This window comes from Magnolia sinica, chromosome 6 (genome assembly GCF_029962835.1).
Source record: "Magnolia sinica isolate HGM2019 chromosome 6, MsV1, whole genome shotgun sequence".
Lineage (NCBI taxonomy): Eukaryota > Viridiplantae > Streptophyta > Magnoliopsida > Magnoliales > Magnoliaceae > Magnolia > Magnolia sinica.
Genome location: NC_080578.1, coordinates 52,543,530 through 52,687,708, shown reverse-complemented (window position 1 = coordinate 52,687,708; position 144,179 = coordinate 52,543,530).

The following is a 144,179-nucleotide window of genomic DNA, read 5'->3' as shown; positions in this document are numbered from 1 at the left end:
AATAGAGGTAGTACTCGGGTCTTGGCACGAAATTTTCCAGGTCGTTACAATTTACCTCCCTTAAAGAAAATTTCGTCCTCAAAATTCGTACCTTCTCATATTCCTCAAGGATCTGAGTGTAGCTCTTTCTAACCTCAACTTTAGATTCCCAAGTAGCCTTTCTTCACTATGATGCGTCCATAGTACTTTCACAAGAGGGATGACCTTACTACGCAATACCTGCTCCTTCCTGTCTAGAATATGCGTCGGTCGTAGTACATATGTGGCATCCTCGCTCAACTGCACCTGCTCCCAACTAATAATATGCGAAGGATCAGGAACGTACTTCTTCAGCATAGAAACATGAAATACGTTATGCACGCCCGCAAGTGGTGTGGGCAAAACAAGGCGGTACGCTACTGCTCCCACTCGATCCAGAATTTAAAATGGACCAATAAATCTCAGCGTGAGCTTTCCCTTCTTACCGAATCGCAGAACTCCCTTCATAGGGGAAACCTTAAGAAATACATGGTCTCCAATCTCAAACTCAAGCGGTCGCCGCCTTATATCAGCGTAACTCTTCTGCCTACACTGAGCTGTCAGAAGTCGACGTCGAATAATGTCAACTTTCTCTGAAGTCGCCTGCACCAACTCCGGGCCAATCAAACTACGCTCGCCAACTTCTGCCCAGTAATGCGGTGCTCTGCACGGGCGACCATACAATTCCTCGTAGGGAGCCATGCCGATATTTGCCTGAATGCTATTGTTATACACGAACTCTGCATAAGGGAGACAATCATCCCAACTGTCTTTGAAATCCAAAACACAAGCTCGCAACATGTCTTCCAGAATCTGATTCACACGTTCTGTTTGCCCATCTGTATGCGGATGAAACACGATGCTAAACTTCAATTTTCACACCCATCACTTCCTGGATACGAGTCCAGAAGATAGATGTGAAACGCGTGTCTCTGTCAGACACGATCTCTAAGGGAACTCCATGTAGACGTACAATCTCTTTGATATACAACATAGCCAACTTGTCTTCAGAGTTTGTGACACTGATCGACAAGAAATGAGCCGACTTCGTCAATCAGTCGACGATCACCCAAATAGAGTCATGTCCCTTCCTCGTTCTCGGCAACCCCAAAATAAAATCCATAGAGACGAAGTCCCACTTCCATTTTGCTATGGGCATGGGCTGAAGCAGCCCAGGAGGTCGGTGATGCTCTGCCTTGACCTACTGGCACATGAGACAATGAGATACAAACTCAACAATGTGAACCTTCATGTTGTCCTACCAATAAGATCTTCTCATATCCTGATACATCTTCGTGCTACCTGGATGCATCGCAAGCTTAGAATTATGGGCGAACTCGAGAACCTCCCGTCTCAAGTCAGGAATGTCTGGGACACATAACCGGCCACGAAATCGTAGGCCCCCATCTGAACCAACACTCCATTCGGAGTTCTCATCTGTACCAACCCGCTTTCTCATCTTCGCCAAAAGCTCATCATCTGCCTGAGCTGCAACGATCCTCTTATCAATGAGGGGCTATACACAAATGTGTGCAATAACCTCATACGACTGTTCCATCATAAGTTTCTGCTCAAAGTCTCGCACAAACTCCAACATGTCCCATTCTGCTATCATTAGCGGAGCCGCAAACTATATAGCCTTCTTGCGACTCAACGCGTCTGCCACAAGGTTCGTCTTGCCCGGATGGTAAGAAACATCGAACTTAAAGTCTTTCAATGTTTCCATCCATCAGCGGTACCTCATATTTAAGTCACGCTGTGTGAAAATATACTTAAGGCTCTTGTGGTCGCAAAAGAGCTCGAACTCCTCTCCATAGAGGTAATGTCTCTAGAGCTTTAATGTGAAAATGACAACTACTAACTCCAGGTCATGCATTGGGTAATTCTCTTCGTGCTTCCTCAACTGCCGCGAAGCATAGGCAATCACCCTATCCTTCTGCATAAGGACACAACCTAGGCTAACGCGAGAGGCGTCAGTATATATCGTATACTTAACCCCTTGCTCTGGCAATACTAACACAGGGGCGGACATCAACTTGTCCTTAAGCTTTTGAAAAGCTATCTCCGCCCTCTCATTCCAAGCAAACTTCAAATCTTTCCGTGTTAACTGAGACAATGGTCTGGCTATCTTCGAGAAGTCTCGTATGAAGCGTCGATAATAGCCTGCTAGACCCAGAAAGCTTCTCACCTCAGTAACTGAACCAGGCTGTTTCCAATCCTGAACTGCAGCTACCTTAGCAAGATCAATAGCTATCCCTTCCTTGGACACCACATGTCCTAGGAACTTGACTTCCTCTTTCCAAAAATCGTATTTCTTGAACTGCGCAAAAAGCTGATTCTTCCCAAGAGTATCTAAGACCGTTCTTAAGTGCTCCTCGTGCTCTTCCCGACTTGCAGAATATATCAAGATGTCATCGATAAAGACAATGACGAATCGGAACAAGAATGGCCGAAACACCCTGTTCATCAGATCTATGAAAACGGCCGGTGCGTTCGTAAGACCGAACGACACCACAAGGACTCATAGTGGCCAAAGCTAGTCCTGAAAGCTGTCTTCTGCACGTCCTCATTCTTGACGCACAACTGATGATACCCTGACTGCAGATCAACCTTCGAGAAGTACTGCACCCCCTTCAACTATCAAATAAATCATCGATCCTAGGCAAAGGGTACTTGTTCTTCACAGTTACCAGATTCAACCTGTGATAATCAATACATAATCGCAAGGAAGCATCTTTCTTCTTCGCAAACAGGACAGGTGCTCCCCAAGGAGACACACTAGGCTGAATAAAGCCCAAATTCAACAAACCATCTATCTGCTTCTTCAATTCCTCCATTTCACCCGGAGGCATACGATAGGTGGGCAAAGAAATGGGCGCCGCACCAGGCATGAGATCGATAGTAAAGTCAATCTCACGTTAAGGGGGTAATCCAGGAATTGACTCAAACACATCTTCAAACTCCCAAACTACAGGCGTACTTTCCAGCCATACTCTCCAACAGAGAAGTATAATAACCAAGACGAAAAGGGTAACTGACCTGAACTGGGAAATTAACTGTCTCGCCCTCAGGTCCATGGATTGTCCCCGACCTTGCTTTACAATCAATCTTGGCCCGTATCCTCGTGAGCCAATCTATACCCATAATAACATCGTAATGGAAAAGAGGTGCGACAAAAAGGTCAACAAGAATTGACTCACCTCTTAGTTCAATCAAGCAATCCAAACAACGCTTGTTCATAGCAGAGGAGATCCCTGTAGCGGTAGTGAGCGTCACTCCCTTTATAGAAACAATGCTTAAACTCAGACGCCTAACTGCCGCATACGATATAAGAGAGGTAGTGGACCCTGTATCCACCAACATAGAAACGAGAATACCTTCAATGTGAGCTGTAACCTAGAAGGATCTCGGCACCAAGTCAAACACAAGCGCTTCAGCTGAGAGCGCATGAACTTGAGCCTGCTGCTGGCGATTTGACGGAGGAACCATGGGCCACTGAGGTGGTCTGAAGCTAGGTACAGAAGGTCTGAAGGATGGATGAGCCGGCGCTGAACGAAGAGGTGGAGGTGATATAACCTGAGGCATCGGACGGTTGATCCTCTGCGGTGGAGTAAATCCACTATCCCGCATACGCGAAAAGCAAGAACGATCCAAATGCCCCATCTTCTCACAATACGAACAGTGAAGATCAGCTCGCACCTGCTGAGTGGGAGGCGCTGAACGCCTCGGAGGAGAATCTGCCCGTGGCCTCTTGCCGAGAAAATGTGCACTCTGAAAGTCAGGTCATGGTCTGGGAACCATAGGTGCTCGTATATGGGACGACCTATCCCCGTCCTGCTCAGCTCGCAGAGACATGCTCACCAACTCCGCATAGGAAGATATGCTAATACAGCACATCTTCAATCGGATCTCAAGCCTCAATCCCTCAGAAAAATGCCGCATCCTCATCGGCTGATCACTCAAAATCAAAGGAGCATAGCGACCTAGCTCAGTGAACCGGTTCTCATATTCCGTCACCGACATCCCTCCCTGACGGAGGCGAAGGAACTCACTCTCCTTCTCGTGTCGGTACGTAACTGAAAAATACTTCTCGTGGAAGTGTGCCTCAAATACCTACCACGACCACTCATATCCTTCCTCAACAGTGCAGAGAACACTATCCTACCATAAACTGGCCTCCTTCTCAAACATGAAGGAGGCAAGCTCGACCTACTCAACCTCAGAGCAGTGCAGCGGTCTCAGCATCTTAGAGATGCGATCAATCCAGTACTCGGCCTCCTCGGGTCTATGAGAACCCACAAATGTGGGAGGTCGCAAGCGCTGGAATCGCTCAAAGGTGCCGCTCGCACTAGCGCTCCCAGATGGGTGCATAGGTGAAGCAGGTGGAGTCACCCCCACCGACTGAGCAAAGATGTCAGCCATGGAAGACAGAAACTGCTGCTGGTGCTGCTACTGTTGAATCTGCTGCTGCTGCATCAACAACATCATCTGCTCAAACCTATCAGAAGGCGGAGCAGAAGAAGATGCACGGTTCGGCTCAGGAACCGAAGGCGTGACTGGAGGAGCCATAGGTGGAATCACAGGTGTGGCCCAACACCAGAATGAGATGGGCTCGACTGTGGATCCGTCTGACTATTGCTCATGGGAGAAACCCCGACAAGCGACTTGATCAAAGAGAGACAGGCCGAAGTCTTCGAACCCTTAGGATGCATACCCTACATTCAACAGAGGATGCAACCTGTAAGATTCTACGTCCACATAATCCACCCATACAACAATCACACCACAACTTCAATGATAAACAACATGCATTCCATTTAACAAAATTGTCGCAATACAAGAAGTGCAGCATTACATGAATCACGACAGGGAAAGCATGTGAACTAAAACATCTAAAACAGCAAACAACAAACAACTTCCAACTACAATGCCAACAATGGAAAATATAAAAGCAAGCAACAAAACAAAGTAAAGGACGACTACAACTGCAGCTACTCGTTAGAATCAGGAGATGGAGGCGGGGCACCCTTATCCTGCAAACAACACAGGATAGACTTCAGAGTTCGAGTCACCTTCTTGAACTTATGCTTCACAAGGCCTCGAAGATCCATGATATCCTGGCATAGAACAGCCTGCCCTTCTTCAAGCCTAGCGATACGGGCATCCCTGACAGCCTGATCTGCGCTCTGCTCTAGTGCTACAGGAGGAGAACTCTCACTCGTATCTTGTGCCTCAACCTCTTCCTCGTCCTGCTCTGTTTCTTCTTCAATCTCAGCTCCACCCTCGGCATAACTTTCTTCCTCATCACTCTCTGTCTCATCCTCACTTTCTCAGGCTTGTCAACGAGGACCAATTTCCATCTGCTTAAGGGTAGTCAGATTAATGTGGCGAACAGGTACCGGCTTTTCTGCCCCCAGCCTATAGCCAAACTCATGTGCAAGCTTACAGATAAGTCGGCCAAATGGGAGCAATTCGGTCCTCCTAGTCGAACGAGCGATAAGGATAATTTAGCGCAAGATGTATGTTGGCACACATAACTTCGCTCCTTGCCCCACTTGATACAGAAAATCTACCATCAGGTGCGTACACTCGCTGCGATTGCTCCACCTCGGATATATATTGAACGTACACATGTGGTGAAGCAAGCGGAAGTCGTTCGTCATGTTGGTAGCTAGAAGGCTCCTATTAGGCTGCTATTTGACTAGACGACCACACAGGAGCCGGGTGCGACGATCTCTCTCGCGCATACTGCTCAAATTCTTCTCACTGGCATGCACCTCACCAAGTGGCACATTCAGGAGTCGAGATATCAAAGCGACGTTGACCATGGCCTCTCGAACGCTTCCACAAGGAATCTTGAACTGCAGGGGCTCCAGCGAAGGATCATGAATGTTGGCATAAAAAGCTCGAACAATGCTTGCATTGGCGAGATACTCGCCCTCAAACAAGGGACACCAACCATCTCCTTCCAAATGCTCCAACAACAGAAACTCGCCAAATAGCTGCAGATCAACATGAGCCTCAAAAAAAGGACCCTACGGCCTTCATAGACTCCATGAGATAACTCCGCCAATAAGGTTCTTCCAATGGGAGCTTAAGGATCAAGGTCCCGCTTGGTCTGAAACTCACGGGCAGCGGTCGTGCTCGCTGTGGCACCTCTCGGCCTCCGTGCACAAGTTGGGCGGCTAGGCCCGGCTTCATCCACGGGCGCTCTCTTCTTCCCCATAAAAGAAAGAAGGGTGGAGATGGAAAAGATGGCCGTGATAAACTCAAAGAGGGCCATGGAAAATGAGAGAAAAGGGAGAAATGAGAAGAATGGTGAAGCTTCCACACACTTGAGATCCCAAAGAAGGATTTGAGAGCTCAAATGAGAAAAAAAGAGAGTGAAATCAGCAATGGGGATGATGGTTTGAGATGGGTTGGTTGGGTGTGCATGAAAATGGAAGAAGAAGGAGATTAGGGAGAGAGTTTGGTAGAGTTTTGAGAGAAACTTGAAGAAAAGGAGAGCTTGGGAGGGTATTTTGTGAAGGAAGTAGGGTTTAGGAGGGTTTAAAACTGAGCAACCATAGAGGGGTGAGCTACACTAGGCCCCAAAGTCGTCGGCCCGAGCCGGCCTGGCTCGCTGGGCGGCGAGGTCATCACCGGTCTCTGGACCATCCGGTGATGACTCACCATTTGGGTGAGGTCCTCCTACCCCCCTAAGTGGAAAATGGTGTGGGTCCCCCCCGGGTCCCCCTGAAAATGCCCCGATCGGCCCTTTAGTCCGATTCGATGCCAATCGGGCCACTCAGGTTAAAATCTGATACAAACATAGGTTTACTGACATTTGAAGGGTTGAGATGGGAAGATAAACAGTCTAAACTCGTTAAGGGACGGTCTAGAAAAGATTTTGGGTCGCTGTGTGTGATCAGGAGTGCGCACAGACTCGATCTCGGCGATCGTTTACAGTAAACTTTTACAGATATAAACAACGGAACAAATACACAAAATCTACAATAAAATCACACCCAAATACACTCAGGTGGTGACAGTGTGCGGTGTGTGACCATAACCCAGGTCCGGTTTAATCCAATTCATGCTTTGATACCAACTTGTAACGCCCTGAAATTCAGGGGTCGAGCATAACTCAGCTCCCGAGTTTCAAAACATCACTTATGCAACATATTTGATGATGGATGTATGTTGTCTATATGAGTACATAAAACATGGAATAGATTAACCCAAACTGCAAACATAATTCAGGGATAAGTGATAGACGCAAGCGGAAGACTTAAAGAAATATAGGTGCACGTGTGCAAGCCCCTGAATTACGTATACATGCTAGGTCATAATACAAGTGTTGCTATAAAAAATACAAGCATTAAAAGACATTATCTATTCCTAAAAGAAAATCCAGAATTCTCGCGGCATCAGGACATGGCTCATAAGAACCCACTTGAAAACTGCATAAAAGAAAATGCAGCCTCATCATCCTCGAACTCCTGCTCTGCCTCAAGGGTCGCATCAATATCTGCAACTAAGACAGAGTCTGGTAGGTGTTTAAACACCGTCCCAGAACGTGGGAGTGAGTGATCAACTCAGTGTAATAATAAAGCAAAGGTTAACATGTTATCAATTCAATCAAGCAGTATTGAAAGCAGAACAATCAAACATGTCCTAATTACTATTGTTAGTGCAAGGATGTATGTAGAATGATGCGTGCCCTCGCCTGTACACCCTCAGCGTCTTCATCTTATGTTACGCATGACATCACCTCAAGTGCTCCACCTCTTTCAGGCACATGCAATGCGGTGCATGAACGTGATTACCAAGTTGTTATTAGTCCTTTTCATACAGTAGGATTGGGAAGCTAAGGTACCTTCCTCATATCACTATTCAAATAGTGATCCATTCTAGGGTCGTCAGTCCTAGACAATCTCATTCGATCATAAGGTTTTAGGTCGTTGCAAAGGGCTCGTCACCAATCAATGTACGCCTATCATACCTTCATTACTACAATAAGGCTCGTCACCTCAATGCAGTATCCAGGTATGCTCGAGGTCACTACAAAGGGCTCGTCACCAATTAATGTAGGCCGACAGCATGAATATAGTGTCCCATACCACCATAATCGGTTCATGAGTTTGGTTGCTCACTGGTCACTACGGGGAGGCTCGTCACCGCGTAGGCTAATAGCTCGACCACGGTGTCCCATACCACCATGTCCGGCTCATGAGTCTTAGCGGATCAAAGTACCATGGTTAATAGGATTTCATCTATAAGTTTGGTACCCTAGATTCATACAATAGCGTCCATACATGGTGAACATACATTGGACAATCGGGTTACTTGACGAACTCGACTAGCACGAGCGCACGTTGGGTTGAACTACATAGTGGGCAAACACTCCGCATGGCCAAACCACTACCGACAACTCTAATATGACTCGAGTTCGTCAAATCACGTCCTTTGTGGCGAAAGTAACCTCAGCTACGAACTCAAGGCCGATTACCGATTTTCTGGACTATCTCATAGTCCCAAACATATTCCACTACAACAGATATTCATATCAACAATTTAGAATAGTAATGGAACAACAATTCAAACCATATAGTATGTGAGCATTTGAAGAATATCAACCTGACATGGATTTACACATAAGTAATACTGGAAGTTAAACAACAGGGAATGTAACTTGCATGTGGGAAATCATACACACCAAGAAGAGAGTTGAGAATCGCCTCTCAACGCCCGCAAATAGGATAATATATTACACTTTAGATCATTCAGACATTTCTACAAACACTTAGACTACATAGTTCAACATACATGACGCATGTTGAAATACATGCATTTAGACAATTCCTTTTGCCAAGGAATAGTCACACATACAATTAGCACAAGTACATGACAAATAACCATGGCAAGTACATGTTCATATTTTATACATATACGGTACTTTCTACATATACATATAATACACAAATCTCAATATAACACATACATATCAGGAACGCAAAATAAACATAGCATTTGGCACATGAAATCTCATCCATAACAAGAATAAACCATTATCTGACATTGAAAGCCTTGAAAACCATAACCTATACAAATATAGTCCGCACCTTAAACCAGAAATAGCGCACCGAACTGATTCAGACGATATGTCTTCGTCAACGGCAACTAGATAACCTAAGGTAAGAATAGAAATGAGATATAACAACACATAAACTATTCTAAGCTCTAAAATAAATTAGGGTTAAGTTAACTTACCCAAGAAGGAACTTAGAATCGCCGGAATAATGATTCAAAAGTGATGGTTTAAGAATATAGAGTAATAGGAAAGAATCTAAGATGATTCACCAACTTCTCTCTCACTTCCTCTCTCTTTTCCTCTCTCTTTCTTAGCTAGGGTTAGGAAATTCGTATGGAAAAGAGAGTGAGGCTTTTAAGGTCTATATATAGGCCTAACATTGATGAAAATAACCCCAGGGCCAAGGTATACTTAGGTTATAACTAAATCAGGCCTCTTTCGATCCAACGGAACACTTTTGGTGGTCCTTTCTCCACGTGCAGTTGGACTTAAGGTCACTGACCATGGATCTAGGTCAGGCTGAGTTTTCGTATAGATCAGATTTATAGATCAGCCATGGCAGACCACGCTCAATTCAACGGTCACTGAAACTCGATCAGTTCCACAAGCATTAGGACATGCCTGGGCTACCTTCCCTGATCAGAGGGTGAAATTGGGTCAGAATCCAACAATCAGATTGCTTAAAATCGTCGCACAAGCGACACGACTCATATTTCATAAAATCACATTTAATTTCTCACCATTTTCACACTCTTCACACCGGACTCAATCAAATCGACCCAGGACATCATCTAGACTTGATTTTTGAGGTGATGGTCAAGTCCAACATGGTGACCATAACTAACTAAGATCATCGCCATCGGACTTTTGACGCGCGGTCCAGGTCCGATCCAAATCTTCTAAAAATTCCCAAGAGCAACTGGATTTAGCGATGAATCCCAGATTTCAGAGTAATATAGCGCTAATGATTCTACAAGTTTTAAGTCATGCAGATCAAATTTAAAGTGATTGATGCAAATTTCACAAGCAATAGAGTTTAGCGCTAATTAACCCATAATTAGCTTCTAAGGAAAATAGAGGTAGTACTCGGGTCTTGGCACGAAATTTTTCAGGTCGTTATAGTTTTGTTCGTTCCTTCTACCGAATTCCCTTAATTCTCTAATGGCACATTCCAAAAGACCTCGCACCTCCCCTGACCGACATGCCACTGAATCTTCAAATCCTCGACCACTTGAAACTCATTCTTAGAAGAGGGCCAAGTCTACCGAAGACTATTCCTCTTTTTTCAATGTGCCAGCTTTGTTGATAATCAATTTTGCCGATTGGATCCAACGTCTGCTTGATCCTATTCGTCACACCGTACTAATTAGAGAATTCGAATGCCCACCCATAGAAGGCCAAGAATCTAACTGGACTTGAATCTAAAAGTCCATATTTGAACTTGAAAGAGTTTGATGAGATGATAGCCACTTTATATTTCCCTAACGTGTCTGAGGACACGGTCAGACTGAAACTCTTTCCCTTTTCTTTGAAAGTGAAAGCTAAGATGTGGTTGCATTCACTACATCACAGATCTATTAGCAAATGGAATGATGTGATAAGGGAGTTCATAAAGAAATTTTTTTCTCATCATAAAACGAACACCCTTAGAAAGTCAATCATGAACTTTGCCCAAAAGGAGGATGAAACATTCTTCCATTGTTGGGAGCGATTCAAGGATCTTCTCAATTCATGCCCATGATGTGGTTTTGAAATGTGGCGCATTACACACTTTTTCTATGATGGACTGACATCTTCCATGCACCAATTGGTTGAGACAATGTGCAATGGGAAATTCAGGAATAAAAATGTCAATGATGTGTGGGACTACTTGGATAGACTTGTTGAAAACGAACAATCATGGGACACTTACCCAAAATCAAGCACCACTTCTAAGCCCACTTAATTCAAAGGAGAGGCGCGGATTATACCTTCTGAAAGAGGATGATGTTATTAATCCTAAAGTGTTTAATCTCATAAAGAAATTTGAGGCCATAGAACTAAAGAAGGATAAGGTCAAGGAAACTATTTGTAAAATTTGTGCTTGCAATGTTCACACAATTGAAAATTATCCAACAATACCTGCCTTTCAAGAGGTGTTGAATGAACAATCCAATGCCATGAATAATTACCAAAGACCTTTCAATGGACCAACCTCCAATACATACAATCCTAGTTGGAGAAATCATCCGAACTTCAATTGGAGGAATGAACAAACTGCTACTCCTCAAGGTTTCTTTAATCAAAATCCAAATCAAGGGAAACTTCAAGAAGATCCGGTTCTAAAACATATTCAAGACCAAGAGCTACTTAATTAGAATTTGGCATAAACAATCAAGGAAATCAGATCAGCAATTAGAATGCTTGCGTCATCTGTTCAAAAGATAGAGTCACAATTAATGATTAGGGGAAAGGGGATGCTTACCACCCAACCTCTCCCCAATCCCAAACCGTAATATAAATTACATAACCAAGCTCTTCAAATCAGATGGAGCAAGCTAAGTCTATCAGCACTCTTAGGAGTCGGAAAATAATTGACAAATCTATTCCAGTAAGGGCTGAAAAGCCTAAGGACCCAGAAGAGGATAACGATGATATACCTAGACATGCCCCACGAGAATTAGAACCGAAACTTCAGGGTAAGCCGATTGCACCACTCCCTCAATGGTTGGTTGCACCAAACCTCTCCCTAACTCTCAGGACATTCTAGAAGTGTTGAAACAAGTGAAGGTAAATATTCCTCTACTTGATGTCATAAAACAAATACCTTCATATGCCAAATTTCTAAAAAAACTTGTATACGACCAAAAGACGACAAAGTATCAAAAGGAAAATATTTTTAACTGAAAAAGTGAGTGTCATCCTATACAAAGATCCCAGTAGCCCAACCATTGCTTGCGTAACTGGGAACTACCGGATTGAGCATGCACTTCTTGACTTAGGAGCAAGTGTAAATCTGATTCCTTACTCAGTTTACAAACAGTTAGGTTTGGGTGAATTGAAACACACCCTAACCACATTACAACTTGCTGATCGCTCAGTTTGTGTACCGAGAGGGATAATTGAGGATGTATTGGTCCAGGTTGACAGATTTTACTACTCGGTAGATTTTATTGTTCTAGATATGGTACCCATCAGTAACATGAGCATTCGAATTCTCGATTCTTGATCGCCCATTCCTTGCCACTTTAAATGCAATCAATAATTGCAGGAATGGAGTCATGAGTATGTCTTTTGGAAATATGAGATTGGGGTTGAATATCTTTTTCAACACAGATAAACAGCTAGAGGATGATGACAATTTCCATGACATTAACATGATTGACTCTTTCGTGAAAGATAAAACACTTTTGACCTTATCCTCTGACCCTCTAGAGACGTGTCTGGCTTACTCCCATGATTTTGATGATGATATGATTAGGGAGATAGGTGTCATGCTTGATAATGTGCCAATACTTGAAGTTAACCGGTGGAGGCCACAATTTGAAGAATTGCCCCAAACTGATGTAGTGCCTCTACCGTCTAACCTTAAGGCACGAAGCTTGACCTAAAACCTTTGCCCTTTGATTTGAAATATGTCTACTTAGGTCAAGATGAGACATACCCGGTGGTGATTTCTTTCCACCTTGAGTAAGAACAGGAGAGTATGCTCATTTCTACTATCATTGAGCATTAAGGAGCCCTTGGATGGTCGATTGCGGACCTCAAAGGAACTGACCCTTTAATTTGTACTTACCGCACTTATCTTGAGGATAATGTGAAGACCTCCTGACAACCACAACGTAGACTAAATCCAAAGATGAAGGAAGCGGTTAAGGCTGAGGTTTTTAAACTATTGGATGTGGGTATCATATACCCTATATCTGATAGTCAATGGGTGAGTCCAACTCAGGTGGTTCCTAAGAAGTCCGTAATCACAATCTTAGCCAATGCCAATAATGAACTCATGCTAACTAGAGTTACTACTGGTTGGAGAATGTGCATTGACTACAGGAAGTTGAATACCGTCAGGAGAAAGGGCCACTTTCCTTTGCCCTTCATTGATCAAATTTTGGAAAGGCTAGCTGGTCATTCCTATTATTGTTTCCTTGACGGATATTCAGGCTACAATCGGATTGAGATAACCCTTGAAGATCAAGAAAAGACCACGTTCACATCTTCTTTCGGCACATTTGCTTGCCGAAGGATGCCATTTGGACTATGTAATGCTCCCGACACCTTTCAGTGATGTATGATGAGTATTTTTCTGATACGGTGGGACAATATTTAGAGGTCTTCATGGATGATTCTTAGTCTTTGGTCCATCCTTCAGTGAATGCTTGGATAATTTGAAAATTGTGGTAAAAAGATGTGAAGAAAAGAATTTGGTACTCAATTAAGAGAAGTGTCATTTCATGATTCGTAAGGGAATTATCCTTAGATATATCATCTCGTCTAAGGGAATTGAGGTAGATAATGCTAAAATTGACCTCATCTCTAACTAACCTCCACCCAAGAACATACGAGATGTGCGATCCTTCCTAAGACACGCAGGTTTTTACAGTAGATTCATAAAGGACTGTAGTCACCTCTCTCGTCCTTTATGTAATCTAGTTCAAAAGGATGCACCATTCAAGTGGACTGAGCAATGCCTGGAAGCTTTTACTAAGCTTAAGGGCATGTTAACCACTGCATCTATCATACAACCACCCAATTGGAGCCTTTCTTTTGAACTTATGTGTGACGTGTCTGACTATGCTCTTGGGATGGTCCTAGGGTAGAGAAATGATTAGAAGCCTTATGTTATACACTACGCAAGTAAAATCCTTAATCCTGCCCAAGTGAACTACTTTACTACAGAAAAGGAACTCTTAGCCATAGTGTTCGCTTTGGAAAAATGTAGTTCCTACTTGATTGGATCCAAGATCATCATTTACACAGATCATACGACACTCAAGTATCTTCTTTCTAAGAATGATGCTAAGCCTTGCCTGATAAGATGGATCCTCCTACTCCAAGAATTTGATTTGGAAATAAAAGATAAAAAGGGGGTTGAAAACGTAGTGGCTGACCATCTTTCCCGCCTTCATCTCTTTGATTCCTTTGAGACGAGACATATAAATGACATGTTCCCTGACGAATAATTGTTCAAAGTCTCCCATTCATCTTGGTTTACTGATATTGCAAATTATCTTACCACAGGTTTCACGCTGACAAATTGGACTGCGCAACATAAGAAAAAAAATTCTTCACCGAGGTTTGTAAGTTTTTCTGGGATAATTCATATTTGTTTAAATATTGCCCAGACTAAATCTTAAGAAGATGTGTACCAAACAATGAACATCAAAGTGTCATCTCCTTCTGTCACTCTCAGGCTTGTGGTGGTCACTTTTCTGCTAAAAATACCACGGCCAAGATTCTATAGTGTGACTTTTATTGGCCTACCTTGTTCAGGGACACTCATGAGTTTTGCAAAGGTTGTGAGCATTGTCAGAAGTTGGGAGCATTTTCTCATTAAAATATGATGCCTCTAAACCCCATTCTGATCATTGAAGCATTTAATTGCTGGGGCATTGATTTCATAGGACCATTCCCCCAATCTTTTGGAAATTTATATATTTTGCTCATCGTAGATTATGTCACTAAATGGGTTGAAGTGATTTCGTGCTGGAGCAATAACCATCAAATGGTCATTAAATTTTTAAAAGATAACATTATTTCCCAGTTCAGAAAGCCTCGAGTCATCATTAGTGATGAAGGCTCACATTTTTATAACAAGCCATTCGCGAATTTAATGAAGAAATATGACATCTCTCACAAGGTGAGCACTCCATGTCACCCACAAACTAGTGGGCAAGCTGACATTTCCAATAGAAAAATTAAACACATCTTAAAAAAGATGGTTAACCTTGATCTCAAGGATTAGTCAATCTGATAACTGATGCCTTATGGGCTTACCATACCGCATTTAAGACCCTTATTGGAATGTCTCCATTTAGACTTGTCTTTGGGAAGGATTGCCACTTGCCTGTAGAGTTAGAACATACAGCCTACTGGGCGATCAAAAATTTAAATTTCAATCTGGACAATGCTGGCTCGCTACACAAACTTCAGTTGAATGAATTCGAAGAAATCCAGAATGATGCATACGAGAACTCGAGAATTTACGAGGACAAAATGAAGTTGTTTCATGACCAACACATTCTTCGAAAATCATTCACACCAGGTCAAAAATTCCTCTTGTATAATTCTCGGTTATCTCTTTCTGGGTAAGCTCCGATCTCGTTGGACCGGCCCTTTCACTGTTACCAATGTTTATCCTCGTGGGGTTGTCGAGGTTCGGAATCCAAACAATGACAATGAATTTAAAGTAAATGGACATCGATTAAAGTCATTCATTGAGAAATTTGATTTAGAGGACATGTCCATACCTCTGAACAATCCTGTTTATCAGGATTAATCTCCTAGTCCGATGGAGATGTAGTTAAGTTTATTGCTTTTTACCGTTTTAGGATAGTTAGCTTTATACTGTCTAGGATAGTTTGCTTGTTGTTGGTTTAGCTCTTGTGCTAACCTACCTTCATGCTGAGATCCTTTGGAAAAAGACTCAAAAATTTCTTCATCAAGTACTATCTTTCTATCACCTCTCTTTCAATTATGTTGTCTCTTTTGTAAATCATACTTATTTCTTTTACATTAAGGACAATGCAGATTTTAGGTTGGAGATGGGAGATTAGGTAACCTAATCAGTATTTTCTTAGTTTTGAGCAAAATTTACAAAAATTTTGAATTTTTTTTAATGTTTATCTATTTGGAAAGTGATACGTTGTGTATTTAAGACTGTTTTAAGTATGAAGATAAGATAGAAATCGAATTTTGAATTGTTGGAGTTGGAGCAACTAAGTGACCTATCACTTATGGTTCTTACATTCAACTAATTAAGAGTAAGTTCAAATATTATGTTATTCAAATTGTTTTTTTTATTATGAATAGTACTAGATTTTCTAATTGTTAGTATGATGATCATTGAAAGATATTAAGATTATGGTTCTTACATTCAACTGATTAAAAGTAAGTTCGAATATTATGTTATTCAAATTGTTTTTTTATAAATAGTACTAGAGTTTCTAGAGAATTTTATCAACCTTAAAAGAAGAAAAAGAACCAGTATGAAGAATTACAACATCTTTGAGGGGAATGAAAAATGTCTTTGAAAAGGATGTAATGTCTAAAGAAAAGGAATAAATATAAATGACCGTTGATATAAAATCAAAAACTAGAAAAAAAAGGAAAAGGGGATAAGTTTGGAATCAGTACTTGGGTTTTCAACCAATCTTGAAGTGATTAGTATGGCTAACATTATGAAAAGATAGTATTTTTACTTAGCACATTGAAAAACTTGATATGTAAACTATGCTCTGCTCTAATGGATAAAGGATTTATTTGATCTGTTGCTTATGTGGTTTGGCTCCAGGTTTTCAAAAACTCACTTTCTCATCTTAATTCTACTCATGCATACTTAATACACAAAAGATTGTTATCTAAAAAAGGTTGAACATTGCGCATTAAACTTATTTTTTGCATACTTTGCTCGAGACTAGCAAAATGCTGGTTGGGGATTGTGTTGAGGATCAAATATTACATATTGGACCCCAGTTATTCCTTGGTTTTATGAACATGATAATGCTTAATGTTCTATTTTAATCATGTTTGTGGTGTAAGGTGAATTCTAGAACTTGGATTAAAAAGGATGTTAAAAGCATGAATTTAATGTTCAAGAATCACCAAGACTAAGAATGAAGAATGCACATACTGAAGATCCAAGAAAATTAAGTCAAGAATGAAGAAAATCGGAGATTTGAAGTGAAATTCAGTCGTCTTTGACTAGTCTTAGCTCCGGCTCGACCAGTCCTTGCTACGCACGACCAGTCTTAAGCTCTGCTCGACCAGTCGAAGGTCCTCAACTCGAACTCCAGAGACTAAAATAGCCAATTTTTGTCCTACTCGACCAGTTGAGGGCGTCCCACAACTGGTCGAGGACATCCTACGACCACTCGAGCATTATGCAAAACTTGCGCGGACTGTGTAAATTTGAGACGGTTTCTAAAAATTTCCACTCGATGCGAAGGTGCAAGGCCTTAAACTATAAATAGGGGTCCCTAGGGCATCCTTAGGCATCATCTAAGCTTTAAGGAGTGGAGCAAAGGCGTGGAGAAGCCGTTGCCAAGAGTTTTTTCTTCATTTTCCTTTGTTGTTTAATTTTATGCTTTTATTAAGAGATTTTAGTTCAATCATATCTTTGGTTGGCCAAACCTCTTAGCTAGGGCTAAAAGGTGAAGCTTGTAGTGTGATGGGATGTTTTCTATTGCTTTGATTCATGTTTATATTGAACTCTCTTTGATTCTAGTTTGAATATAAGGAATACTTTCAGTTTTTAATGGTTTGCTGTGACTCAAATTATAATATATCTGCAATAGTTTTGAGTATGTTCTTTTCCTGTATTGAGATTGTCAAATTAGGAATCCTATTGTTCACTAACGCTCCTTGGGCATGGTTGGATGATGGAACCATCCCTAACTTTCATAAGTCTCCTAGATTGGTTATGGGGTTGGTAAATCCTGTTGTTTGCCTTGTCTCATGGGCATGGTTTTGTGATAGAATCACTTTCAGTTCTCATACCTCTCATCCATTAAGAACTAGGTCAAAGGAAGTTCAGATTTGATTTTATTAGATATCTTCCAATTGGATAGGATGGGACTCCGATTCCAATCTTGTGACTTGAATCAAGTATAGATCTCCCTGATCTCTACAAGTGGATCCTTAGAAACCCTAGTTTTCCACCTTTGAATTTCTTAAGTTTTTTATTAAATCTCTCATAATTACTCTCAAATGTTTCAGATTTAGGTTTTCATCCTTTTCTAGTTCTTCTTCTAGTTAAATTCAGAAAACACATGAGATTAGTCCCTGTGGATTCGACCTCAGGCTCACCGAGATTATTACTACAATGCAGCCCTACACTTAGGGTTGTGAACAATTTGCGAGGCAATTCGGTTATGACCAAACAGTACCTCGAGCGGGAGAGGAGTTACATGAATAATGCAAAGTTATGGGGTTGGCCCATATAACTGGGCCTTAATATGGAAATAACTCTTGGCCAGGAACTTCAGTTCCTACTTCATTCTTCTAGGATTTAACCATCAGGTGCAAGCTTCATATGCCTAGATGCGCTGGTGGTCACACCATTATTATCTGGACGTAATTGTTTTCATGTCGACCGTCCCATTTGGATTCCCCATCCCAGACTAAGAAATTACAGACTATAACTAGGGATCGGGTATTTTATTGAAAAGGATCATGCAGCCACTCTGGGGCAGCTTTGTCCGAGGATTTCCACAGAGGAGCCTATTAGAGAGATAAACCCAACAAACACTTTGGAGGGATGGATTGCCTTTGGATCTCCTCTTGATCTTATAAGGGGGAAGGGAAGACAAGCCACTCTTGTGGATGAATTTGAAACCCCTGACGCTATTCTCTCTTCTCCTACTCGAGAGGCATATGGTCAAACCACAGATGTGGCTCCTATTATAGATCGCATGACGACTATAGTTTCTCCTTATGCAGGTTAGGTTGCTATGACTGCTTCTCCTATGACTCATTCACGAGCCAAATCTTTATCCCTAGAAGTTCTAGCACAACAACTTTCTTCTCCCGCTCGAGGTGCTCGTCTTCTTCCTATAAAAATTATTTATAAAGGAAAACAAGTAATCTCTGAAGAGGACAGCTTGTCAGATTATTCAGCAGATACTTCAGTCAATGAAACATCCTCTTCCACAAGTTTGACTGATGAAGGGGATATCTTATTGGATGAGAACCAAGAAGCGGACGTCGAGGTGGACATCGGCAAAGAAGGTGATGTCAAGGATGAATTTCCACCCCTCGAAATTCAACTGGATCATCCAAATGTTTCTTCTCCTGTCAAAACAGCTTCTCTCTCGAAGAAGAACTTGATTGTGGAGGCTCCCTTGGTGCGAACATTTTTATCTCCTTCGATGCTTCGTATTCCCCTTGCATTGTAGATGCTACCAATGTAATTACACATACCACCCTTCCAGCAATAGCGGAGGTTCCAACATCGAAAGAAGCAAAGATTCCACTATCGAATGCTCAAGTAGAAGCGAAAAATATGTTTTCTCCTCAGAGCATAGAGGTGAGCCAGGATGTTACACAAGCTCTGCCAGTCATTATTGTGATTTCTGATGCTCCTATTCATGCTGAGAAGTCTCCCGTCGTGCGTCCTTCTCCCATTCAACCGGTAGCTCAAAGCTTGGAATTCTTCTCTAATCCTGTTGACATTCCAACTGCACCAACTTTGGATTCGAGCACTGGAGTTTGTGAGCTTTCTCTCAATGTTGCAGTTATGGACATACCTATGTCTTTTGAGGCAAGAACATTTTTTGTTCGGGCCACTTCTCAAGTTGCCCCCGGAGAAGGTATGCTTTCTCTTCATTCTCTTATATTTTTCAAGTGCTTACATATCCAACTTTAGCATTTCTGATTGCGTCTTTCCATTTCTTTTTAGCTATAATCATGCCAACCTTGAGTGGCTCCAAGGGTTCCAACTCTGTAGGCACAATCTCTGACAAGATCTCCTTAGAGAAGGTGTCGCCTCTTATGTTCATCTTCTTCAAAAATGCTATCTCCGTTATCGTGAATGCTTTTAAAGATCCTACTCAATGGTCCTTCTTAGACAGCACTTTAGTTGTCCTTAAACATTCAGGAAGGCTTGCCCATATCAATGTTCACCCTTTGTATGATTCCTTGGTACAATTCTATAATTCCATAAACGATTTGGAATCAGCACAAAGTGCAATTATTCCTCCAGAAGTCTTGGATCGTCAATGAGAACTTATGTCTCTTAAGGAGAAAATTTCTCAAGCTGATGTCTTAATAATGTAGCTACGATACAGAGGATCAATCTCTTCATGACATACTAAAAGCTTCTAATAAGAATAGAGTGGTTCTTGAGAACCACATTGCTTTCCTACAAAAAGAGATAGCTCTATTTGAAGTGAAGAAGCAAGAAGAAGAATCGAATATTTGCAAGATTAAGGAAGAAATCGAAGTTAATACTTGCACTGTTGAAATTGAGAGGACTGAGCAGATGAAAAAAATAAGAAAATGGCTCCCTCCATGGAGCAAGAATTAGCCGGTGTTCCTGATCAGGCCGGGATTATCCTTGAAGCTGAACAATCTCAAGTTGCAGCACAAGTTCAATTAAGAGAAAATTTACAAAGATATGTAACAGTGTTAGGCATGCCAGAGGAATTATAGAAACATTGCTTTTTCATATAAATTCCTTTATTTCTTTTATCTTGTAATATTCAAATGAATTTCAATACTTTGTTTGAAACAGACATGTTTTTAATAGTGTTATCACTAATTTGGATACACATTGATACAATATTTCCTTTGCCAATTCATATAATCATCATGCTTTGATATATTAACAATCTATTATTAACATATTCATAATTTCAAGTTAGTAAAGTTAGTCTTGCACATAGTTTAGGCCCTTGAGTAGCGGAGCAACCACAGTTTTTTAGACTCATAAGTAGTTGGAGTTGCGTATCACGTGAATGGCCTTAGTAACTTTTTGGAGTTCACTGGGCTTATCACAACCGGGGAGTTCACAAACCGCGATCTATTAGAGGGGCCCAGTAAAGCTACCGGGGCCATGAACTCAGTAGGATTTACGCACAAGATTGGCCGCAGTAACTCTCTAGAGTTCACGGGGTGCACAAGGCTACCTTAGTGTACCAAATTTAAGGCCGCCAATCCATCAATGAGGGGGTATTTTATTTTGGAGACCTTGTCCTTGTGAGTTACTAATGAAATCAAGCCAGGAATATGGGGGCTCTTATGCATGGTTGGCCTATCTATAGACACTAGCCAAAGAGCGCACACTGCAGCCCACTTTTTCTTCGTCTGTAACATCGGACCCATTCATGGGAGGGCATTTTCTCTTTCCCTGTAACGCTGTTGGAAGCTATACAATGACATTGGTCTCACGCGTGACTGGACGTTGTGGACTTTTTAGCTGCTTAGGGCTTTTAGTCATTGGCTTCGTCCGCTACCCGCATGGGTATGCAGGTGATGGCCTATACAGGCTTTTTAGGGCCACTGGCTTCTCACTGCTACCTGAATAATATATGTTGCCAATGATGGTAGGTCTTATGCGTAGTTGGCCGTATAGGCTTAGCTAGGCTGCCTTAAATGATAAGCTGCCATCGTTGTCATAATTTTTTTATGTGTGGTTAGCCTTATAGGCTTATCCCACTGCCATGCATGGTGAATCAATAATTGATACATCACCATTGTTAATAATGTTTTGACAACATTCGTATTATGTTTAAAGTAGTGTATTGGCTTGATGATGGTAACAATTTTGATTAGGCGACTTTTGTATAGGTGATCAGTGATGACAACGATAGTTGTTAGTTTAGTGTATTGTTTTAGCGATAATCATCAATGCTTGGCGATAGTTGATGATAATATCACTTGATGACAATCATCGATGCTTAATCTTCATATGCTTGAGAATTCGCCCTTTTTTCATTCACATATGGAAGAATACATGGCTTCACCTTTTGAGTTTATTTCATCATTTCACTTATAATTGCCCCCTTTTGGTATAGAAGCATTATTCTGATAATCTTTTGGATTAAAACCGCCTCCATCCTTAGGGACGATATTTTTTAATGAAACGGGCACTGATCGGTATGCTGATTTGTAACTCTGTATGCCCCATTGAAATATACTTTAGTTATGATGTATGGCCTGTCCCATTTAGGGTCAAACTTTCCCCCTATTCTACGAGTGACCACTATCGGTCTCTTCAACATCAACACCATGTCGCCCTTCTTAAAAGAGTAATGCTTGACTTTCTTGTCAAAGGTAGCAGAGATTCTTACTTGATATAATTGCAATTGCTGCAGAGCTACCGGTCATTTTTCATCAAGCAAATCCAATTTTGTTAGCCATATTCTTGCATTTTTCATCATTTGTGATTGACTGATGCACTACTACTCTGAGTGATGCAACTTGTGTTTCAATCAGGATGACAGTCTTCGTGAGTAGTCTTGTATGCCCATAATGCTTCTTGCAATTTTTTGTCTCAATTACACTTATTTCCGTCATCGTTTTCTTTAGTATTTTCACAATTATTTTATTGAATGCCTCTACTAATCCATTGGCCAGTGGATAGTATGGTGTCGAGAATGAATGGTGATTACCAAATTTCTTGCATAATTTTTTCATACCCCTATTCTTAAAAGGAGTACCATTGTAGGTGATGATTCTTTTCGGAATGTTGTGAAGGTATATTATCGCATGTTGGATAAAATTGACGACATCCTTTTCTCAGACATTTTGCAATGCAATTTCTTCTGTCCATTTGGAGAAAATCTTTTGCTGCCAATACGTATTGCTTTCCTTTGGATGATGGTGGGTTTATAGGGCCAATGACATCGAGTCCCCAGGTAGTAAAAGGCCAAGAACTAACTGTCTGGTGAAGGTCTTCAGGGGGTACATGTATGATGTCTCCATGGATTTAACATTTGTGACATCGTTTCACATATTCTATAGCATCTTTGAACATTATGGGTAAATAGTATCCCATTCGATGCACTCGATGGAACAAATTTTGACCGGCTTGATGCACTCCACATTCTCCAGAGTGAGCTTCTCACAACACTTGAATTGCCTATTGTTCATGCAGACATCGCAATAACATTTCGTTATAAGATCTTCTATATAATATTTCACTACACGTAACAAATCTTTCCGATCTCTACTTGATTTGTTGTTTCTTCACTGGATCTTCTGACAAAATATCATATTTGAGATAATCAACAAAAGGTTGGCGCCAATTGTCCGTTGTCACCTCCAGACATAATATAGGGAGTGCTTTAGTGACTTCATTAATAATTTCTGATGATGGCAAGAATCTTCTTTCTTCTATTGTCACCTGAAGAGGACTCCAATTTGGATACGATAAAGCTGCCGCCAGGCTAGCTAAAGTGTCAGCCCTTACATTCTCACATCGCGGTACATGTTTGATTTCGACATGATAGCATTGCTCAAGCGATTGTTATGTTTTTCAACAGTACGGCAGAAGCTCTTGCTTTCTTATTTCAAATTCAGTCGTTAGTTGATTTATGATCAACTTAGAATCCCCAAAGATCTACAACTTTTTTATTTTCATTTCCTAAGCTATCTCCATTCTAATGATGAGGGCTTTATACTCAGCTTCATTATTTGTGCATGTAGTACCCAACGTGAAAGAATAAGTCAACAAGTCACCTTGAGGGGTAATGACTATCACTCTGACACCTGCTCCTATCGCTCGAGAAACGCCATTAAAATACATCTGCCATGGGTTTAACAATTCAATCACCATAACTTGTTCATCAAGAAAGTCATCAGTAATAATCTCACAGTCTGCTATGGGAAGACCTGCAAAGAAATCCGTCGTTGCTTGCCCCTTAACTGCTTTCATTAGGTCGTAAGTGATCGTATATTATGAATGCAACAACATCCATTTGGCTAATCTTCCTGATAACACCGGCCTTGTCATTATGAACTTTATTGGATCTACCCATGAGATTAAAATTATATCGTGAGAAAGATAATAATGTCTCAATTTCTGCACTGCAAATATTAATACTAAGCATACTTTCTCGATCGAGGAATAATTGCATTCTGCGCCTATTAGAGTTCAACTTAGATAATAAAGCGCTATTTCTTTTCCATGTTCATTTACCTATGCCAATAGGGCCCTTAATGAATTTTCAGCTGCAGATATATATAAAATAAGTGGTTTACCCTTTGTAGGAGTTGCCAATATGGGAGGTTGTTTCAACAATTCTTTTATTGAATTGAATGCATTATGGCAAGACTTGTCCCACACAAACTCTGCTCCTTTGTTCATCAGATGAGAAAATGGCTGACATCTTCTTACTAATTTTAAAATTGTTGAGGCATAAAATAGAGGATCAAGATCGAATAAGAGAAAAGATGAAATTTATGAAAGTAGAAAGAAGAGAATGTAGAAAAGTAATGATTATTGGTATTGCGTCAACCAGCGCAAAGGCTGTTAGTTGCATGGGTCTACGCAAGAGCTCTTTTTAAAGGAGCAAGCTCAAGTAAGTGGTGGGTTGACTTGGAAGATTGAGACCTTTGTGCTAGGCCATGGAAAATGATAGTATTGTGTAGGCCCATGTAAAGGAAGTAGAGTGTCACGCAGATAGGCACATGTAAAGATATGAGTATGCAGATGTGGATGGCTGAGATTTGATGAAAGGTGCGCCCATGACACAAAATTCAAGGGTTCGCACATGTGGTCTATAAATACCCCATTCCCCCTCTCATTTGAAGCGGTTGAAGATTTTAAAGACAATCAGAGCTCTAGAAAAGAAGAGAAGACTGAATGTATCAGAGGAAGAAGGAACGAAAGAAGAAAAGGAGGTTTTGCGCCAGGTCATGCAATAGTGCTGTTGCGCGGCCATCAATGTTTAAGAATAGGCATGCTGCTGAAATTGTTGATTTGATTATCATAGCCTTTGCAATCTTCAATTCTCCTTCCGTACAAGAAAGAGAAATTAGATGATCAAATTCACATAATATTCCTCTTGACGAGATGATCAAATCTCAAGTGAAATGTTGTCGAATTTGATATCTAGATTCGATATTCGAACTCTTTCAATTTCTGTATTTTAAGTAATCTATCTTAGAATCAAGGGAAATCAAATGATATAAATGAACTGAATATAAATAAATATGATGATTGTTCTTCATACACTCTCTCTGTTATGACTGAATAAGATAATCTCTCAATCAAAAGCATTTGTTTCATGTTGAAACAAAATGGAGACTCCACTGGGGATTCTATCTTATTTGAGATTAACATAGAGAAGGTTACAAGAACTTTTGTCATAGTTTGGCGTCGAAAGAAACTAAAATGGTGACTTTCAACGGGAACATCCTCCCCTTCATCTCTAAGATACAACAATTTTTTTACCAGAATGCTAATTTCAATTTTATGTTTTTAGTGAAGTAAGAAGATAAAACCACAAATTACATTCAAATGGTTAACCAAATGAAGAGGGTGAATTTCTACTTCACTACAACCGGATTCGTGGTGGAATACGCAACAACTGAGCTCATGAGTTGCAAACCCCAATCATCCGTGAGCAAAAGTGACAAACTGAAAGTCATGACTGAGGTCATATCTGCCTCACCAATAGCACAAGAGAAGGACAATGACTAGGTTGTCATTTCATTACGGAGAACCAAGGCCCGAAATGCTGCAGTCGCCAGGGCAAATGCATCACCAAGAAGGGTTAGAGGACCTGTGATGCGAAATTCGGTGAGAAACAATCCTGAACTCGCCCCTCTGGCTTTGTACCCAGGGAGATCTCTTCCCTCTTTGATAGCCCAGGACTTCCCAGCATTACTTGTTGTGAAGATTCAATGGATAATGAAAGAAAAGGGTAAATCATCAATGTACAATGCAGTTTCTGCTTCATTCTAGAGAGAATACTGGATGATTCAGATATCGAACCCCATACCTGAGAGAAGTAGAAGATATCCCTTTTCCGATCAATTTCAAACATCCTAATTTTTATAAATTCAATGGAGATGGATCACCAGAGTAACATCTCATGCACTTTATCACGAGCATTGGAAACTTTTCTATAGTACCACAATATTATCTTTAGTTGTATAGTTCTTCTTTCACAGTCAAAGCATTTCGATGGTACTCCAGTTTGGCGCCAGGGTCGATGCAAACTTGGGAACATATGCAGGATGCGTTTATATCCAACTTCTTTTCATCAAAATGCAGTGTTAGTGTAGCAGAATTGGCTTCTGTTAAACAAAGAGAAAATGAACCTATGGAGAAATTCATTAACAGGTGGAAGACTTTCTGGGCTTTATGCAGATAGTTGCCGAAAGAGAAGGATCGAGTGAACATGTGTTTGAATTCCATGGAGCTGGGAATTGCCTTCGGGCTCACGAGCGCTAATAAAAATTTTTTTTTGAGAATTAGCGACAAAAGTGCATGCATTGAAATTAATGGCTAGGAAAACGCCAGCATTTCAGATCAGAACAGATAGAAGAAGATCACATAGATTGCTGGTAAATATCATTGTTCAAGAAAGAAAGAAGAATACTTTCTATAATAAGTGAGAAGTAAGAAAGAGAGAAGATTCAGATCGGTATAAAGATCGAATAAATGATAAGCGAACATGATCATATGACTATTATAAAGATTACAATTTTAAAAAAGAAGATGTCTTACTAATGATGGAACAACTACTGGCCACCAAAACTATTCAATTACCTCAGCCAAGGCATCTAGAAGAAGTCAAAATGACTAAAGACTAGATATATTGCCATTATCATCGTTATGTTGGACATCTGACAGAAAATTGCTTTACTCTAAAAGATATGTTACAGAGAATGATAAAGTAAGGTGAGATAGTAATGAAAAGGATGAGAAGCGAGACAAAAAAGCAACTATAAATGCCACATTTGTAGGAAATCCACTGAAGATCAGGAAAGATAAAAGGAAGGCTGTTGTAATAAGAGAATGGCGGGTAGAGTTGGATTCACTTAGGAATTCTCTTTGTGATTCACAATTTGTTGAATCATCCTCTAAAGAGGTCAGTCATGGTTTAGCTTCTATTCACCAGAGAGAGGATGAACCGGTTAAAGAATTCATTAATCAATGGAGAATCCTAGGTGCATCACGTTTGCGATTAGTGAAAGAAGAAAAAGAAAAAGTTAGTTATACATGGAATGCATAAGGCCAATTATTGCTTTAAGTCTCATGGATTCTAATATATAGACATTTCAAGACCTGATTGAAGAGGCTTGTAGCTTAGAAAGGATTATTGCAAAGGTAGCTGACTTTTATATGAGCCAGTTGGTTCCAAACCTTAGGAGAAATCCAACCGATATGATTGAGGAAGAAGGAAAAATGAAGAATCGACAGAATGAGTAAGGAAGTCCAGATGCAAGAAATATGAATAAACATACGACCAAGAAAATGCAGAAAGAATTTGTACGGCCTAAGACTCATAAGGAATATTCGTTCGAAAAAGATGATATACTGCCTATGCTGAACAAATTGTTAGCAGTTGAAAAGATCAAATTGTCGTGGCCAAAACGTGTAAAGGAAATGACGAAAATAAGTGAAGGTGATTATTTTTATTACCATCGTTTCCTCGGGCATCGAACAAAGAATTGTTTCAGCTTGAAGAACAAATTATAGAAGATGATTGATAAGAGTGAAATTGTTATAAGGAAAGTGTACGAAATAAAAGAAGAAATAAGAGTACATAGGCCTGATTAGTGCAAGAATGGGGACAATGCTAATCTCAGATGATCAATATGAAGTGATGCAGCATTAGTATATTTGTTAAAGGTTACAACATCATGATTTTGATTACAAAGACTATTAGAATAATGCTTCCTAATCAAAAGGGGGCATGCCAAGTAGAAGGATGAAAGGGTTATAAAAGACAAAGTCATGTACTCCTCTTCATGTGAATGAATAAAAGGTGCAAGTTTTCAAGCAAAGCCTCTCAAAGTATATCAGGCATATCAAGATTGAGCGCATTGATGATTGTTGTCAAACATTGATGATTGCTGTCAAGCATTGATGATGCATGACAAGCATCGATGATTGCCACTGATATAATGATTGTCGTCATCAATTGTCACCAACATTGATGATTTTCGTCAATATCACCAAGTGTCGATGATTATCACCAAAATTAGAAATCATCGTTGTCATTATCGATCGCTCATATAAGCTTATCTTATCGAAATTGCTATCATCGTCAAGCTGATATATTATTTTAAACATAACATAAATGTTCTCAGAACATTATCAGCAATGGTGAAATATCAATTATTGATTCACCATTCATGGCAGTGGAATAAAACTATATGGCCAACCACGTATAAAGTTAACGACATCGATGGTAGCTTATCATTTAAGGCAACCTAGCCAAGCCCTATATGGCCAACTACGCATAAGACCTATCATCATCGGCACAATATATATATATATATATATATATATATATATATATATAATTTGGGCAACAGTGAGAAGCCAGTGGCCCTAAAAAGCCCATATAGGCCATCATATGCATACCCATGTGGGCAGCGGATGGAGCCAATGACTAAAATCCTCAACGGCTAGTCACGCGTGAAACTAATGCCGCCTGTAGAGCTTCTGACAACATCACGGGGAAGGATAAAAATACCCTCCCGTGAATGGTTCTGACCATGTAGGCAAAGAAAAAGTGGGCCGCAGTGTGAGATCTGTGGCTTTAACCATAGATAGGACACCCATGCATAAGACCCCTCAGATTCCTGGTTTGATTCTAGTAGAAACTCATGAGGACAGGTTTTTAGCCTACTCATTGATGGACTGGCGACCATGGATTTGGTACCCAAAGGTAACCTTACACGCCTCGTGAACTCTAAAGAGTTACTGTGGCCAACCCTGTGCATAAATCCCACTGAGTTCACGGCCCTATTAGCTTCATTAGGCCCTTCTGATGGATCGTGGCTTGTGAACTCCCCGGCTGCGATAAGTCTCACAAATTCTAGAGAGTTACAGCGACCATTCGTGTAAGAATCGACTCCCGCATGAGTTTAAGAAACTTCTTACTCCACTGCTCAAGAGCTTAAACTGGTGAAAAAGTTGAGTCCAGTCAGGTCTAGTCCGGTTAAGTCTAGTCCGGTTAAGTCTTGTCCTGTCAAGTTTAGTCCAGTCCAGGTGTGATTAGTCAAAGTGTGCTAGCTCCATTATCTAAAAGCTTAAACTATCAAAATGGTGTAGAAATACATGATCATCTATCTACTTGAAATATGCTTGAAAATGCAAACTGCCTGATATGATAATGAAAATCATATAGGAAATCCCATACTAACAATCATGATAAATTATGATGAAACATGACATAGCGTCAAATGATCACATGAGTATGTATGCTTAAAATAAGTTGTGATAAACAACTTTTAAAGAAATAATTATAGAAAAATATTATAATTACATTTATATATCTTGCAGTCCAAGAGAAAATTACATGTGATCACAAAAGAAAAATAGAACAAAGTTTTGTATAGCTATTTTGCCATGCCCAGTGCTGCCAAATATCTTTGCAAGTCTTCTTTGAGTTGAACCTGAACTGCAATATTTTTTAATTTAGCCTAAAAAATAATCTTTGTGTGATCTGGAACATCGGCTAACTTCCTCTCCAAAGATGCAATTAGTTCTTTATTTTTTATCAGCTCAGATTGTTCAGCATTAGCATAATGAATATTGGCCTGCATCTACTCCTGGATCTTCTTTATATTCAACTCCTCTTGTAGAATTTCCTTATTCAGAAGAGCAACCTGATTCTGAATAGTTATTATATTGTCGGTGGAAACTTTCAGTTGCTCTTAGAGGGATAGCGGCTCTTGATCGTATTTGGAAACAATAGAAGCAATTTGGGAAGCCTTCTCCTTAGAAGATGCTAGCTGTCTTCCGTATTCCAGAATTTTTGGAGTAAGAGCTACATTCTCTGCCGATTTTGAAACAATTACCGAATCATGAAATCTCAAGAGAGAGTCATTTAAGGGAGAAACACTAATTTTGGCCATCTTTGCAGCACTATCCAAGACCTCTATAGAAATGTTTAGATCTAACCATTGATCAGGGTCTTTAAACATGTGGATAGCTGTCGACATGGAGTTCCTCATCAATGTTAGCCTATATGCAGGGACTTTCTCAAAAGATAACAAATTGAAAACTGTGGTAACAGAACTAGAGTTAGCTATGCCACTTTAACGAGGATTTCCTACAAAATAATAGGAGAAGGAAGTTGCAATAACAGCTATGAAAGTAAATGATGAAAAGGCACAGGATGAAGAAAGGTCTGAATAATACCTTCCACAAGAACCTGAGTAGCAGGAGATTGTATTTCTCTGACGGAGGAGGGACCAGGTCCCATCATATCAGCAAAAGAAGGGACTCTAGCTTCAGTGCTTGAATCAATGGTTACTGGAGTTGATAGGTCAGTGGGTTCTATTGGAAAAATGATTTCGCGAGCTACTACCTTAGGTGCAACAAGGGGGGCCAAGGAAATCCTCGTTGGGACCAATGGTGCAGTGGGAGGAAGATCTTCAGGGGGAGTATCACCTATTCTAATGTTGATAGCATGAGTACCTAAAATAAAGAAAATAACAATAATAATAAAATAACAATTGCAAGTAATTTTATTTTTTTAAAAGATAAAATCGCAGGAAATTTCTTACTCGGCGAGTATCCATACTCCCCATAATCTAAAGGCTCATCATTTTCCTCCTCTACTGCTGTTGGAATTTTTACAAGAATATTAGTGTCAGGAAGAACTTTAGGAATTGATGGAGGATGTTCTTCGCTAGTAGAAGTACCTTCGGCAACGACATCATCCTTATCATCAATATTAACCTCCCCTTCCTCAAAATCATCATCTTCATCAACTCCTTCATCATTCTCCTCAGTATCGTACTCGATAGAAGCAGTATCTTCAAATGATGAGTGTGAATTCTCTCCCTCTATTTCCTCTTCTTCTATTTCTTCAATCACAACTTGTTTCCCTTTAGAGGGAGAAACTTTGTTACTTTCTAGTTGAAGGTCCTTATCGACCAGGATTGGAGAGGTAAAGGCAACAATTCCTTCTTGATGTGAGGCAAGAGAAGCCTGAGAACGTGATAGGGACCTTGTCATCGGGGAAGATCTACTAGGGTGAACAGGTTGAGGGGCAAAAGAAGGAATCGGGTTATCTTAAGATACGACAATATTCTCTTGAATTGGAGAAGGAGCTTCTGTCACCTCTTCAACTACTCTATCGGAGTGATCCTATGGGACTTTTTCAAAATCCATAACGACCCCGTAAGCTATCCATCCATTTAGAGTGTTAGCGGGTTTTCTTTCATGAATTGGATTATCTACAGATATTTTTCTGCAAAGGTGGCCGGGAAAGGGCGCATGACTCTTCTCTGACACAAAGCTTATTCCTTCTTCAAATCTGCAGCCTTTAAATTTTGGTGGCAAAATCCAGATCTGCTCAGTCATAGGTGAGCATTTATTAACTAGATATGATTGATGAACCCACCACCTCATATGACCATACGATGCAAAGGTATGTAAGATCGAAATGCAAACTAGCGAGCGAATCGGCTCGGGTAATAAGGCTCCCTCCAAAACTCTACTCCCTCGCTTAATGGAAGGCTGCAAGATCGAATCAAGAGGTAAAATGCTCTTTCTCTTGAAGTAAGAGATTCAGTGTCTACTTTATCTGTATCCTCTGTGTAGCGATACAGGTAGAACTGGAAATAGTCGATTTTATCAGCAGCCAAGATTGTGGTGACAACCTAGTCATATGATCTTCTAGCCATAACTCTCTTTTGAAAGAACCATAGCGGGATATGTGAAGGGTGAATATATGCCTTCTTCGGAGATTTAAAGGTCCATGGAAAGTAGACACCTACCCAGCCGGTAATATAGTGTCATGGAGTATAAGTAAAGGAAGCGACGACAGTAGGACTCTATGCATGAGACGCCATCTCTCCAAGAGCCTTATAAAATTGAGCACAGGACTAGAGGGGCAAGGGAATATTTGAAGCCTTCTACCATGGCGACGGTGACGACAAACACTGTAGGGCGAATAACATCTGCCCACTTTGAGTTTGGAAGAACCACCACACTTAGCCAATAGACAAGAAAAGCTGCAAGTTCCCCATCAAGACTATATTCTACACGTTCCTTTATTTTCTCACGAAGATCTGTCAACTCTCGCAAATGGCAACCACTGAATCCGAGAAAAGGAAGAGAGAGAGAGAGAGAGAGAGAGAGAGAGAGAGAGAGAGCATATAGTGAGAAGTGTGAAAACAAAGATGCATTAGAAATGACTAGTTTATGAAGAAGAAAATTACCGGAAGGCCCTAGTGAAATGTGTGAGCCATTGCAAGGGTGAGATTTTGTGAATATTGGGAAACTTAGACATATCTTTGAATAGCTTTATAGTTGTTTTCGAAATCGAGGCCACTTAGTCGGTTGAAGAGATGAAAGCCAGTTCTTCGTTAGTGGGAACGAATTCATTATAGAACTTTCTGGTCCGCGGAAGACCAGTAATCCGATGAAGGTCCTAGAGAGTATTACTCATTGCGCCATTTGGAAGGTGGAAGGAGTTGGTTGTGGGACACCAATAATTGAGGAAGCCTTTCAAGATAGAGGTCTCCCTGTAGAAGTGTTGTGAAGTAACTTTTATTGTGCTGTATATATCGATCTTGATCAACACCTTGGAATGCTTGCCAGGATTGTTGTTGCCCAGTCAAAATAATAGTCACGGGAGGTTAGAAGGCCTCTAGTCCTAAATTCTTCTTAGCCCCAAAGCGATGCGCATTCTCTAAAATGTTGCTGGAGTGTTTCGTAGAAATGAGTCAGGAATAGAGCATGAGGATCATGGGAAGGACTGAGGAAGATCATCAGATGAACGTAGTCGATTTGCTCCCTCAGCTTCTTTGCTAATAGATTTCTTCCAGAATTTTTGATTCTCTTGATGACTAGGATTCTATGTAAGCTAGTTTTTCTCCATCCATTTGATCTGATGGCTCGCAATTGAGATTGGATTGGTGACGATGGATGTTTAGTGGGATCATCATCATGCCTTGTCGGTAAGGGTTATCAAACTTCATAATACCCTCAATGACTCGGACTAACTCCTAAGAATTCTGAAGCCTCTTCATGTTGTTCTCATTTACTCTCTCTTGAAATTCTTTAGCCTTATTACAATGAGGCTTCTTCGATCTAGAGGGAGGGGGAGTGTCTTCTTGATCCGGCGGTTTTGGGCTCATAATCGGAAATGAGTTGTTGACTTCAGCCATTCTTCCCAGTTAAACTCTCGGCCATGTCTTGGGGGTGGTTCAATTTCACCCATGGATATTGCTCTTTGTATGGGAGAAGGTAATGTGTGTTTCGACAAGAAACAAATGCATTCGATTTGGGGGAATTATCTCATTCAACCATAACAAAGAGAGGATAGAAAGAGAACAATCATCATATTATTTATTCTGAGTTCATTTACATTCTTTGACTTCCCTTGATTCTAAGATAGAATATCCAGAATATAGGAATTGAGAGAGTTTGAATGTCAAATCTAGATATCCAATCCAGCAAGATTTCGGCTTGCAAGTTGATCATCTCATCAAGAGGAATGTTATGCGGATTCGATCATCTGATCTCTCCTTCTTGAGTTCATGTTCTTGTGCAAAAGGAGGACTGAAGCTTGACAATTTCAACAGCATATTAGCCTTTAACACTTACTAGTTGTGCAATAGCCCTATTACGTGGCCCGCGCAACTAATATGGTTTACGCGAACCGCACAACTAATATGGTTTGCGTGAACCGTGCAAACCCTTCTTCCTCTTCTCCCATGATCCGTGCAAACCCTACAACCCTTATAAACCCTTCCTCCTTCTCTTCTCCTACCTTCAGTCTTCTCTGGATCTCTAATCTTCTTCCAAAAATCTTTCACCCCTAAATGAGAGAGGGAGTGGGGTATTTATAGACCCCCACACGTGCGAACCCTTAACCTCTATGCCATGGGGCCCACTTTCCATTGGATCTAACCATTCATGAAAAGCACCATGTGTAGCCATTTGCATGCCTCGCGTAATCAATATAGCCTTTTGCGCGGCCCACACAACTGATATGGTTTATGTGGACCACACAATCCCATGAAGTCACACTCTATTTCATCTTTTCTTGCACATTTCTTCTAATTCTGCATTCTAATCTTTCCTCTTCTTTCTTCCTTGTCTCTAACATCCTCTCATCCTTCAAAATCCTTTCTTCATCGTATGATAGAAACTTCATAAACTTTTGTACACTAACAAATGCCCCCTCTATCCTTCTGCACAAAAATCCTTTCTCGGCAAAGGACTCTTCCTGAACGTAGAGATGACTATGTATCGAAGAAGAATCACTTGAATGGAGAGCTTCAACAGTCGAGCTCATATGGAGGATGGTGCTAAAATAAATTGTTTATCAGATGAATCACGAGCGAAGGAATCAAGCTTGAATGAATTACAGCCAAAGGATGACTGGATGGTCAAGCCCGAACTAAAGACTGAATGATCATGACCGAATGGAGACTGAATGATCACGCTCGAATGGAAGACTGATGATTACGCTCAAATGGAAGACTGAATGATCGCACTCAAATGTAAGACTGAATGATCACTCTCGAATGGAAGACTGAATGATCATGCTCGAACGGAAGACTGAATGATCACTCTCGAATGGAAGACTGAATGATCATGCTCGAACAGAAGACTGAATGATCACACTCAAACGAAAGACTGAATGATCGCACTCGAATGGAAGACTGAATGATCGCAATCAGAAGTACTGAGTGAATGTTTCAATACGAAAGATAATGCAGCAACAAAAGTACTCAGTCTTTATAGTAGTGGATCAGACAAAACATTTTTTCCTTTGTTCATGTGATTCTTTTCTTCTTCACTGAAAGTTGCCATCATAATGGCTATGGTGACTTCATCTTTGAGTATCCTGATTAGGGAATTGTCCTTCAATGCTATTCTTACTGAAACGATTTCTTTGATCAACTTCGGCAGCTCTTTTTTTAAACTTTGCATCTAGGGAGTGGTTCTTTAATGTTGCTCCTGCTGCAACAATTTTTTTGGTTGTCTCCTTATTCATGATCTGCATAACCCAAGCTTTTAAATGGTAATCTTTCCTGCCAAATCGATCAGAATCAGTATCTTAAGAAGTCATAATTTTCAATTTAGTTTTATGAAGTATTGATAATTTTAAAATATATTGAAAGCTTTTAGAATAATTGTAAGATTTGCAACATGATAATGATTTGATCATCCCCTCTCTGTGCTTGTCATCATGCTTTGTATTACATTTGTTGCATCCTTTGCTCATTATATCGCACTTTTGGAGATGTTATTTCTGATTCTAGAGGTTCAACCGATGAGTCTTTTCTAATTTGTGTCCCTTGGCATTTCTTCGTAGGCTAACCAAGAGCATATTCACATCTTAATTATCCTGATTAGTTACCTCCTTTTAACGCTTCTTCTTCTTGGATGCGATAGTGGATTCACCAGTATTACTTGGTAAAACATTATCTTGTAGATCATGCCATATGGATTCTTCCTCTTCACTTAAGAGATTTCCAAAAAGACTCAGGCATTGGATATTTTGAAGAAATAGATCATGCCCCCTCTTCAGGCTAGCTTTGCATAAAAATTTCTTCTGTAAATAATATTTCTGAAACAAAGCCTGCTGATACTATCGAAGGATGGATAGCTTTTGACATATATTTAAAAAATACTCATAAATCTTTAGATTTCTCGGAAGAGAATGATAACTATTTGCAATTCTATCTTCCCCCTCCTTTACAAATTCTTAGAGATAATATTCCTTCATCATCAGAAAGGCAGGAGACAGGAAGGCATCATCATCTTCTTCAGAAGAATAAATATATTTTGAAGCACCTAGCTGTAGAATAGAAGATTTCAAATATTTTGATCAAATTTGATGTAATCGTAATATGTACCTATTTCAAAAGAAACACATTTGTATGTTTGTTCATTTAAAACATGAAATTTTCATGACTGATATCATATCAAGCAATTTGCATCTTTAAGCATATTTTGAGCAAATAGATGATCATGTATTTTTACAGCATTTTGATGCTATGCATAGTTTGAGCTCTTGAGTATTGGAGCCAGCATACTTTTGAGTGACCATACTTTGACTGGACAAGACTTAATTGAATTGAGCTTGACATGACCTGACCTTACTAACTTGACTTGACTGTCATAACATAACTGGACTTAACATTACACGACTGGACTTGACACGACATGATTGGTGCAGTTTCTTAGACTCATGTGGGAGTCGGGTGCAGTTTTTTAGACTCATGCGGGAGTCGGGTGGAGTTTCTAAGACTCATGTGGGAGTCGGGTGCAGTTTTTTAGACTCATGCAGGAGTCGGGTGCAGTTTCTAAGACTCATGTGGGAGTCGGGTGTAGTTTCTTAGACTCATGCGGGAGTCGAGTCTTATATGAATGGTCATTGTAACTCTCTAGAGTTCACGGGACTTATCACAGCCGGGGAGTTCACAAACCACGATCCATTAGAGGGGACCAATGACACTACCAGAGCATGAACTCAGTGGGATTTATGCATAGGGCTGGCCATAGTAACTCTCTAGAGTTCATGGGAGCACGAGTGCTACCTTTGGTACTAAATCTAAGGTCGTCAGTCCATCAATGAGGGGTCATCTTACTTCAGAGACTTTTCATCTTTCTTCAGAGACTTTCCCTCATGTATTACTACTGAAATCAAACTAGGGATCTGGGGAGTCATCCTGCTTCAGAGACTTACTTTTTCTTCGCCTGCAAGGTCGGACCCATTCATGGGTGGGTTTTTTCATCCTTTCCCATGATGTTGTCGGAAGCTATACAGATGGCATGGGTCTTACATGATTGCTTCGTCAATTGCTCACATGGGTATGCATGTGATGTGGCCTATACAGGCTTTTTAGGGCCACTAGCTTCACACTACTACCTAAATAACATATATATAACATCGATGATGATAGGTCTTATGCATAATTGGTCGTTGAGGGCTTAGCTAGGATGCCTTAAATGATAAGCTACCTTCACTGTCATCAACTTTATATGTGGTTCACCATATAATTTTATTCCACTGCCAAGAATGGTGAATCAATAATTGATATTTTGCCACTATTGATAATGTTCTATCAATATTCATATCATGTGTAAAAAAGTGCATCAGCTTGGCGACGATAGCAATTTTGATAAAATGATATTGTACAAGCGATTGATGACGATAGCGATAGTTGTTAATTTTGGTGATAATCATCAACACTTGGCAATTTTAATGAAATTCATCGTTGTGCGGTGATTTTGGCGATATCATCAAAGCTTTATCTCCATCATCAATGCTTGACAGTAATCATCAATGCTTAGCAGCAATCATCAATGCTTGGCAACAATCACAATGCTTGACAGCAATCATCAATGCTTAGCAGCAATCGTCAATGCTTAATAGCAATTGTCAATGCTTAGAAGCAATCATCAATGCTTGGCAGCAATTGTCAATGCTTGATCTTGATATGTCTGATATACTTGAGAAGCTTTTCTTGGAAATTTGCTTTGCTAAAAAATTTGCGCTTCTTTTTATTCATTCACATGAAGAGGAATACATGACTTAATCTTTCACGGCCCTTTCATCTTTTCATCTTTCTACTTGTCATGCCCCCTTTTGATTAAGAAGTATTATTCTGATAATCTTTGTAATCAAAATCATGATATTGCGATTCTTAACAAATATCCGAGATTAGTATTGCCCCCAATCTTGAACTAATCAGGCTTGTGTACTCTTATTTCTTCTTTTATTTCATACGCTTTCCTTATAGTGATTTCACCTTTATTAATCATCTTCTGTAGCTTGATCTTCAAACTGAAGCAGTTCTTTGTTCGATGTTCAAGGAAACAATGGTAGTAGCAATAATCAACTTCACTTATTTTCTTCATTTCCTTTAGACGTTTCGACCTTGGCAATTTGATCTTTTCGGCTGCTAACAATTTGTTTAACATGGGGAGTATATCATCTTTATCAAATGAATACCTCCTACAGCCCTTAGGCTGTGCAAATTCTTTCTTCATTTTCTTGGCTATATATTCATTCATATTTCTTATATCTGAACTTCCTTGCTCATTTTGTCAATTCTTCAATTTTCCTTCTTCCTCAGTCATATCAGTTGAATTTCTCCTGAAGTTCGGAATCGACTAGCTTATATAAAAGTTAGCCACTTTTCCAATAATCCTTTTTAAACTACAAGCCCCTTCAATCAAATCTTGGAATGCTCATATATTCGAATCCACGAGACTTAATGCAATACTTGGCCTTATGCATTCCAAGCATAACTTAACTTGTTCATTTTATTCTTTCTCCAATCGTAAACGTGATACCCCCAGGATTCTCCATTGATTAATGAATTTTTTGACTAGTTCAACCTCTCTTTGACGAATAGAAGCTAATCCATGACTGACTTCTTTAGAGGATAATTCAACAAATTGTGAATTATAACAAGAGTTTCTGAGTGAATCCATTACTGCCGGCCATTCCCTTGTCGCAACAGCCTTTCCTTTATCTTCCCAGTTCTATGTCGAATCTCTTATAGATGTCATGTTTACAGTGACTTTCTTGTCTCGCCCTTCATTCCTATTCATCACTATCTCACCTTATTTTACCATCCGCTTCAGTTTTTTTTTTAGTGTAAAACAATCTTCTGTATGATGCCTTAAACAATGATGCTAATGAAAAAAAATTTCTTCTTTAGTCATTTCGACTTCTTCTAGATATTTCGGTGAAGGTAAGATGATAGTTTTGGAGGCAAACAATTGTTCCATCATTGGCAACATATCTTCTTTATTGAATGTGTATTCTTTACAGGAGTCATATGGTCGTGGTCGCTTATCGTTCACTTGATCCTTATATCAATCTAAATCTTCTCTCTTATTTGTTTCTTGCTTATTGTAAAAAGTATTTTTTTTCTTTTCACGATTAATGGTATTTACCATCAATCTATTCGGTCGACTTCTTTCTATCCTAATTTGAAAGGCTGGCATTTTCCTAGCCATCAATTCCAATGCATGCGCTTTTGTTGCAAGATCTCAAAAAGTCTTTATATCAGCACTTATGAGCCCGAAAGCAATTCTCAGTTCCATAAAATTCAAACACATGTTCAATTGTTCTTTCTCTTCTGGTAACTGTTTACATGAAGCACCTAAGGTCTTCCACCTATCAATGAATTTCTCCATGGGCTCATTTTCTCTTTGTCTGACAGAGGCCAATTCTGCAATACTGACATCGTGTTTTGATGAGAAGAAATTAGATATAAACGCATCTTGCATCTGTTCCCAAGTTCTTATTGACTTAGGCGTCAAACCAAAATACCATCAAAATGCTTTGCCTGATAAAGAAGAACCAAATAACCGCAGACAATATTGAGGAATAGTGGAGAAATTCCCCATAGTATTGATGAGGTGTACGAGATGTTCTTTTGGAGACCCATCTCCTTTAAATTTTTTAAAATCGAGTTGCTTGAAGTTGGCTGGAAATGGAACATCTTCTACCTCTCTTAGAAACGATGTTCTGTATCGAAACCTCCCAGTATGTTCATGCTCCCTGACAATGTCTACAACCATCTCTCACATCTCCTCTTACGTTATTATCCTAGCAACTAGACCAAACCCATGCGATCTTACTCTTTGTGGCAATGAAGCTTTAGGTTATCGCTCTTATTCGTTCACAGTGGTCGTTACTGGCGGGAGCATTGCTTGAACCATGTTATGAGAAAGAGTAGTCAAAGCTTCTTGGAGGCTTTGACATTCCTCCATTAAGATTCTTTAAGCTTCGGTCATCTAGCCATACGTTCATCAACATTTGCTGGGGGTCTTGACTAATTCTTGTCATGTGTACAGTGGCCTCTCTGCTTTGTGATGACGCCGTCATTGGAGTAGAATGGGAATATAATGATATAACGGGACTGATCGAAAGAGGAGTTTCGTTTGATTTACCTATGCTTTTGTAGAATTCGGCTGACCGTGAAATTTCCTACCAGGGTATATCTTGAGGTGAAACAGAAACTGTATTATTCACCAATGCTTTACTTGTCTCTTTTCTTGTCCATCGAATCTTTATAACAGGTAGTGCCGAAAAATCCCGTGATGTCCAAGAAGGAAGAGATCTCTGTGGATACAAGGCTGGAGGAGCGAGTTCTGGATTGTTTTTAGCCATATCTATGTTACTAGCCCCCTGATCTTATGTAGAGATGAGTTCATCTTGGTAGTTACTGTATTTCGAGCCCTTGTTCTCCGAGATGCTATGGCAATCCAAGTATCATCATTCTCTTAAGCCAATGGCGAAGTACTTATAACTCTGACCATAGCTTCAGGCTTGTCATTCTTGTTTGTAGTAAGCTAGGCTTTGTGACTTATAAGATGGTTCGTTGCATATTCTACTACAAACCCATTCGCTGTGAAGTAGAAGTTCATCTTCTTCATTATGCTTACCATTGATTGTAATTTAAAATTTTATGTTCTTTAGATTCCTTCAAAATAAGAATACAAAATCAAAATTAGTATTTTAATAAGTAAATATTCTATTTTAGAGATGAAGGGGAGGATGTTCCCGTGAAGAGTCACCATTTTGGCATCAGAAAGACGCCAAACTTATGATGAAAGTTCTTGTAATCTTCTCAATGTTATTCTTAAATAAGACAATCCCCAGCAGAGTCACCATTTTATTTCAACAAGAAACAAATGCATTCAATTTGGGGGAATTATCTTATTCAATCAAAACAAAGAGAGGATATAAAGAGAACAATCAACATATTATTTATTCTGAGTTCATGTACATCCATTGATTTCCCTTGATTCTAAGATAGAATATCCAGAATATAGGAATTGAGAGAGTTTGAATGTCAAATCCGAATATCCAATCCAGCAACATTTTGGCTTGCGAATTCATCATCTCATTAAGAGGAATGTTGTGCGGATTCGATCATTTGATCTCTCCTTCTTGAGTTCATGTTCTTGTGCAAAAGGAGGACTGAAGCTTGACAATTTTAACAACATATCAGCCTTTAACCCTTACTGGCTATGCAACAACCCTATTGCGTGGCCTGCGTAACTGATATGGTTTGCCTAGACCATGTAAACCCTTCTTCCTCTTCTCTTACGACCCGCGTAAACCCTTCCTCCTCTTCTCCTACCTTCAGTCTTCTTTGGAGCACTGATCTTCTTCTAAAAATCTTCCACACCCAAATGAAAGGGGAAGTGGGGTATTTATAGACCTCCACACATGTGAACCCTTAATCTCTGTGCCATAGGGCCCACCTTCCATTGGATCTAACCATTCATGAAAAACACCACCTGTTAGCCTTTTGCATAGCCTGCTCAACTGATATGGTTTGCGCAGACCGTGCAATCTCATGAAGTCACACTATATTTCATCTTTTCTTGCACATTTCTTCTAATTTTTGCCTTCTAACCTTTCCTCTTCTTTCTTCCTTGTCTCTCACATCTTCTCATCCTTCAAAATCCTTTCTTCATCGTATGATAGAAACTTCATACACTTTTGTGCACCAACAATGTGGCAATTCGGTTCATAAAATTAAAGGTAGGGAGGACAGGTTCTTTTATATAAGCAGGACACCTGCTGGTAGTTTTGAAGCGCTTGATTGGTGGTTGATTGAGAGAAGGAGATGGTTCAGCAGTGTGGGAGGCTGAAGGGTTTGACAAATCCTAGTGGGAAGGTTGTGCAGTAGGAGGCTCAATAACGCGGTAAATTCTCTTGGTATGTGCCATGGTGGAAAGGAGACAAATATTCAAGTTATCCCAAGGGTGAGAGGTTCAAAATCCTAAGTGTTGAAAATCTGCAAAGGAGACCCTTTGCACGGGTGCGAGCAAATGCATGCAATTGGGCGGAGTAGCGCAAAGTGTTGAGGTCTTGCATGAACAGAAAGTTGTTGTGCGGGTGCGTGCAAACATAAGACATCGCACGGGGATCTTCGGTTAGGCAGAACTTCCGCAAAGAAAATAGAAAGTGAAGAATGGAGAGGGACTTCCAGTATTTATAGGGAACGGGACCTGACAAGCTGGACCCGATTAAGGGACTTTGCGTGGTCCCGCGTAAAAGGTAATTGAGAAGATGAATTTTGATCCTGTTTCTTCATCAAATGGAGGATGAACAACAAGGATCAAGGGGACATCTGTTGAGGCATAAAATAAAGGATCAAGATCGAATCATAGAAAAGATGAAAGTTATGATAGTAGAAAGAAGAGAATAGAGAAAGGTAAAGATTATTGGTATTGTGCCAACTTGTGCAAAGGGTGTCAGTTGCGTGGGTCTGCACAAGAGATCTTTTTAAAGGAGCAAGCTCAACTAAGTGGTGGGTTGACTTGAAAGATTGAGACCTTTATGCCAGGCCATGAAACATGATTGTATTGCACGAGCCCACGTAAAGGATGTATAGTGTTGCACAGATAGGCGCAGGTAAAGATATGAGTATGCTGACGTGGACAACTAAGATTTAATGAAGGTGGGCCTACGACACAAAATTCAAGTGTTCGCACGTGTGGAGGTCTAAAATACCCCGTTCCCGCTTTCATTTCAAGCGGTTGAAGATTTTGAAGGCAATCAGAGCTTTGAAAAAGAAGAGAAGACTGAAGGTATCAAATGAAGGAAGGAAAGAAGAAAAGGAGGTTTTGTGCTAGGCCACGTAGCAGCACTGTTGCGTAGCCATCAATGTTCAAGAATAGGCATGCTGCTGAAATTTTTGATTTGATTATCAAAGCCTTTTCAATCTTTAGTTCTCCTTTTGTACAAGAAAAAGATATCAAATGATCGAATTCGCACAATATTCCTCTTAATGAGATGATCAAATCTCAAGCCGAAATGCTGCCAGATTTGATATCCAGATTCAATATTTGAACACTTTCAATTTTTGTATTTTAAGTAATCTATCTTAGAATAAAGGGAAATCAAAGGATGTAAATGAACTCAATATAAATAAATATGATGATTGTTCTTTTACACTCTCTCTGTTGTGACTGAATAAGATAATCTCTCAAATCCAATGCAATTGTTTCTTGTCGAAACAAAATGTGTGCAAGAGCTCTTTTTAGAGGAGCAAGCTCAAGTAAGTGGTGGGTTGACTTGAAAGATTGAGAGCTTTGTGCTAGGCCACGCAACATGATAGTATTGTGCGGGCCCACGTAAAGGATGTAGTGTTGTGCGGACAGGCGCAAGTAAAGATATGAGTATGCTAACGTGGACGGCTGAGATTTGATGAAAGGTGGGCCCACAACATGAAATTCAAGGGTTCGCACATGTGGAGGTTTATAAATACCCCATTCCCTCTCTCATTTGAAGTGGTTGAAGATTTTGTAGAAAATTAGAGCTTTGGAAAAGAAGAGAAGACTGAAGGTATCAGAGGAAGAAGGAAGGAAAAAAAAAGGAGGTTTTGCCGTCAATGTTCAAGAATAGGCATGCTGCGAAATTATTGATTTGAGTATCACAGCCTTTAAAATCTTTAATTTTCCTTCTGTACAAGAAAGAGAAATCAGATGATCGAATTCGCACAATATTCCTCTTAACGAGTTGATCAAATATCAAGCCGAAAAGCTTGCTCCTTTAAGCGTATGGCAACGTCACCATATAGTTTGACTGTAAGATTTTTAGCTATTCGGGTGATAATAATGTTAAAGGCGGCTATCCCGGTTGTCTCAAGTTCTTTGGTATGAAATGAAATTTCTTTTTCGCATTTGTTGTTCCAGACGATTCTGCTTTTACAATTTCTTTTCCTATCACCTTTATATGAGCATTTATTAGGGCTTCGTTGTCATCGTTCTCCTCTTCTTCCTTACCGGCAAATTCGTCAGAGTAACTGGCATTAGCGAAGAAGTCTTTGGCTTCCGTATACAGCCTTTCATTGGCTTTTACTTTATGTTGCACCCCATCTTTACAGTATTTGAACCGCTGGTGTAAGGTGGAAGGTATGATACCATATTGATGCATCCATGGTCTTCCCGAAAGGAGGTTATATGTTGTTACTACATTAATAACATGGAAAATAACATTTATAGTTAACTCTCCTATTCCTAGTGTTATTGTAATCTTACCAATCGCACGCTGTCCATCTTGATTAAAGCCCTGTATCATCTTTCCACTAGGGCGTAAATTAGAGCAGTGGTATCCCAATTCATTCAGCATTATCAATGGCAGCAGATTCGCTACGGACCCATTATTTAGCATTATTCGCTTGACCTGTCTACCATGAATATGACCCACGATCATCAATGGCCAATTGTGCTCCTTATCACAAGTTAAATCATCATTAGAGAAGGAAACTACTAGCATGCAATCTTCCTGTTCCTTGCACTCCACATTTTCCATTTCCGTAAGTAACGCTTCTCTAACATTATCATCGGATAAGGCTTCAATCAGACTCTACCGAGAATCTTTTGATAATCTTAGTGCATCGTAAACACTTAATCGAGTTGCTATACTTTTCAGATGACTTACAATGTCATAAGTCACTTTCATTGTTTCCTTCTTTTCTTCTTTCCTATCACTGCCACTGCCATAGTAATTCTTGGTTGTTTCTACCTTTACTATTTCAGCCTTCAACTTCGGTGGGCTTATTACTCTTTTTCGTGATCATAACATGATCATTGCAGCTTTACCCATCATTTTGTGATGCTCTTTCCCTGTTCTTCCATGAGAGTCCTCTCGTGTAGTTAGTACATTTACTGTCACTTTTCCATCTCTCTTTTTCCTTTTTGATTATTATCTCGCCTCTATTTATCAATCTTTATATTATACATTTCAACCTGTAGCAATTTTCTGTTGGGTGCCCTATCAAACGATGATAGCGATAGAAGTCTCTTTCTCTTGTTTTTAATGATTCTTCAGGGCGCTTGGACGAAGGCAATTCTATTGTGCCAGCTTTCAACAACTGATTCATCATAGCAACGGCGTCTTCTTTCTCAAACGCATACCCCTCACGAGAATTTAACGAACAGGGTTTTTTTTATCATTGAATATTCCTCTGGGACATTTTGATTCTTCTTTCCTTTCTGTCTTTTTGCATCTTATCTCTCCTGTATCATGGTTTTTCTTTTCATGATCGACTAATTTGTAATTAACCTATGGGGTCCCTTTCTAGCTGTTTCATAGTTAAATGCCAACAATTTCTTAGTCATTAGTTCCAAAGCATGAGTTTTCATGGTTAGGTCACGGAAGGTTTTGATATCGGTGCTAGCGAGACCAAAAACGATTCCCGTCTGCTTGGAGTTCAAGCATATCTTCACTTATTCTTTCTCCTTTGGCAATTGTCTGCAAGAAGCTCTTAGTGTCTTCCACCTGTCTGTGAATTTCTCTGTGGTTCCCCTTATCTTTGTCGTACTGAGGCTAGTTCTGCAATGCTAACATCACGTTCTGACAAAAATATTTTAACATGAAGGCATCCTGCATCTGTTCCCATGTTTGCATTGATCCTAGTGCTAAACTGGAATACCACCGAAACGCTTCACCTGTCAGCGAGGAACTGAATAGCTGAAGGCAATATTGTGGTATGATGGAGAAATTTCCTATACTAGTGATGAAATGCATCAGGTGTTCCTCCGGTGATCCATTTCCATTAAATTTTTGAAAATTGGGATTCTTGAAATTGAACAGAATAAGAATATCTTCTACCTCTCTTGGATACGGTGTTCGATATCTGAATCTTCCAATATTCTCTCGTTCTCTTTCTATCCTGATGGCTTCTTCAATGACTTGTGGCACATCGTCTTGAGTTATCACCCTTATTGCAGGAGTGAAACCGAGTTATCCTGCCCTCGGTGGCTGGGAGCCTTCCGATTGCTGTTCTCGCCCATTCATGGTACCCCTCATTGGATAAGCCACCATATGAGCTAAATTGTGTGCGAGAGTTGCTAATGTGTCCCAGAGATTTTTGCATTTCTCCATCGGCATTTTTAGTGCTTGCACCATCTCGGCCACACGATCCTCTGTAGTCGGCGGTGGACCCTCACTCGTTCCAGCCATACATACAGTAGCCTCTCCGTTCCCAGACGAAGTCGTCATTGGGGTAGAATAGGGAAATATTGATTAGATGGGGCTCATGAAAAAAGGAGTTTCATTCACTTTTCTTGTACTTCCTTGGCATTCGGTCGATTGTGATACATTTTGAGGTGAGACAGGGGCTGTTAGACTTATTAGAGTCAATGAAGGAATGGATTTCCTTGGGTATATTGTTGGAGGCGCAAGTTCGGGGTACTTTCTGGCTGCATTTTGAGTTATTGGCCCTCTGATTCTTTGTAATGATGGACTCGTCTTACCAGCTGGGACATTTGGGGTTCTTGTCCTTTGACGTGAGATGACGATCCAATCATTCGCATCCTCTTGTTCTAATGGTGAAACAGTTATAACTACGGCAGTTGCTTGTAATTCTTTTTGTTTGACTGGCATTGACTGCTCCTTGTGACGCAAGGTTTGTTTACTGGCATATTCTATGATGAATCCTATTGGCATGAAATAGAAAACTGTCTTGCTCGAAGTGATTGCCATTAATTGATCGTGGTTTTTCTGAAGTCATCACAAGTTGCAAAAACAACGTGAATCAGTATTTAAATTAGATTGTACTCTACTTTGGAGATGAAAGGGAGGATGTTCCCATTGAGAGTCACCATTTTAGCATTTACACAACACCAAACAGTGGTGAAAGTTCTCGGTATTGTTCCTATGTTAATATCAAATAATAATAAGGTTCCCCAATAGAGTTGTCATTTTGTTTCGACAAGAAACAAATGCATTCGATTTGGGGGAATTCATTTCACTCAATAATTAGCAAAAGAAGAATGGAGAGAACAATCACAATATTCATTTATTCTAAATTCATTTACGTCGTTTATCTTGATTCAAAGTAAAGCATTTACATAATCTAAGATACAAATATTAAATATTCAATATTAATTTCTGCAACATTTCAGATCCAATCATGATCTTCAGTGTAGAGATATTGTTGTGCCGAACTTATATTCATTCTGACTGATTCCATGCTTCTAACATTCCATGGTCCTCGAATAGTCATTACCTTGAGCTGAGCTGACTATCCAGTTAATGGTTCCCTTATTCAAACAAAACTGTTGTACGCTAATAAGGTTGTGCGCCAATAAGGTTGTGTACCCATGGTGGTTATGCGCTCATAGTGGTTGTGCGCCAACTTGAGATGTGCACACACCTAGATTGCATGCCACACAATGACTCCCTCCAGTACCTGGGTCTTTCTGAAGTCTGGGTCTCTCTCTACTATCCTGATATTGCTCCAATGAATGAATTATAAGGAGAAACGGAATATTTATACTCCCACACGCGCCAACCTCTTAATCCACACAACACAAATCTTCATTGTGCACTAGTTCCCTTATGCGCCCATTCACATTTGTGTGATTTCAACCATTGTGTGCCACACAACCACAATCCCAAGCAAGCCCTGTTGTGCGCCGCACAACACTACTCTTTGACCATATCCTTTTGTGCACCGGACAACACTACTATCTAACCATATCCTGTTGTGTGCCGCACAACACTATTATTTGACCATATCCTGTTGTGCATCGCACAACACAATGATAAAAGCTATATATTTTTCCTTCTGATCAATTTTTATGCCTCAATGGACCTCAAGAAAACAGAGGATGATCACAACTATCCATCTAATGATCCTTCGAATGAGAAATCTCTCCCAGCCTTCTAAATGAATCGAGATGTTCAACGGTATAGTAGATCAAAAACCCACGTAGGCCAGCGGTGGGATTTCGTATAGAAAAAAAGTGTGGAAGATTTATTCGTCTTCGACCAGGACTCCCTGCTCCGTCGGGCTGAAGGCTTATAAAAATCTGGTGCATGGAGGAAGTGAGCACCATTCAACTCCCGCACCTAGAGAGAAAGAGAGAAAGAAAGAGAAAGAAAGAAAGAAAAGAGAGAGAGAAAGAGAGAGAGGCTTGGACAAGCTAACTCGTTTGAGAGTAGTCTGATTGAAAATCTAGTCCATCTGTCTAACCATTAAGAACAAGGAGAAGAAGAGGAATATGAAGAGAAGATGTGATTTCAATGCAATCTGCTGAGTTTGGATCATTGGGTTAAGACTCAAAGCTAAACAAGGTTAGTTATCCACCTGTGTAGTAACCTAGTTCAAATTTTTAAATTTAAATTATTAAATTATATTACCCTAAACCTAAATTGCGGGCTCAACCCTAGTCATTTATGTAAGACCCGTGTCCTAGCCTGTACTGTTCCTAAGGCTTTCGCGGCCCTTTCGATCGAATTCGGACAACTCTCAACCTCTATCCGACATTTACGCATGATTCTAAGCTGTCCCACATATCAGAGTCGACTTGACTTGAAACCTATACCCCTGTGACCGCGTCGTCGCTATGGTTCCAACACCGCAACTCACGTACCGATCTGATACGAGACCAGGAGATGTGGGCCCACGTTCAATTCGACGAAACACTGGGTGTTTACAATCCTAAGAGAATCTCTACAACATGTCCTATCAATCAATCAATTAATCAATCAATCACCTCATGTCAAGTACAAGAGCAACTCCAAAGTCAACCTCTCCCTCTCTTTCTCTTACACACCCATACATGTCAAGTACACCTATCAACTCACATCCATCACTCACACCCATCACCTTGCTTACAACCACCCCTTCTCTCTCTCTCTCTCTTCACAATTTCCAAGCAACACCAAAGAGGTGCACGTCCAAGCAATTCCAAGAGAGAAAAGTGTGTGTGTGTGTGGCCTACTTCCCATCCTAATATCCATCATCCTAGCCCTTCATTTCTCATCATCTTCCATCAAAGAGGGACACAAGGAGATCGGCGTTCCATCGGACCAAGAAGATCGAACAGTGGATGTTCTATAGGTGTAGATTTCATGTTTTGGTGATGGGCCAAGTGGGACCTACCGATTGATGGTATGGATCTCACTTTGGACCCTAGACGTGGACGATGGCTCAGTATGATTCTCATGATCATTCCATGATGGGGCCATTTTCCATGGACGCCATCATGATGTTTACTTTCTTAGTTGAATGAGGGTCATCTAGACCTTCCATTTTAGTGGAGAAGGAATCTCCACCATGATTTTGATTTGTTGGGCCCACATGTAAAGGGAACCACATGATGAATGTTGTATACAAGGAAGGGAGGGCCCATAGTGTCAGGGTCCCTCTATCGCACCTGTCTCTTTCTCTCTCTCTCTTTGTGTTTGATCGTGGCCCACCTTGTGATATGATTCACATCCATGTCATCCACCTAGTGGGCCCTCCTAGCCGTCCGTTTAGGTGCACCTAATTGGAGGAGTACACAAATATCTGCTTTATCCAAGGTTGGTGGGTCCCACACTTGTGGACCCACCCCAATGTGAAGCACACAACACAAGTGGGGCCCTACCTCGCTGGAGGAAACCCAACTTACCTAACGTCCTGTAAGTGCTATATGGTTATTTGCTCCTTTGATTATCAAATTTTGTTGTGCCAAAACCACAATCTGTGTCTTGTGTAGCATATTATTATATATGTTCAAGGTAATGCATCTCATGCTCAAGGACAATGTTTCAAGTCAAGTACAATGATCTACTTCAAGAAATGCAAGATCAAGTACATTATGCTCTTCTCTAAAGCTTCAGAGTTTTTAAGCTATGAGATCTTGTTCAAAGATCTCTGAAGTATGACTCAAGAACTACAAGTTTAAGCTTCCAAAGATCTCTGAAGTACAACTCAAGAACTATAAGTTCAAGCTTCCAAAGATCACTGAAGTATAACTCAAGAAATACAAGTTCAAGCTTTTAAGCTTCATCAAGCATCGAGATCTAAAGCTTCATGATCTTCAAAGATCATCCATCATCTGAAGAAAAGAATGTTCAATGTTCATACTTCATGTCTCAGGTATGAATGACCTTAGATTGACCTTAGGGTAGGTCATTTCGGATACATAAGTCAATTGCTTATTTTATATGTGTTTTGGTCTACTCTTAGACTAGTCCTGGACTCTGTTCGACTAGTCCTAGAACTGACTCAACTAGTCTAAGAAATTCCAAGACCAGTCCTAAGTTGTTGCAAAATTTCAGAATTTTTTGGTTGAGCTACGACCAGTTGTGGAGTCTGCTCGACCAGTCATGTGAATAGTGCCAACTCGTTTAAGACCAGTCTTGCAGCTACGACTCAAACTCCAGCAATGAATTCTGATTTCTCATGACCAGTAGTGGACAGGTTACGACCAGTCGTGGAGGACTCACGACCAGTCATGAAGTGCCTATGACTAGTCATGGAACCATTATTCCGATTGCGCTCAAATTTTTAAAATGTTGTGGTCCTATGACTAGTCGTAGTGTCCACAGGACCATTCATAGATTGAATTTCTACAACTATAAATAGAGCACAAATTTCAGAGTTTTATATCCAATTAAAGTAAAATCAACGCATCACTCTGAGAGATAAGTTTGTGTTCTTTTTAAGCTACATTGTACATATTTAATATTCTCTTTTGTTAGCTTTTTATATTTGATTTTGTTTCTACATTCCAATCCAATTTAAAAGAGGAATTGTGATATTTCACTTCTTGGAATCAAAATCAAATAGAGCTAGCCCAACTTGATTTAATTTAAAATCAATTAAAACCTAGAACCATTTCAAAGTGAGTATTGGACATTGAACTTCTACTTTGACTTGGTTCTTTCGAGCTGTTACAAAAGGAGAAATCCAGGTATTTTATATTTGTATAAATCTTCTATGCTTTTGGTTTCTTTGAGATTAAGCCAGAAAAATCACTAAAGAGCCAGAAAACTTAAAGTGTGGGGTTTTTGAATTGTGTAAGTCCATTAGAAAGACACAATTGTAAGGGGTTTAGGTTAACCTGAGAAAAATCTATTTTCATAGTGAAGGCTAATATCCCCTGTGTGAGAATATTAGGAGTAGAGTAGCAAGCTGTGTGGCTGTTGTTTAACAGTTGGTGAACACACAGGCAAACCACTATAATTCTTTCTGTCTTGTGATTTGAAAGTTTGTTTATTTGCTATATCTTTTATCATTCAAAGTTATAGGATGTATGTGTGGATGTGAATGTTGTAATATTTACATTTCAAGCATTATAGGGAATGTTGTAATAGTTTAGACTTCCATTCCTACTATTTACTTTTTATTCCTCTTCAGTTTGAGATATTGATACTTAAACCATTCTAGTAAGGTTGTCCTGCCATAAGCCCTTGGTTTATATGGTGCAAGGTTGTCCTTTGAACAACATTTGTATCAACCTCTCAAGACCAGAATTTTGAGGTTGCTTTATATTTCCATACTGTGATTTGTTTAAAGTGTTATCTTTCCTTTATTTATTTAAATTCCGCTGTTAAAATTTAATTTGGCATAGTCCTATTCACCCCCCCCCCCCCCCCCCCCCTTAGGACATCTAGCTTGGCCTTTTCAAGTGATATCAAAGCCTAATAGCTCACATTAATTGTTATATTTTTTGGATTTATTTCCTAAGCTAATCGATCTAAGCTATTTATAAGATGTCAATTTTTGATAGTCTTTCAGTCACTAGGCCTCCTCGATTTGATGGCTCCAATTATGTCTATTGGAAAGCCAGAATGAGAATTTTTTTAAAAAAAATCCATGGATGGATGAGAGTGTGTGGCAAGCCACAGTGACTGAATGGACCCCTCCTACCATTGAAGTAACTGGTATCGATGGATCCAAATCTATAAAAATCTCACCTTCTTTTTCTTGGACCACTCTTCAAAAAAGTGAGAGTAGTGTCAATGCAAAAGCACTAAATGCAATCACTTGCACACTATCACTGGATGAATTCAAAAGAATTAAATCCTATGATACTGCAAAGCAAGCCTGAGATATTTTAGAAATGACACACGAGGGAACATCAATTGTCGAGAAATCTAAAGTCCAAATCCTCACAACCAAATTTGAGGAAATACATATGGAGGAAAATGAAATGTTCATGGACTTTTATATTAGATTAAATGACATTGTGAACTCTATGTGGAGTCTTGGTGACAAAATTTCAGAAAGTAAAGTGTGTGCAAAGATACTACGTTCACTCCCTGAATGGTTCAATTCTAAGGTAATTGCAATCCAGGAACTTCGTGATACAGACAATATGAGGGTAAAAGAACTAGTTGGCTCTTTACAAACCTATGAGTTAAATTTTAAAGCTCCTAAAGGTAAATATATTGCCCTTAAATCTTCTAAAAATATTTCTCAAGAAAACAATAGCAATTCTGATTTAGAAAACTCAAAAGATGATATGGCCCTTCTAGTGAAAAAGTTTTACAAAATTTTTAAAAGTAAAAGAGGGTTGATTTTTAAAAAGTTAATGATAAGAAAAAATCTAAATCTAAAACTTGAAAATCATTAAAAGACAGTCAATGTTACAACTGCCAAGAATATGGGCATTTGGCAAACAAGTGTCCTAAAAAGGACAAGCCTAAAAAGAAGAGTATGTTGGCTACTTGGGATGAATCTTCTGGTTCTGAAGCTTCTTCTGAATCAGAAGATTCTGAAACCGAGTCAGCCAATGAAGTCAAAGCCCTTATGACTCTAGCCAAGTTCGCTTTTTCAGATAATGATGATCTAACTAATGAAGAAAATCTGAACAGTGATCATGAAAATGAAGAAGATCTTCAAGATGCTTATAATGCTCTTTACAAGGAAAGTTGTTAAATTGCTGTTAAATTAAAACTTCAAAAAGAAAAGTTTTCAAAGCTTAAAGAAAATTTTGATTCTCTTATTTTAGAAAAATCCCATATTTCAGATTGTTGTAAAAATTACAAATGCAATTTAGATTTCAAAACTTCCCTTATTGAAAATCTTAAATCTGAAAATGAAAAACTTAAACTTGAAGTCTCTTCACTTTTGAGTTTAAAGGACACGTGGAGGTATGCCTAATGTGATCCAAAGTTAGAAAAACTTTCATCTGGATCAAGAAAATGTGGCGACCGATCTGGTTTGGGCTACGATAGATATATTCCTCCTAAACAGAAGAATACTCCTCCTAAGTTTGTAAAAGGAGAGTCCTCGAACTCAAAAGAGAAAAGTTCTAGTCAAAAGTTTTCTATAAATATCAAAACATTTCAATCATTTAAACCTAAAAGTAACCATATCAACTATAATAATCAAAACCAAAACGCTTTAGTTGAAAAAAATAGTTGACTTGCTTAAGGAGCTCTTAAAATCTAATTCAGTGGGTCATTCTTACAACAACTACAAACATAAGAAGACCAACTATACTCCTAAACTCAAAACAGTTTTGAAATGGGTTCCTAAGATTACGTGCTTGGTTCTTCACATGACTTTTAAAGATACAAGTCATTCAAAGTGGTACTTAGACAGTGGATGCTCAAGGCATATAACTGGAGATAAAAGTCTATTCACCGATCTTAAAGACATGGCTAATGGTTCAATCACATTTGGTAATGGTAGCAACTGTAGGATTATTGGCCAAGGTATGGTTCAACTTTCTAATCTCCCTTTATTTGAGAATGTTTTATATGTAGAAGGTTTAAAACATAACTTGTTAAGCATTTCCCAAAGATGCGATAAAAACCACAGCATAAAAATTTCTAACCTAGGGTGTGAAATTTTAAACAAAAAAGGTTTAGTAATATTAACTGGTCGTAGAACTTCTGAAAACTGCTACATCGTAAGTGATTTTAGCTCATCTAATCAATTGTGTTACATGACCCATACTGATGAAACTAAGTTATGGCATAAACGTCTTGGACATGTACACTACCACAATCTATATAGATTGAGTAAAAGAGAACTAATAAGAGGTCTACCTAAATTATAGAAAGTAGATAAAATATGTAGTGAATGCCAAATTGGTAAATAAACTAGGAGTACTCATAAAAATGTGAAATCCAATGCCACATCAAAACCGCTCGAGCTTCTCCATATGGATCTTATATAACCAAGCAGAATGGAGAGTCGAGGTGGCAAAAAATATATATTGGTAATCATAGATGACTATACCAGATTTACCTAGGTAACCTTTTCAAGGGATAAACGAGAAACCCTTGATGAAGTAAAAAGAGTTCTTAAACGAATCTAAACAGAAAAAGGTTCTCAAGTCTATAAGATCCGTAGTGATCATGGATCGGAATTTGATAATAGCAGTTTTGAGAAATTCTATTGCGATTAGGGAATATCACATGAATTCTCTGCACTGAAAACACCACAACAAAATGGAATTGTCGAAGGAAAAAATAGAGTGCTTCAAGAAATGGCAAATGTAATGTTGAATAGTATGAAGCTCCATCAAAATCTTTAGGTTGAAGCTGTAAATACTGCATGCTATATAATCAACCGGGTTTATACAAGTAAAATAAATAATAAAACTACTTATGAAATGTGGTTCGATAAGAAGCTTACTGTCAAATACTTTCGACTTTTTGGCAGCAAGTGCTATATTTTATGTGACCGTGAAAATCTGGGCAGGTTTGACACTAAAATGATAAAGGGATCTTTTAGGGTATTCTTTGAACAGTCGAGCATATCGAGTACTGAATAAGAGGACCAATGTTATTCAAGAGTCCATAAATGTGGTCATTGATGATCACTTAAATACACCTGCCTCAAGTTCTGATAATGATGAAGTTCTTTTAATTGACAAGTCAGATACTTCATCAAATCAAACTAACTCTGAACTAAGGACTGTTAAAGATCATCCAACCACTCAAATTCTTAGAAACCCTCTCATTGGTGTGCGCACTCATAGACAACTAAAGGATATATGTAATTACGTGTGCCTTACATCCCAGATAGAACCAGCTAATGTAAAAATGGCTCTTACTGACGAAAACTGGATAGTAGCGATGCAAGAAGAGCTTAACTAATTTATGAGAAATGATGTTTGGTATCTTGTTCCTAGACCTAAAGATAAACATATTATCAAAATTAAGTGGATTTTTAAAAATAAGTCTGATGAACTTGGTAATATAATTCGAAACAAGGCTAGACTGGTTGCACAAGGGTACACTCAAATTGAAAGCATCGATTATGATGAAACCTTTGCCCCAATAGCTCGTCTTGAATCAATCAGACTATTTATATCCATTGCTTGCTTTAAAAAATTCAAAATTTATTAAATGGATGTAAAGAGTGCCTTCTTAAATGGCGATCTACATGAAGAAGTTTATGTTGAACAACCAACGGATTTTGAAGACCCTAAGAATACTGATCATGTCTATCACTTGAAAAAGGCTCTCTATGGTTTGAAACAAGCTCCCAGGGCATGGTACAAAAAATTGACTAAGTTTCTACTAAGTCATAATTTTCAAATGGGTAGTGTTGATAAAACTTTATTTGTTAAGAAACATAATGATCATATCTTAGTAGTACAGATCTATGTTGATGATATTATTTATGGATTTACTTGTACTTACATGACTGTTGAGTTTGCAGATTTAATAAAATCTAAGTTCGAAATGAGCATGGTTGGGGAATTGAATTATTTCCTAGGGTTGCAAGTAAAACAACAACCTGATGGTATTTTTATTTCTCAAACCAAATATGCTCTGAATTTAATTAAAAAGTTTGAATTTGAAATGGAAAAAAATTTGATACTCCTATGAGTACAACTTTAAGACTCTCAAAGGACTCTACAGGTAAAAATGTGAATCCTAAATTATATGGTAGTATGATTGGCAGTTTACTTTATTCAACTGCAAGTAGACCTGATATTGCTTTTAGTGTTGGTATTTACGCTAGATATCAATCTGACCCTAAAGAATCTCATATAACTACTGTTAAGCGGATTATGCGATATGTCGCAAGTTCAGTTAATTCAGGTCTTTGGTATCCATATTATACTAGTGTTCAGTTGGCAGGGTACACTAATGCTGATTGGGCTAGAAATATCGATGATTGGAAATCAACCAGTGGTGGTTGTTTCTATATCGAAAATTGTTTAGTTTCTTAGTTTAGTAAGAAGCAAAGTTCCGTATCGCTCTCAACTGCTGAGGCTGAATACATCGCAACTGGAAATGCATGTACTCAGCTTGTATGGATGAACAGATGTTAAGTGATTACGGAATTGTATAGGATTCAATGGTGTTATATTGTGATAATTTCAGTTTGATAAATATATCTAAAAATCCAATCCAGCATTCACGAACTATGCACATTGACATTACATATCATTACATTCATGAATTAGTGGAAGAAAAAATAATTTCTTTGGATTACATTCCAACCGAGACTCAACTTGCTGACATTTTTACTAAATCGCTCGACAAAAGCAGGTTTAATAAATTGAAATTTGATCTTGGTATGTGCAATTTAAATTGATTATTCATGCATTTCTGTATTATAGTTTATATATTTATTAAATTATAATTTTAAATTTCAGAATTATGTGAAAAATGCACGTTTTTGTCTTTGCATGACCAATTGAGGACGTACTCGACCAGTCGTGGCATGACCGATCGAGGACGACCCATGACCAGTCGTGTAGTGCGCTAAACCTTTTTAATTTGGGAAAAAACCTTTTCTTCCTCATTTCCTCTTTCTTCTCCAACGGACCGTAGCATGACTAATCGTACCCAACTATTTGATTCATCAAGGTTAGTGCATTATTTCAGTTATTCTTGTAGATTCAAGCTCTAATCTCTTCATTTTCTTCCTTGGAGTGCTTGATTTCAAGTTTCCTTGAAGATGTTAGAGTTTTTTTCACTCAAATCTATTTTTGAGAAACCACATTCCACATCTTTTGTAACTCCTTGCATCTTTGATTTTCTTATTGCAAATGGATGCTAGAGGGAAAAAGAAAACTTCCTATGGTGCTTCCTCATCTATATCGACTCCTTTAACAAGGTGCCATCTTCGGTCACCCAAAGATGATCCCACACATGTGCAAGATTTAAGAATGCGTAGTGTTATTGTTGAGCAACCTGTTGATCTTGAGCACATTACTCCTTTTGGTCTCCTTCCACTTCTCCAATATGTAGGTTGGGCTAACATCCTACATTGGGGTGGGCCAGCATACCAATCTATTGCACAGGCTATGTTTGCTTGCATTTCTGATTTTTTGACTGAGAATTTAATGTTTAAAATAGCTACTAGAGAAGGTCCATTTGATATAGACAGTCATCTGATTTTGGCTCTAATGGACATACCTGTTAATGACAAGAGTATTCCTATTCATACTTTAGTTGAGAAACCATCTGAATCAGAAAAAGGTTTACTAACTAGAGCATTATGTAACATGTATGTGTAATGGACTCATAAAGGGAATGCGCTTGCTTCCAAGTACTTGTTACCCAAATACAGGATTCTTTATCAAATATTTATTTCAAATTTATATCCACATTCTGGTAACAAAACAGAACTGACTTCCTTTATGGTTCAGGTTTTGCATTCCATTGTCTCTGGTACTCAAGTTTGTCTTCCATCTTTGATCTGTCATTTTATCATTCAATTTCATCTCCATCCTAAATGTAGTGATATTCTATTTACCTATCTTATGACTGTGTTTTTTAGTTGCTATACCTGTTGGAGAGGCTCCTATTCATCATCTTATTTTCAACAATTCAAATATAAACATGATGAAATTGGAATTGGCACTTGGACAACTAGATGTGGGTGGTGGTGGAGCTGAAGCAGGGAATGTAGAAGGTGGCGATCTTCCTCCTGATGATATAAATATGGATGACATTTTTGATGAAATTGAATTTGACTTTGCAAATGATCCTGACTATGAGCCATCCAATTTTGATGCTCGTCTTCGTGCACTTGAGGAGAAGGTAGAGAACATGAATGTTGCTCATGATTTACAATTTAAATATATGCACAAGTATCTTAGGCGCTTAAACAAGGGCCTTCATCAACTTGATCCCACCATACCTGCTCCTTTTTCAGGATCTGATTAAGTGTTTTTATCCTATGGTCTATAATAACTCTTATACAACTTTGGTTTCTTTCAGTTTGTGAGACTAACTTTGGTTACTTATATGTGATCTTTGAATTTACATATATATCTTTCATATCTTGCCTAATTACCTCCTTTATTACTCTCTTGTTAACTCTTCCTCTTCCATTTCTTCTTTGCTTCCTTTGTCATATTGTGACAAAAAGGGGGAGAAATATTTTTGGATTGATTCTTTATGGATATTGATGTGGGGTAGTAGCATAACATAATTTGCATAGATTTATGTGTGCTATTAAGGGAGAGTAAGTAAGGAGGTGTTTTGCCTACTTCTTGATGATGTGTGCTAGTTGATGATAACTGGTGTATAATTCTTTAACTAGGCTGTAACTGGTTTCCTTTTATAACTGGTGCATGATTATTTATTGAGATGCTTCTCTCATTTTTATTGAGTGTGTTTAGTGACAAATTTGATAAAGGGGGAGATTGTAAGTGCTATGGTTATTTTCTCCTTTGATTGTCAAATTTTATTGTGCCAAAACCACAATATGTGTCTTGTGTAGCACGTTGTTATATATGTTCAAGGCAATGCATCTCATGCTCAAGGACAATGCTTCAAGTCAAGTACAATGATCTACTTCAAGAAATATAAGATCAAGTACATTATTCTCTTCTCGAAAGCTTCAGAGTTTTTAAGCTACGAGATCCTGTTTAAAGATCTTTGAAGTACAACTCAAGAACTATAAGTTCAAGCTTCTAAAGATCTCTGAAGTACAACTCAAGAACTACAAGTTCAAGCTTCCAAAGATCTCTGAAGTACAACTCAAGAAATACAAGTTCAAGCTCTCAAGCTTCATCAAGTGTCAAGATCTAAAGCTTCATGATCTTCAAAGATCATCCATCATCTGAAGAAAAGAATGTTTAATGTTTGTACTTCATGTCTCAGGTATGAATGACCTTAGATTGACCTTAGGGTAGGTCATTTCAAATACATAAGTCAATTGCTTATTTTATATGTGTTTTGGTCTGTTCTTAAACTAGTCCTGGACTCTGTTCAACTAGTCTTAGAACTGGCTCGACTAGTCTAAGAAATTCTAAGACCAGTCCTAAGTTGTTGTAAATTTTTAAAATTTTTTTGTTGAGCTACGATCAGTCCTAGAGTTTGCTTGACCGGTCGTGTGAACAGTGCCGACTTGTTTAAGACCAGTCTTGCAGCTACGACTCAAACTCCAGCAATGAATTCTGGTTTCTCACAACCAATCGTGGGCAGGTCACGACCAGTCGTGAAGTGCCTACGACCAGTCGTGAAGTGCCTACGACCAGTCATGGAACAACTTTATCCAATTGCGCTCAAAATTTCAAAATGTTATTAGTCATATGACCAGTCGTAGTGTCCAAAGGACCAGTCATAGATGCGATTTCTGTAACTATAAATATAGCACAAATTTTAGAGTTTTATATCCAATTAAAGTAAAATCAAGGCATCACTCTGAGAGATAAGTTTGTGTTCTTTTTAAGCTACAATGTGCATATTTAATGTTCTCTTTTGTTAGATTTTTGTATTTGATTTTGTTTCTGCATTCCAATCTGATTTGAAAGAGGAATTGTGATATTCTACTTCTTAGAATCAAAATCAAATAGAGCTAGCCCAACTTGATTTAATTTAAAATCAATTAGAACCTAGAACCATTTCAAAGTGAGTATTGGACATTGAACTTCTACTTCGACTTGGTTCTTCCGAACTACTACAAAAGGAGAAATCTAAGTATTTTACATTTGTGTAAATCTTTTATGCTTTTGGTTTCTTTGAGATTAAGCCAGAAAAATCTCTAAGTGTTGTTTACTTGAGGAGAGCCAGAAAACTCAGAGTGTGGGGCTTTTGAATTGTGTAAGTCCATTAGAAAGACACAATTGTGAGGGTTTTAGGTGAACTTGAGAAAAACCTATTTTCATAGTGAACGCTAATATCCCCTGTGTGAGGATATTAGGAGTGGAGTAGCAAGCTGTGTGGCTGTTGTTTAACAGTTGGTGAACACAGGGCGAACCACAATAATTCTTTGTCTTGTGATTTGAATGTTTTTTTATTTGCTATATCTTTTATCATTCAAAGTTGTGGGATGTATGTGTGGATGTGAATGTTGTAATATTTACATTTCAAGCATTGTGGGGAATGTCGTAATAGTTTAGACTTTCATTCCTGCTATTTAATTTTTATTCCTCTTCAGTTTGGGATATTGATACTTAAACCGTTCTAATAAGGTTGTCCTCCCATAAACCCTTGGTTTTTATGGTGCAAGGTTGTCCTTAGAACAACATTTGTATCAACTACTCAAGACTTGAATTTTGATGTTGCTTTACATTTCCGTACTGTGATTTGTTTGAAGTGTTATCTTTCATTTATTCATTTAAAATCCACTATTAAAGATTTAATTTGGCATAGTCCTATTCACCCCCCCTCTAGGACATATAGCTTGGCCTTTTCATGTCCAACCTCCCTGGACGCTAGAGGTTGGAAATGAAAATAAAAAAATATTAGCTTGTTTCAAAGCCTTAGGGTGGGCCGCTTATGCGGGCCCCACCTTGATGTATGAATATGATCCACGTCATCCATCCTATTTCTCCGCCCATTTTAGTCGTTGAGCTGAAAAATGAAGCCAATCCGATAATTAAGTGGGCCATACCTTAGAAAACTGTGATTACTACCATCCAAATCTGTTAAGACCCCGCCTTGATATTTCTACACACCAAAACACATCGCATATTGGGCTCATTTGGTTGGTCTTAAGCCATAGAATCTAATGGATGGAGTGGATCCATCTGCTGCGTGCCCCACCTAGGAAAAATGCAAAAAAAAACTATTTTTTAAAAACAAAACAAAACAAAACAGCAGCAGACGCTGCTGCATTGTCGACGGAAAGGGCTGTGATGTGGGTCCTAGCCGTGGGCCCCATCGTGATGTGTGAGAACATCAACACCGTGCATTTGGTGGCCTCCTTTCTAGTTGTGGTCCACCTCAAAAGTCAACCATATATGCAGCTCAGGTGGTCCACGTGATAGGAAATTGATGGGATGAACGCCTGCCATTGAAACCCTTTTATTGTCACAGAAGTTTTGAATCAATATGAAATTTGTTTTTCCTCTTCATTCAGGTCCCTTTGACCTTATTAACAGATTGGATGGAAGATTAACATTATGGTGGGCCCCACATCAGACCCACTAACGTTGTGTCTAGCCCACACCGTCCCCACGTCGGACCCACTGACATTGAGGGCCACCTTGATATATATGAGGCCCATGTGATGTGACCCATTTGATGTATTTGAGGCCCATGGGTTGAGGCCCATTGGGATATATATAAGGTCCATTGCAATGTATGATTCCACTGTGGTTTGTGTAATAATGTTTATAACAGGTCATGCCTTGGGAGCAATGATGGTTTGTCGTCCACATTGTAAGGATAATGTTGGTTAAATGTCCGCATTGTAACGCGTCCCCTAGGGCCTATTGATAGGCTCATGCTTGTTGTGTGTAGGCCATCTAGGCCCATCTTCATTGTGAGGATAGTTCATCACCATATATCATGCTTAGTATAACTCCATGACTCATACCCATGCATATAATATGTATGCTTGATATGAGCAGTGACTAATCATAGCATATGCCATTAGGCAGACTATTTATGGGACTCACTGATAGGAGTTACCGACATGAGCATGCAGTACGCGCAAGATTACTGCATGACTAGAGGGTGTGACTCATGCATCTTACATATGTGTGACATGATTATTGTTCGCCCTGGCGACATCAGGGATGTGACATCCACAGGCATATCGTGGATGGTCAGAGGGGACATCAAAAATGTTTAGTTCGAGCATTTGAGCACTTTTGATGTCCGTGAATGAAAGTCCTTAAACCTCTGAGGCCATGAGGTGCCCTAACATCTAGACCGAATGGATATATAAGCGCCCAAGTGCTGAATACCACTAAGTTGCGTCTCCTAAAGTGTCGTGGTCGGTTAGGAGCAGGTGTGGCCTTATCCACCCGAGTGAGGGGGCTGTAAGCTAGGCTGAGTTTGACCAGGTCGCAAATGAGTACACTATCTACGAGTTGGATAGGTATTGGCAGACTATTGGTCACGCAGATAGTGTGGTCTCTTCCACTTGCTAGGCTGTCCGGCTAGGGAGGTGACAGTTAGTGTGGAGTGTACTAAACCCCGGTGATGATCCTAAAGAAGAACCGTACTGATACGAGGACTTGTTGAGCAGGAGTTGCATACTCATTCATTCATCCATTCACTATCCACTTGGGCTGGTGGTGCATGACTATTTATTACATGTACCTTCACAATGACCAGGATTTCGGTTGGGGCGCGCGACTAACCAGAGATCAGGAGTTTACCACATTGTGTTTGACTATCTAAATTTAGTTATGGGACTGGTTTGGATAGAATTTCCTTGTAATGGACCTCATAACATGCTATACTACATGCTATCATCCCGATTTCACTCCAGCTTAGTCATTTCATTCGCATCGCATATTGCATTTCATCTGCGGCATATGGCATTTTGGATTGCTATGTTTTTGCACTTACATGGCTTAGACGGACTTAGCAGGATCTGCATATTGCATTGCATCCTTAGTATCTGATACTTGACTCTTTATAAGTCCTCATTTACACAGCTGATTTGTATTATGTACTCTGATGTTGTATGACTCATGGACTTGCCAGTATATTTTCGCTTACTCTGATATCGTATGATTCATGATCTTGTCAGTATTTTTGCTTATTCCGATCATGTATGATTTATAGGATTTATTGTATACTTGGCACTTACCTTACACACACTTTCACCGCCCTTCAAGCTTTCTATAAGCTTATGCATGATAGATGCATATAGGTGGCGTTAGGTTATAGCAGTGTTGAACTTAGAGCGTGCAATGAACTTCTGGAGCTTGATTTTGATACATATGTATTTCTCTTTCAGCATTGTATTCAAATGTATATATTAGTGGATATGTGATGATGATGTCACCTTATTGAGTTGGGTATACTTGTGGTTATGCTTATTACGAATTAAATGTACATTGAAAAATCCTCCTTGTAGGGTCCCAAGATCGAAATCTAGCGTATGGGCTCTGGGAGTCGAGAATGGGGTACTACGGAGGCTGTCGGCACCGGATTCGGCGATCGAGAATTTTGTGAGCCCGGTTTCTGAGTTTGGGGTATGATAGAAGTTGGTATCAGAGCATAACTTAGGAATACCTGAGAATAACATCACATATCTGCTGATAGCTACCCTATACTCTATAATTGTTGAGAACTCAGAATGATTAGATCCCCAAGTTCGAATAACTTAGAAATTTTCTGATATATCTCCTTACCGTTGAGATTGTGAGGTTGCATAGTATTACAGTTTCGATCATTTCTAATCCAGCATCCGAGGTTCAATAAAGTCATCGTAGTACTGATGAGGCGTTTGGGAGAGCGAGGTTGAAGTTTGTGAGCGTTATCCCCATCTCTTGGGTGTTTGACGACGTCGGTATGTTGTGTTCTGATTATAACTCTAGCGATAGGATTTTCCACCCTTATGAACTCTGTATTGGTTGTGTCATGTTTAAATTTTGAGGATGAAATTTTTATTAGGAGGGGAGAGCTATAAGACCCGTGTCCTAGCCTGTACTGTTCCGTAGGCTTCCACGACCCTTCCAGCCGAATCTCAGCAACCCTCGACCTGTATCCGACATTTGTATGCAATTCTAAGCTGATTCCCACACATCAAAGTTGACTTAACTCAAAACCTGTACCCCTGCGACTGCGTCATCACCGCGGTTCTAACACTGCGACTCGCGCACCGATCCGATACCCAGACCAGGAGATGTGGGCCCGCGTTTAGTTCGAGGAAACATTGCGTGTTTGCAGTCCTAAGAGAATCTCTACAATATGTCCCATCAATCAATCAATCAATCAATCACCTCATGTTAAGTACAAGAGCAACCCTAAAGTCAACTCTCTCTCCCTCTCTCTCTCTCTTGCACACCCATACATATCAAGTACACCTATCAACTCACATCCATCAGTCACACCCATCACCTCTCTTACAACCACCCCTTCTCTCTCTCTCTCTCTCTTCACAATTTCTAAGCAACACCAAAGAGGTGCACGTCTAAGTAATTCTAAGAGAGAAAAGTGTGTGTGTGTGGCCCACTTCCCATCCCAATATCCATCATCCTAGCCCTTCATTTCTCATCATCTTCCATCAAAGACGGACATAAGGAGATTGGCGTTCCATCGGGACCAAGAAGATCGAACAGTGGGTGTTTTATAGGTCTAGATTTCATGTTTTGGTGATGGGTCAAGTGGGACCTACCGATTGATGGTATGGATCTCACTTTGGACCCTAGATGTGGCCGATGGCCCACTTGATTCTCATGATCATTCCATGATGGGGCCATTCTCCAAGGACTCCATCATGATATTTACTTTCTTAGTTGAATGAGGGTCATCTAGACCTTCAATTTTGGTGGAGAAGGAACTCCAACATTAATTTTGATTTGGTGGGCCCACAGGTAAAGGGAACCACATGATGAATGTTGTATGCATGAAAGGGAGGGCCCATAGTGTTGAGGTCCCTCCATCGCACATGTCTCATTCTCTTTCTCTCTCTCTCTCTCTCTTTGTCTTTGATCATGGCCCACCTTGTGATATGATTCACATCCATGTCGTCCACCTAGTCGGCCCTCCTAGTAGTCCGTTTAGGGGGGCCTAATTGGAGGAGTACACAAATATCCGCTTTGTCCAAGGTTGGTGGGTCTCACATGTGTGGACCCCCCAATGTGAAGCACACAACACAAGTGGGGCCCTACCTCGCTGGAGGAAACGAAACCTACCTAACGTCTAACCTCCCTGGACACTGGAGGTTGGAAATGAAAACAAAAAAATATTAGCTTATTTCAAAGCCTTGGGGTGGGCCGCTCATGCGGGCCCCACCTTGATGTATGAATATGATCCACGTTGTCCATCCTATTTCTTAGCTCATTTTAGTTGTTGAGCCAAAAAATGAAGCCAATCCGATAATCAAGCAAACCATACCATAGAAAACTGTGATTTTAACCATTTAAATATGTTAGGACCCACCTTGATATTTCTACACGCCAAAACACATCGCATAATGGGCTCATTTGGTCGGTCTTAAGCCATAGAATCTAATGGATGGAGCGGATCCATCTAATGCGGACCCCACCTAGGAAAAACTATAGAAAAATAATTTTTCAAAAAAAAACAAAACAAAATAGCATTAGACGCTGCTACTCTTGACATCCAGATGACGACGTAGCAGCGTCCTACTGCGCTGCGGACAAAAAGGGCTAGGGCGTGGATCCCAACCGTGGGCCCCACCGTGATGTGTGAGAACATCAACATTGTGCATTTGGTGGCCCCCCTTTCTAGTTGTGGTCCACCCCAAAAATCAGCAGTATACGCAGCTCAGGTGTTCCACGTCACAAGAAATAATGGTGGGATGAACGCCTGCCATTGAAACCCTTTTGTTGTCACAGAACTTTTGGATCAATATGAAATTTTTTTCCCCTCTTCATTCAGCTCCCAGTGACCTTATTAACAGATTGGATGGAAGATTAACGTTATGGTGGGCCCCACATGGGACCCACTGACGTTGTGTCTAGCCTACATCGTATCCACGTATGGGAGAGGGATGGATGGTGTACCTTACTCCAGCTACATAGCTACTGTAGTGACGTCACAAGCTCTGTGGGTCCCATCCACCATCTGCACCATCCATTTTTATGGATGTTGGCTGGTGGGGCCAGCCGTGATGCATGGGCTCCATCTGCACCGTCTGTGCAATGGGCCATGCCATGACATGTGTTTTATCTATGTTGCCCATCTAGCAGCAACATGGCTGCTATCATGCCATCAGCAAATTCTGGGGGCCTATGGTATATATTACATCCACAGCCCATCTGTGTGGGACCCTCTTGATGTATGTCTTACATCCAAACCATCCAACCCTTTAGCAAGCTCTTCTAACAGCTTGAGACTAAAAATAAGACAGATCTAGGATCAGATAGACCACATTATAGAAAATAATGGGTTTGAACGTCCACCATTAAAACTCTTAGGCTACCAAGTTTGGACCAATATGATATTTGTTTTTCCTCTAAATCCAGGTCTTCGTGACCTTATGAATAGGCTGGATGGGGAATAAATCCTATGGTGGGGCCCACTGGAATTTAATCATGGAAATCATTATCTACACGGTTAAATATGGTATGGACCAGTTGATCTTTTGATATGGTTCATTTTTATACAATACTCTATATTGATATTTAAAAATAGATGAATTATGTTCAGCCCATTTGAATTGGCTCATTCAACTCGGCCCATTCGACTTGGCCCATTTGATTTGTCTCATTGATTCGGCCCATTTAATTAGGCCTGATGTGATATATGAGGCCCGTTGTTGAGGCCCACCTTGATGTGATGTATGAGGCTCACTTTGATATATATGAGGCCCATGTGATGCGACCCATTTGATGCATTTGAGGCCAATGGGTTGAGGCCCATTGGGATGTATATAAGGTTCATTGCAATGTGTGATTCCACTGTGGATTGTGTAATGACGTTTATAACGGGTCGTGCCGTGGGAGCAATGATGGTTTGACGTCCACATTGTAAGGATAGTGTTGGTTAAATATCCGCATTGTAACTCTCCCTAGCGCCCATTGATAGGCCCATACTTGTTATGCGTAGGCCGTCTAGGCCCATCTTTGTTGTGAGAATAGTTCATCCCCATATATCATGCTTAGTATAACTCCATGACTCATGACCATGCACATCATATGTATGCTTGATATGAGTAGTGACTATTCATAGCATATGCCATTGGGCAGACTATTTGTAGGACTCACTGATAGGAGTTACCCACATGAGCACGTGGTACGCGCAAGATTACTGCATGAGTGGAGGGTGTGATTCTTGCATCTCGCATATGTGTGACATGGTTACTGTATGCCCTAGCGACATTAGGGATGTGACGTCCACAAGCATGTCGTGGATGGTCAGAGGGGACACTGGAAATGTTTGGTTTGAGCATTTGGGCGCTTTGAATGTCCGTGGGTGAAAGTCCCTAAACCTCCAATTCTAGGAGACGCCCCAATGTCTAAACCGAGTGGATACATGAGCGCCCAAGTGTCGAATACCAGTAGGACACGTCTCCCGCTATGTCATGGTCGGTTGGGAGGGGGTACGGCCTTATCCGCCTCAGTGAGGGGGCTGTAAGATAGGTTGAGTTTGACCAGCTCACAAATAAGTCCACTATCGACGAGCCAGGTAGGTATTGGCAGACTATTGGTTAGGCGGAAAGTGTGGTCTCTTCCACTTGTTGGGCTGTGCGGCTAGGGAGGCAACAATTAGTGTGGAGTGCACTAGACCCCGGTGATGATCCTAGAGAGGAACCGTACTGATACCTGAGCTTATTAAGCAGGAGTTGCATACTCATTCATTCATTCACTCACTATCCACTCGGGCCGGTGGTGCGCAATTATTTATTATGTGTACCTTCGCAATGGCTAGGATTTCGGTTGCGGCGCGCGACTAACCTAAGATCAGGAGTTTACCACATTGTGTTAGACTATCCAAATTTAGGTATGGGACTGGTTTGGATAGAATTATCTTGTGATGGATCTTATAGCCTATGATAATACGTACTAACATCCCGACTTCACTCCAAATTATTCATTTCATTCGCATCACATATTGCATTTCATCCACAACATATGGCATTTTAGATTGCTACATTTCTGCACTGATATGACTTAGATAGACTTAGCAGGATCTGCATATTACATTGCATCCTTGGTATCTGATACTTGACTCTTTATGACTCTTCATTTGCATAACTGATCTGTATTGTGTACTCTAATGTTGTATGACTCATGGACGTACCAGTATATTTCTGCTTACTCTGATATCGTATGATTCATGATCTTGTCAGTATTTGTGCTTATTTCGATGAATATAATTTATGGGCTTTATTGTATACTTGGCACTTACCTTACGCACACTTTCACTATCCTCTAAGATTTCTATAAGCTTATACACAAGAGATGCATGCAGGTGGCGTTAGGTTGCAACAGCGTTGAACTTGGAGCATGCAACGAACTTCTGGAGCTTAATTTTGATGCATATGTATTTCTCTTTCAGCATTGTATACAAATGTATATATTAGTGGATATGTGATGATGATGTTGCCTTGTTGATTTGGGTATACTTGTGGTTATGCTTATTACGAATTAAATGTACATTAGAAAATCCTCCTTGTAGGGTCCCAGGATCAGAATCTGGCGTATGAGTGCTGGGAGCCGAGAATCAGGTACTATGGAGGCTGTCGGCATCGGATTCGGCGATCAAGAATTTTGTGAGTCCGGTTTTTGAGTTTGGGGCATGATAATTTATCTTAATTATACGAACCACGTGTTATTATGATTTAACCACACGAAGTATGTTAATCATGATTAGATCATGGCCGTAAAGTACGAATACACCAAACCATAGCAATTAGAAGGTGATTTATCTTGAAAGGTGAGGGTTTTTCTCCTTTAAGCTTACGTAATTTAAGATGATATTATCTTACCTTTTACATGCTTTCATGATACTGTAAACTTCCTTGCAACTGTTTAATTTACTAAGATCAATTATTTATCCTTTGAGAATTTTGGTATGACTTTAATTATGCATGATTTGTATAAATTTACGTGAGGCCATGGATACAAGCCTTACCCTTGCCTTTACCAATTTGTGGAGTTAGCCCTCGATACTCTTCTCTTTATTGAGTTGGCCAATGCCACTCTCCATATTATCGAGTTGGCCATTGCCACTCTCCTCTTTGTTGAGTTAGCCATTGCTACTCTCCTCTTTGTTGAGTTGACCCTTGCCACTCTCCTCTTTTTTTGAGTTAGCCATTGCTACTCTCCTTTTTATTGAGTTAGCCATTACCACTCTCCTCCTTGTTTAGCTAGCCATTGCTATTCTCCTCTTTATTTTGTTAGCCTTGTATTATCAACCTTTATGGCTTGGGCATGTGTCTCGATATTTCAAAACCCCCATGATTTAGTTTACATTCTCTATGATGCAAGTAATGTGTTGAAGGTATCACAACTAGTGATTCAATTATTATATCATGGACATAAGGTGCTCTAGGTAGAGACCCTCTTGGTTGTCGCGTAATTTCATGGGTTTTTGGATACCTTGAGGTGTTCACGTAAATCCACGGTAGCATTGGACATGACTACGAATATCCATAGTTATGGAATGTGGGTTGAGTCAGGTTTTCTATGAATCGTATTCCACATTGGGATAATCACTACGTATGATGAGCCTCACATACTTTGTTGGCATGTATTCATATATATATATATATATATATATATATATATATATATTGGTTGCGCATAATGATACCTCTTGTAGTAGTGAAGTACGTGACGTATAAGAACCTTTTTATTACTTTTTATGAATCTCTTGAATTATTATTAATCTTAAAGGAGGACCATCACTATGAGTAGGGCGTTGACCCTCTCCAACCATATAGATAATGCAGGTGATGTACATAATGAATACATAAAGGACCATCTCCCTATGAAAGATTATACTGAATGAATAAGAACATAGTTTTATGATTTAGTTTTATATTTCCGCTACTAACTTGATAATGTAATAAGCTCCCATTGAGAGGGCATTTGATAATTTATTGAATTCTTTTACTCTAGTGAAATAATAAATACAGTTAATTTTATTATCGTTAATGGATACCTTCATGAATGTAACTGGATGTGATCTAAATGAATATATATATATATATATATATATATATAAGGTATGATTTTTAAAGCATCCAATCTATGCATTATTAACACTCGATTTTCTTAGACATGAGTATAAACTCTGGTTGTGAAAATTCGGCATGTTACAACCTTTGCACTGAAAGCCAATAAAAGGGGTCTCCCTAGTAGCAGTTCAAGTTGTGGTCCGATATGCCCATAAGACATGTGACATTTTGTAACACACCGAACTTTATAATCCCCGAGTATTGAAAGTTGTTCAATGTTACCATGAAATTTAACTTAATATGTACATGTGTATGATACCAATTTAGCCAATCCTGATCTTACATCTATATGACCATTGTGAATAATCTTCATCCGTAGATTAAGTCATCCGACCATCAATTTGTAAGATAGACCATCATATATCCAAGTATTCTCACTTGTCTATCATAACCAACCATTCAATCAAATAATAACAGCTAGATAAAGATATTTAACAGTCCACTTTGACTTTGGAGCACCCAACCATAGTAAACTAACTACTTAACCTCTACATATAGTCATACACGTGTGAAATTGAAATTCATCTTGTTCACCAAGTATGAATATGCTTAAGCCACTATCAAAACTACAATTAGAGGAACTTACATAGTGAGCAAATCACTTGAATCTAACAGTATACATGTTCCACCTATTAATCACTTTAAAAACCCACTTTGTGTTCATCCATTTATGAAAGTGTCCGTACACCCACCTACACACATGATTAGAGTACTGACCATCAACTTTTTCAATTATTAATATGTCATCTGACCATCCATCATATTTGGATCCACCAAACCAGCCACGCGAATATCGTGGTAAACTGATCATCATGAAGATCTTAGGGTATAGGTTTAAACTACCTAGTAACTTGTCAATTAGATATGTACAAACATTACTTTGGATTTCAGAGTGTGTTAGCCATTAAAAGAGCATATTGGTCATATGTAAGCGATCAAGGCCAAAATTGGACCGATGGGAAGAGCATGAAAAGACAGGGATGCTCACGAATTTCAATGCATTCAGATGGTGCATTTTGATGTAACAGATGGCGGACGTTATATGAATGGTGGATGGAAAAGCTGTAAATAGGAGATGCCTTGTGCATGGCACCGAGTGGATGTAAGAATATTGGAAACTTCAACAATGAGTGTTGTCCGCACTATAGCTAATCGTTTGGCCCACTCAGAGCTTGCATCTACTTCTTATTTGCGCCCATAGGCCAACACGGCATGCCAAAGTCAATACAGGGAGTGGATTTTCTAAAAACCCATCATAGTGGACCCCACCTATTGCGTACAACCAACTAAAAGGCTTGAAATGTCTACACGCTGTAACAACATCTGAAGAATTAACATTCATGAGAAGTTCTCCCATGGGAACTCTCTTGTTCGACTCCTCTATTCGATCTAGACCATCGAAACCTCAGTAAAGGATGAACCGATTCCAACTCAAAGCATCCGAAAGGTCTGAAGAATCCCCATAGTCCTGGGATTTTTAAAATTTCAGATTCGGCTATGAAACAACATTAAAAATGGCCTTTGCACATTTTCGTTAGATCCATCAAAGGCGTGATCAGGACCCTCCACCTAATGACTCTTCAAGCTCCCTGTGACAAATCTGACCCCTCTGGTAGAACCAACTCAAGGAGATCTGGGCTGGGTGAGTGTTCGCCATTGGAGTAAAAGTTTCTTCCTTGAGAAAATACCAAGCATTAATCCCTGTGATAAACTCCATACATGGATTAAAACCACACAATTGATGGCACATTGACTGGCCACCTTTCATCAAAATAAGAAAGGAAACGAAACCTCGATCGAGATCACAAATCGAACCAAACGTAGAGCTGTTGTGCATAAACTAACCAGCACAAGGTGTTGTCGCAATGAACTAAGGACTTGTTCCCTCTTGTGAGTTTGACCGAAAGCTTATAAAAAGGCCAACATATAGGAGGGAGAAATTTGCCTAATAGTTGCCTTCCAACACCAAGAGAATCAGAGGGAGAAGAGAGAGAGAGAGAGAGAGAGAGAGAGAGAGAGAGAGAGAGAGAGAGAGAGAGAATATTTATTGTGGATGGAGAACTCATTGCATGCCCAATCAGCAACTCACTAAGTCATGAGTGACGTCTAGATCCTGTGTGTCGACCTCCTCAAAGGAGGTAGGGAGAATAAATGAGTGGAAAAAGGGAAAGAAAGGGAAAAGAGAATCGTGAGAAGAGGAGGAAGTTTGAATGATTGGCAAACCAAGTCATGACTCACTGAGTCTAACTGACGAGTTAGGAACAAGTTGAGTGATTTAGGCTAGCCATCCTGGCAAGTAAGGCTCAATTTCCTTATTTTATTCTACTACATTTAAAAAAAGGAAATTCCCATTAAACATTGAATTTTAGAGTAAGTGTGTTGATTTGTCAACGAGTTAAATTGAATCGACTTAAGGACGAAAAGGGTGATAGATCACAAATTGTGGATTTAGAGGATCAGCTAATATTCATAACCCACTCTAAAGAAAAATCAACAATTAAAGAGAAAATACTTCAAATCTAACCCTAAAATCTACCTCCATATTATATTGTAATGCAAATCTTAGTCCTAACCATGTATCCCATATAATACAGTGACCTAACCAGAAGAATCACGTTAATTGTGCTAGAGTTGCAGCATATGGCGTAAATCTAACAATGTTAAGGTGAGATCAAGTTTAAGAGGTGAGGGATTCCTTTAAACTTAAATGAATTTGAGTTGATTTATATATAATTTATCTTATTTTTGCATACTTTCATCTTACTGTGATTTTCATGCAATTAATTTACAGACCGTTATGAATTATTTATCTTTGTGAGTATTATGGTTAAGATATGACTTGAACATACTTGATTTTTATGAATTTATGTGGTGTGATGGATATAAGCATTGCTCTTTTCCAATTTTGAGAGCACCGCGTGTACCACTCTATATTAAGTTGGATTTTGCTCATCTCTCTTATTTTGTTGAGTTAACCTATTGATACTATTCTCTTTTGTTGAGTTAGCATATTTTTACTCTTCTTTTTTTATTGAGTTAGCTTATTGCTACTTTTTCTCCTTTATTAAGATAGTCTTGTGTTACCTCCCTTATTTTATGGCTTTGGCTCGTGTCTTGGAATTTTAAAATTTTCATGGTTTGACTAATTTCCCTGTTAATAAAAGTGATGTGTTGGAGGTCTCACATTTAGTGATTCATATATCTTATTGTGGACATAATATAGTTTGGGTAGTGACCCTCTTGGTCGACGCGTAATTCTATGAATTTTGGGTAGTGGTGCACAAATCAATGCAAGTAATCAGTAATGCATGTTACATCACTTCCAGGATTGGATGTCACAAATAGTCGTTCCATGAACAAATCATGATATATAATTTATCCGATCCATGTGTTGTGTCATCTCGAGGTGTTAATATAAATTCACAGTAGTGTTGGACATGCCGATGAATCTCCGTAGTATGGGATGCGGAGTGAGCCAATTTTTTATTAATTATATTTCACATTGTGATGATCACTACGCATGATGGACCACACACACTATGCTAGGCATGTATTCATGTAGAGTGGTTTCGCATACGATACCACTCGTAGTGGTGGAGTACGAGAAGTATCAGAACCCTCACATTATTCTTATATATCTATTGAATTGTTGTTAATTTTAAAGGATAATCATCACTATGAGTAGAGCATTGACTCTTTCCAACCATACATACGTTGTAGGTGAAGTGGAGATTGAAGATGCAGATGATGATTGCTCTATAGAAGATTTTTTTGAATAAAGAAGAATGACTAATAATACATTTAGCTTTATTTATTTTTCACTGCAAAACTTTGAATAATGTAATAAGCTCCCACTTGAGAGGGCATTAGACAATTAGTTGATTTTATACTTTGTAGGAATAAGAAGTACAATTGATATTATTCTCTTGAATGGTTACCTTCGTGAATGTAATTAATCTAAATGAAAAAAAAATAAGGTTCAATTTTGAAGTATCCAATTATTACTTTATTAACACTTAAAATTCTCAGGCACGAGAATGTACTCTGGCTGTAAAAAACTCAGGGCATTACACAGTTCCTTAGCCCAAGCTCTCTTATATTTCTTAAGCTTGGTCTTAAGGTGGCTCTTGATGATTTTGTTAACTGCCTCCACCTACCCATTGTCTTGTGAGTGCCGAGGTGAGGTGAAGGTGTTGTGAATGCCAAGCTTCTCACACAATCATTGAAACTTGGCATTGTCAAACTGCCTATCATTATCGGTAACAATGGTGTGGGGTATGTTAAATCTACAAATGATGTTATTCCAAATGAAATCAATCATTTTATATTCAGTGAACTGAGCTAAGGGCTCAGCCTCGGCCCACTTTATAAAGTAATCGATGATATTGATGGAAAACTTGATCTGCCCCTTGCAGGTTATAACAGCCTAATGATGTCAACTCCCCAGTGTGCAAAAGCTAAGGCCTTCTCATTGGGGTTAGCTGCTTGGGTGGCTGTCGTGGCACCACCGCAAAGCTCACACACTAGTCACATTTTCTCGTAAACCGCTTGACATCCTCGTGCATATTAGGACAATAGTATCCCTGTCGGATTGCTTTGTGCACCAAGGCTCTCCTCCCTGGTGGTTTCCACAGACTCCTTCATTGATTTCTCTCATGGCATATTCAGCCTCTTCTGATCACAAGCACCTCAGATGGGGTAGTGAAAACCCTTTCTTATATAGGGCATCCCCAATATCATGTACTTAGTAGATCGGTATTTGATTTTCTGAGCTTCTAGTTTGTCATCGGGTAATCTATGATCGGGTCTGTCCAGCTGGGGTAGTGCACTCTTTCAGGTAATATATGATCGGGTCTGTCCAGATGGGTGCATGGCTGACCGGGAGGGCCACTTTTTAGTTGGGCTAAATGATGATTGGCTCAGGAAAAAATTCAATTGGTACGTCTTGATGAGGTCGGTGTCGATGGTTGAGACTAACATGGATAGTGAGTCCACGTTAGCGTTCCAGGACTTGGGACTTTCGTAATTTCGTGCTCTTTAAATCCCCCTGAGTATTTCATGAACCATGGTTAGGTAGGTGATCATCTTTTCACATTTGGCTTGGTATCAGTAGTCACTTGGTTGACCACTAACTGAGAGTCATTGTAGATTTTTAGCTTCTTAGATTCCATTACTTTGGCTAATCATAGACCTGTTAGGAGCACCTCATATTCGGCCTCATTATTGGAGCTCGGTAGTTAAATCATAGCGTGTACTTGATCTTGATTTGGTTAGAAGAGGTTAAGATCAACCCCACTCCATCCCCTTGTGCATTCAAGGACCCATCCACATAGAGGGTCCATGTCAATGGTGTCACGCTCCGCTCGATCTCCTCAATGGGTGGCAAGTTTGTAAGGTAGGTAAATTATGCAATGAAGTTGACGATGACATGTCCTTTAATAGTCGTCTAAGGTCGATACACGATGTTAAATTCTTCAAGCTTTATCACCCACTTGGCGAGTCGGTCCAAAGCCTCCGGTTTTTGCAATACTTGATGAAGAGGCTGATTAGTCGGGATGATGATGGTATGAGCCTAGAAGTAAGGCATGAGTCATTGAGATGATGTGACCAAGGCTAGGGTCAACTTCTCTATCTCTAGTAACGCATCTCAATGTTAGTCATAACTCTATTCATGTAGTAGATAGGTCGTTGGGCACCTCCGTCCTCCCTGATTAGGGTCAAGTTGACTGAAATAAGTAGGTATAATAATAGCTCTTCCTCTTGCACATGTTTTGAGAGCAGTTGGGGGGACCTTAGATAATTCTGAAGTTCTTAGTATGTCTACTCACATTTTTCTATCTAAGTCAGCTTATTACTCTCCTTCAGCTGCTTATAGAAGGGAAAGTACTTGTCTATGGCTTGGGATACAAATTTATTCAGTGTCGCCACTCTGCTTAAGAGGCGTTGGATCTTTTTCAACAAATTGAGCGAACTCGGATCTGTGAGTGTTGAGGCATGAAAAATATTTCATTGCATTGGTCAGAGAATTCCATGGTGTAGATCTTTCCCAGGTTCATTCACTCCGTATTTTGGTAAAAAATAGTATTCGGGGGTATTTTACGTGTTTTGGTGAAAATTAGCATCCGAGGGTATTTTGGGTATTTCAGTAAAAATCAGTATCTAGGGGTATTTTGTGTATTTTGGTAAAAATCAGTATCTGGGGGTATTTTGGGTATTTTGGTGAAAATCAGCATCCGGGGGTAGTTTAGGTATTTTGGTGAAAATCAGAATCTAGGGGTAGTTTAGGTCTTTTGGTGAAAATCAACATCCGGGGGTAGTTTAGGTATTTTGGTAAAAAGAGGAGTGGATGGGTATTGCTTTGAATGGAGAAAGAAGTGGTTGGACACCACCATTTAAAGGAAGCTTGGTGGACACCGTTGTTTAAGAGAGTAAGATGAACATTATGTGAAGGGAAAAGTGGTGGTGATCATCACTATGTAAGAGGATGGGGCCTATAAATACCCCTCCCCATGCTTCATTTGAGAGATTAGTCAGTTGGTAGGTTAGGACACAAGAGGAATGAAGAGATGTGAAGAGAAGAAAGGCCTTGGAGGAGTTCATTACGTCAGCCCGTGTAAAGGAGAAGTCTTATGCGGTTTCGTGCAATAGAAGAGAGGAAGGCCTGTTGCCCCATCTTTTGTGGACTTCTTGTCCAAATGAGAGGCTTTTGCGTGGTGGCACACAATTGAAAGTGGAAAGAGAAAAACTCCCAGGAGCCACCTTACGTGGAGGATTGTCTTGAAGCATGGGTTTTACGCCACTTTTCAAAGAGAGATTCACGTGGAAGAAATCCCTTTGCGCGGTTGCGCGCAAACCTGTCCTGGAGAAGATCTTGTGCAGCTACGCACAACTGTCCTGAAAGCTAGCCTCAACGCCACTTAGCATGGAGTCTTGCCTTAATGCTTGGCTTTAAGCGTCATTTGGAAAGAAATATTGACTTAACACTAGGCTTTTGAATAGTCCAATGCCATTTCATATGGATTCATGTCCTGATACAAAGTTCCAACGCCATTTTGAATGGAACTTTGTCCTAAAGCTTTCCTCCAATGCAATTTCCTAAGGAGTACTTGTCTTAAGATATGGCTTCCAACACAGGAAACATGTCTTAAAGCTCTCCTCCAATGCCACTCCCCTTGAAGGATTGTCCTAAGACAAGGCTTATGTTGTCTTAATAGATAGCCTATGTGCCACCTTATGTGGACTTTGTCTTGATGAAAGCTTTTTGTCCTAAAGTAAACCTTGTGCACCTTATGTTCCTTGTTTAAACTTGTATACTTCTGCCTTTAGACAGATGGCCCCCACATCTTTAGAATTTGAGTATCAAGGAATTCATAGAGAAGAGAGAGAAAGGAGAGTATGATGGAAGGTCCATACAATTTGAGTTCACCGCTCCACATTTCAAGGGATGATCGCCTCTCCACAATTTAAGAGATCACTCCACATTTCAAGGGATGGTGATCTCTCCACATTTCAAGGGATGGTAACCGCTCCACATTTCAAGGGATGATCATCGCTCCAACAGAAAGATGATCAAAATTGATCTCAACGGTCAAATCAAGGAAGAACGAATGGATGGATGATCGTAATTGATCTCAATGGTCAGATCAAGGGTTTCAGCCCGCACAACCCATCTGCCCCAGAGATGTGATCAAAAAGCATCGAAATGCTGTCGAAATTGCCATTAGACTGTCTTCTGTCTTTCATTCGTTGCTTTGATTAATTGTACTTTGTTTTCAGAATCAAGGGAATCTGAGGATGTAAATGAACTCGGAATAAATGTGATCATTGTTCTCTCATTCTTTCTTTGTTATCATCAAAGAAATCCCCTAAATTAAATGCATTTGTTTCTTGTCGAAACAAAATGGTGACTCCACTGGGGATATTATTATTTGATGGTAACTTAGAAAATATTCAGAGACCATTTATCACTTTTAGCATCTGTATAGATGCCAAAATGGCGACTCTCAGTGGGAACATCCTCCCCTTCATCTCTAAAAACAAAGTACATTTTTATTTAATCAAAATAACTAATGCTCTGTTCCGAATGGCAGGTATACCGCAATGACCTTTCTCCCGACCAACATAGTTGTCTACTTCACATCTAATAGATTTCCAACAAAAGGTATCAAAGAAGATTAAATCAGTTGCGATCAAAGACAAACAATGCCAAGTAATGTCCAAAGCAGTTTCTGCTTCATCAGTAGCACGACAAGACGATGAAGGATGGATGATAGTGTGTTAACTCACAAAAGTGTACAAAGTTTCCATCATGCACTGATTTCGAGAGAGGAGAAGGTATCAAAGATAAGGAAGAAAGAAGAAAGAAGATTAAAAAGAAAGGATACGTAAAGAAGAACGAAGCAAAGAGTAGATATTAATATGTTTGCGTCAGCTCGCGTAAGCTATGATTGGCCGTGTAAATAGTATGGGAGGTTGTGCACATTTGCGCACCATCTGACTGACTAAGTGTGTTGAGCCCTTTGTGCGACCCGTGTAAACTATGATCAGTTATGCAGACTTGTGCAAAGGGTAAGGGTACTGTGCATACAAGGACAATGATGATTCGATCAAGCTGACAAGGACAACTGAGATTTGATGAAGGGTTCGATGAAATGAAAAAAAAGGGTTCGATCTGTCAGTTTATCCTCTTTGACGGCATCAACAATGTAGTTTTCACTTTCTCATTTGATATCAGTACACTTGAAGTGTTCAGAAAATAGAAAATTCGCTAGCAAATATTAATCAGCCTTCACTAGATGAACGTGTTACTGAAGACCCTACTTTTCCAACAACGGCCACCGTGAACAATAGTGAACCCTAAGGAAAGCCTTTAATGAGAAGTTAATTCAACTGAATCAGATGTTGCTTGCCAACAAGTGAATGAATTAATTGGCAAAGTAACAAATTCATCAGTCAATAGAGAACCCAGGGGGCATTGTCACAACTTTCTTGAGTAGAAGAGCAAGAGTCAAAGTAAAGTTGCTCAACTCTCATATGAATCGGCTATTTCAAGAGTCTTGAGGGAACAATAATAGATATTGCCGAAGAAAGAAAAGCAAAATGAAGGATTGTAAAAAAAAAAATAAAGAATTGAATCTTTTGATGAAGAAAGCATCAGCGATTTTACAAATAAGACAGTAGAGAAGGACGATATACTGCTTATGAGGAATCAATCGCTAGCTGCAAAGGCAATCAAACTGCCACAGTTGCGATATTCAAAGGAAATGAAGCAAAGAAGAAAAGAAAAATAGGCAAGAAGACACTACGACAAGGGGCAGACAAAGGCATACAACATACGTCATCCTTGAAGATAAACTGCAGTTTTGATTTCGAAGATTATTAGCATAATGCTTCCAAATTAAAAAAGGCAAGATAAGCAAAGTCTCAGAATGCCAAAATCTCAGAATCCCAAATGAGCATTGATAATTGTCGCCAACAAGTAGAGGAGCAAAAGGATTGTGAAAGACAAAGTCATATACTCTCCCTTATGCGAATGAATAAAAGCACATATTTTCAATTGACTTCGAATCTTATGAGAAATTCAGGAGATGCATTGAAGAAGAAAGAAAAGTGAATGGCTTGAAGAACAAGTTACAGAAGACGGTTGATAAAGGTGAAATTGTTAAGGTGTATGACATAAGAGAAGAAATAAGACTACACAGGCCTGATTAGTTCGAGACTAGGGGTAAAGCTAATCTTAGGCAAAAAGTATGAGATGATGCGGCATCAATATATTTGTTAAAGGTTGCAACATCATGATTTTGATTATGAAGATTCCAAGAGCAATGCTTCCTAATCAAAAGGGGGCAAGAAAAATGAGTAAAAAACTGTGAAATATTTCTCACCATAGAATGTATTTCTTTTGTGTATATGAATAAAATGCAGGCTTTCAAGCATACCAAGTCATTGCTAAATGAAAAGCGTTGATGATTACTGTCAAGCATTGATGATTGCTGCCAAGCGTTAATGATTGCTGCCAAGCATTGATTATAGCATGGATGATCGTGGCCAAGCATTGATGATTGTTGTCAAGCATTAACGATTGTTACTGACGTTGAAGATTTTCGTCAGAATCACTAAGTACCGATGATTATCACCAAAATTAGCAACTATCATTGTTGCCATCAATCGCTTATCAAAATTGCTATCATCATGAAGCTGATACACTATTTTAAACATTATCAGTAGCGACGAAATATCAATTATTGATCCACCATCTTTTGGCAGTGGAATAAACTATATAGCCAACCACATATAAAGTTGATGACAGTGATGGTTACTTATCATTGAAGGCAGCCTAGCCAAGCCTATACAGCCAACTGCGCATGAGACCCATCATTTTCACCATTCGGGTAGTGCCGAGAAGCCAGTGGCCCTAAAAAGCCCGTGAAGGCCATTGTACGCATACCCATGCGGGTAGCTGATGGAGCCATCAACTAAAAGCCTAAAAGGCCAAAAAGTCCTCAACGACCAGTCACAGGTGAGACCAATGCCATCTGTATAGCTTTCCGGCAGCGTCACAGGGAACGGAGGAAAATGTCCTCCTGTGAATGGGCTCGAGCTTGCAGACGAATGAAAAGCGGGCCACAGTGTGAGCTCTTTGGCCATGTCAATAGATAAGCCAACCATGCGTAAGACTCCACAGATCTTTGGCTTGATTTCAGTACTGACTCATGAGGAAGGACTTAAACTTACTCATTGATGGACTGACAACATTAGATTTGGTACCCCAAAGGTCACCTTACGAGCCCCGTGAACTTTAGAGAGTTACTACGGCCAACCCTGTGCATAATTCCAACCGAGTTCACGGCCCTGGTAGCTTCACTGGGCCCCTCTGATGGATCGCGGTTTGTGAACTCACCAGGTAGTGAGAAGTCCAGCAAACTCATAAGAGTTATAGAGTCCATCACGTGAGACCCGACTCCACTACTCAAGAGTTTAAAAAACTGCATGGCTCCACTACTCAAGAGCTTAAACTGTAAGTGTCAGTCCAATAGTGTTAGTCTAGTCCAGTCAAGTCTAGTCTAGTAAAGTCAAGGTCAGTCAAGTTCAATTCAGTTCAGTCAAGTCTAGTCTAGTAAATTCAAGTTCAATCAAGTTCTATTCAATTTAGTCATGTTATGTCCAATCAAAGTATGGTCAGTCAAAAGTACACTAGCACTACTGCTCAAAAAGCATAAACTAAGTGTATCATTCAAAATACTGCAGATACATATTTCGCTTTAGATATGCTCAAATATGCAATTGCCTAATGGAAATTTTAAATATTGAGTAAATAACATGCAAAATGCGTTTCTCTTGAATCAGGTTCAAATTACAGGGAATGCCTTCAAAATATTTGCAGTTCTCCATTCGAAAGTTCAAATCTTCAAGACTTCAATTGCAATATACGTATTCTTCTGACAAGGATTGAGATTGTTTAAAAGGTGTAGCAAAGATTATCCATCCTTCAAGGGTATCTGCAAGCTTTACTTCGCAAATATTATCTTTTGAAGAAATCTTTATGCGAAGATTGACCTGGAAATGGGGCATGATATATTTCTCTAAAGTAATTCATGCCTTGGTCTTTTTGATAATTTCTTATGCATGGTAGAGGAATTCATATACTGAGAATTATGAAGCATGATTCAATGTGAATGTTCACAGGTTGCTTCTATATTAAAGCCTGGTTATATGGTCCAATGTCATAACTTCTCTCTGATAATCTCTTATACATGGTGGAGAAATTTATATGCCGATGTTGTATGTCCTCCTTATCCTAGTAATGATATCGCAAGATTCTAAGTACCGGATCTGATGAAGACAAAGAATAAACGGAATCATCATCAGTAACTTCTATGGCCTTTAGAAAGTTATTAAATGAAAATTGAAAGAAGTCTTGTCTATTTTTCAGAATAAGTAAAGATCCAAGGAAAAGTCTATGAAAAAATGTTAAGCAGCACAAGCTAGAAAAGATTCAACGATTGAGCTTTGGAGCTGAAGATGACATTCCTAAAAGCGTGATATAATGAACAAAGGATGCAATAAATGCAATGCGAAGCACGATGACAAGCGCAAAGATAAAATGATTAAATCGTTGTCATATTGCAAATATCGCAATCATCTTAAAAAGATGAGAAGTTTTCAATATATTTAAAAATTATCAATGCTTCATAAAGCTAAATTGAAAAATTATAATGTATTGAGATACTAATTCTGATTAATTTGGTAGGAAAGACTATCATTCGAAAGCTTGGGTTATATAGATCATGAATAAAGGAAACAATCGAAAAAGTTGTTGCGGTAGGAGCAGCATTAAAGGACAAATCCCTAGATACAAAATTTAAGGAAATAGTCACCAGTGTTGATCAAAGAGACCGTTGCTGGAGTAGCGGTGTTGAAAGATAGTTATCTGACCAAGATACTTAGAGATGGAGTCATCACAACTGTTACGGTGGTAAGTTTCGATGAAAAGAGAATTTTATCCTCTCTAGTAAAACATCCGGTCAATACTGCTGGCTGGGGGTATTCAAGTTTTTCGTTCGAGCATGATCATCCAGTCTCCCAATCGAGCGCAATCATCCAGTCTTTCGATCGAACGCGATCATTTCAAGTCTTCCGTTCTAGCGCAGTCATTCAAGTCTTCCATTCGAGCGCGATCATTCGATCTTCTATTCAAGTATGATCATTCAGTCTTCCATGCAAGCATGATCATCCAGTCATCCTTCAGTTACAGTTCATTCAGTTCTTTGGTCAGAAGAAGATCGATCCTCCATTTGATTTCATGAATCAATCAAAGAAGGATCGAGGGGGCATCTGTTGAGGCACAAAAAATATATCATTGCATTAGTCAGAGAATTCCATGGTGTAGATCTTTCCCATGGTCATTCACTCCATATTTTGGTAAAAATCAGTATCTGGGGGTATTTTAGGTATTTTGGTGAAAATTAGCATCCGAGGATATTTTGGGGGCATTTTAGGTATTTTGGTAAAAATCAGTATCCAGGGGTATTTTGGTGAAAATCAGCATCCGGGGGTAGTTTAAGTATTTTGGTGAAAATCAACATCCGGGGGTAGTTTAGGTATTTTAGTGAAAATCAGCATCCAAGGGTAGTTTAGGTATTTTAGTGAAAATCAGCATCCGGTGGTAGTTTAGGTATTTTGGTAAAAAAAAAAGGAGTGGATGGGTATTGCTTTGAATAGAGGAAGAAGTGGTTGGACACCACCATTTAAAGGAGAGCTTGATGGACACCGTTATTTAAGAGAGTAAGATGGACATTATGTGAAGGGAAAAATGTTGGTGATCACCACTATGTAAGAGGGTGGGGCCTATAAATACCCCTCCCCATGCTTCATTTGAGAGATTGGTCAGTTGGTATGTTAGGACACAAGAGGAATGAAGAGATGTGAAGAGAAGAAAGGCCATGGAGGAGTTCATTGCGCCAGTTCGCGCAATGGAGGAGTTCATTACGCCAACCTATGTAAAGGAAAAGTCTTACGCGGTTCCACGCAACAGAAGAGAGGAAGGCTTGTTGTGCTATCTTTTGTGGACTTCTTATCCTAATGAGAGGCTTTTGTGCAGTGGTGCACAATTGAAAGTGGAAAGAGAAAAACTCCCAGGTGCCACCTTGCGTGGAGGATTGTCTTGAAGCATGGGTTTTACGCCACTTTTCAAAGAGAGATTCAGGTGGAAGAAATCCCTTTGCCCGGTTGTGCACAAACATGTCCTAGAGAAGCTCTTACACATCTACGTGCAACTATCCTGAAAGCTGGCCTCAACTCCACTTTGCATGAAGTCTTGCCTTAATTCTTGGCTTTATGCGTCATTTAGAAAGAAACATTGTCTTAACACTAGGCTTTTGAGTAGTCCAACACCACTTCATATGGATTCATGTCTTGATACAAAGTTCTAACGCCATTTTGAATGGAACTTTGTCATAAAACTTTCCTCCAACGCCATTTCCTAAGGAGTACTTGTCTTAAGATATGGCTTCCAATGCAGGAAACATGTCTTAAATCTCTCCTCCAATGCCACTCCCCATGGAGGATTGTCCTGAGACAAGGCTTATGTTGTCTTAACAGATAGCCTATGTGCTAACTCATGTGGACTTTGTCTTGATGAAAGCTTTTTGTCCTAAAGTAAACCACGTGCACCCTATGTTCCTTGTTTAAACCTGTATACTTCTACCTTCAGATAGATGACCCCCACACCTTTAGAAGTTGAGTATCAAGGAATTCACAGAGAAGGGATGGAAAGGAGAGTATGATGGAAGGTCCATACAATTTGAGGTCGCCGCTCCATATTTCAAGGGATGATCGCTACTCCACAATTCAAGAGATCGCTCCACATTTCAATGGATGGTGATCTCTCCACATTTCAAGGGATGGTGATCTCTGCACATTTTAAGGGATGGTGATTGCTCCACATTTCAAGGAATATCATCGCTCCAATGGAAAGATGACCAGAATTGATCTCAACGGTTAAATCAAGGAAGAATGAACGGAAGGATGATCAGAATTGATCTTAATGGTTAAATCAAGGGTTTCAAGCCTGTACAACCCATCTCCCCAAGATATGTGATCAAAAAGCATCGAAATGCTGCTGAAATTGCCATCAGACTGTCTTATCTCTTTCATTCATTGCTTTGATTGATTGTACTTTATTTTCAGAATCAAGGGAATCCGAGGATGTAAATGAACTCAGAATAAATGTGATCATTGTTCTCTCATTCTTTCTTTGTTATCAATGAATAAATCTCCCAAATCAAATGCATTTGTTTTCCTGTCGAAACTGTGAGAGCTCAGATTTTGTTAGGATTTGCCTTGAGCCTAATATATTAGACCATGAAACCCAGGAACTTACCCGAGCTGATGTCAATGATGCATTTGCATGGGTTGAGTTTCATTTGGTGTCTCCTTAGGATGCTGAACATTTCTCTCAGGTTCATCACATGGTCCTCAATTCTATTACTTTTGATGAGCATGTCGTTAATGTAGGCTTCCATAGTTTTCCCGATCTACTTGGAGAATATCTTATTTACTAGTATCTGATAACATCGTTCCGATGTTTTTCAACATGAAGGGCATGACTCGGTAACAATACAAGCGGTTTTGTATTTGTTGTGCTTGTGCATGTTGATCTAGTTATACCCTGAGTATGTGTCCATAAAACTGAGTGCATACCCAGCCGTAACATCCACTAGTTGGTCAATCCTTGATATTGGAAATTGATCATTTGGGCAAGCCTTATTCAAGTAAGTGTAGTCCATATAGACTCATCATTTCCCGCTAGCTTTTTTCACTAGTCGAGGTACTGTACTTCTTCGATGAAGCTGGCCTAAAGAAGCTTACCAACTGCTTCAATGATTGCAACATATCTTTCTCTATCAAATGCTCATCTTTTCTTTCAAACGGGCTTGTGGTTGGGGTCTACATTTAGGTAATGGATCGCGGCTCTTGGGTCTATTTCTGCCATATCCTAGTGAGACCATGCAAATACATTGGCATGTTCTCTCTAGAGGTCTGCTATTTTTGCTTAGAGTTGGGGTTCAAGCAACCACCTGATTTGAGCTATCTTAGCTAGGTCATCTTCAGAGAGCTGCATAGGGATGGGGTCTTCCATAGGTGATCCCCTCTCTGCAACTTCTTCCTTGTGATCAAGGGAGGTGACTTGCATCGTCAATTGTTATTGTGACATTTCTCAAACAGTTGTCCAATAACATAATTGGGCCTCGTGCTAATCGCCTCAGATTCTTTCGACCCCATGCCCGATCAGAAACTTCATCGCAAGGTGGCAGGTAACGATTATAGCCTGCATGGCGTTAAAGGATGGTTTGCCCAGAATTACGTTTACACCGAGGGACAATCTACCACAAACAAGCCTATCATGATGGTGGCCTAGTTGGAGCCTTCTCCCATTGTCATTGTGATTGGAACAAAATCTACGTGTAGGATTGTGATGTAATTTTACTTGGAGAGATCAAGGCAAACTCACACAGACTTATAATTGTGTGATTTCTGGAACGCTATAGAACTAGAACTAAAACTAACTTATGAAATTTTATTTAAGAAATAATGATGTAATTGAGTAAAGTAAAAAAAGAAATCAGTAAGAGGAAAGTATTAGAGTACCAAGGATCCATTTATAGTCATTCTTAATGTTTAATTCACTTGGTTCAATCATATAACTCAATTGGAATTGAAGTGTTATCCTATTCAACTGGATAATAGTGCGGTTAAATCATCATTCACTTACAAAAATAGATTGAACTTTAATTGATTTGGTTCCTATATAAATTATCAAAGTATTAATTGTAGGGAATTCAAAGCATCTATCATGCCCTTAGTGTACAATAATCAATGGATTTTATAGATCAATCCCTTGCAAAATAGACCAGCAATTATTATTAGCTTTCCTAAACATCCAATGTGCCCAGAGTCGATAATGGATCAAAGTGAAGTAAAAATATATCTTCATTCAAACCAATTTTTAATAATTATTCAGCAATCAAACCAAATACTTAAATCAAAGTAAACTAAGACACTAAAAACCACTATGAGCTTAACCTCTTAGCCCTAGCTAAGAGATTTAGCTAACCTTATAAATGATTGAAATAAATTTAAAGAAAAATAAGAAAAATCGAATAAGAACCGAAGGATTGAAGAAGAAGAAGGACTTCGTAGAAACGCTGCAACTTCTTACTCTTTCTCTTCTAACCTAATTCGTATATAGTAAGTCTAGATTCAACCTTTTTAAATAGGAAAAAGTTTGCACCAAATTTGCAACCAACTTCAATTTTACACACTTAGCTTAGATAGCACCAACAATCACCTTCGGTTGCAATTGAATTTCTCCAATATAGATATAAAGTCTTTGTCTCCCTTAGGTCGCATCGAGCCCTCCATGATGGCACTGAACATGTCTTCAGTTTCACCTAAGTGTTAAGCCAAATTTCTTCCAAAAATTACAATTTCTTACTTGATTGTTCTATGCACATTTCATCAGACTAAACCAACCTTAGGTGAGACCGAATAGTTTATTATTTCTATTTAAATTTTCTAGTCTTTTCATTCTCTTTTGCACTTGGTTTTCTTAGATATTTAGTACTTAAAATCTTCATTAGTCACCTTCAAATTTTTAAATATTTACTTGGTCATTCTTTAAGCAATAAATCTTTTCTTTAATTGTTCTTTTCATCTTAGCTCTCCAAATCACCTCACATAACATAAAAAACATAAATAGATCAACTAAACACATCTATTCATATAAAGCTAATGGACAATAAGGAGGAAATATAAATATTTTACACTCAATACACCCCTAACCAACATTTTGCTAGTCCCAGGCAAAACATGTGAAAAACTAATCTTCAAAATCCAAATTTCAAACCACTCTTGGAAAAACAACATTATGTTCAATCCTATACATATGTAGGTAAAATTCAAAGGTACAAAGATGAAATATTACTAGTCTAGAACTTAATATCACTACTAAAACATTAAACTAAATTCTCTTTCATCAATCAATTAATAGAATGCATTCTGAAATGGATAGCTAGTGATGTCCTAGACGGGGTGAATGGGAAAATGCCAAATAATCGAAATAAATGTGGAATATATAAAGATTACAAAAATCTCAATCACTTGAGTATTGAAACCTTTATTCTAAATAATTTGTAGGACAACCTTGACCTAAAATATTAGGCAGGATAACTTTATTTCTCGAATGCCTTTAAAATCAATCTTTCAAACTACCAAGAGAATATAAAAATATTATAATATTCACCACAAAAATGAAATAATAAATAACATCCAAAACAAAAAAGAAAAAAACATTCACCACATGGCACAAGGAGTTACAGTGGTTTGGTGCTTAAAACAATCACACCTACTCCACTCCCAAAGTTACGAAAAATTACTACCATCATAACTTTGTTTTTCACTATAATAAGGTTTTCATAGATTCACCTTAACAACTTGATACATATCTTTGTGATTTTCACGAGCTATGACAATAAAAACCCCTTTCGTGATTTTCACTGGCTATGACAATAAAAACTCCTTTCATGATTTTCACAGGTTACCTGAGAAAAAAAAACCTAAAATGAAATATAGTAAATATACTTATCTTCAAATGGAGATTCAAAGACATGACATAAGCTTATAGCAGAAGAACTTCTTTCTTGAACGTAGATGATACAATGTTCAATCAGATAGAAAGAGTCTAGGGTTCTATATATTTTATAAATGAAAAATTCACATGCTACTTGATTCAATTCTCTTAAAACTCCAAGAAGAGTATAAATTACTCTCTTAGAATAAGACTTAAACGACGTTGAGAAAAAGAGAATTGAATAATCCATAAATTAAAATTTATAAATAGCAACAAATATGTTGTTGTTAGAGCATAAAAATTGATTAAAAGAAGTAAGCAAGGAAAGAAATTGAAGAACAAATATGAAGGATTCACAAAGTTGTGAGGGAGCATAAGTTGCGTGAAGGCAGCAGAGTTGCATGGATATTTGGAGTTGCGCAGGACCGTGCAACTCAACATAGTTGCGCTAATCCGCGCAACTTATCATTGAGATGTTCGTGTTGAAGCACTCAATAATGCAAAATGGGCCCCATGGCACACGATTCAAGGGTCCACACATGTGAAAGAGTATAAATACCTCCCTCCCCCTTCATTAGGGGGGTTGGTTTTTGCAGAAGACCAATACCTCTGATAGGTATTAAAGAGGGAAGAGAGGGAGAGAGCAAGGAAAAACTGCATGACTCACATCGAGTTGCATGGACTCGTGCAACTCCTCGACCTGCACAACTCAGCAAGGAGTTGCGTGGATAACCTAAGGGGCAACATATGTATTGTATTTTTCGAATCTTTTCAAAGAAGTTCAACATTCTTTTATGGCATTAATGAAGGGATATGCATAAAAGGAGATCCGCAAAACTCTTTTCTCATGAAGACTTGAATGATGTGAGATGAAACGCTGTTGAAATTGACATGAAGAATATTCAATACTTGTATTTTTAATCATAAATACTTTATCTTGGAATCAAAGGATAAGAACGATATAAACGAATTCAGAATAAATAAAATGTATTAATTATTCTCTTCATTCTTTCTTTATTACTATTAAGTGAGATAATTCCCAAATCAAATACTTTTCATTTCTTGTCAAAACAAAATGGCGACTCTGTTGGGGAATTATTATCTTACTTAATATTAACTTAGAAACAATTCAAAGAATTTCATAATATTTTGGTATCATATAGAGGTTAAATGGCTACTCTCAACGGGAACATCCTCCCTTTCATCTCCAAGATAAAGTGCACCTTCAATTAAATACTAATAGATATTGTTTTTGTGTCCTCTAACAAAATTACCATACAATATATATGTTCAAGCTGCAACCAATGGCAATCACTTTAAGTAAAACAATTTTCTACTTCACTTCAACTGGATTCGTAGTGGAGTATGCTCGTAATCAATCTCCAGGTCTGAAGAATCAACTGATCCCAAAGATGTCGATGCTGACTAAAACCCAAATGTCCCACCACTCTCACAAGATAGAGGAGATGAATGGATCGTCGTTTCTAGTTGGAGGTCGAAGGCCCAATATCATGTAGTTGCCAAATTGATTCCCCCACAAATAATCAAAGGTCCAATGACGAGAAACGCAACCAAAAAGAATCCTACGCTTGCTCCTCCGGCACTTTACCCGGGGAGATCCCCCTGTTCCTTAACATCGCAAGATTTTCCAGCCTTGCCCGTCGCGAACGTCTGATGGACAAGAAGAGAAAAGGGTAAATCGCCTATAGAAGACTCATCATCCTTTATGTCCGCTAGTGACGCCTCTACAAGTTACATCACAATCAGTCAAATCCAGTGAAAATACAAGGGAACTTAATAGGACTCCTCTCTTTTCAAGCCCTATCATTCCAATGCGCTCATATCCCACCCCAACAATAGCTTCATCAGGAAGTGGGAAAGCCATCGTATATATGGTAGGAACTAGTCAGGGTCTACCACCAAATGTTGATGAGTGCATGACCAAAATGACACAAATTCAAAGTACGCTAATGGAAGAAAGTCAAGGTCTTCGAGAAGCCTTGGCCACTCTTGCGCATAACGTAGCTCAAGTTGTAGCTCCACCAATGATGGCTGTAGTAAATGAAAAGGAGCAACGGCCTGAAGGTTCGCAACCTCTGTGAATAGGATCATGCGGCTCTGCCCCTGCTATGAGAGTGATAACTCAAGAGGAAATGCAAGAAGTGGTTATAGAGATAGTTAGAGAACGAGAACATACCTGGAGGTTCTGTTATAGAATACCGTATCCAAGAGAAGTTGAAGATATACCATTCCCAACAAATTACAAACATCCCAAATTCTAAAAATTTAATGGGGGTGGATCTCCGGAGGAGTACCTCATGGACTTCATCACGATGATGGGTAATTTCTCCACTATCTCACAATACCGCTTATGATTATTGGGTTCTACTTTAATAAGGAAAATGTTCCGATGGTACTCTAGCTTAGCATCAGAGTCAATACGAACTTTGGAGTAGATGCAAGACGTTTTTATGTCAAACTTTTTTTCACCAGACCGAGATGTCAGTATCACAGAACTAGCTTCCACACGGTAGAGAAGGTGAGCCTGTTGAAAAAATTATAGATAGATGGAAGACTCTAGGGGCTTCATGCAGACAGCTACCTGAAGAAAAAAATTAGGTAAAGATGTGCTTAAATTCTATGGAGACTAGAATTGCATTCAGCCTCATCATCGCTGACATAAGAACTTTTTACGACTTGGCTACAAAAGAACATGCATTAGAGCTGATGGCAAGGAAAATGCCAGTATTTTAAAATAGAACAGAAAGAAGAGTGCCAAAAAATTCAATGGTAAATGTCATTGATCGAGAAAAGAAAAGAGACACCTTTTGCCGTAAGCGAAAAAGGAGAAGAAGAGAAGATTCATATCATTACAAAGGCCGTGTAAATGATAAGCGACCTCGATTATATGACTCTCACAAAGGATATGCTTTTGAGAAAGAAGATATTTTGTTGATGATGGAGAAACTATTAACTGTTGGAACTATCAAGTTACCTCAGCCCAAATATCCAGAAGAAGTTGAAATGACGAAGGAAAAGAATTATTGTTGTTATTATCATTTCCTGGGACATCTTACAAAGATTGCTTCAGATTGAAAGATATATTATAGAAAATGATAAAATAAGGTGATATAGTAATAAAAAAATGATGGAAAGCAAGGAAGAAAAGTAACTATAAATGTGACATCTGCAAGGAATCTGTTAAAGACATGGAAAGATAAAGGGAAAGTTGTTATGAAAAGAAAACTACCATTTGCTATATCTCCTACAGTAAGTTACATTAGAAATATTCATCATTATTATTCATAGCTTCCTGGATCATCTACTGAAGAAATCAATTCAAACGTCTTAGCTTCTATCTGTCAAAGACAAGACGAACCAGTCAAAGAATTCATCAATCGATGGACGATACTGGGGGCATTATGCCCACTATTGGTGGAAGAAGAATAAAAAGTCAAGCTATGTATAAAATACATAAGACCAGATACTGCATTGGGTCTTGTTGGCCCAAATATACAAACTTTTCAAGATCTAATCATAAAAGCTTGCAATCTAGAAAAGCTTAGTATGAAAGTGTTAAATTTCTACATGAACTGGTTGTTTCAAGATTCTAAAAAGACTTCGATTGATAATGTCAAGGAAGAAAGAGAAATGAAGAACTGTCAAGTTGAACAAAGGAACTTTAATGAACAAAATATGAGCAGTTCTACAATGGAGAAAGTAAAGAAAAAATTTTGACATCTCAAAAATTGTGAAAAGTATACATTTGAAGAAGATGATATACTTCCTATGATGAATCAATTATTGGATGCAGGGAAAATCAAATTGCGATGGACAAAACATCCAAAGGAGATGAAGGAAATGAGTGAAAATGATTACTGCTATTATCATCATTTTCTTGGATATCGAACTGAGAGTTGATTCGTCTTGAAGAAAATTTTATAAGAAATGATAGATGGTGGTGAAATAGTTATAAGGAAAATGTATGATATAAGAGAACAAGTAATAGCATGTACTCCTGATTAAAGATAATTATGGTCATTGGAAAGAAAAGCCATATTCTAATATGGACACGACTCTTCATATCTTTGAGATTAGAGTGTGTAACTACAAGTATGCATGACAATGCTCACTTCATCAAAATATATTGTCCCTAAAGATCACTGCAGTTTTGATTACGAAGATTATTAGTATAATACTTCCCAATTAAAAGGGGGTAAGACAAATAGAATGGGGAAAAAGCCTCAAAAGGCAATGCCATGTATTCTTCTTCATACATGAATGAATAAAAGGAAAATCCTCAAGTATGTCAAAGTTCTCTCCAGCATATCAATATTATCGCCGACTGCCAGAATCAATATTATTGTCGATGATTATCACCAAAATGTATCAAATTTATCGCCAATTATCATCAAGCATCAAGGATTATCATCATCGCTAATCATCGCTGACCATTATTACAAAAGCCATTATCATTGGAATGATATTATCGCCAAGTTGATACACTATTTTAAACATAATTATTATCAAGAATACTATTATCAGTAGTAGCGATTTATCAGTTATGGCAGTAGAATGTTACACATAAGTCTTATAGTAGCGATGATGATTTAACACTTACGGCAGCGGAGTGCACCTATACAGCCAATCACGCATAAGACCTATCACATTCGACGATACATCAAATATTATATGGGCCGCAGTGAGATGCTTGTGGCCCTAAAAAGCCTATGAAAGCCGTCACATGCTTAGACCTGTGCAGGCAGTGGAATGCGCCTATATGGCCAACCACGCGTGAGACCAATGTCTTCTATATAGCTTTCGACAGCGTGATGGGGGAAGGTGAGAGAAAATGTCATCCCGTGAATGGATCTGACATTACAGGCAAAGAAAAAGTGGATTACTGTGTGTGCTCTTTTGCTCATCCATGGATAGGCCAACCATGCATAAGGACCCCCAGATTCCTGGCTTGATTTTAGTAAAAACTCATGGGAGCAGGCCTTTAAAACGAGTTACCCCCTCATCGATGGACTGACAGCCTTCAATTTGGTTTCCTTAAGGTAGCCTTGTGAGCCACGTGAACTCTAGAGAGTTACTGTGGCCAACCCTGTACATAAAATCTACCGAGTTCTTGCCCCGGTAGCTTCACTGGGGTCCTCTGATGGATCGCGGTGTGTGAACTCCCTGACTGTAATGGTTCAGCGATCTCATAAGAGTTAAAGAGACCACTTGCATAAGACCCGACTCCAACTACTTAAGAGTCTAAAAAATTGTGATTACTCCACTACTTAAGAGCTTAAAATGTGTGTCAAAGTGTCCAATCAAGTCCAGTCAAGTCAAGTCCAATCAAAGTATGTTCAGTCAAAAGTACACTACTCAAGAGCTTAAACTGAGTGTAGCATCAAAATATTACAAATGCATATGTTCGCTTCTCTTATTGAATGCTCAAATATGCAATTGCCTAATATGATGAAATAGTCATGAAAATCCCAAACATTGATTAAACAACATACATAAATGCATTTCTTTTGAATCAGGTTTAAATTACAGCGATAACAAGTTTGTTTAAAATACTTGCTACTTTTTATTCTAAAGTTAAATCCTTTAAGATCAATTAGAGTCCTCAATTATAATATGCTTATCCTTTTAAAGAGAGTGATGACGTTTCTCTTGCTTTCCTAATGTTGAAGGAAGGTTATCTTGTAAAATTCGTAAGGGTGGAGGGGGATGAAATCGCAAAGATTTATCATTTTCTTCTAGACAATTTGAGAATTCAGATGTATTCTTTGGATTCTTTAAAGGAGTACCAAATTATATCCATCCTTCAAAAGTATTGGCAAGTTTCACTTCATAAATACTATCTTTTGAAGAAATCTTTATGCAAAGTTGACCAGAAAAGGGGGCATGATCTGTTTCTTCAAAGTAACCTATGTCTTGGTCTTTCAGATAATTTCTTATACGCAGTGGAGGAATCCATATGGCACAATCAACTTGACAATAATCATACACTAAGTAATATTGATGAGCCCACCAATGTATCCAGCAATAAGAAGCATGAACTAAATAATTATAACTAGGAATTATGAAACATGATCCAGTATGTATGTTCAAAAGTTGTCTCCATATCAAGGCATAGTTATATGGCCCAATGTCATAACTTCTCATTGATCTCGTAACAAAATCACAAGTCTCCGACACAGTCTGATCAAGTCTAAATTGACGAGCAAATCTACTTGGATGATATAGTTCACGCCAAAACGTGCTACTTTCCCTCAATGGAAGAGTACTGGACCTGATAGAAATAAGGAATGAATGCTCGCCAGGAGAGATTGAAAAATCATCAATCACTTATATATCCTCTAGAAAGCTACTAAAGAGAAACTGAAAGAAGTCGATAGAATCACTATTCTCTATTTTTTTGGTGACCCAACCATTCGATTTTTCAGTCATCTTCCTCAATTGATAATGCTGAAGCATAAACCGATTAGGATTTGAATAGTCTCTTTCAGAATTAGCAAAGGTCCAAGGAAAATACACTCATAGCCAGCCTATGAAGAAATGCCAAGGAGTAAAAACTGGAAAAGATTTGGCCATTGAACCTCTAAGGCTAGAAATGACATCTCTGAAAGCACGATATAATGAGCAAAGAACTAGAGGAGCTAAAGAGTACTTCTGACCCTCCGTCATTGCACCTGTGACTATGAAGAAAGCTGGTATGATGATTTTCATTTATTTTAAATTGGGTAATATCACCAAGCTTAGCTAGTAAGCTAGGAAAGTGGTTAATTCAAAAGAAGAACTGTACTTGGTGGTGCTCTTAATATTTTTGCAAATAATTTCGAGTTCTCGATGATTATGGACTACAAAGCTGTCAAGATGAAGATATGATTATTAAAATGAGATGATATGAATGTACATAAGATGAAGACTCTAAAAAGAGTAGCAAGAGGAAAATATACTATAGTTTTCGGGAGAAATGAGCCAACCAGTCAAGGGAATTAATTTCATTAGGCTATGGAAAATTTGTCATTTCTCTGATGAGTTCGAGAGTGGTCTTTGAAATCTTAGAATTTTTATTTCCTATAAAAGCAAGAACAAATTCTTTGTTCAAATTAATATATGCATCAAAGATGTTGCCCATGATAGGAAGGCCTACTATGCAAAGAAGATCGCACATGGTGATACTGATTTCACCTAAAGGAAGATGAAATGATTTGGTAATTGAAGACCAATGATTAAAGAAACCTCTAAAGATAGGAGCATCTATCGAGAAATGTTCTGACGTAGCTACAATTGCATTAAAAAGGCCAATCTACTCCAGGATGGCAGCATGTTTCCTAGTAATGGCTCAAGCCCAAGAACTATAGAAATCACAAGGAGATAAGAAACCCATCACTAAGAATCTTTTTGTATTCTAGGCTGACCTTTTAGCAAAGAAGTGTTGTTGAGTGATTTTAAAATAATGAGTAGGAAAGGGTTGTTGAGGATCATAGCAGGGGCATAAGAATCACATCTTATGAATTCTACCGATTCTTTGCTGAGATCCATTCTCTTCAAGATATCCTTCTAAAATTCTTGGTTCTGTCATAATCTAGTTAACTATAGAAATAAGGTTGTTTCGTATATTCGATCAGTTGGCTCACTGCGAAGAATCGACCAATGACTCTACAAATTGAGAGGGATAATAGCTATTTCATTCTTAGAAGGGTTACAGAGTTCTAAGATTTCTTCGTAAATCTCTATGCAGTCCCAAGTACTTTGGAAAGTTTATTTAGATTCTGAAGAAGATGAGTGATTCTTTCTTCTTGAAGACGAGGCTTTTGAACGCTTCATATCTGTAGAATGAAGATTATCATATCAGATATAAAGATTTATGAAGGAAAGGAGAACTTAAAAGAATTTGAAGGAAATTTGGCAGAATTTCAGATCGAGTAGAATTTGTACTAAGTACAGATCAGTTGTGCAGGAAATAAGTTGCGTAGGCGATAAGAGTTACGTGGGCGACAGAAGTTACGCAGGTGTTAAGAGTTGCGCAGATCGCTGAGTTGCGCGGGAGTCAAGTTGTGCGATAGGGTTTGGTTCAAAGAATTTTATTTTATTTTTTTAATGAAGGAAGAAGGCTCGATATTTATAGCCGATTCAGGACCCAATTTGAGTTGTATGGGACCCAATTCAAGGAGTTGCACAAGTCCGTACAACTCGATTCTTAGACAGGATAGTTTTTTAGCATTCATTTTACCTGATGATCAGGTAAACTTTGAATCAAGGGGGCATCTGTTGAAGCATAAAAGTTAATTAAAAGAAGTAAAGAAAGAAATTGAAGAACACATTTGAAGGATTCGCAAAGTTTCCCAAGAGCATAAGTTGCACGGAGGTAGCAGAGTTACATGGGACCGCGCAACTCATCATAAATGCGCAAGTCTGCACAACTCATCATTGAGATGTTCGTGTTGAAGTGCGCAATAATGTGAAATGGGCCTCATGGCACAAGATTTGAGGGTCCACATGTGTGAAAGCCTATAAATACCTCCCTCCCCCTTCATTTGGGGTGTTGGATTTTGCATAAGACTAATACCCTTGACAGGTATTGAAGAGAGAAGAGAGGGAAAGAGTAAGGCAGAACCACATGATTTACATTGAGTTGTGCGGACCCGCACAACACAGTAAGGAGTTGCAAGGATGACCTAAGGGGCAACATATGTATTGTATTTTTCAATTCTTTTCATAGAAGTTCAACATTCTTTTATGGCATTAATGAAGGGATATGCATAAAAGGAGATCCGCACAACTCTTTTCTCATGAAAACTTGAATGATATGAGTCAAAATGCTACCGAAATTGACATGAAGCTCATTTAATACATGTATTTCTAATCATAAATACTTTATCTTGGAATCAAAGGATAAGAAGGATGTAAACGAATTAAGAATAAATAAAATGTGATGATTATTCTCTTCATCCTTTCTTTGTTACTATTAAGTGAGATAATTCCCAATTCAAATACCTTTCGCTTCCTGTCGAAATAGTTGCCAAGGACTTAAGCTTCTCTCTCTTACCGAAGGATTATAGTAATTTTTTATTATTATTTAAAATGAGAGTGAGCCTCAATTTATAGGCAAAGAGGTTGGAACTTCGACTAGCCTAAGACTAGCTTTGGCTGGATGAAGTCCAACGGATTTATTTCGATGACTCTTGGATTGCGCGAGATAAGATTTATCCAAAATTTGGCTAACCTGAGGACAAATTCAGCTAGCCGAATTTGCCAATCGGCTGGCCAAATTCCTGTAAATTTTAATGATTACATTACTAGAATTTCACCCGAACTTTCTCGGGCTAGCCGAATTTCAAGCTTAGGCTAGCCAAACCAAAACTTAGGCTAGCCAAATTTTCAACAGAATTTGTTATTTTTCTCAGGCTTGAAGTTATGTTGGCTGAGGAAGTTAGGCTGGCCAAATTGCAAGAAAAAACATTTATTAAAACCCAAGTTAATGAAAATTTGAAAGATCCTAACCTAAGGTCTTTTTAAGGTTATATCACCTGTGTTTTAGCAAATACATAAGACACCTTGTCTTGAACTTTGACTTGATCTGGTCTTGAATTCGGGCATTAGTTTCTTGAGAAGATTTTTCAATCTTGAGTTGATGATAAGCCGATCTTGAGTTGATCTTCAGACATGTAGAGTAGTTGTGATTCCATACTTGTGATCTAACCTTAAAGCGCATTTGTCTTACAAAATTTGATAATCTATCTGTGCTTAACATAATAGCACTTACACATTCAAACATCAACTTCTTAGTGTGCTCAGTGAATTCCAACTTATAATTGATAAGAGTTAGCATTCTCTCTATAATGTTAACTATAATTATTCCCTCAAAGTGGTAAGATAAATACAAGTGACTGATTTTGAACCCATCTCCTTTTTAACTTTTTTCCAACTCTTTAATTCTTTTCATCGATGGATTTCATAGTATCGACACTTCTTTATTTTTCTTTTCTTTATTATTTTCTCATTTCGCTACATGCAATAGGTAGCCATTTTTAATTTCAGTAGTTTTTAGTTGATATTTTTCTTCTTTTTATACTAAGTTAGATAAGAATCTCCAAACTTGGTTCCTAGCACTTTTTAGTAACCATTAAGCTAAACACTAAGAGTCTAAGTTAACTTTACATAATATGAGTCAAATGTGAATTGTGAACTAAGCTTAATTGATGTTTAAATCTTCCTATCAACTAATTAATAAAAAGAACTTGTTCAAAAATCTACTAATCAACTAAACTCTAGACTTTTAAAAATTACTTTATATCTTATCATCTTACACCCATATTTATATATGTATATATATATATATATATATATATATATATATATATATATATATATATTCAGATTCATAGAATATCAATCTTCAAAAAGAGTTTTGAAATTTAAAAATTAATAATAATAAAAATCTCAAAAACTAAGAAAATATAGATTAATCACATCTAATCTTACCCCCAACCTAAAATCTACATTGTCATTAATTTAAAACTATATGCAATGCATCATAACATGAGAAAATGAAAATAAAAGAGTAATGAGTAAGAGAGCGAGTACCTGAAGAAGATCATTAAGATGACATGATATTTCTTGCATCTAAAGGGGTTTCCAATAAATAAGAAAAAACTAAAATAAAACCTAATCGATTTTATCTTAATACAAAGAAAATAGTACATTGATAAATCAACCTCCATCGAACTAGAAGGTCATCCTGATAGACAGGATCTTTCAGAGGGATGGACATATCTTCTTAATCGAATTTCTCAGCAAATGGTTTGAGGCGGTGACCATTCACTATTAAAATGTTACCATTCGTTGAATTTTCTATCTTGACAACCCCATGTGTATAAACCATTTTGACTTTAAAGGGACTGGTCCAAGGAGTTCTCAATTAACTGGGAAAAAAATGAGTCCTCTAGTTATACAAAAGGACTTTTTGGTTTAGTTCAAAAGTTTTCCAAAGAATGTTCTTATCATGGAACACCTTCATTTTATCCTTATATATCCGAGAGTTCTTATATGCCTCATTCTGGATTTTTTCAAGTTCATTAAGTTGTAACTTACAAGCGAGCCGACTTTGTTGAGATTGAAGTTAAAATTCTTTATAGCCCAATACACCTTATGTTTCAACTTTACAGGAAAATGATAAGCCTTCCCATAGACTAGTCTATAAGGTGATATAGCAATAGGGGTTTTGTGCATCGCACGGTAAGCCCACAATGCATCGGGTAGATAAAGTGACCAATCCTTGCATCCGAGTTAACTATATCCTCGAGAATTTATTTAATCTCCCCATTTTATATTTTAGCTTGGCCACTTGTTTAAGGGTGTTAGGGGTTGCTTACTTTGTGCGAAATACCATATTTGTTCATTAATGTTTCAAATGGTTTATTATAAAAGTGAGATCCTTTGTCTCTTATGATGGCTTGAGGTGTTCCAAACCAAGATAAAATATTTTCTTTAAAAAAAACTTAATGACCGTGTAATGGTAATTATTCCGATATGGGATTGCCTCGACCCATTTAGAGACATAATTGACGACAAGAATGATATAAAGATTTCCAAAAGATGGGGGGCATAGTCTTATGAAATCGATGCTCCATCAATCGAATGCTTCAATGATTGGAATAGGGTTTAACGACATTGTATTTTGATGAATAATCCTCCCAATTTCTAACATCGCTCGTGCCCTTTGTAGAATTCATTTGTATCTTTGAACATAGTGGGCTAATAAAAGTCGTACTATAGAATTTTCATTGTGGTCTTCTTAGCCAAAAAGTGGCCACCACATGCATATGAATGGTGAGAAGAGACGACACTGTGTTGTTTGTGATCAGGCATACATCTCCTTATGATTTGATCTGGGTAATATTTGAAAAGGTAAGGATTATCTTAGAAGAACTTGCGACCTTAGCGTGTCCTTAAACATAGTGGGCCAGAAAAATTCATGAGTGTCCTTGAACATAGTGGGCCAGTAAAAACTGCACTGTAAAATTTTGGTCATGGTTTTTTTAACAGAAAAATGACCACCATAGGCTTGAGAATGACAGAAGGAGATGACACTTTAGTGTTCATTGTCTAGCACACATCTCCTTAAGATTTGGTCTAGGTAATATTTAAATAAATATGAATCATCCTAGAAGAATTTGCAAATCTCGGTAAAGAATTTTTTCTTATCTTGCGCAGTCCAATGTGTTGGCGTGAAACTTATAGCAAGAAAGTTAGCAATATCCGCAAACCAAGGTGAGTGCGAGACTTTAAGCAATTGTTTGTCAGGGAACATGTCATTTATATGCGTCGTCTCAAGGGCATCAAGGGGATCAAGGTAGGAAAGATTGTCAGCCACTATGTTCTTTACTCCCTTTTTATCTTTTATTTCCAAATCAAATTCTTGGAGTAGGAGGATCCATCTTATTAAGCGACGCTTAGCATCATTCTTAGAGAGAAGATACTTGAGCGCTACATGATCTGTGTAGAAGATGATCTTTGATCCGATCAAGTAGGACCTAAATTTGTCCAAAGTGAATACTACAGCTAAGAGTTCCTTCTCCGTAGTTGAGTAATTCACTTGGGCCAGATTTAGAGTTCTAATTGCATCATGTATAACATAGGGCTTCTTCTTTTTTCTCTGGCCTAAAATCGCCCCAAGATCATAATCAAATGCATCACACATAATTTTAAAAGGAAGGTTCTAATCAGGTGGCTGCATGATTGGTGTGGTGGTTAACATGCCTTTAAGCTTAGAAAAAGCTTCTCGGCATTGCTCAGTCCACTCGTCTAGTTCATACTATTGAAGTAGATTGCATAAAGGACAAGAGAGGCGACGAAAGTCCTTTATTAATTTTCTGTAAAATCTGGCGAGTCCTAAGAAGGATCGCACGTTTCGTATGTTCTTGGGATGACGTAAGTTAGAGATAAGGTCAATCTTAGCCTTATCTACCTCAATTTCCTTAGATGAGATGATATGTCCAAGGACAATCCCCTTACGAACTATAAAGTAACACTTCTCCCAATTCAGTACTAAGTTCTTTTCCTCACATCGCGTCATCACACATTTAAGATTCTCCAAACAATCGCTGAAGGATGGACCAAAGACAGAGAAGTCATCTATGAAGACCTCTAAATATTGCCCCACCATATTAGAAAAATAACTAATTATGCATCGTTGAAAAGTGGCGGGGCATTAAACAGTTCGAATAGCATCCTTTGATAAGCAAAGGTCCCTAAGGGAAATGTGAATGTGGTCTTTTCCTGGTCTTCAGGGGCTATCTTTATCTGATTATAGCCCAAATACCTGTCAGGGAATCAATAGTATGAATGACTAGCTAGTCTTTCCATGATTTGATCAATGAAGGGCAAAGATAAGTGGTCATTCCTTGTGACGAAATTGAATCTCCTGTAGTCAATGCACATTCTCCAACAACTAGTAACTCTAGTTGGCACAAGTTCATTATTAGCATTAGCTATGATGGTGATTCTGGATTTCTTAGGAACCACCTAAGTTGGACTCATTCATTGACTCTCAGATATAGGGTATATGATACCCACGTCTAATAGCTTAACAACCTTAGCCTTAACCACTTCCGTCATGTTTAGATTTAATCAACATTGTGATTATCGGTCGGTCTTCGCATTATCCTCTAGATAAATACGGTGAGTACAAATCAAAGGGTCAATTCCCTTGAAATCCACAATCAACCATTCAAGGGCTCATTTGTGCTCAATGAGAGTAAAGATAAGCATACTCTCATGTTCTGGCTCAAGGTGGGAAGAAATCACCACCAGGTATGTCTCATCTTAACCTAAATAGACATATTTTAATTCAAAGAGTAAAGGTTTTAGGTCAAGCTTTGGTGCCTTAAGGTTAGACGGTAGAGGCGCTAGATCAGGCTAAGATAATTTTTTTTAAATTGTAGCCTCCACGGGTTAACTTTAATTACCGGTGCAGTATCAAGCATGGTTCCCATCTCCCTAATCATATTATCATCTAACTCATAGGAGTGGGCCAGGCACGTCTCCAGAGAGTTAGAGGATAAGGTCAGTAGTTTTCTATCTTCAACAAAAGAATCAATCAAGTTAACATCGTGGGCATCGTTATCATCCTCTGCCTATTTGCTTATATTGAAAAAGATATTGAGCTCCAATGTCATATTCACAAAATATAAATTCATGACTACATTCCTATAATTAATGATTGCATTTGATGTGGCAAAGAATGGGCGACCAAGGATGACAGAAATTTTAGTGCTTATATCTATGATGGGTTGAGTATCCAGGATGATAAAATCTACTGAGTAATAGAATTTGTCAACCTGGACTAACACATCCTTAACAGTCCCTCTCGGTGCATGAACTAAGCTATTAGCAAGTTGTAATGTGGTCAGATGGGTTTTAATTCACCAAGACCTAGTTGTTCGTATACCGAGTAAGGGATCAAATTTATGCTCGCTCCTAAGTTAAGAAGTGCGTGCTTAATCTGGTAATTCCCAATTATACAAGTGATGGTTGGGATATCAAGGTCCTTGTACTTTTGTGGCACATCTTGCTTTAGGATGACACTCACTTTTTCTGTCAAAAATATTTTCTTTTGAATGTTTTACCATCTTTTGGCCGTACATAGATCTTTTAGAAATTTGGCATATGAAGGAATCTATTTTATGACATCCAGTAGAGGAATGTTAACCTTCACTTGCTTAAGCACCTCTAAAATATCTTGAGAGTTAGAGAGAGTTTTTGGATCTATCAACCATTGGGGGAATGGAGCAACTGGTTTGCTTTGAAGTTCCGGTTCTATCTCTTGTGGTGCATTGCTAGGTTTATTAGTTTCATCTTTATCTGGGTCATTAAGCTTCTCAGCCCTTACTGGAATAGATTTGTCAATTATCTTCCCACTCCTAAGAGTTGTGATAGACTTACCTTGCTCCATTGAATGGGAAGAGCTTGATTCATTGACTTTGTATTATGCTTTAGGATTGGGGATAGGTTGGGATGGAACCATCCCTTTCTTCATAACCGTAACGCGTGATTCTATCTTTTGTATAGCCTCTGTAACACCCGAGTACATAGACTCCGATCCTGAGTTTCTAAGTGTTAACCAAATGAAAATGTACGTGTGGCCTCGTTCAGATTCACATCAGTTCCACACACAAGCAATCAGAGTAGTGTAATTTAAATTTGTGGATCCAAAGCGAGGTAAAGATAAAAAAAATAAATAAATATGGGGTTGATAATAAAGATACAATTAAAATATAGTGTTCGCCTAGATGAGAATTATACAAATCACAATAATTGCAATAGGAATAGAAGAATAATTACCAAGCGGGAAGAAGCTATAGATTTACTGGGCGCCCCGAGCGCTCCACCGAATGGTCCTATTGTTGAGTTATTTGCATATGTTAAATAGAAGGCGTTAAACGCCAACATAGTGAAGAAATATCCCTAAGATTGTTACTTGGACATTTTAGTGATTAGCAGGTTCATAAAAAATATATATTATACACTCAAGTATGTTATCTTTAATGCAAAATTATTAGACAAGTTACACATGTTACTAACACAATCAGCGCAGTTAATGATAAACAAGAAATCAAATAATTCCTAAATACTCTTGTTAAATGTGTATATGAAGATATGACATGACACATACCCTTTCCAAACAATACTCCCTCACACGTGACTCCGACCACCTTGTTCGCAAATGACAACACTCCCTCATCACTCGACAACCATGCCTGTTTTGCCACATTATAAGTTAACGTTATGTGGTGAATGATTGTGTTAGCCAAGGAATTATTAAGTTTAATTCATCCAGCATATTGGTGAACCTAGGTTAGCGACGTTATATCACAAGTCCTTATCTAGATCACGTGGCTCGTTGTCGTACATAACGACTCCTTACCAGTGTCCCTTGATCCAAATTTAGGTGTCACCTGTTTATTTCACAAATCAACAATTCCAAAGGTATGGTATGATACCTAAATGTATGAGGATCAACCCGATATGGGTCATCACCCAAATCGAGTATGATTGCTCAATTCCGAGGTACGGGCTTATCACGTTCAACCAAATCAATACAAAGGAAAGGAGATCGTTACCCAATTCCATTTATGCCCAGGTCGTTCGAACGATACTTTGGCATAGAACCATCGGTCGGGTAATTTGACGGGGCCATTTGAACAAGGACCTATCACATCCATTAGTGCTCGATGGTCACTACGGGAAGGCTCATTACCCCAGCATAGGCCGACAGCACGGACATAGTGTCCTATACCACTATGCTTGGCTCCCGAGGCTTAGTTGCTCACTGGTCACTACAGGGAGGCTTGTCACCCCATCGTAGGCTGACAGCTCGGACACGGTATCCCATACCACCATGCCCGGATTATAAGTCTTAGGATCGTATCAGTACAGTTATAAGTAAACCAAATCAATGGTAATAGTGGTATCCCACATTCTATTGAATGGTATATAATCACCAAGTATAAGAATAATCGAGCTTGCATTTGACTGATACAAACGACTACGGAGGACTTCGGGCAAATCAACATTGGGTGTAAAGCATCTTGTGTAGCTCCAACTACTATCGATCGTTCGTGTTCAACTTTGGTCGGCCGTATAAGCTCGAGATAGCCTCCCTAAAGGGGGATATCCGCATATTTACATAAATTGCGAAGCTCGATCATCGTAACAACATAATTCAATCATCCTAGTATTTTTAAGCATTCAACATTCAAGAATTTTTGTAATATTTAGAGTTTCATGTCATCCAAGTACTTCATTGAGCATTTTATCAATAAAAAAGCAAATAAATGTATTTAATAATTCTAAAATGCTAAGTAGAAGTTTGGGAGTAGATTTTAGCTTTGAGTTAAAATCCAGTACTTGAATGCGGCCTTAGCATCGTAAATTTGGGATAACGCCCCAAACATAAATTAAAGTATAAGACTATCATTAATGACATGGATTTATTCATAATTAAATATTAAACAATGAATTATGCCTTAACTAACTCAATTTGGTTGATCTATCAACTCAGTTTGATGAATCGGGACTCGAAATCAGCACATAACCTAAACTGCAATGGAATAGGGCCCGATTACGGCTCCCACAAGAGTATGAACCACTCCAATTGATAATTGTAACTTAAAACCCTAACATACTTAATCCTAATATTAGGGTTTATAAGAATTGATGGAAATAAAAGGGGGTTTCTCACCCTAATGGCTCGAAATGAAAGAAATGAAAGAAACATATGGAAAGACAAGTAGGAAAACCTCTTACCTAGCAAGTGAGTGGAGAAACTAACCCAAAATCTTTGGATTTCATCCATGGAAGACATGAGATCAGGAATAGAGACGATGTTTTACTCGAATCGGGCGAGTACAGAGATTGGATGGTGTGATCTGGCACCGGGCCCCACCATCTTTCTCATTCCTCTCTTCTTCTCCTCCCTTTTCTCTCCTTGGCTTTGTAAATTCGTATGGGAGAAAATGAGGCCCACAAATGACCTATTTATAGCACCAGATTTGGTGTAAATGGCCTTAAGAGTTGGGTTTTTACTATATTAGCCCTAGGGGATTGTGTTTCTACTCTTTGGGGTCCATTACGGGGCGTAGGGGTCGACACCCACCCTAGGATAGTTGGCCCTAGTTATGATCTATGCATAAACACAATTGGCTCGCCATTTGGATGCATTGATCGACGGATATGATTAAAAGTCTGTTTAATGATCATCAATGGTCGATCGGGGCCACAGTTATACGGATATGTTTGGAAAAATATTTTTAGTCGGTATCCCGACTTTGGTCATGAATCGATGGTCCAAAAGTTACAACTTCATAAAAGAACAAAGTGGCTAGTTTGACTTAAGTTACAGATTTTCATATAAGGTATTCGTACAACCCAAGCACTCACCTTGTGAGTCCAAGTTGAGAGATTCAAGGCATGATCTTGGTTTGATGTCTCACGATGGACATTAAGCCCACTAAGACAAATGTCTTTTTATAATTTCAGATTTAGTGGCCCATTAACAAGTGGTTTAGAGCTTGTTTGGATAATCAAGGCCTTTTTGGAATGAATTGGGTATCGAGATTTTTTATGAGAAATGATTAGGATTTGGATTAGCTAATTTCATAGTGTAGACTATTTGTAACTAGTAAAAATGATGATTCGGTAATAATCACCCTAATCAAGAACCCTAATTCAATTATACTTGAAACTACTTAATTTAGTAAAATATAGTAAAATAGAAAATTTAAATTTAATCATATAGGATGATTCCTAGTATAATTATAAGAAATTTTTAAGAAGACAACAAGTATAAAAATTCTAATATGAAAAAGATACGCGCGGCCCATTGACAACGTGTAGTTATAGAAAATTTTCAGTTTCAATAACTCTATTTCATATAAACTTTTTGGAAATTTTAGATTGTATATTATTTTAATTATTATTTCATTAGTTCATCATCAAGTCTACTTTATCTCCACCAAATTTCATTAAATTTTGTACTCTAGAAAAATTCTAAAAATTCTGGAAGTACCAGTTGTCTGAAACTAATATTTTTTGGACAGTTGTCACATCATCTTAGATTTAACTATATTAAAAAAATTATTTTTAAAAAATTTATTTTTATATAAAACTATACTTATCAAGCTTCAATCTATCTTTTGAATCACCTAAATCAGAGTTATATTAAGGGAGATGACTTTTTGAAGTCGGCCTAAAAACAGAGAGAATTTCGATGGTGGTCCGCCGAAATCTGGAGCATCGGCAGTGTGCTGCTATCATGGAGGTTCTGCCACGCTCCTCTGGAGCTGGTGGCAGCATGCCGCTGATCTGCCAGTGGCGCCGCCATACTCTGTGGTGTCTAGTGGTGGCTTTGCCAATATTTGAAACCGATGTATCTTGCAAACCGAAATGAGTTATTCGACATGCAATATATGATTTTGGGGTAGAAGAAGGTACTCTATCCAGATAACGTAGTTATTTCCCAAGATTCCATCAGGTTATTGGTCTAAAGTCCACTTTATTTGTATTTTTACTATTTATAGTAACTTTTAGTTTAATTAGAGTTCTTTATCCTTTGATCTTTAGGATTTATGTCTAATATGAAAGTAATTAGAAAGATTTGAAGAATAAGGTGGTGGAAGGTGAGATTTTTGAAGGAGATGGGTTGAAAGGGGGATTTGATACTTAGGGATTGAGTTTTGAGAGCTTAGGAAGAGAATAGAGTGATGCCTTGAGAGTGAGAGGGGTATAATGGACTAGAAATGGGGTATAAATGATGTAGAAATGGCCCTAGGTGAAGCCCATGGGGCTTCTATGTGATTCATGAGAGCAAAGAGGGTTCCCTTCTATAGCTGAACCCTAGGCAAAGACTTTAGTGTTTAGATTAGCTAGATGGCTTGGTCCTAAGGTCCTTTAACGTCGCTAAGTTCGATCACTCCCTCTTAAGTCAATAAGGCGTTATGATTGACTCATTGCCTAAGGACGTCCAACTCCAAGTTGGCAAAAAAATACGAGATGTTACAGCCTTTATAAGTTCTTGTAAGGCTTGAAGAGTACTTTGTTGGATGAGCTCTTGAGAATTTTGAACCAATTCCTCTTGAGGTTTCCCTTGATTTAAGAATTGATTAGGGATTCCTCGAGGTGCAACAGATTGTTCATTTCTCCAACTAAAATTTGGATGATTTCTCCAGCTGGAATTATATATGTTCGAAGTGAGTCCTTTGAAAGGTCTTTGGTAGTTGTTTATGGCATTTGATTGGTCATTCAGTATTTCTTGAAACGTAAGTATTGTTGGGCAATTTTCAGTTGTATGAATGTTGCAAGCACAAATACCACAGACAACTTCCTTGTCCTTGTTCTTCCTAAGTTTCATGGCCTCAAGTTTTATTGTGAGACTGGCCACTTTAGCATTGATATCATTTTCCTCTTTCAAAAGATATAATCCACCCGTCTCCTTTGATTGAGTAGGCTTAGACGTGATGCTCGTTCTTAGGGAGATGTCCCATGATTGTGCAATTTCAGCAAGTTTATCAAAGTAACCCCACACTTCATCAACATCTTTGTTCAGGAATTCCCCATTGCACATCGTCTCGACAAACTAGCACATGGAAGATGTCAGCCCTTCATGGAAAAAAATTTATACGCCACGTTTCAAAATTGTGTTGTGGGCATGAACTGGCAAGATCCTTGAACCATTCCCAACATTGGAAGAATGTTTCATCTTCCCTTTGGGCAAAGTTCATGATCGACTTTCTAATGGTGTTCATTTTATGACATGGGAAGAATTTCTTTATGCAATCCATTGTCATGTCATTCCATCTGCCAATAGATCGTGGACATAGTGAATGTAAGCATGTCTTAACCTTCTCTTTCAAGGAGAAAGGAAAGAGTTTTAGTCGTATTGTGTCCTCAGACACATTAGGAAAGTATAAAGTAGCTGTGAGCTCATCAAGCTCTTTCAAGTGTAGATATGAATTTTTAGATTCAAGCCTAAGGAACTTTGGAAGTAGTTGGATCATTCCTAGGTTGATGTCTATGTTTTCTATATTTTCTAGAAAGACAATACATGGAGTGCTCACCTTTCCCGGTTGTAAATAGTCTCATAAAGTATGAGGCGAGGGTACTCGTTGCACCTCGTTTTCATCCTGGATTTCCTCCACCCTAGGTTGGGGTGGATTTGGAAGTTGATTGGCCGGTTGATTGGCAGCCATAATTTCAATTGACTCTGTGGATTGCAAGTGGTGTCTAATCCTATGATGGATAGATAACCCCTTAACCAATCCTCCTTCACTCAAGAGACATCTAGTGTTATCACAGACCCAGTTAGACATGAAACACTTTCAGTCCTCAAGTTCTGAATCTAACCCTAAACCTGAAAAGGAAAGAGAGAAATAGAAAGAGAGAAAATTAGAAAGTAGTTACTAAATTAGAATTTTCTATATTGAGATCCTACATAAAAAAAGGAAAATGAATTAGTTTCTAAAAATAGAAAAGGAAAGTTTCTACAAAAAAAAAAAGTTAGTTTTTAAAATAATCTAGACAAAACACTAACCTAGAAATAAAAAATATAAAAACCCTAATCTTAAATATTTTTACGCATACTTTGCTCGGGACTAGCAAAATGCTGGTTGGGGATTGCAAAAACTTGTTCACAACCCCAAGTGTAGGGTCGCGATGTAGTAATAATCTCGGTGAGAATGAAGTCGAATCCACAAGAACTAATCTCATGTGTAGTCAGAAAGCAACTAGAAGTAGAACTAGAAGAAGATGTGAATCTAAATATGGAATTAGAGGGAGTAATTGTGAAGTGTGTAGTTAGAAACTAAAGATTTCAAATGTGGGAACTAGGATTTCTAAGGATCTACTTATAGCAATTAGGGATATCTATTACTTCATGTAAATAATACAATTGGAATTGGAGTCTGATCCTATCCAATTGGAAGATATAGTAATTAAGATCAATCTAAACTTCCTTTGACCTAATTCTCAAAAGAAGAGAATTATGATAATTGACAGGGATTTCATCACCAAACCATACCCATGAGACAATGGCAAACAACAAGATTTATCAATCCCATAATCTCAAAGTAGGAAAAGAAGATACTTAAAGTTATTACAGATCTACTGTAATTTAAGTCACAATAAACCATTAAAAACTGAAAGTATTCCTTAAATATCAAACTAGAATCAAAGTAAGTTCAATATAAACATGAATCAAAGCAATAGAAACATCCAATCATGCTACAAGCTTCACCCCTTAGCCTTACCTAATAGGTTTAGCCAACCATAGACATGATTGGATCTAAAACCCTAGAAGAAAGCATGAAAAACTAAGGAAGAAAAAAGATAAATGTTTGGCGACGGCTCTCCACCCTTGTGCTTCGCTCCTTCAAACCCTAGATAGATGCCTAGGAGTGCCCTGGGGACTCCTATATATAGTTGAGCAACACGTCCTTTACGCACTCCACGTAACTCTGCATAACTTCGTGTGATTCATTCGATGACATTGAACTGGGTTTGATGTCATTGAAGTTGCCTTTTATATGTGTTTTTTTCATGCTTTTATAACTTCATCCGGACTCTGTAACTATCTATGTCATCGAACCTACTTTTGATGTCATCGAAGAGGCCTTCGATGTCATCAAGCATTGTTCAAGGAATCGATAATGCATCCAAAACAATCTAAAGAGTTAATTTAATTTCTTCAATAAATTTGATGTTATTGAAGAGGCCTTCGATGGCATTGAACATGTCTCTGATATCATCAAGGAGGACTTCGAGTAATCGAACATTGTGCCTAATGTGTCTAGCGAGTTTTGCTGAAAATCTATAGAAAATTCGATGCCATCGAACTGTCTTCGATGTCATCGAGCAAGGCTTTGAGTCATCGAACAAGTTTTCGAGTCATCGAGAAATGTCTTCAATTTTTTCAGCACCCAACTCAATTTTCTTTCATAAATTCGATGTCATCGACTTGTGTTCGATGCCATCGAATGGTGCCTCGATGTCATCGAATAGTGGTCAATGACACAGTCAATGTGAATTCTTTACTTGTTCTTTCAACTTCGTTCCTTCTTCACTTGGTTTTCTTGAATCCTGGGATCATGAAATCTTCAATCTTAGTCTCCTAAGATCCATTCTTTCCTTAGTGATTTTTGAGCGTCAAAACTATGATTTTAGCACCTTTTCCAATCCAAGCTCTTAAATTCATCTTGCAAAACAAACATAAGCAAAATAGGACATTAACCAATATTATATTCATAAAACTAAAATATAATTGGGGGATAATATGTAATATTTGACCCTCAATAAAATCTCCAACTAGCATTTTTCTAGTCCTGAGCAAAGTACACATGAAATAAGCCTCAAAGCTCAATGTCAAAAACCTTTTACAGAAAACAATCTTTTGTTCACTCAAGTATGAATGGGTAGAAATATGATACGAAATTGAGATTTTGACAAGTTAAAACCCAATCACATAAGCAACCAATCAAATAGATTCTTTGTCCATTAAATCGAAGCATAATTTGCAAATCAAGTTTTTCAATGTGCTCAGTGGAAATCAAGTTACTTCCTATACGAATACTATCAATTCATCATGTTAGCCATGATCATCGCTTCAAGATCAGTTTGAAACTCAAAAGTACTGATTCCGAATTTATCCCCTTCTCCTTCTTTCTCAAGTTTTTGATTTTATATCGATAGTCATTATTATTATTATTATTTTTACTTTCTTTTTCAATTTTTTCATTCTTTTTATTCTTTTTTTTTCATAATACATGACCTTTTTATCGATCTCCTAATTTTTAGCTGGTTGTTTTCTTATTTTAAGGTGGATACAATTCTCCAGACTTGATTTTCGCCGTCTATTAATGATTCACATACTAATAATCAGAACTTCTAGTATATCTTACAGAAGACAAATTGAATGTGTGTTGTGACTTAGATTAACATGAAATTCAAACTTCCACTTAATCAATTAAGCACAAGTACTTAGGTGATAAATTACTTAGATGATTAGACTTCAACAATTCAAAATTCAATCTCTATCTTATCATACCCAAAGCATTCTTAAGTATACAATTCATCACTTTCCAAATAGATTTCAACTTGAAACATTGAAAATCTTCAAAAAAAATTGCTCAAAATTGAGAAAATACTGATTAGTTTACCTAATCCTCCATCCCCAACCAAAAAATCTACACTATCCTCAGTGTAAAAGAAATACGCATGTAATGCAAAAGAGGCAATGAAAAGAAAAAGGGAAGTGATGAAAAGGTAATACCTGAAGAAGAAAGTCTAGGGCTTTTTCTTTTGATGATCTTAGTGTGAAGATGGGTTAACACAAGAATTAAACCAACAAAAAGTAAACAATCTTAAACAGTAGAAAGAAAACCATCATAAACATAACATATACGAAAGTAATAATCCTAACTATACCTCCGTCAAACTAGGAGGTCAATCCTGGTAAACAAGATCAATCAGAGGTATGGACATGTCCTCTGAACCAAATTTCTCAACAAATGACTTTAATCGATGTCCATTTACTTTAAAAATATTGCCATTGTTTTGATTCTGAATCTCGATGACCCCATGAGGATAGACATTAGGAATAGTGAAAAGGCCGGTCCAATGAGATCAGAGTTTACCCAGAAAAATATATAATCAAGAATTATACAAAAGGACTTTTTGACCCGGTGTGAATGATTTCCAAAGAATGTGTTGTTCATGAAACACCTTCATCCTATCCTTGTAAATTCTCAAGTTCTCATACGCATCATCCCAGATCTCTTCAAGTTCATTCAACTGGAGTTTGCGCAGCGAGCCAGCGTTGTCCAAATTGAACTTCAGATTTTTAATAGCCCAGCAGCCCTATGTTTCAACTCGACAATCAAGTGGTAAGACTTCTCATAAACAAGTCTAAAGAGAGACATTCCAATAGGAGTCTTAAATGGAGTGCGATAAGCTCATAAGGCATCGGTCAATCGAATTAACCAATCCTTACATTTAGGGTTAACCATTTTCTCTAAGATATGTTTAATTTTCTTATTGGAAATCTCATGTTGCCTACTTATTTGTGAGTGGTATGGAGTGTTTACTTTGTGTGAGATGCCATATTTCTTCATTAAGTTCGTAAATGGCCTATTATAAAAATGCGAACCTCCATCACTAATGATGGCTCGAGGTGTTCCGAACCGGAAAAGGATGTTCTCTTTTAAGAATTTAATGACCGTTTGATGATCATTGTTCCGGTACGGGATTGCTTTGACCCATTTAGTGAAATAGTCTACTATGAGTAATATATATAAATTTTTAAAGATTGGGGGGACAATCCCATGAAATCGATGCCCCAATAATCAAATGCTTCAATGATCAGAATGGGGTTAATGGGTATCATATTTCGACGGGACATTACTACCAATTTCTGACAATGCTCACAAGCTTTGTAAACCTCGTGAGTTTCCTTGAACATAATGGGCCAGTAAAAACTATACTACAGAATTTTGGCCGTGGTGTTTTTAACAGAAAAGTGACCACCACAGGCTTGAGAATGATAGAAGGAGATGACACTTTGGTGTTCATTGTCTAACACACATCTCCTTAAGATTTGGTCTGGGCAATATTTAAACAAATATGGATCGTCATAGAAGAATTTGTGTATCTCGATAAAGATTTTTTTTCTTATATTGCGTAGTCCAATGTGTTGGCGTGAAACCTGTAGCAAGAAAGTTAGTAATATCTGTAAACCAAGGTGAGTGAGAGACTTTAAGCAATCGTTCGTCAAGGAACATGTTATTTATATACGTCGTCTCAAGGGCATCAGGGGGATCAAGGCGGGAAAGATGGTCAACCACTACGTTCTCTACTCCCTTTTTATCTTTTATTTCCAAATCAAATTCTTAGAATAGGAAGATCCATCTTATCAAGCAGGGCTTGGCATCATTCTTTGAGAGAAGATGCTTGAGCACCGCATGATCTATGTAGATGATGATCTTGGATCCGATCAAGTATGACCTAAGTTTGTCCAAAGAAAATACTACAACTAAGAGTTCTTTCTTTGCAGTTGAGTAATTCACTTAGGACGGATTTAGAGTTCTAATTTCATAATGTATAACATAGGGCTTCTTCTTTTTTCTCTAGCCTAAAACCACCCCAAGAGCATAATCAGACGTATCACACATAATTTCAAAAGGAAGGTTCCGCTCAGGTGGCTGCATGATTGGTGTGGTGGTTAACATGCCTTTAAGCTTAGAAAAAGCTTTATGGCATTGCTCAGTCCACTCGTATGGTGCATCCTTTTGAAGTAAATTCCATAAAGGACGAGAGAGGTGACTAAAGTCCTTTATGAATCTTCTGTAAAATTTAGCGTGTCCTACGAAGGATCGCACATCTCATATTTTCTTGGGAGGAGGTAAATTAGAGATAAGATCAATCTTAGCCTTATGTTCACAACCCCAAGTGTAGGGTCATGATGTAGTAATAATCTCGGTGAGACCGAGGTCGAATCCACAGGGACTAATCTCATGTGTATTCTGAAAGTAACTAGAAGTAGAACTAGAAGAAGATGTGAATCAAAATCTGAAGTAATTGAGAGACTAATTATGAGTAAAGTGATTAAAACTAACAAATTCAAAGGTGGTAACTAGGGTTTCCAAGGATTCTCTTGTAGCGATTAGGGAGCCCTCTTACTTGATTCAAGTCACACGATTGGAATTGGAGTCTTATCTTATCCAATTGGAAGATATACAATTAAGATCAATCTGAACTTTCCTTGACCTAATTCTCAATGGAGAAGAATTATGATAATTAGAAGAGATTCCATCACTAAACCATGCCCATGAGATGATGACTAACAACAGGATTTACCAATCTAACAATCTCAAAATCAGGAAAAGAAGATACTCAAAGCTATTGCAGATCTAGTGTAACTTGAGTCACAATAAACCATTAAGAACTGAAAGTATTCCTTTAAAATCAAACTAGAATCAAAGAAGGTTCAACACAAACATGAATTAAAAGTAAAAAAGAAACATCCCATCACACTACAAGCTTCACTTCTTAGCCCTAGCTAAAAGGTTTTGCCAACCATAGACATGATTGAAGTAAAATCTCTTAAGAAAAGCATAAAAACAACTAAAAAAAGGAAGAAAAACTCTTGGTGACGGCTTCTCCACGCTTTTTCTCCACTCAAATCCTAAAAGATTCCTAGGAACGTCTTAGGGACACATAGTTATAGTTTTGCAGCACTTCATTTCGCACTGACTTAGAAAAATCTAGAAACTGCCTCAAATTTACGTAGTTTGCATAAAATGTGCATAACCATAGACTAGTCGAGGACAACCATCGACTGGTCGAGGGTCACCTTCGACTGGTTGAGGGTCTCCATTGACTAGTTAAGGATGACAAGATTTAAAGGATTTTCTCACTGGAGTTCGAGTCGAGGAATCTTCGACTAGTTGAAGGAGGCAGATTTTTAGGGTTCCTTTTATTCACTTCAAGTCTTCAATGCTCTTCATTCCTCACTTGGTTTTCTTGTATCTTTGGTATGTGAATTCTTCATTCTTGGTCTCATAAGATGCATCCTTGGCTTTAGTGATTCTTGAGCGTTAAATCCATGCTTTTAGCATCCTTTTCAATCCAAGCTCTTAAATTCACCTTACAACACAAACATAATTAAAATAGAACATTAAGCATTATCATGTTCATAAAACCAAGTAATTAATGGGGGATAATATGCAATATTTGACCCTTAACACAATTCCCAACCAACATTTTGCTAGTCCCAAGCAAAGTATAGAAAAAATGAACTTTAATGTGCAATGTTCAAACCTTTTTCAGAAAACAATCTTTTGTGTAACCAAGTATGAATGAGTAGACTCGAGATGAGAAAGTGAGATTTTGGAAACCTAGAGTCGAATCACATAAGAAATCAATCAAATAAGTTCTCTATCCATTAAGTAGGAGCATAGTTCGCATATCAAGTTTTTCAACGTGCTCAGTGAAAATCAACTTACTTCTCATAAAAATACCATCTTTTCATAATGCTAGCCATGCTCATCACTTCAAGATTGGTTGAAAACTCAAGTATAGATTTTGAACTTATCCATTTTTCCTTATTTTTCCAATTTTTGATTTTATATTGACAGTCATTTGTATTTATTCAGTCTTTTTAGTCTTTTCTCCATATTTTCAGATTTTTCATTCTTTTCAAACTTTTTCAGTCTTTCCACCATAAATGACCTTTTCTCGATCTCCTATTTTTTTAACTAGCCATTTTCTTCCTTTAAGGTGGATAAAAATTCTCCAGACTCAATTCTCAATATCTTTCAATGATCATCATACTAATAATTAGAAGATCTAGTACTATTCATAGAAAGTAAATTGAATGTGTATTGTAATTTAGATTAACATTATATTCAAACTTCCTCTTAATCAATTGAGTGTAAGGAACTATAATTGATAGATTACTCAGATGATCAAACTCCAACAATTCAAAATTCAATCTCTATCTTATCATCATACTTAAAGCATTCTTAAATACACAATTCAACACTTCTAAACAGATAAACATTGAATTTTTTTAATTTTTTTTTTACAAATTTTGCTCAAAACTGAGAAAACACTGATTAGTTTACCTAATCTCCCTTCCCCAACCTAAAATCTACATTATCCTCAATGTAAAAGAAAGAAGCATGATTTGCAAAGGAGATAGCATAATTGAAGGAGAAGTGATGGAAAGATAGTACCTGATGAAGGAATTTTGAGGGTTTTTCCAAAGGATCTCAGCGTGAATGTGGGTTAGCATAAGAATTAAATGACCGAAAAGAAAATTATCCTAAACAAACAGAAAGCAAACTATCCTAAAATAGCAGAAGCAAACTATCTTAGTCCTAAATTCTATAAAAGCAATAAACATAATTATACCTCTGTCAAACTAGGAGGTCAATCTTGGTAAACAGGATCAATCAGAGGTGTAGACATGTCCTCTGAATCAAATTTCTCAACAAATGACTTCAACTGATGTCCATTTACTTTAAAAATATTGCCATTATAAGGCCCGTATCTTAGTCTGTACTGTTCTTTAGACTTTCGCGATTCCATTACCGGGGTTCCAACACCGTGACTTGCGCACCAATGTGATACCCTGGCCAAGAGTTGTGCACCTGCGTCTATTTCTAGGAAAATGTTGTGCATTATGAACCTCGAGAGAATCTCTAACCAAACATTACATCAATCAATCATTAGTCAAGTACACAACTCATCACTTCATCCATCCCTCTCTTACTCAAGCCATCCCCAAAGTCAACTCTTCCTTACAACACCATCCCTCTCCCATCCATCACTCCATCCCATCTCATTCTCCACCATTTCCCAAGCTACCATGAGAGAAAAATTCTAAGGAGAGAAAGAAGCCAAGAGAGGACCCATCTCCCTACCACCTAATCTCACCATCCAACCATCCAAACTTCATCATCCACCATTAAAGAGAAAGCCTAGGAGCTAAGGAGTCGAAGGAGCTAAAGAAGAAGACCAACGATGGGTGATCATGGGAATTCCACCCTTGATTTCTATTTGAGGGCCCACTTATGATGGGACTCATTTGATGTATGCGTTGTATAAACCTTAGGGGAGCTCATAGTGGCAGAGCTCCCCTGCCTCATGACTCTCTCTCTCTCTCTCTCTCTTTTGTGATAGAGTGTGGCCCACCTGATCCAAACCGTCCATGTGTTGTACCCCACCTTGCTACATGTCCGTTTATACAGGCCTAGATGAAGGGAAAACATAAATATCATCTGATCCAAAGCTGTGGTCAGCCACCACGTGGACCCACTTTGATTTGTTGCATTTGACGCCGTCCATCCTTAGGACCCACCTAATATATGCATCCTATCCTCGGCAGTCCAAATGGGACGTGGACCTCACTACAATCTACGTATTTTATCCAACCGCTCATCTGGATAGTGGGGACCCCATCAGTTATAACTGTTATATTGACGTCAGCAAGTTCTATGGATCTGATCATGAGGTCTGTGCTATATCCAGACCATCCATCTGGGTCTGATCATGAGGTCTATGTTATATCTAGACCGTTCATCTAGGTCTGATCATGAGGTCTATGTTATATCCAGACTGTCCATCTGAGGGCCTAATTGTGAGGTATGTGTTATAATCCAATCATTCATCCATCCCTAGGACGGTGGAACTCACCCTGCATGTGTGGGGTCTCCACCATCCAGCTGGATGTGGACCCCAAGATGTATGTGTTCTTCCAGCCATTCATCACTTGAACCCCATGGTTTATGTGTTTTATCTACACCATCCACCAGTCCCCCATGATTATGTGTTTTACCTACACCATCCATCTGGATGTGGGATGGTGTGACCCACTGTGATATATGTGCTTTACTTGCGTCATCCATTTGTGGGGACCACAGTGGTATATGTGTTTTATCTACACTGTCCAGTCCATTAGACGTGGATCCCACCTTAATGTGGTGTTTCATCCACCGTCCAGTCCATTGGATGTGGACCCCACCTTGATGTGGTGTTTCATCCACCATCCAGTCTATTAGACATGGACCCCACTATGATTTCTATATTTCATCCGCACCATCCAGACATTTGGGATGGTGCTAGACGCACATGATGTACGTGTTATATCCATGCCATCTAAAGGCCGAACGCAGGACCCACTGATGTAATGTTTCATGTAAGTCGTCCATCCATGTGGCCCACTGTGATGAGGCCCATCTTGATTTATAGGAGGCCCATGTGATGAAAGGCCCACCTAATGTAATGAGGCCCATTATGATGTATTTGAGGCCAGATATGTGGCCCATTGTGATGTATTTGAGGCCCAGATATAAGGCCCATTGTGATGTATTTGAGGCCCAGATATGAGGCCTATGGGTTATGGCCTGAGGTGTTGTATGAGAGGCCCATTATGATGTATATGCGACCCGTGTTTGAGGCATAATGTGATGTATGTGCGGCCCATGTAATGAGGCCCATTGTGATGTATATGCAGCCCGTGTTTAAGGCCCATTGTGATGTATATGCGGCCCCTGTATGAGGCCCAAGTGATGTATATGTGGCCCTTGTGTGAGGCCCGATGTGATTTATATGAGGCCCTTATATGAGGCCCATTTATGATAAGTGATTCCAACACGATGTATGTGTTATCTTCACACTGTTCATCCATTTCTCTAAGGCTGTGGGCTCAATTGCCTTAAGAGGCCCACACTAATTTATGGATTATATGCCCACCATGGGGCTGCCATATGCAGGCCCACCATGTGTGAGTGATGGGCACGTGTTATACATCCATTTCATAGACAATTAGAGGGACGAGAGCCCCGTTATGATTATGACCCCAAATGGATCGCACCTAAGGAGTAATGGTGGTTAAATGTCCCCATTGTAATCCTCCATGGGGCCCGTTGTTAGGTCCATTCTCATCTCCTCTTAATGGGCTAACCTAATTCTTTGGGCGCCCACTGTTATTAGTATGACCCATCCCACTTTATTGGTCTATCCCAAACCTTTGGGCCCCCATTGATGTTGATGATATCCACCTTTCCCTTGATTAGGTTATCCCAATCTATTGGGTCCCCATTGATGATGGTGCCTTACACTATGCCTTGTAGAATTACTTGCACCTTGGAGCCCACCTTGTATATATATTAGGCCCCATAGGGAAGTCTAATTTATTATGTGATAGAAAGGGTAAGGAAGCCCACTTATTGTACTTAGACTCGGCTCTGCCCTCGGTGGGGGATATTGTGCCGCTCCGTCACTGTTACACATGTGGGCGGGCACACGTGGGTGGACATTGATGTGGGCGGGGCCTAAGGGCCTAGGTGAGCTACCAGTGGTTGGCAGGCTATTGTGCTTGTAAGCTATAGTGCACATAGTGAAGGCAGAACTTTGTCCCACATAGGAAGCATCGTCCAATGTTATGGTGACTATAAGTTGGATTCCTTCCTTAACTGTCGTGACATGTTTTAAATCAGTGAGCTTCAGAAAAGCAGTTTATATCACCCCTTACCGTAGATGGAAGGATATGCAGTATCAGGTTTGGTGTATCTACTGTTTAGAGCCTATCTTGATATGTGGACTAGATCCGCCATCATTCTGTGGACCACATCATTCGTATGCATGTTGTGAGGGATGATTGATTAAAGCATATACCATTGGGCCGAGATGTTTATGGGACTCCTTGTAAGATGGAGTTGCCCCTCGATGATCACATAATATGCGTAGGTTTAATGTATGACCTAGATACGACTAATAGTAACGTGAACTCGTTAAGATTTGTATATTGCATTGCATCTTCAGTATATGATATTTGGCTTACTATGTCTTCGCATTGCATAACTGATCTACATTGCATCCTCAGTATATGATATTGGCTTATTATGTTTTTACATCGCATAGTCTAGATAAGGCTGATGACATTTATGGACTTACCGACATATTTTCACATTACTCTGATATTACATCCTCGGAATGCTTATATTGCGCACACACACTTACACTACCCTCTAAGCTTTCTATAAGCTTATGCATGATAGATGCATGTAGGTGAAGTTAGGTCGCAGCAGCATTGTGCTTGGAGTGTGCAGTTATCTTTTGGAGCTTTAATTATCGATATATGTATTTCCCCTTCAACACTATAATCAACTGCTTCTATTAGTGGATATGTGATGATGATGCTACCTTTGTGATTTGGGTACACTTGTGGTTATGCTCCATTATTTACAAAAAAATTCACACTGAAAATCCTCCTTGTAGGATCTCAGGATCAGAATCTAGCGTATAGACACTGGGAGTCGACAATGAGGTACTACGGAGGATATCGGTGCCAGATTCAGTGATAAAAAATTTTATGAGCCCAGTTGCCTAGTTTGAGGCATCACAGCCATTGTTTAGATTCTTTATCTCGACAACCGATGAGGATAGACATTAGTAACTGTGAAAGGACGAGTCCAATGAGATCGGAATTTCCCCACAAAAAGATGTAACTGAGAATTACACAAGAGGACCTTTTGACCTGATGTGAATGATTTTCAAAGAATATGTTGATCATGAAACACTTTCATCCTGTCCTTGTAAATTCTTGAGTTCTCGTACACATCATTCCGGATTTCTTCATGTTCATTTAATTGAAGATTGTGTAGCGAGCCAACATTGTCCAAATTAAAATTTAGATTTTTCATAGCCCAGTAGACTCTATGTTCCAACTCCATAGGCAAATGGCAAGCCTTCCCATAGACAAGTCTAAAGGAAGACATTCCAATAGGGGTCTTAAATGAGGTATGGTAAGCCCATAAGGCATCGGTCAATCATATTGACTAATCCTTACGGTCAGGGTTAACCATCTTTTTCAAGATGTGTTCAATTTTCTTATTGAAAATCTCAGCTTGCCCACTTGTTTGTGGGTGGTATGGAGTGCTCACTTTGTGGGAGATGCCATATTTCTTCATTAAGTTCGTAAATGGCCAATTACGAAAATGTGAACCTCCATCACTAATGATGGCTCGAGGCATTTCGAACCGGCAAAGGATGTTCTCTTTTAAGAATTAATGACTACTTGATGATCATTGTTCTGGCACGGGATCACTTCGACTCATTTAGTAACATAGTCTACGACAAACAGAATATATAATTTCTAAAAGATTGGGGGAATGGTCCTATGAAATCAATGCCCCAGTAATCAAATGCTTCAATGATCAGAATGGGGTTCAAAGGCATCATGTTTCGACAGGACAATGCTCCCAATTTCTAACAATGCTCACAAGCCTTGCAAAACTCATGAGTGTCCTTGAACATAGTGGGCCAATAAAAGCTGCACTGCAGAATTTTGGCCGCGGTCTTTTTAGCAGAAAAGTGACCACCACAAGCCTGAGTGTGATACAAGGAGATGACACTTTAGTGTTTATTGTTTAACACACATCTCCTTAGAATCTTATCTGGGCAATATTTAAATAACTACAGATCATCCCAGAAGAATTTGCGTACCTCGGCGAAAAATTTCTTCTTATCTTTCGTAGTCCAATGTGTCGGCGTGAAACCTGTGACAAGATAATTAGTAATATCAGTAAACCACTGTGATTGGAAGACTTTCAACAATTGTTCATCAGGGAACATGCCATTTATAGGGTTGTCTTAAGGGCATTATGGAGGTTAGGCCTCGAAAGGTGATTAGTCACTACGTTTTCTACTCCCTTTTTTTTCTTTTATTTCCAAATCAAATTGTTGGAGTAGGAGGATCCATCTTATCAAGTGGGGCTTAGCATCATTCTTTGAAAGATGATACTTAAGCACTGCACGATTGGTGTAGATAATGATCTTAGATCCAATCAAGTAAGATCTAAATTTTTTCAAAGCAAATACAACGACCAAGAGTTCTTTTTCCATAATAGAGTAATTCACTTGGGTCAAATTTAGTGTCTTACTTGCGGAATGAATGACATAGGGCTTCTTTTCTTTTCTCTGGCCTAACACTGCCCTAATATCATAGTCAAATGCATCATACATAAGCTCAAAAGAAATATTCTAATCGGGTGACTGTATAATAGGTGAGTTAATCCATATGCCCTTAAGCTTGGAAAAAGCTTCTTGGCATTGCTCAGTCCACTCATATGGAATATTCTTTTGAAGTAGATTGCATAAAGGATGAGAGAGGTGACTAAAGTCCTTTATGAATCTTCCATAAAATCCAGCGTGTCTTAAGAAGGATCGCACATCCCGTATGCTTTTAGGTGGAGGTAGGGTAGATATAAGATCAATTTTAGGTTTATCTACCTCAATTCCCTTGAATGAAATGATATGTCCAAGAACTATTCCCTTACGAACCATGAAATGACACTTCTCCCAATTGAGTACCAAATTCTTTTCTTCACATCTTTTCAACACACATTTAAGATTTTCTAAGCAATCGCTGAAAGATGGACCAAAGACAAAAAAGTCATCCTTGAAGACCTCTAGATATTCCCCCACCATGTTAGAAAAAGTACTCAATATGCATCGTTGAAAAGTGGCGGGGGCATTACACAGTCCGAATGACATCATTCTGTAAGCAAAGGTACTAAAGGGACATGTGAATGTGGTCTTTTCTTAATCTTCAAGGGCTATCTCTATCTGGTTGTAGCCCGAATACTTGTCCATGAAGCAGTAATAGGAATGACCAGCTAGCCTTTCCAAAATTTGATTGATGAAGGGCAAAGGAAAGTGGTTCTTCCTTATAACGGTATTCAACTTCCTATAGTCAATGCAGATTCTCTAACCAGTAGTGATTGTAGTTGGCACAAGTTCATTATTGGCATTGGCTACGATTGTGATTCTAGACTTCTTAGGAACCACCTGATTTGGACTCACCCACTGACTATCGGATATAGGGTATATGATACCCACATCCAATAGCTTAAGAACCTTGGCCTTAACCACTTCCATCATTTTCAGATTTAATTTATGTTGTGGTTGCCGGGAGGTCTTCGCATTATCCTCTAAATAAATGTGGTGAGTACAAATCGAAGGGTCAATTCCCTTGAGGTCCGCAATCGACCATCCAATGGCTCCCTTATGCTCAATGAGAGTAGAGATGAGCATACTCTCCTGTTCTTGCTCGAGGTGGGAAGAAATAACCACCGGATATATCTCATATTGACCTAAATAGATATATTTCAAATCAGAGGGCAACAGTTTTAGGTCAAGCTTCGGTGCCTTGAAGTTAAGACGGTAGAGGCAATACATCAATTTGAGGCAATTCTTTGAATTGTGGCCTCCACTAGTTAACTTCAAGTACCAGCACAGTATCGAGCATGGTCCCCATCTCCCTAAGCATATCATCATCAAAATCATGGGAGTGGGCCAAGCACATCTCTAAAGGGTCAAAGGACAAGGTCATAGGAGTTCTATCCTCCACAAAAGAATCAATCAAGTTAACATCGTGGGCATCATCGTCGTCCTCTATTTGCTTTCTCGTATTGAAAAGATATTCAACTCCACTGTCATATTTATAAAAGACAAACTCATAACTCCATTCCTGTAATTAATGATTGCATTTGATGTGGCAAGGAATGGGTGACCAAGAATGATAGGAATTTGAGTGCCAATGTCCATGATGGGTTGAGTATTCAGGATGATAAAATCGATTGGGTAGTAGAATTTGTCAACCTGGACCAACACATCCTCAATTATCCCTCTTGGTACATGAACTGAGCGATTAGCAAGTCATAATGTTGTTCAGGTGAGTTTTAATTCACCTAGACCTAGTTGTTTGTAGGCCAAGTGTGGGATCAGATTTACGTTTACTCCTAAGTCATGAAGTGCGTGCTCAATTCAAAAATTTCCAATTACACAAGCGATGGTCGAGCTACGGGGATCTTTGTACTTTTGTGGGACATCTTGCTTTAGGATGGCACTCACTTTTTCTGTCAAGAAGATTTTCTTTTAAATATTTTTCTATCTTTTAGTTGTACATAAGTCTTTCAAAAAATTGCCATGAAGGTATTTGTTTTACGACATCAAGTAGAGGAATATTGACCTTCACTTGTTCAACACCTCTATAATGTCCTGAGAGTTAGAGAGAAGTTTTGGTGCAACAACCGTTAGGGGAATGGTGTAATTGGCTTACCTTGAAGTTTCAGTTCTAACTCATGTGGAGTGTTGCTAGGTCTATCAGTTTCATCTACTTTCGTGTCCTTAGAATTTTCATCCCTTATCGGAATAGATTTGTTAATTATCTTTTCACTCATAAGAGTGGTGATAGACTTAGCTTGCTCCATTTGATTTGAAGAGATTGGGTTGCTGACTTCATATTACAGTTTTGGATTAGGAAGAGGTTAAGCTGGAAGGCTTCCCTTGTTCTCTATCGCATTTTTTGCCTCAAACCCTTAAATAGCCTTTGTAAGGTCTTAAAAGACTTGTAACATACCCTGATTGAAAAGCTCTTGATTTTAAAGATGCTTTAGAACTGGATCTTCTTGAGGTTTCCCTTGATTTGGAATTAGATTCGGGAATCCTTGAGGAAAAGTAGTTTGCCCGTTCCTCCAACTGAAATTTAGATGATTTCTCCAACTAGGATCGTATGTATTGGAGGTGGGTCCACTGAAAGGTCATCATCATGGTCCCCATCTCCCTAATCATGTCATCATCAAAATCATGGGAGTGGGCCATGCATGTCTCTAGAGGGTCAGAGGATAAGGTTAGAAGTACATTATCTTTCACGAAAGAATCAATCAAGTTAATATCATGGGAATTGTCTTCATCCTCTGTAACGCCCCAGATTTCGAAGGTTGAGCAAAGCTCAACTCCCAAGATCCAACGCATCACTTATGCAACATAAATAATGATGTTTAAATGTTATCCATATTAGTGCATTAAACATGAGGGGGATTATACTAAAACAGCATATCATACTTCAGATATAATTTGTACGCCTCGAAAATATATATATATATATATATATATATATATATATATATATATATATATATATATATATATATATATATATATATATATGACAATCAAGGGTTCAACAACCTCTGGAGTATGATCATATAACCTGGCTTAAATTTATACATGTATTGGTTCAAACTAAACAAAATGTCACAATGGGGAGTATCCAGCTAATCCGTGTATCACTGTAATCCCATCGAAGCAACACGAGGTCTACATAGACCTGCTAGAGAGCTGAACATAGGAGAACTCTTCCTCCTCGTCTACGAAGTCCAACTCCGCTGCAAATACATCCTAATCATCTGCATCTATAACAAAGTCTGGTTGGTGTTTTAAAACACCATCCCAGAGTGGGAGTGTGTGATCAACTTAGCGGTACTATAAGGCAAAGGTTAACATGTTATCAATTCAATTAAGTAGTAATGATAAATCAATACAACAATTACTTCCTAGCTACTCTTGTTAATGCAAGGATGGTGTGTAGTAATGATGCAAGTCCTCGCACAAAGCTCCCTCATGCGACTTCATCAACCATTCATGCATGGAAAACTCCCTAAACGTGCACTTCCTCACCAAAGCACATGTAATGCGGTGCATGGTCATGTTAGTTGAGTACTTAATTAGGCTTATTCATACTGTAGATTCGAGAAGCTAAGGTACCTCACTTTATATCATTTACCTAAATGAGGGTCCATCTAAGGTCGTCAATCCTAGTTAATCATACATGATAGGTATGTTGTAGGGCATCACCCCTAATGAAAGTATTGGATAGGCAAATTCAAGAGTTTATACTCGAGGTTACTACGGGGAGGCTCGTCACCTCAGCGTAGGCCGACAGCTCAAATACAGTGTCCCATACCACCGTATTCAGCTCACTAGTTTGGGTTGCTCACTGGTCACTACGGGGAGGCTCGTCACCCCAGCATAGGCCGACAGCTCGACCATGATGTCCCATACCACCATGCCTGGCTCATGAGTATTAGCGGATCGTAGTACCATAGTTGAAATGGGTCTTTACATTTGTAAGTGGTACCTTAAATTCAAGCAGTGATGTCCATACATGGTAAACACATAATATGCCAGTCAGTTTATTAGACAAGTTTGATTGGTACGAGCGCATGCCGAATTAATCGACATGGAGCGCGTAAGCACTCCCTGTGGCCTAACCACTGTCGACAATCATCGTACGACCCAGATTCACCAAACGTATCAATGTGGCGAGACTAGTTCAGCCACTCAAACGAGAATTGTTACCGACTGCCTGGACTACATTGTAGTCCAAATCTTACTCAGATATAACATGTGGATACATGTGATAATCATATAAGCATTTAAAAAATAATTTAAATCAATATCTCATTTGAGCATTTCATCAAGCATATTGAACATGTTACCAAACATTGCATTTCATTCATAAATTATGTAGTCGAAATTAAGATTTCGTGAAGGAACTATACATATGGGTAAGGTAATTGGGAATTCCATCTCAATACCCTTATTTAATACATTTCATCAACAATTTCTCATTCAGACATTTTATCAACCACTTAAACTAAACATAACTAATTACATAAACTAGATTAGTTACGACATGAACCATAACAATTCATTGTACAACATCAGTTATAAAGCATATAACATACATGGATCTTATATTAGAAATCATGACAAGCACAAATCAGGATTTCACACTCATTTAAACATTTAAACAAACACATGGAATGCATCTTATATTTAACATAGTTCACACATGTATAATTTATCAAAAATATCATAACTAAGATCATATGGCAGCAATCAATTCAGACATAAATCATTAGCTGACATTGAAAGCCTTGAAAACTATAACCTAAACGTCTATAGTCCGCACCTTTCGTTGGATTGCTCATTTCGAACTCGGTTCGAATCCTACGGTCCCGTATACAAAACAACGATTACCTAAACATTGAAATAGGTTAGTTATTTCGTTGATTATTCTATTTGGATCCCTAAATCAAGGTTAAAGTTAGGATTTCTTACCTAAATCGTAGTTGAAATGAGTCGTGTAGCAATGTGGAAAGGCGAATCAGCTCGAAGAGTAGTGGGAGTGAATCCAGGCAAGATCTCCCAAACTCTCTCTCTTCTCCTCACTCTTTTCTCTTATTTTCTCTCTTCTCTCTCCTAGGGTTAGAGAAATTCGTATGGAATAGAAATGGGGTGGTTTAAGGGCATTATATAGGCCTAGAACTGGTGTAAATGGCCCAAGGGCCATGATATAATTAGGTTACAGCCAAAGGGTGCCTGTTTCGGGCAAACATGACTCATTTAGAGGTCCATTACTCACCTACGGTGTAGGGTAAGTTCCCTGACGATGGATCTATTCTAGGATATGGTTTCGACGTGATTAGATAGGCCAATTAATCATGACGGACCTGTATCAGATCAACGGTCGTTCTCACTCGATCAGGGCCACAAGTATACAGATATGTGCAAGGAAATTTCTTTGATCCATGGGTGAAGTTCAGTCAGAAACTAAAGGTCTGAAATCTTCAATTTTGCCACAATCAAATGGCCCAATTCACTTAAGTTTCAATACCTTTTTAAGGAAATTTACATTTCTCACACACTTTGCTCAGGTCTCAAGTTGTGCGTTTCTGGATACCATTTGGGCTCGATTCCCATGTTGGTCGTCAAGCCCAGTAAGGCGGACATAACCTTATAGTTTCGCGGTCATCGGGCTTTTGATGTGTAGTCCAGGTCCAATTCAGAGTTTCAATGTGCTCCCGAGAGCAACTGGCTTTTGGGATTTCTCCTAGGTTATTAAGTAGTGTTGAGTCATTACTTTTGATAGTTTTAGGTCTTGCCATTTGTATAGATAGTGGTTCAAGCTAAATCCACTACCTATTTAGTTTATTATTTAACTAAAATTTGCCTAAATTTCCACAGGATACGATGCTTAGGGATTTCTGCTTGAGGTGGTACTCGGGCCTTTGTACGAATTTTTCTGAGATGTTACAATCTACCCCCCTTAAAGAAAAATATTTTCCTCGAAATTAGTACCTTTTCATACTCCTCAAGGATCTGAGGGTAGTTCTTACAGACCTCGACTTCTGTTTCTCAAGTGGCCTCTTCCTTAGCGTGGTGAGTCCACAATACTTTCACATGTGGGATAATTTTGCTGCATAGCACTTGTTCCTTCCTATCTAGAATACGTGTTGGTCAAAGCACATAGGTAGCATCTTCACATAGCTGCACCTGCTCCCACTTGATAATGTGAGTAAGATCAGGAACATATTTCTTTCGCATCGATATGTGAAACACATTTTGCACGCTTGCAAGTGGTGTGGGCAAAACAAGGCGGTATGCTACCACACCCACTCGGTCTAGAATCTAGAATGGACCAATAAATCGTGGCGTAAGCTTCCCCTTCTTGCCAAATCGAAGGACTCCCTTCATTGGGGAAACCTTAAGAAATACATGGTCCCCAACTTCAAATTTCATCTTCTGCCATTGTGTATCAGCGTAACTCTTCTGTCTGCTCTGGGCTGCAAGAAGTCGATTCCTTATAATGTCGATCTTCTCTGAGGTCTCCTGTACTAAATCTAAGCCAATCAGGCTCTTCTCGCCAACTTCTGCCCAAAAATGGGGTGCTCGACATGGGCGCCCATACAAGGATTTTAGGATGTCATGCCAATGCTCGCTTGGAAGCTATTATTATAAGCAAAGTCAGCATAGGGGTGATAGTCATCTCAAGTGTCCTTAAAATCGAGCACACATGCTCGCAACATATCTTCTAATATCTAATTTACTCATTCTATCTGCCCATTGGTCTACAGGTGGAACATGGTACTAAACTTCAGTTTCACTCCCATTGCTTCCTATATTCGAGTCCAGAAAATGGACGTGAATCGTGTGTCTCGATCCGATAAAATCTTCATAGGCACTCCATATAGCCGTACAATCTCCTTGATGTACAGTCGTTCAATCGATCCACAATTACCCAAATGGAGTCATGCCCCTTTATCCTCTTCGGTAACTCAAAAATGAAATCCACATATATGAAATCTCATTTCCATTCAGATATGGGTATGGGCTGAAGTAAACCAGGAGGTCGGCGATGTTCGGCCTTGACCTGCTGGCATGTGAGATAACGAGATACATAATCTGTTATGTGGGCCTTTATGTTGTCCCACCAGTATGAACGTTTCATGTCTCTATACATCTTCGTACTATCAAGATGCATTGCCATCTTTGAATTGTGAGTGGCTTCTAGGACTTCCCATCTCATGTCATGGAGATTCGAGACGCATTGACGGTCACGATATCTCAAACCTCCATCTAAGCCAATCCTCCATTCAAATTCCTCATTATCACTTATTTGTTCTCTCATCTTTACCAACAATTTATCTTCTTTCTAAGCCATAATGATTCGATCATCAATAAATGGCTGAACATGGATATGTGCGACGCTCTCAAACGACTCTACTGTAAGCTTCTGTTCGAAGTCTCACACAAACTCTACCATATTCCATTATTCTATCATCAGCGAAGCTGCAAATTCTATTGTCTTCTTGCGGCTTAATGCATTGGCCAAAAGGTTGGCCTTGACAGGATGGTAGGAGACCTCAAACTTAAAGTCTTTCAAGGTTTCCATCCAACGTCGCTGCCTCATATTCAGGTCTCTTCATGTGAAGATGTACTTGAGGCTCGTATGGTCGCAAAAGAGCTTGAACTACTCTCCATATAGGTAATGTCACCAGAGTTTTAATGCAAAAATGACCGCCGCTAATTCCAGGTCGTGCGTGGGATAGTTTTCTTCGTGTTTCCTCAACTGTCGCGATGCATAGGCAATCACTCTATCCTTTTGCATAAGAACACAACCTAAACCAACGCGAGACGCGTTGGTGTATATAGTATATCTGATCCCCTACTCTGGCAATACTAGAACGGGTGTGGATGTCAACTTTTCCTTTAATTCCGGAAAGGCTGCTTCTGCTTTCACATTCCAGGCAAACTTAAGATCCTTTCGAGTGAGTTGCAATAACGGTCTGGCTATCTTCGAAAAATATTTAATGAAGCAGCGATAGTAGCCGGCAAGTTCGAGGAAACTCCTCACTTCTGTAATGAAACTGGGTTGCTCCCAGTCCTACACTGCGGTTACCTTGGCAAGGTCCACGACAATTCCTTCCTTGGACACCTCGTGTCCCAGAAACTTAACTTCTTCTTTCTAGAAGTCACATTTTCGGTATTGTGCGAACAATTGATTCTACCTGAGAGCATCGAAGACTTCTCGGAGGTGTTCTTCGTGATCCTTCCGACTCGCAGAGTATATCAAGATGTCATTTATAAACACAATGACGAATCGATATAGATACGGTCGAAACACCTAGTTCATGAGGTCCATGAACACGGCTGGTGCATTCGTAAGTCCAAACGACATCACAAGGAATCTATAGTGCCCAAAACTGGTTCTAAATGTTATTTTCTGCACGTCTTCATCCCTGACGCGCAACTGATGATACCCAGACTGCAGGTCGATCTTAGAGAAATATCATGCCCTTTTTAACTGGTCAAACAGGTCATCTATCTTGGGCAGAGGATACTTGTTCTTGACCTTAATGTGATTTAGTCAACGATAATCAATATACAACTGCAGCGACCCGTTCATCTTCTTTACAAATAATATCGGTGCTCCACAAGGGGATACACTAGGCCGTATAAAACCTGATTTCATCTAACGTCTCAAAAAAATTTATAAAAAGACCCGATTATCACCTCAGGTAGAAATCATTAAGGATCAAATTCTGTAGAAATTAGGCAAAAAATAGTTAAGTACTAAACTAAATAAATCAGAGAATTAGCTTGAACCACTTTTTATACAAACTGTAAGACCTAAAACCATTAGAATCACCAACCCAACATTACCTAGAAGCCTAGGATTAATCTCAAAACCCAGTTACTCTCGGGAGCACATTGAAACTCTGTATCAGGCCTGGACCGCGCGTCGAAAGTCCGACGAATGCAAAACTATAAGCTTATGATCACTTACTGGGCTTGACAACCATCACGGGAATCGAGTCCAAATAGTAACCAGAAATGCACAACTTGAGCCTGAAGTGAAGTGTGTGAGAAACGCGAATATCTTTAGAAAATGAACTCAAACTTAAGTGAATTGAGCCGTTCGCTTGCAGGCCAAATTTAAGGTTTTAGATCGTCAGATTCTGACCCAACTACACCCTTGGATTAGAGAAATTTTCCTGCACCCATTGGTATACTTGTGGCCCTGATCGAGTGAGGATGACCGTTGAAATGAAATGGGTCCTCCACGATCGATCCACTAATCTGATCGGACCAAAATCTTAACCTGGTGTAGATCCATTGTCAGGGAACTTTCTTCAGACCGTATGTGAGTAATAGAGCTTCGGATAAGCTCTGTTGGCCCGAAACAGATGCCTTTTGGCTATAACCTAAGCATACCATGGCCCCGAGGCCATTGACTACACTTCTGGGCCTATATAATGCCCTAAACCCACCCCTCCCTCATTCCATACCAATTTTCTCTAACCCTAAGAGAGAGAAGAGAGAAAAGAGGAGAAAAGAGTGGAGATCGAAGGGAAACCTTTGGGGTTTGTTACAGTACTCTTGTTCTGCCACTCCATTCATCGAATCACCTTTACGTCTAGCTACTCAACTCATTTCAACTCCTTTTTTAGATAAAAAAATCCTAACCCTACTCTATTTTGGGAATCCAAATAGAGAAACTGTTGAAATAGCTAACCTATTTCAATGTTCAAGTTGCCATTGTGCCATAGACAACGACATAGTGTACGAACCGAGTTTGTAATGAGCGTACCAACGAAAGGTGTGGACTATAAATGATTAGGTTATGGTTTTTAAGGCTTTTAATGTCAGCAATGATTTATGTTTGACTTAATTACTGCCATATGATCTTAGTTACGACGTTTTCGAAATATCATGTATGTGTAAACTAGGTTGTATACTAAATGCATTCCATGTGTTTATTGAAATGTTTGAATGAATAGGAAATTATGATTCATGCTTACCATGACTATTAATCTAGAATTCATGTTTTTTGTACATATGACAACTCCTTTGTGAAAAGATTTGCCATAATATATGTTATAACTAATTTATTACATGTATGTTTGAATGTGTAGTCTAAGTGTTTGATAAAATATTTGAATGAGATATTACTTATTAAAATGTATTTAATGAGGAGATAGGATTCTCAATTACCTTATTTATAGTTATAGTTTCCTTCATGTAACCTATCTTGCTAGTACGTGATTTATGGATGAAACGCCTATGTATGATAACATGTGCAATATGGTTGTTAAAATGCCTGGAAGAGAATTGTGTTTGAATTGGTTGTTAAATTTTATATGACTATCACATATGAATGTCTATTGTATTTGAGTATGACTAGGACTAATACGTAGTCCAGGCAATCGGTAACAGTTTCTGATCAAGTGGCCGAACTAGTTTCGCCACAATGAATACGTTTGATAAATCCAAGTCGTACGGTGATTATCGATAATGGTTAGGCCACGAGGAGTGCGTTTGCGCTCCATGTCAATTAATTTATCATGCGCTCGTACCAATCGAACTTTTTAAGTAGCCTGATTGACCTAATGTGTGTTTACCATGTATGGACGCTACTGCTTGAATCTAAGGTACCATTTACCAATGCAAAGCCCATTTAACCTTGGTACCATGATCTGCCAAGACTCATAATCTGGGCATGGTGGTATGGGACACCGTGGTCAAGCTGTTGGCCTACGCTGGGGTGACGAGCCTCCCCATAATGAACAGTGAGAAACCTAAACTCGTGAGCTGAATACGGTGGTATGAGACACTATATTCGAGCTGTCGCCCTACACTAAGGTGACGAGCCTTCCCATAGTGACCTCGAGTATAAATTAGGCCTACGTTTAGGTGACGAGCCTTCTGCAGTGACCTCTAGTGTAAACTCACAAACTTGCCTATCCACTGCTTTTTAAATCAAGGGTGATGTTGCCCTATAACTTGCCTATTGTATGTGCTTAACAAGGATTGAGGACCCTAGATGGATCATCGTTTGGGTAAATGATATAAAGGGAGGTACCTTAGCTTCCCGAATCTGTTGTATGAGTAAGCCTAATCAAGAAACTCGGCTAACACGTGCATGCATTACACTGCATTTGCTTTGGCGATGAAGGCACAGTGGGAGTAGCATTTGCGACCATGAGATGGTGTCACTGAGGGAGTGTAGGTGAGGGCATGCATCATTACTACATATCATCCTTGCATTAACCACAGTAGTTAGGGAATTCTTGTTTTATTGCTTTATCATTACTGCTTAACTGAATTGATAATATGTTAACCTTTGCCTTATAGTACCACTAAGTTGATCACTCACTCCCACTCTGGGATGGTGTTTTAAAACACCAACCAAACTCTGTTATAGATGCAGGTGACGATGATGTCTATACTACTGATTGGGATTTCATAGACGAGGAGGAAGAATTCTCCTACGTTCAGCTATCATGCGGGTCTATGTAGACCTTGTGCTGATCGATGTGATTATAGGGACTATAAGGATTAGTTGGTCATTTACATTTTTGTATTTATAAATTTTGGATCAGCACATGTATATATACAGCTTGGTAACATACTCATACTCTGGGGATTGAGAAACACTTCTATATATTATATACCTATCTCAGTCTTTCACTTGCTTAAATTAATTATATCTGGGGTATGATATGCTGTTTTAGTATAATCCCACTCATGTTTAATACAGTAATATGGATAATATTTAAACATCTTTATCTATGTTGCATAAATAATGCGTTGGAACTCGGGAGTTGAGCTTTTGCTCGACCCTGATTTTCGGGGCGTTACAAGTTGGTATCAGAGCATGATTTGGATTAAAATAGACTTGGGTTATCATAACACGATGCACACTGACGTACTTTAACTTAGGACGGGGCGATGAATGTAGAAACAGTCGTAGGATCCCAAGTTTCACCTACAGGAAAAAAGTGACCATTGCATATGGCCCGTACGTGTTTGAGACCATGTAAAATGATCTCAATTCCTCCTTAGGCCATCAAAGAACGTGTTTAGACTATTACCCAACAAATTCTGAACTCGAAACATGCCAAAAGGTGTGAATATGTGCATGATGGGGTGAAAAAACACACTTCACGGCCATAGCGACCCAAACTGCAAAATACGGGCGCGATGCATCGCAGTCGGGTCTAGCGGGCTCGTGGGTCCGGCGGCTAGCCACCCCTCCCACACACATGTGGGGCTCGTTTACATGTGGGTCCACCCTATTTAGGGTCTCTTTAACCTCCTTTGCTCATTTCACCCCTCCCCTTGCTTTCAAACCCCTCCAAACTTGCAATTTCTATTTCAAATCTCTCCTCCATACGTCATAAACTTCATCTTCTTCCTTTTCTTGCACCCACCTTTACCATTCTCTTAAACCCATCTCCTAGTACCTTCAATCCCCTTTATTTCTTCTCATTTAAGTACACAAACCCACCTTTGTGTCTCATAAACCTCAAAACCTACCAACCCATCTTATCCTTCAATCTTGCTTCACTCTCATGGCTCTTTTTTAGCTAGTGGCTGCCATTTTTTCCCTTTTCACACTTCTTTCCCTTATGGGAAAGAAGAGGGCGATCACGGATGAAGCCGAGCCTAACCACCCTACCGTCCACGGAAGCAAAAAGGTGCCGAGGCTAGCACTAGCATTGAGCGGGAGTGAAGGACGAAGCAAGATCTTGATCCCCAAATTCATTTCAAAAGAGCTCTGTCAGCGGGCATCAGACATGGTAGGTTTCAAGGCCATAGAGTTATCTTTGAAGCTCAAGCGGATGAAAGACTATTTGGGCTTTATTCGGTGATAAACCTCTTGTTGGATGCTGGGTGGGGTTCCATATTTGAAGGTAAGTCATGTGTGTGTGAGAGCACTGTTCGAGCCTTCTACGCGCACATACGAGATCCACTGCTAGAGCCTCTATAGTTCATTATTCTCGTGGGAAGGCGAGAAGCCATTGTCGATGTAGACTTGATAGCCCAAATTATGGGAATTTAATGTGGAGAGGTACATGCTAGCGAGAAGAATCTGAAGAGTATACGTGAAAGAGATCACCGCACGCAGTTTCTTTGTGGCTGACTGGTTCACTGGAAGCAATGCAATTACCTCCCACTGACCAAGATGACTCATGACTTCTGCCTACTCCACATATTCACATACAATGTGTATCCTAGGTGGAGTAATCACTCCGAATGCACGTGTTTGATGGGTGACTTCCTATACAGAGCTGGGCAAGGAGACAAGTTGTGTTTGCTTACGTACATCCTGCTTCAGATAGTCCAGATCGCTCACGCTGTTAGGGGAGATATTTCACTCCCATTTGGCCGATTCATACTTGCTCGTGAATTCGGCTATAGACTTAATGCGGATGAACTTGCGCCGATCCATTTCATCAATGACACCACACTCAACAACATGGGCATTGGGCCGCGACAATGTCAAGCCCGACTCAATGAGTACGGTGACAAGATAGAGGAAGAGGAAGGAAGCAGTGAAGAGGAGGAGGAAGAAGAATTTGAAGAAGGAAGTGTGGGAGAAGGAAGTGATGAAGGGGGAAGTGATAATGAGGAAGAGCGGGAAGAAGAAGAAGAGGAGACCTAAGACTCTGATGGGGGCCCTCCTCCTGCTACACATGAGCACCACCATGATCGGGCTTCTTTAGAAGCCCACTTGGCTCAGATTGAGAAGTGCTAAGTCACCCTAAGACAAGAGGTCAGAGAGACCCAGGCCGAAGTGAAACAAAAGCTTGAAGAGAGTCAAGCTTACATGAAGCAGAGGTTTAAGAAGGACAAGGGTGCTCCTCCATCATCAACAGATTCAGATGGCTAGTCATACGATGCAGTCATCTTTTAGTTTGCTTTATTTCTAGTTTCTTTTGTAAAAGCCTTGGTAGGCTTGGTTGGTTGTTAGTTTATTTAGTGGTTAAAGCTTTGTTAGATTAGCTCACGTGCATCTTCTGTCATGATCCATGTAAGACTACATCTCATGTATTGTGACAATTTTGGTTAAATGAAATGCATGAAGCTCCTTTTGTTATGAAACATGTAGAATGCTTGAGAAATTGAGTGTTGTTATGCTAAATCTTACACGTGTTGCACCCTATGTTGTGTATAAGGAATGCCTCCGAAAGTCACTCGGAATACAACACGTCTTGCACTTGGTGGATCGTTTGACGGGACACCTCCCCTAAGCGATAGCCACATGGACCCCATCTTAGGCCCTGACAGTGACACTATGCCAGATTCACAACCGGCCACTAGCCCCACCAATGGGCCAACACCTTTTGTACCACTGGTTCTAGAATAGAACCATGAGTCGACCTCGACACCATGCATGCCTCAGGCAGCTTCTCCTCCTGATAGGTTGGAGTAGATGATGCTCCTTATGCAGCAGCAACAACAGATTTGGACCACCATTACGGGAGCTCTTACCCAGAATATAAACGTGGTCCCACCTACACCACCTGTGCACCCTGTTGGAAATATGAATGCAAGTGGTTTATTTGAGTGATTCTAGCGCTTCCGACCTCCCACTTTTGTGGGTTACTACAGACCCGACGAGGCCGAGTACTAGCTTAACCGCATCTCCAAGATGATGAAGCCGCTACACTGCACTGAGGTAGAGCATGTTGAGTTGGTTACGTACATGTTCGAGAAGGAGGCTAGTCTATGGTGGGACAGCATCCTATAGACAGTAGCTACTGGGTATGTATGGACGTGGAAGCTTTCAAGACCCGCTTCCATGGGAAGTACTTCCCCCTCACTTATCGCATTGAAAAGGAGGGAGAGTTTCTTCACCTCCAATAGGGAGGGATGACCATAGCAGAGTATGAGAACCGCTTTACGAAGTTGGCCAGATACACTCATTTGATACTAGCAGACGAGCCGATGCAAATGCGGTGATTTTCTGAGGGTCTGCGACTTGAAATACATTTCTAGATGTGTTGCGCTAGCATTCCCAACTATGCTGAGCTAGTGAACATGTCCCTGTGAGCTGAGAAGGATGGGGATAGACTGTCCCGTACACGTGTACCCACGGTCCCGAGGCCTTGACCTGATTTGCCAAGCAGACCATTCCGCGGCAAGAGGCCATGAGCAGATTCGCCTCCTAGGCTTATGGCTCCACCAACCTAGCTGAAGCAATCAGATGTGTGGTGCACCAACTGCAAGAGGTCGGGCCATATTAACACTTACTGGTTTACCAAGATGAGGGACAACGGCTTCGCCCCTCCTTAGAAGATCAACTGTCAGATGTCGCAACCTATCTTAGCTCCACCTCTACGATCAGCACCACCTACATGGCCATCTTACTGGCCACACGCACCTCGATTTAGGCCACCTCAATGACCTATGGCACAATAACCAAACCGTTCTCAATAGGCGCGAGTGCATGTGCTTGTAGCTGAAGCGTCTGAGTCAGCAGCTACAGTACATGTAGCCTTTGAAGTCTCTGCCCACATCCAAGGTACACCCATATTTCTGTTGGTGGACATTGGGTCCACTATTTCGATGATATCATGTTCTATGGTTAAGCTCTTAAGGCTGAATGCGACCCCTATGGTTGGGGTGAGAGTTATCGCAACAGCAGGAACTTTTACATATGCTACTAAGTTGTCTGAGGGTTGCTTGATAGATTTAGGGAGCAGGACGATACGCATTGACCTGATTGTCACCACGATATACTATTACGACGTCATCCTAGACATGGATTGGCTTATTGACATGAAGGAAGAGATCGATTGTGAAAACAGATTGGTGACAACTCATGGGCCGAGGGTACATCCTTCACCTTCCTTGCTCATGTCAGTTGCCCTTTCCGCGTCCTTTATTATGCTTCCCTATTGAAAGATCATGATGGTATGACACTTAGGAACATGCCAGTAGTTCAGGATTTCACGGACGTGTTCAGAAAGATACCTAGATTACCTCCTCAGTACAAGATTGATTTTACCATCAACCTAATGACAGGTGCGACACCTATATCTCTACTGACTTATCACATGCCTCCGTGTGAGATGGAGGAACTGAGGAGATAGATCGATGATCTGTTAGATGTAGGCTTCTTATGACCAATTGTATCTCCTTGGGGAGTACCTGTGTTGTTTGTAAAGAAGAAGGACAGATTGCTGTGATTGTGTATTGATTATCGTAGGTTGAACCAAGTGACAGTGAAGAACGAGTATCCTTTGCCCAGGATAGATGATCTGTTCATTCAGTTGAAAGGGGCACGGTACTTCACTAAGATCGACTTACAGTCAGGGTATCACTAATTGTGCCTCAAGGATGAAGACATGCAGAAAACAACATTCAGAACCAGCTTTAGGCACTACGAATTCCTTGTAATGTCGTTTGAACACATAAACGCACCGGCCAAGTTCATGGACCTTATGAACTGGGTGTTTCGGCTATATCTATACCGATTCATCATTGTATTTATAGATGACATCCTGATATACTCTAAGAGTTGGAAAAATCATGAGGAGCATCTACGAGCAGTCTTTGATACTCTAAGGAAGAACCAGTTGTTTGCTCAGTATAAGAAGTGTGACTTCTGGAAAGAAGGGGTCAAGTTCTTAAGACATGTGGTAACCAAGGAAGAAATAGCTATGAACCTTGCTAAGGTGACCGCCGTTCAGGACTGGGAGCAACCCGGTTCAGTTACTGTAACGCTCTGAAATTTGGGGGTCAAGCATAACTCGGCTCCCGAGTTTCAAAACATCACTTATGCAACATATTTAATGATGGATGTATGTTGTCTGTGAGAGTACATAAAACATGGAATAGACTAAGCCAAACTACAAACATAATTCAGGGATAAGTGAAAGACGCAAGCGAAAGACTTAAAGAAACATATGTGTACATGTGCAAGTCCCTGAAATACGTATACATGCCAGGTCATACTTACAAGTGTTGCTTTCAAAAATACAAGCATCAAATGACACCATCTAGTACAATTACAAAGAAAACCCAAAATCCCCGCATATCAGGACATGACTCAAATGAACCCGCTTGAGAACTGCATAAAAGAAAATGCGGCCTCATCATCCTCGAACTCCTGCTCTACCTCAGGGGTCGCGTTAAAATCTTCATCTAAGACAGAGTTTGGTTGGTGTTGAAACACTGCCCCAGAACGTGGGAGTGAGTGATCAACTCAGTGGAACTATATAGTAAAAGTTAACATGTTATCAAATCAATCAAGCAGTAATGATAAGACAATATAATCAAACACGTCTAAAGTACTCTTGTTAATGCAAGGATGTATGTATAAATGATGCATGCCCTCACCTACACTCCCTCAGCGTCTTCATCTTACGTTATGCATGACAACCTCCCGCAGTGCCAACGACTTCTACACACATGCAATGCGGTGCATGAACATGATTACCAAGTTGTTATTAGTCCTTTTCATACAACAGGATTGGGAAGCTAAGGTACCTTCCTCATATCAATTTCCACATAGTGATCCATTCTAGGGTCCTCAGTCTTAGGCCATCTTATACGATCATATGGTTCTAGGTCGCTGCAAAGGGCTCGTCACCAATCAATGCACGCCTATCATGCCTTCGTTACTACTCTAAGGCTTATCGCCTTAATGCAGTATTAAGGTATGCTTGAGGTCACTATAAAGGGCTCATCACCAATCAATGTAGGCTGACAACACGAATATAGTGTCCCATACCACCATAATCGGCTCACGAGTTTGGTGTGCTCACTGGTCACTACGGGGAGGCTCATCACCCCAGCGTAGGCCGACAGCTCGACCACGGTGTCTCATATCACCATGTCCGGCTCATGAGTCTTAGCGGATCAAGGTACAACGGTTAATGGGATTTCATCGGTAAGTTTGGTACCCTAGATTCAAACAATAGCGTCCATACATGGTGAACATACATCAGACAATTGGGTTACTTAACGAACTCGACTAGCACGAGCGCACGTTGGGTTGAATGGCATACAGTGCGCAAACACTCCGTGTGGCCAAACCACTACCGACAACTCTATTACAACTCGGGTTCATCAAATCACGTCCTTCGTGGCGAAAGCAACCTCAGCCACGAACTCAGGGCCGATTACCGATTTCCTGGACTATTTCATAGTCCCAAACACATTCCATTATAACCGATATGCATATAAAATTTAGAACATTAATGGAACAATAATTCAAATCATGTAGTATGTGAGCAATTGAAGAATATCAACTTAACATGGATTTACACATAAGTAATACTTGAAGTTAAACAACAAAGAATGTGACTTGCATGTAAGAAATCATACACACCAATAGGAGAGTTGAGAATCGCTTCTCAACGCCCGCAAATAGGATAATATATTACACTTTAGACCATTCAGACATTTCTACAAACACTTAGACTACATAATTCAACATACATGACGTATGTTGGACTACACGCATTTGGACAATTCCTTTTACTAAGGAGTTGACACACATACAACTAGCACAAGTACACGACAAATAATCATGCAAATGCATGTTCATATTTTATACATATACGATACTTCCTACATATACATAGAATACACAAGTCTCAATATAACACATACATATCAGAAACGCAAAATAAACATAGCATTTGGCATGTGAAATTGCATCCATAACAATAATAAACCATTATCTGACATTGAAAGCCTTGAAAACCATAACTTATACGAACATAGTCCGCACCTTAAACCAGAAGAAGCACACTGAACTGATTCAGACGATATGTCTTCATCAACGGTGACTAGATAACCTAAGGTAAGAATAAAAAATGAGCTACATCAACATTTAGGCTATTCTAAGCTCTAAAACAGATTAGGGTTAGATTAACTTACCCAAGGATGAACTTAGAATCGCCGGAACAACGATTCAGAATTGATAGTTTAAGGATGCAGGGAAATAAGAAAGAATCCCAAATGATTCACCAACTTCTCTCTCACTTACTCTCTCTTTTCCTCACTCTTTCTTAGCTAGGGTTTAGGAAATTCGTATGGCATAGAGAGTGAGGCTTTTAAGGTCTTTATATAGGCCTAACATTGATGAAAATAGCCCCAGGGCCAAGGTATACTTAGGTTATAACAGGCCTCTCTCGATACAACGGATCACTTTTGGTGGTCCTTTCCCCACGTGTGGTCGGACTTAAGCTCACTGACCATGGATCTAGGTCAGGCTGAGTTTTCGTACTGATCGGATTTACAGATCAGTCGTGGCGGACCACTCTCAATTCAACGGTCACCGAAACTCGATCAGGTCCACAAGCACTATAACATGCCTAGGCCATCTTCCCTGATCCGAGGGTGAGAATCCAACGATCAGATTGCTTAAAATCGTCATGCAAGCGACACGACTCAGATTTCATAAAATCATATTTAATTTCTCACCGTTCTCACACTCTTCACTTCGGACTCAATCAAATCGACCTAGGACATCATAAGGACTTGATTTTTGAGGTGATGGTCAAGTCCAACATGGTGACCATAATTGTCTAAGATCATCGCTATCAGACTTTTGACGCGTGGTCCAGGTCCGATCCAAAGCTTTTAAAAATTCCTGAGAGCAACTGGATTTAGCGTTGAATCCCAGATTTCAGAGTAACATAGCGCTAACGATTCTACAGGTTTTGAGTCCTACAAATCAAATTTAAAGTGATTGATGCTAATTTCACAAGCAATTGAGTTTAACGCTAATTAACCCACACATGGCTTCTAAGGAGAAATAGAGGTAGTACTCGGGTCTTAGCATGAAATTTTTCGAGTCATTACAATCTACCCCCCTTAAAGAAAAATTTCATCCTCAAAATTCGTACCTTCTCATATTCCTCAAGGATCTGAGGGTAGCTCTTTCTGACCTCAGCTTCAGTCTCTCAAGTAGCCTCTTCTTCACTATGATGCGTCCATAGTACTTTCACAAGAGGGATGACCTTGCTACGCAATACCTGCTCCTTCCTGTCTAGGATATGCATCGGTCGCAGAACATATGTGGCATTCTCGTTCAACTGCACCTGCTCCTAACTGATAATATGCGAAGGATCAGGAACGTACTTCTTCAGCATATAAACATGAAATACGCTATGCACGCCCGCAAGTGGTGTGGGTAAAGCAAGGCGGTATGCTACCGCTCCCACTCGATCCAGAATTTGAAATGGACCAATAAATCTCGGTGTGAGCTTTCCCTTCTTACCGAACCGCATAACTCCCTTCATAGGGAAAACCTTAAGAAATACATGGTCTCCAACCTTAAACTCAAGCGGTTGGCGCCTCGTATCAGCGTAACTCTTCTGCCTACTTTGGGCTGTCAGAAGTCGACGTCAAATAATGTCAACTTTCTCTGAAGTCGCCTGCACCAACTACGGGCCAATTAAACTACGCTCACCAACTTCTGCCCAGCAATACAGTGCTCTGCACGAGTGACCATACAATGCCTTCTAGGGAGCCATGCCGATACTCGCCTGGAAACTGTTATTATACGCAAACTCTGCATAAGGGAGACAATCATCCCAACTGTCCTTGAAATCCAAAACACAAGCTCGCAACATGTCTTCCAGAATCTGATTCACACGTTCCATCTGCCCATCTATCTGCAGATGAAACGCGGTGCTAAACTTCAATTTCACACCCATCGTTTCCTGGATACAATTCCAAAAGATAGATGTGAATCGTGTGTCTCTATCAGACACAATCTCTAAGGGAACTCCGTGCAGACGTACAATCTCCTTGATGTACAATCTAGCCAACTCGTCTGCAGAGTTTGTGACTCTGATCGGTAAGAAATGAGCCGACTTCGTCAATCGGTCGACGATCACCCAAATAGAGTCATGTCCCATCCTCGTTCTCGGTAGCCCCGAAATAAAATTCATAGAGATGAAGTCCCACTTTCATTCTGCTATGGGCATAGGCTGAAGCAGCCCAAGAGGTCGGCAATGCTCTGCCTTGACCTGCTGGCACGTGAGACAACGAGATACAAACTCAGCAATGTGAACTTTCATGTTGTCCCACTAATAAGATCTTCTCATATCTTGATACATCTTCGTGCTACCTGGATGCATCACAAGCTTAGAATTATGGGCTGACTCGAGAACCTCCCGTCTTAAGCCAGGAATGTCTGGGACACATAGCCGGCCACGAAATTGTAGGCCCCCATCTTAACTAACACTCCACTCGGAGTCCTCATCTGTACCAACCCGCTCTCTCATCTTCCCTAAAAGCTCATCATCTGCCTGAGCTACAACGATGCTCTCGTCAATGAGGGGTTGTACACGAATGTGTGCAATAACCTCATACGGCTCTTCCACCGTAAGTTTCTGCTCAAAGTCTCGCACAAACTCCAACATGTCTCACTCTGCTATCATTAGCGGAGCCGCAAACTCTATAGCCTTCTTGCGACTTAACACGTCTGCCACAAGGTTCGCCTTGCCTGAATGGTAAGAAACATCGAACTTAAAGTCTTTCAATGTTTCCATCCATCGGCGTTGCCTCATATTCAAGTCACGCTGCGTGAAGATATACTTAAGGCCCTTGTGGTCGCAAAAGAGCTCGAACTCCTCTCCATAGAGGTAATGTCTCTAGAGCTTTAATGCAAAAATGACAGCTGCCAACTCTAGGTCATGCGTAGGGTACTTTTCTTCGTGTTTCCTCAACTGTCTCGAAGCATATGCAATCACCCTGTCCTTCTGCATAAGGACACAACCCAGACCAATGTGAGAAGCCTCAGTATATATTGTATACTTAACCCCTTGCTCTGACAATACTAGCACAGGAGCGGACGTCATCTTGTCCTTCAGTTCTTGAAAAGCTATCTCCGCCCTCTCATTCTAAGCAAACTTCAAATCTTTCCATGTCAACTGAGACAACGGTCTGGCTACCTTCGAGAAGTCTCGTATGAAGCATCGATAATAGCCTGCTAGACCCAGAAAGCTTCTCACCTCAGTAACTGAACCAGGCTGCTTCCAGTCCTGAACTGCAGCTACCTTAGCAAGATCGACAGCTATCCCTTCCTTGGACACCACATGTCCCAGGAACTTGACTTCCTCTTTTCAGAAATCGCATTTCTTGAACTGCGCAAAAAGCTGATTCTTCCTGAGAGTATCCAAGATCGTTCTTAAGTGCTCCTCATGCTCTTCCCAACTCGCAGAATATATCAAAATGTCATCGATAAAGATAATGACGAATCGGAATAAGAATGCCCGAAATACCCTGTTCATCAGATCCATGAACATAGCTGGTGCGTTCGTAAGACCGAACGACATCACAAGGAAC